The sequence below is a fragment of the Thermobia domestica genome, chromosome 13, assembly GCF_964235325.1.
Source record: "Thermobia domestica chromosome 13, izTheDome1.hap1.1, whole genome shotgun sequence".
Lineage (NCBI taxonomy): Eukaryota > Metazoa > Arthropoda > Insecta > Zygentoma > Lepismatidae > Thermobia > Thermobia domestica.
The window spans coordinates 87881006-88025184 of NC_137466.1; the positions used below are offsets into that span (position 1 = coordinate 87881006).

The 144179-nt window shown below is 36.8% G+C and overlaps 4 protein-coding genes across 5 annotated transcripts in view; 1 reads left to right on the forward strand and 3 right to left on the reverse strand.

Moving 5' to 3' along the window:
* Positions 1-9473: 9473 nt before the first annotated feature.
* LOC145667664 (uncharacterized) lies at positions 9474-10622 on the reverse strand. The gene has a single exon (XM_081735122.1). The coding sequence runs from the start codon at positions 10620-10622 to the stop codon at positions 9474-9476; it is 1149 nt and encodes a 382-aa protein (XP_081591248.1).
* A 143-nt stretch (positions 10623-10765) lies between these two features.
* On the reverse strand, positions 10766-11242 carry LOC145667666 (zinc finger MYM-type protein 1-like). The gene has a single exon (XM_081735123.1). It carries the CDS (start codon positions 11240-11242, stop codon positions 10766-10768), a length of 477 nt encoding a protein of 158 aa, XP_081591249.1.
* A 22200-nt stretch (positions 11243-33442) lies between these two features.
* Positions 33443-99664, forward strand: LOC145669231 (uncharacterized). Its single transcript, XM_081737559.1, has 4 exons — positions 33443-33964; positions 52231-52364; positions 53505-53703; positions 99313-99664. The coding sequence occupies exons 2-4, from the start codon at positions 52356-52358 to the stop codon at positions 99561-99563; spliced, it is 459 nt and encodes a 152-aa protein (XP_081593685.1). The 5' UTR covers positions 33443-33964; positions 52231-52355; the 3' UTR covers positions 99564-99664.
* A 25883-nt stretch (positions 99665-125547) lies between these two features.
* The window catches only part of RpS27 (ribosomal protein S27), a 21775-nt gene continuing 3143 nt past the window's right edge, over positions 125548-144179 (reverse strand). For both annotated transcript variants that reach the window (XM_081736027.1, XM_081736026.1), the window contains exons 2-4: positions 143411-143519; positions 135246-135356; positions 125548-125781 (exon numbers count right to left, since the gene is read on the reverse strand). In XM_081736027.1, the coding sequence (XP_081592153.1) occupies positions 125753-125781; positions 135246-135356; positions 143411-143519 (249 nt within the window). In that variant the 3' untranslated portion in view covers positions 125548-125752. The remainder of the gene's footprint in view (positions 125782-135245; positions 135357-143410; positions 143520-144179) is intronic.

Consider the following 144179-nt stretch of genomic DNA (forward strand, 5'->3'; position numbering starts at 1 on the left):
TTTGGTATGATAAATTTAGAGCAGCATAATTCCCATTCTTTTCTTTTTGTAGTGGATAAAATCCAATTTACAATTGCTTTCCGTGGCGGAGGTTCAAGTACTTCTGACATTCAAGAGTTCTCTATTTCGATAACCTGTAAAGTATAGCATACACATGTTAAAAAAAATTGTAAGAACAGTAAAGTACACTCAATCGAACCACGTGTCGAGGATCCTTCCTTCAGAAAGAGATAGAATCAACTACTAAAATAGAAAATAAATAAACACATATCTACTGATTGCATTCCTGCCTTACTACTCAAAGGAGAAGAAAGAGGTTCACTAACTAACCTGATTAATATGACAGAAAGAAGAAACTCATAAAGAGAGAAAAGAGTCGACATTTAAGAAAGGCGGCAAGACAGATTGCCGTGATTATCAAGGCATATCACTATTATTAGTTTGCTACCAGACTTTTGTCAACATCTATATAGAGAACCAATATGCAGTTCAAGTAATCGAAAATCATTAATGTGGTTTTCAACAGTCATAGATCAACACGGGACTAAATAACTTGTCTAATGCCGACAGCATATTGGTCAGAGACAGGACAACCACACCAAGGTAGAAGGAGGCAGGAAAAGATGAGAAGAGAGAGGCCTGAGTGCATTGACCATGTACCTCAATCAGAACGTTGGAGAGCCATTTGCATAACACGTGCTCGAGTGAATATGCAGTATGAGTCTGTTGCATTGCTAACAGTACTGTACTACGGCTAGACTCCGGTCAATGTGAAGCCGGCCTAACACAGTCGTTAGGAAAAAGTGAGAAGTTCACCAACTTTTTGCAAGGCTTAAGAAAGATTATGATCATTATCTTAGAAGAAATCAGAATTTTTAAGTTGTGTGTATGCATGGTGAAGTTATATAGCTTTGAGAATAGGAAGTTGTCTCATTCTTTGAAAATTGCAATGATCTGAAACACAAAACACCTTATCACCATTATCTTTCAATTTCATTTTAGAACACGTAATTAGGAAAATTAAAGATAACAACAAAGAATTACTGTTAAACGAACTGATCCAGCATCTCATATACACAGACAAAATAGCCTTGATAGATAAAAAATGTAGTGCCAATACCAGCAAGCCCGTTTTTGACCGTAAGAGCACACTGGCACAAAGGATAATAGAACCATTTAATACCGGAATATGCCAGTTTTGGACCGGGGCGGATTTTTTACTTAGATAAGCCTACAATGGAGAGGATGTTTTATTGAAAAACTTTGACTATCACAAAGCCATAGCGCCTAAGATAATCGAGAGAATAGCTTGCATGGGTACTAGACGCGGGAACACGAGTTCAAGTCGGGGAGCCCAGGAAAAAGAAGCTTTTGGGAAGTTCAAAAAGAAGGTGAAAAGATGATAAAAAGATAGTCTTATGAAGTTGAATAGTATTAATCCAAGTCGGGTTGATTTGTACTGGATAAAATCCAATGGAGAAATCTTGTTGCTGAGATTATGAATCTTTCCGTCCCTCAAACTATGGGGAGTTAACTTCAAATCAATATAGAACGAATAAAAGAAAAAAAACTGAGCATTTATTATTGTACTATATTTAGTGAGTGAGTAGCAATGTCCCTTAATACACTATGCTGTATTATACACTACTACTACAGAATATGAAAGAAGAAAACAAACACTAATTAACAAACATGATAGTGTCACAACAAAAAAAAAAATCCTGAATATGACACCACTTACGTTTTTTTTTTCTATTAAAAGTCTCTTACTTTTTTAAATTATTTCCTCATAATATATGAATGTATATTATACTTGAATTACAAAGAGTGGAGTTTACTGTTTCCATTTGTGAAGCAAGTGCGTGGGATTAGGAAATAGGCGTTAAAACATCCTTGTAAATAGTTTCGACAGTTTGTTTGTGGATTATTTTTGTTGTAACGGGTGAAAAACAAAAAATGCTTTTAAAAAGCTGTCTCTCAACCCACGATTTCCCATTTGTTGCCTCCTACGGAATTATCGAGTAGTTCCTGCTGAGTAATTGATGTTCAAGCAGAGAAAGGAAAACATCTTAATGTATATTTACAGAAAAGAAAAATGTGCAATTATGTTCCATCCACTAATATATATATGTGTGTACACAAAAATTTACTTTTTTTTATATCTAGAAGAACAGGGATATTGAGTAAGAAATATAAAATCGAAACTCTTATTAACTGTAAAATAATATTTCCTAACAGATTAAACATATCCAGGTTGATTACACTAAGATGAACTACCGAATTTCAATCTATAGCGTCAGTTACCTTGCTACAAACTTGACAGCTCAAGGCCGAGCAGGAGTACCTAATAACTGTGACAGACAGCATCATCTGGATAGAATTGTCCATGATAGCCTTGACTCCAAAACAAAGTGATTCGTCTGGATTTTGTATTATGGTATTTGTGTTCTGGAGGACTGGAAAATGTGGCATGATCTGAAGTGGAAACAATGGAAATGTGACACAGTTCTTATAGAGGAGTTATTCCTAATAGGATGATCTGTGATGTCAAAGTTGGTATCTCTCCTTCTCAGTAAATCACACGGAGAGGAAAAGAAGGCAGGTAACGTGACATTGAGAAAGAAAAGTGGTGAGAGGCAGTGTAACGTAATTAGTCTATGAACCTCTCCATTGCTCTGTGTGTTCTTCCTTCTTTATCTGATGATAAACATGAGCACCTCCTATGTCATGCATTGGCGAGCTGGAAATAAAGCATGTCCGTGAAATAGAGTGCGCTTTGAAACAGAGCGTCTTCAGATTGGCCAGTGAGGGAGGAAGTAAGAGTGGAAGAAGACGTAACAGTCACTGCAGTGCAAACAAGGACATGAATCGTGCGTCAAATAAGGAGGATGCGAAGAGACTAGTGCAGTATTTTGTGAATGTCAGAGTCGTAATGAAAGAAATTCTGTTGCACACTTCGCGAAGGAAAGCTAACTGCCACAAGTGATACGTGAAACACTCGGTCATTTTCGATAGGGTGACAATACATCCCGTTTTGACCGAGACATTCCCGTTTTAGGGGCGTATCCCGGCCGTCCTGTCTGTACATGGAAAAAAGTATTTGTTCCGTTTTATGCAAGTGAAAGAAGTAAATAATAAACCTAATACCTTTACACCTTGTAAGGGTAACAAAGAGGCAAGAATTGAACTGAAATTCCCTAGATTAAACGTGACCTATAGTTTGCAGTATTCCTTGAAAGGCAGCAGAGGTTTTAGCAGTTGCTCGTTTGTTGACCAAATTTCAACGTTTTTTTTTTTTTCCTTTTTCATAAGCATCGAATTACTTGAACCCGCCCTGTAACAAAGAAAGATAGAGAAGAAGGAGCTCTGATATTAGGGTGCTAATAAGAACGAAGATAGGCCTAAAAGTCCAGGGTTGCTACTTGCCAGTCCAGAATTTAAGCCTATATATATATATATATATACAGTTGTCTACTACGTTTATATATATATATATATATATATATATATATATATATATATATATATATATATATATATAACAGAAAATATAAACCGATTACAGAACGAACTGCTGTCAAATCAACTCCAGTAATTTTGAATAAGGTGTGCCAAAATTCATCATAGATTTCTGACTTTCTGTACGCACAACCGCGATAATCTATCATTAGTTAATTCCACTCTTAGTAACATTAAACTGCACAAATTAAGTATTATGACACGAACACAGAAAACTGTCTCAAGGCAAATAGCAGACCAAGAACAACGTGGAAAAAGTGCATACCGTGCAACAAGTATCTACGGAAAGTGCTGGTCATTCATGATGAAACTTAAATTCCAAGAGACCCTGATATCCCAGGATGGACATTTTATCACTCCGCAGACCCTGCTCTTATGTCATTTGACCACAAATTCAAGAAAAAGGCAAAGTTTCTAAAGCAATACCTCGTGTGGTAAGCCATGGCTCCAAATGGGAATCTCACCGAATCCTTCATTTCTGAAGGTATCATCAATGCTGAAACCTATTTACGGAAATGTGTGATGGGTCACCTGATTCCCTATATTATCCAGCATTATGGTCAAGTGGCGTGTTATTCTGGCCAGATATGACAACAGCACATTATGCTCATGTTGTTACGGGTTACAGACAGTCAAGGTTTTGATTTCGTCGATAAACAGGATGATGCCCCAAATATAGCAAAAACCAGAGATTGAGAAGTTGTCGGCTGTTGCAAGGAAGAGTACAATAGACGACCCAAGCACTCTCACAAACTGTTCGTGGTTTCAAACACGTGTGGTCCAACATCAGCAGACACATTGCTGCCGAACATAGTAAAACCATAATGTGCTATGCCTGCAAGACACCTCGTGCTACTGGCGTTCGACAGGCTTTGCGTGCAAGGAAATAATAGGTCATGTGTAAAGTACTTTTATGTCTAGTCCCTCGACCCTGTATGGTTTCTGATGTCAATATATTTGTGTTTCTGTAAAGCACATCTTATTTCTCGGACATGTTTTAACTATGTTAGAGGCCCACAAACTTTCAGTTTGGGTGTGGCGTTGTCCCATGTGGAAATGTCCCGCAACGATACTCGTGCACACACCATCATGTAGACTCGTTATATTAATATTGGTGTCGAATGTGTTTACATTTTCAAATTCTATCTGTTAATTATTTCAAATACATCGTTGAACAAAACCGTAACTTACACTGCTTGGGGAGCATTTGAAGTCCTTTGTAGACTTCACTCTCTCCCACAATAATGAGATATTTAAGTAGGAAAGTACATTACCTCAACGAACGAAGTTCTGTAGATTTGTTTCGAGAATCGTTTTGGAAAACTGTCATGAATAGTGTGACCATTGGGTTTGATTATTAAAAGAATCTAGCAAAACACTTAAGATTTTGAATAGAGAGGTCGATTAATGCCCATTATTCTGTAATAAGAAATTCCATAAAATTGTGAACGGCTATTTATCATGGTTGACTCAATATCTCTTCAAAGATTCTTCATTCATTTGTGTATACGACCTTTTCTAGCTATATTGCTGCACTCTTTTTGTCTAGAAAAAGTTCTATATGATGCTATAGTCCGCGGCACCTGAACTGGCGAATGACCAGCTCTGCTCTCACGTCGACCAACCTGGTTGCAGCGACGTTGCCAGCGCAATAAAGTCTTCTTCGGCCGGAACTATAATAGAAATTTGATGTTTTTAATCTAAAACAGCAACCGAGAGTTGTAGAACATATTTTTCTGAGATTGTTGGTGAAACAACCATGCTTCTAGCTTAATTTTTCGTATTTTACAGTTGCTTTTATTTTTCTGTGATTTCTTATTGTAATTATTGCTTCATGATGAAAGTTGATTTTAACCAATGAGAATTATCTTTTAAAAGATTAATTTTATGAATCTCCTCTAATTTCAAATTTCCGTTATGCAAAGCACTAGATCATTTCGACGATTTCGTAAGATTTTTCCAGCGGGACTCTGAATTAACGGGGAGGTGTGTGTGTGTATGAAAGTAGTATTGCTAAAAATAATGATAAGCCAGGTTGAGGACGATCGAAGAAATGTCCTCGGGGACGATTTTGCCCTACGCTTCCGTCTGAAATCATAACTGGTCATTAGCCAGCTATTTGGTCTTTGTCTTCTATGTGCTTTTTGTGCCAGGAGTTCAGTTTAGTTCTTAATTTTAAAGAGCAGTAAAAGGAAAAACCCTTTCTGTCAAACAACTGAGTGATGTAAAGAGACTGAAAATAAATCTGATGACAAAACTTCTTTTATTTTCATTTCGATATTATGTTCTTCGTACCTACCTTGCCAAATCCGTGGGCGGGGTTGGCAACTCACATTTTCATTCATTATATATATATATATATATATATATATATATATATATATATATATATATATATATATATATATATATATATATATATATATATATATTTAAAAATCCCTAAATTTCCTACCAATTTACGAAATCCGTCCCACTCGGTATGGTTAACAAAAATGTCCTTATTTTTAAGAACATCTCTCTACAGTTAGTAACATTGATTATGATGAACTGCATCACATTATTGCATTCCTCTTAGCTATACTATCTTGGAAGGTGAATATTATTTGAAGAGTAAAAGGATAAGTTATGGCGGAATAGATATAGACTACAGCCAATAGTGATTACACGAAACATATTACATGTCTCTAATAAATTAATTTGACATCACAAGATGAGAAACGAACTTTCTTTGATTGACGCATTTTTTTTTTCACGTAACAAAATAAAGGTTTCTTTTTAATCTTCTCTTATTTCAATTTTTGAAGCAAATTTAATATTGTAAAAAAAATATGATATAAGAACACTTGTTTAAAAATATATGAGACGACTTACAACATGAAGTAGCGTAATTAGTTCATTTACTCTTTCCATCCCTGGAAGGTGAAAGGCAAGATGCTTTAAGTTATTCCTTGATATATGATACTCAGATGCTGTAAAAGTGTATGTCAAACTTTATAAATCAAAGTTAATTATCATTTCAGAAAAAGTTTAAGATCTCTTGTATTACAACATCATAAAAATGTATATGAAACTAATATTAGTTGAGAATTTGCTAGGCTTCGACAAGATCAAAACAGCCCACTTGTTATCAGTTTTTCCTTTATATCATTTTATTGGCCTTGAATTAACAATAGTGTACTCAAAATAGAGCATTTAATACACTTAGAACACCAGAAGTTATTAATTGTAAGCTTAAACAAGTAAATTATACAAAAGGATAGTTCCTTTATTCAAATGCTGTCTTAGTCAATTTTAATATCCGTTTATAACCATTTCTACGCTTTTATCACACAGCAAACAACTATAGTTTGAGAGTGCCTCGTGCGTAGCTCGATAGTTGCGGACCATTATTACTGGAGTCCAAAGATTGACATAAACCAACACAGACGATTACTGGGGATCCCGTAGGCTCAGTGGCACAATGCTCATATCTAGTGCATGAAATTCTTGGTTCGATTCTACTACCGCACCAAGTGAATTTTTGTTGTAGACAAACGCCGTATATATGTGTCTTTCTTCCTTTTCCCCTTTCTTCCTACTTCCTTCCTTCCACCATTATCATCCATCTCATCATGGTCTCCCTTAGCCTCGGTACTCAATTGTGGGACGTTAAATTTCATAAAAACGAGAGGAGCCATTACTGAAACACTCTACAGACAGGTTTGGGACACAATAGAAAAATATCGTGTCACGTTTATTCTGCTACATGATAATACTCGTCTCCATGTTGCCCATAAGGTGAGGGACTTTTTGGTACGATTCAATGGTGGAGTGTTGAATCATCCGCTTTAAAGCTAGAACCTATTGCCTTATGACTTTACTTGCAGTAATGGTTAATTAAGGACCATCATGCTGTAATGGTTCAAAAAAAAAAAAAAAAAATAGCGAAATTCTTCGTGGAGAGAATTCTGCGTCTAATCCCATAATGAAAATTGTACCCCAATACTCATATCAGAGGAAGTTTTCTTAAAAACTGGTCTCACGAAACTAGCCGACCTAGGCGTTAAAACTCAGAAAATGTGCAGGAAAACGGCACATTCTTTGTTTATTGTTTATTGTGTGTTGTTGATTATGTATTGTATTGTATCTATGTATTGTATTAAATTTGTTGTTCATCGTGTGTTGCATTGTATCTATGCTGATACAAGGCAAGCTTGTTCTAAACTAGTTTGGTAGTTTCCTGAATGAATTAAGAACAAGGATGCTTAGAAAATATAATTGTGATTTAAAAGGTTATTCTAGATTTATAATACCAAAAGAAGGTTTGGTACTAATGAATCATGCATCATATACATATATTGGTTATGTTTACCAATACTAGTATGCTAACACACTATAAGAAGCATTAGCTAGATTGTGTCTATTAAGTGAACGAGTTATTTTTACAAGACTGCATAAATTAACTTAAAATGCACATTTTAAAGAACTTGAATACAGATCCTTGCTTATTATAATAAATAGTATATATTTTTGCGGATCTTGAGGGAAATCACATCGGTACAAATTTTAATTTCATCATTATAAACTAAGGGAAGAAAGTTTAAATTAATGTACTAATTATTGCAAAGTAAGAATGGTTCGCGTACAATTCAACGAACTTGCGTAAAATAGCCAATACTGAAGCAATACCGTTAAGAATGACTGGAACCGCAAGATGCCTAAATCAGCCACTGTCCTCCACCTATATAAATATTCAGTGTAACAGTGATTTCCGTTGCCCTTCAATATATCCCGTAGTATCTATGTAGGTAGGTGGATAGGGTTGTAAATGTAAAATTCAAATCGTATTTTGTGATCAGCCTTGTACAAGCAAGACCTATCTATAAGTAACAGTGATTCCCGTTGCCCTTCAATATATCTCGTAGTATCTATGTAGGTAGATGGATAGGGTTGTAAATGTAAAATTTAAATCGCATTTTGTGATCAGCCTTGTACAAGCAAGACCTATCTACAAGTATAATGACGTAAGACTAATATGTTTATTTTCCAATACCAGTTCAGATTGTTTTGGTGTGAAGGCAATTATCGAGAAAAAATCTCGTTCTTAAGCATCAAAGCGCCCTGAAAGTTATTTTATCATAAGTTATTAAAATCCATTCAGTTACAACAATAATAAGAATAGTTTCTTTAAATAAGCTGCTATGAAATTTTCCGGAACACTTCTTCTCACTGGTTCAGTAGTAAGCGCGTGCACCTTTCCTGCACGTGGTCCCAGGTTCGATTCCAATTTTAAGAGCGCTAAAAATTTGAACATATTACCGTGGTTCCGATTCCACCTTAAGAGCCTGTCTTACTAAAAATATCATAATACAAAATTGACTATTTTTCTTTAGCTTGTTTTACAAGTGAAAGGAGATAATGAAATGCAACTTACTAGAATCATAGATAATGTTATTCTCCAACAGAAAATATAAACCTGAAGATTTTTTAGTATTGCCATCCATAGAAAGTACAGTGTTGCCAGAAAAATAACTCACCCAAAATCTAAGGTAAGGCAGCTACTAGAGGAACGAACTCAACTGCATTTGATTACATAGCATGTTGTCTATGTATCCTGTGAATTACATTTTAAATAATAGTTGCAGAGGCGGCCTTAGTAGTATGCGGGGCCCCGGGCGGGGGGTTCGGTAGGCGAATCCCCCCCCGAAGCCAGGAAACATAGGTGAAATTTTTGAGGGGGTAAGGGGTTCTTATGGCATGGGGTCGATATAACTTACGATATTAATGATTCGGAAACATTTTACATGCATGCAAGCTCAACAAACTAGAACACATAATAAAACTATCACTGACTTACGAAGCAGCTGCTTTGACGGTCACAGACGGAAGTCCACTTTTCTGGCTTTTCGTTGTGCAAAATCGTTGATAAGGTCCTCGTAGTCCATTGTTGAGGCAACTTCCTTTTCGATGGACTAAATAGCTAAACCGCATAATCTGCTTTGCGACATTGTTGATCGTAGATAGTTTTTGATAAGTTTCCACTTCGAAAAGCTTCTTTCCGCGCTGGAAACTGTCACAGGAATTGTCAACATAATTCTGTATGCAATAACGATGTTGGGAAATGAATCTCGGATGGGCCAAACGTACTGAAGACACTCTTGGGCGGCATTGATGTAATCAGGAAACATTTCTCGAAAAATCTTCAATTCTGTGCACAAGTCAATTCCGTCCAAATCGCGTGAATCTTCTACGATTAACATGTTGTCCAAATCCATGCAGCACTTTAACAAATAATCGTCGTTCAATGACCGCAAACCCTTCAACTTGTATAGAAATCTAAAGATTGAAGCATACTCTTCCAGTTGTTCGAATCTTTTTTCCATCGAGGTAAGTGCTTGATCCACTATCCATAAGAAATATTCTGTTCTGAAGGACTCCTCCGGCGAAGATGTTTCTTCGTCGTTACCCTTATAATCGAAATGTTTTTTCTTGCATCTGACTCTTCGTTCCTTGAATTTCTGAGCTACGTTCATTTCGGACGCAATTTCCTTTGCTGCGATCATAGCATCGGAGAATCCGGTTTCCCGGTACTTTCTCAAGAAAGTAACAAGGCCTTTGATTTGCTGTATTGCCACATCGAGCTGCATGTCAGCTGATTGCAAAGTTTTGCTGACAGCATTTACAGCAAACAAAATGTCATACCACATGATTAAGCTCAGAATAAACTCGAAGCTCTCGAGCTCATAATTTTCAAGACATTCGGCTTCACGTTTTACTAGCGGATCATTAGCGGTATCTGCGACAGTCAACAGTGCCTCCCTGACTTCTTTCGTCTGATAACGCAGCGCTTTCACACTTTCCAGGCGGCATTCCCACCGCGTTTCTGAAAGTGATTTTGTAGCCATGAAAGGCACGGTTTCTTCCAAAATTTTCCACCTTTCGGCCGAGGCAGCAAAGCATTTATATATTCTATGACACCAAAAAAACGTCAATGCTTGGGAGTTGCATTTAGCCATGTCTCCTAAAACAAGGTTCAAATTATGGCAGCCACACGGAGTGTAAAATGCTCGACTGTTCATGCGAAGAATGTGCGCTTGAACTCCTTGGTGTTTTCCCTTCATGTTCGCACCATTGTCGTACCCCTGGCCACGACAATCGGCGATGTCCAGACCGAGGTTCGAAAGTGCGGCAAGAAGAGTTTCAGACAACCTCTTTCCTGTTGCGTTGTCCACATCCAGAAATTCGATGAAGTGCTCCACCACCTTCACTTCCGGATCTGATACGTCCACAAAACGCAATATAAGGACATCTGCTCTTTGTGGCCAACATCAGGCGTGCAGTCAAGGATGACGGCAAAATATTTAGCAAGTTTCACTTTATCAATAATTTTTCCCTTTACTTCTGACGCCATCAGGTCGATAAGCTCGTTTTGGATCCTATGCCCGAGGTAATGGTCGTGAGTCACGTCGTTCTTAATTCGGCGGAGATGTTCCTGCATGGTTGGATCGAATTTGGAGAGCATCTCAACTAAGCCTAAAAACTGACCATTGTTCGGCGCATAAAATTTCTCCGTTCTCCCACGAAATGCGCTGTTGTTTTCGGCAAGGTACTGTACAATCGCTAGAATTCTTGTTAACACTGCGCGCCAATGCAGCTTTTCTTTTCTAATTCGTTCTAGCATCATGTTATCTATTGCGCTACCATTGGACATTCTGCGAGCTGTTTCCAACCGCGCTGTCATGCACTTAACGTGATTTACAGAAACTTCGTGGTGCTGAAGTTTATCGCCAAGATGCTTCAAGTCGCAGCAGCCTTCGTTTGATAACTGGCCTCTAGTAGCTGTCGTGCCAAACAACTTACAAGGAAAGCAAAATACTCTCTCTGATCTTCGAATAACTTAGCCATCACCTATCTACTGTTTCTCCGTTCGGCATCCTCCGTGTAAAGAAATTGTTCGAAAAATGTCTGTTACCTTCGTCCTTTGAGTATTCAGAGTCACTTAGCCTGATTGGACCCTTCTCCATTAACATGTCACGCACTTCACTGTTAATATGTTTCCAATTACCTGGATCGTATATGTCCTCGAACAGTATGCTCGTCGTTTGAAGAGTGTCAGAAGTATGCAGAGGAATGGTGGCTCTTTCACAGGAGAGGTCATTTTCTGGGTCTGTTGCAACAACGTTGTCCCCAGAGAATTGCACCAAGTTTTCATTGTTGCTTGTAGGACAACAGGGCGTAGAAACAGTGTTGTTGCCGGCTAGTTTGTTTTCTTCGTCGGACGCAAAACTTGGTATCACAACCTGGTCTGTCGCATCACACCGGTCGCTCACAGTCACAGACAAATCATCATCCGTGTTCTCAAGTTTTCGGTGTTGATCCGCTGATTTTACCGCTACAACAAACTTGTCCAAAGATCCCTTTTGCTTCTGAATGAAAACTTTATATTTCCGTTTCTTGGCTTTCGCAGCCCCACTTTCGTATTTACGGAATTTGTATGTGTCTCTGCCACTCATGATGGTCACTTATTCTTTGCCCAATAAACGAATAATCGGAAGACACTCACGCACTAATCATAATATTACGTATCCACATCTCACTACGACTGCGCGGTCCGAATTCCGAAGCCAAACTGAGGTGCTACACAAGGCGTGCAATAGGAGCTATTTCTTGGAAGCGATGACTCAGATGTATCCGTAGCAACAGGACCACTCTTCTGACCCAAAAGCAATAAACAACATGACTTCTCACTCTATTTCGACAACAAAGAAAAGTTGAGATAAGGCCATTTAGAGTTACGTGCATGGTATTAGCGTCGCCTTGTTTGCTGACCCATTGTTAATCCGAAACTCAAGGGCGTAATTATTACGGTACTTTAAAACCAAAAATATCATGCTAAACGCTTTCATAGTAATGGTGTAGATTTCGGGAATTTAAGGCTTCTAAAAGTAAAATATTGAGTAAGAAACTGGTTTCCGAAAACTGGTTTCCGAAGAAATCCACCACACCGTATTATTGGCCAAAGTATTCACTTAACTCTAAGCTACGGTACATTAGAATGTTGCAGAGGCCCCGCATATTTGAGCTGTGACAAGAGAATATCCTATCGCGGGGCCTGGGGCGAATGCCCCAGTCGCCACCCCCAAAGGCCACCTCTGAATAGTTGTATTTAGTTTGCAATAAAGAAAATAGTTTTAACATACAGTTATTAAAATTAAATAATAATGTTATTTAAAAAGTAGTTTACAAGATACTATAAATAAAACAACATGATACGTAATCAAATGCAGTTGAGTTCGTTCCTCTAGTCGCTGCCTTAACTTAAATTTTGGGGAAGTTGTTATTCTGGCAACACTGTAGTTTCTATTGATGGCAACACTAAAAATTCTTCAGGTTCATATTTTCTGTTGTAGAATAACATTATCTATGATTGTGGTAAGTTGCATTTCATTATCTCCTTCCACTTGTGAGAAACATGCAAAAGGAAAATGGTAAATTTCGTATCACTTTTTTTTTTAGTAAGTCAGGCTCTTAATCTGTAGCTCCCTCGTTGCTGAAAGGGGACGCTTGACACTTATTACGTCTCAGAAGAAAAGTCAACAGATATGCCGGAATTACATCTTCCCTAATTATCCTATTGAAACTTTTTGTGGTGCATTCTGTAGTCCAAACAAGAGGCTTTCAGATAGTGGTACATTTGTTCCAATGTAGCCTGCAAGAGGAAAATAATGGAGGGAGAAAGGGAAATTTTCCAAAATCGGGAATTATTTTTTTTGCAGGAAACACTGCCACCAGACAGAGGCCAACTATCTGAAAATAAATTTTAGTATCCCATTAATATATCCTACAAGTATCATGGCGATATCTAACAAATTAAGCATGAAATTTAAAAAAATATTTTACTTTAAAAATTCACTATTTTCTTACTATTTACAGAACATGGTGTATTATAAACCTCAACTGCACTTCCCCTAATTATCCTACTGAAACTTTTTATCGTGTGTTGTGTAGGCTAAGGACGAGGCTTTCAGACAGTGGTACGCTTGTTCGAATGTGGCCAACAAGAAGGAAAAAGAGATAAAAAGGGATTTTTCTAAAATTTCTCCTAAAATCGGGAAATAAAATTTTATGTAGCTGGCAACTCTGCTACCAGACAAACGCAAATTATCTTAAATAAACATTGGTACACCACTAATATATCCTACAAGTGTCATGGCGATATTTAAGAAACAAAACTTCCAATTACAAAATATAGATTACGGTAAACAGAAAAGTAGGGGAAAACTAGAAAAATCAAGGGTTAGAACCTAAATAGGAATTTTTCGTGCGCCCGAATTACCACATTGTAACGATTTGTACCCGCTTTTGTTCAGTAAAGACATTTTTCGACTGGTGCTCGGACGTATAGGTACGGATTTATAAACAAAAATTTCGAATTATTTGCCCAAATTTAGGAAAATATTAATTTCCCTAGTTGGCAACACTGCGCGAGGGCCGGTCAAATTTATGTCAACAATTAGGTATTCATTCGAGGTATCTACTTGACAAGTCTTAAGGAGATCTCTGTACAACGAAGGAAGCTACAAGGAAAAAAGGAAAAAGAAAATTCAAAATTAGAAAATTCTGGAATTTTTTTATTGGGGCTGAAATTTGAGAAGGAAATTAGACATCCAGAATAAAGAGAAACTAATATGATAAACTATGGTCCAATCATATTTGAAAAAAATTAACCCGATATCTTAATCTTAGTGTTCACACAGGAGCGGATTTAAAAAAAAGTGACACACCCATATGTGCCACTTTGGCCACCTGGGTTCGAAACGGTTAATAATTACAGTAAATATATTGAATACTGCAGTGGGTGAATATGGAAATCTAATATTTTTGGCGTGTATTTCAAAGAACCGAACTCCTTTCGACAATCTAGGGAGAGCAATCGAACCGTTTCGTCCCTGCTGCGGGCGCCTATGAATACAGTATGACACACACACAAATTAAAAACTCACTGTGTTTACCTCACTTCTACTTATCACACTCACGAAATAAACAATAGCGGTAGAGTTGTCAATACAACAACTTAGCTTTCTGGTAATATTTTTCTACGATGTTAAATACAAAACAATAAAATATGTTTAAAAAATCATTCTTCAAACACACGTTATAATAATTTAACATTTTGTAGAGGTAGCTCGAAAGATGGTTTAAAATAAAACAACAACGACAAGAAAGTAGCGGTGTTTCTGAAACTTACAAATCTACCTTAAAATAAACTAGACTGGCAATCCGGCATCAGACAGAATACCGAACATATTTTGAAGAATTCTACACATCAAGTGTTCGGATCTTCATTCCTCGCCTGGCTGGTACTCCTACCTTCGGTAGTTTGATGCAAGAAATATAGATCCAAAATACGGATAATGTTCAAGGTTCGGCTAGACGCTGGGCTGTCTGTCTACTTACATGCAAGGAGTTCTAGAAAAGGATCTAGTTTTAACGTGAAACAAAAAAATTAAAACTCAGAAAAGAATTTTTAGGAAATTTCAAGTTGGGAAAAGACATAAACACATATAAAATTGTAAAAGGTAGACGTCGCCCACCCCGTTTTCCCTCAACCCTGGGCACTGCTACAGAGACAACCTGGTATCATGAGGGAAATAAAATGTTTTAAAAAACATAATACAACTGACAGTGAACATTTCTATGCTACTGTACGATACATTAATTTATATCGGTACTGTGAAAGCATAATTATAAACTGTGCTACCAAAATAATAAACAGCCTTGAAATAGACAGTTTCTTAACGGATAAAACGGAACTGAAACAAATATTTACCTCAGGATTCTTGGCCAGAACGTTAAGACAGAGAGCCAGGAAAATATCTTGGGGACTGATTTGACTTCAACTCTGAAGTATAGGTACTACATTCAGGAGGTCTCAGCTCCCTTGGCCACTACATAGGTATGACCCTGATTTAGGGGAAAGTGGGACAGAACCTAGTTGCTAAGATTTGTTGTCCTCTGATAGTTAAAGTTGTGTTAATGAAGTTCTCTAAAGTTTGGGTGTTTACTATTATGATCTTAAAAGTTGTGGAACTCTATTATTACTAATGTTTATTTCTTAAATGGAAAAGTCAAATAATGTTTTACCCCACCAGTGTGAAAAATCGGTTAGACATGTAAATCTTATGTAAATAAGATTTTCTCGTCTCGTCTCGTCTCGTATCTTTTGTGGAAGTATTGCCTCGTCTCGAATCTCGGGTATTTTTCAATATGGTAAAGGATGTGAGGAAAGGAGATGCGATCATACAGAATCTTGTGTAGGGCTGGGTAGCTTGATACGATATGCAACACGCAGGGCGTGTCGTTCTAGGATCTTGAGCTTGTTGTAAAAGGTTGAATGTGCAGCGACCCAAGCTATAAACCCATAGGTGAGCACGGGTCGTAGGAACACCTTGTATGTTGTGAGAGTGGTATCTGCTTGTAGGCCCCAGGTTGTGCCTGTGAGCCAGCGAAGAAGATTCAGTCTATTGTAGGCTTTAGTGATAATCTGAGCTAAGAGAGGGCGCCATGTGAGGTGAGTATCGAATGTAACACCTAGGTACTTAACATGTTTGGCAGGTTTGATGGGAGTATCAAGAACAGAAAGGTACAGGCGTGTTGGGTTTCTATGGACGCGGGACCGTCTCTTAGGATCAAGAAAAACTATTCCTTGAGTCTTCTCAGAATTTAGGCGTAATCGCCATTTCGAGCACCAACTAACAAAGATATCGAAGGCAGATTGGAGTGCTGTGTTCAATTGATGGATCGTTTTGCCGAGAGCAAGAAAGGATGTGTCGTCTTCAAACTGGAAGAGATGTACATTTGGAGAAAATGGAGGAAGATCGGCAACGAAGAGCAGATACAGAAGTGGAGATAATGCTGGGCCCTGTGGAACGTCGGAATGAATAAAGACAAAATGTGATAAGGAGTTGTTTATAGATATATATGTAATGCGACATGATAGGAAGTTGAAAATGAATCGGATGTAGCACATTGGTAGTTTACAGGACAGAAGCTTAAAGAAGAGCGCAAGTTGCCATACCTTAGAAGTAAGCATGAAGGCTGTGAGCGGTTGAAGTGATTCGTAAAGAGATTGGTGAAGCGTAAGAGCTAGTCGTGAACACCAATGCGAGGATGGAAACCTGCTTAATTGAGTGGAATGATACAATGGCGAGAGAAATGTGGATGAAGTCTGTTTACAAGAATGCGTTCGAGAATTTTGCAGAAAACAGTGGTTAATTGGATTGGACGGTAAGATGATACAGGGATGGCTGGCTTGTTAGGTTTTAGAAACATTAAAGTCTTGGAGGTTTTCCAATCGGCGGGAATGATACCGGTACGTAAAATGAAAGTGAAAATATGGGCTAACAGAATCAGTAAACAGAAAGGGCTCTCTTTAATGTGACGGTAGATGATAAGGTCCATGCCTGGAGCAATGTTACGTTTGCGAGCTGTGAGTTCACGAATTTCTGGAACTGTGATGGGTGTGGTAAGTTCGTGATGAGCTAGAAAGTTATGCTCTGTACTGGTTTGAAGATGAGGAGAATCAACATTAAACGTATATGCAGGATGGTGTCGTTCAAATCTTTCAGGAGGAAATGGAGTGAAGATGGCTTGGAGATGATTCGTAAAGGCCTTTGACACTATCTGAGATGAGTTGATGATCACCGTCAATGAGAGGGTAAGGCGTTCAAGTAAGTTTGCCAGTTCGAGTAAATCTCTTCCAGTATTTGGTAGGATGTGAAGTTGCGTCCAGTGTGTTGCAAGTTTTGACCCGCGTTCGAAGTTTATAGGCGATAACGTAGTTACGAACCGTACGTTGGAGTTGTCGGTGATGGCGTAGAGCCTCTTCGTTCTTTGTGCGTACGTAATCTCGGTAAAACTGTCGAGAACGTCTGATCATGTGAAGGTACTGAGGTGGTAATCGAGGACGCCATGGATGTACTTGCGAGGCAGATATATTCTCAGCAGATGTTGTATAAATCGAAGAGGGGATAGCATCCAGCGCCGAGTATAGTTCATCCTCAGTATTTGGTGGCTTGAAATGTTCAAGTTTAGAAGTGAGATGAAGTCTGTAGTTATCCCAATTAGCTTTGTCAAATCTAGGGACCTCCTTAGGTGGAATGTTTGCAGAACAGTGATGGTGAAAAGGACGTTTGATAGTTAACTTGACTGGAAGGTGGTCACTGCCAAGAGAGTATAAGACATCGATATGGCATTTGCCTGACAGGGTTGTGGAGGTGATAACAACATTGGGGGTGGTATCTGAAAGGGGGCGGGTTGATTTTGGACGTTTGTGCAGGACGCAAGATATGCGTGTCGTGATAAAGTCGTGGAACTGAGCCTTCTGGCAAGCGGGTCTGCTATGAATATTGATATCGGCCATTACGATAAAATGGCGAAATTTGTTAGCGATATACTGAAGAAAGGAGTAAGGAATTGCATGACCAGGGAGAACGTAGATAGTCGCTAAGGTGATGTATAAAGCCTTGAAATAGACGGTTGTGATAAGATATTTTGGTACGTTGTGAATAGAGCCATGGAAAGTACGATAAGGTAACTGAGAGGCAAAACCAATGAGTGTGCCGCCATTGATTGTCAGTTCGAAGGATTTGATATCCTGGGAACTTAAAAGGCAGGCCTGGGGTGAGATGCGTTTCATTGAGTAAGAAAGCTGATGCGGGTTCCTCCAGAAAAAGTTGTTCGAAGAGGGGTTTGTGTTGGATGAGGGAATTGATATTAAGATGATAACGATATCCATAATGAAACTGAGAATCTTAAACGGATGTTTCCGGACGGGTGCTACAAAAGTGAACTCGTTGGTCTGTATAGGTGGCATTGAATTAACATGGAAGATACAGCGGGCAGCATACTGTACTTGTTGCAGTACATACGGCCGTAGAAAAGGATGCAAGTTTTGCAGCGTCAAGGTGATGAACTGTAGGAGCTGAGATACTGTAACAGACTGGTTATCAGGTGATATATCGGAGGACGGAGTAAAATCAGTCTGCAGTTTACTCTGAGCACGAAGCGGAGCCACTAAGTAGGGTTTATCTGGTGAAGGTGCCGGTCGAGTTTAACACTTAAAACTGTAAGTTGGATATTGTTCGTGGCAAGTGGAGCACTGCGATGGACGAGTTAAGTTTGGACATGTGCGGGTGGAATGCAACCCAGCACAGTAGCCACATTTCAGGTTATTCCTGTAGTGGGCGCTGGTGTGCGTGTTCTTGATAGCGTTCACAACGGATTGATACTGGTTCTGCAATGCGGAAGGGCTCGACACGATGCCGCTTACGATATATATAGGTTCCGTTGTCAAGTAACTGGTTAATGGTGACTTGTGATGAAGATAACATGCGGACCATATAAGTGGGACCGCGGTCGGTCGTTGCGAATGCGGATGCATTTGGAGACTTTATGCCCTTCCTCCGTAAGCTCTTGAAGAATCTCATCGTCCGTTAGATCAGGATGTACACCTCGTATTACAACACAGAAAGTAGGTGTGCGTGGTGGCGGAGGCTGCTGTTTGATTCTCCGGTCAGGCAGTTTGGTGAGCTGGTTATTTTTGCCAAAAATCTCAAAACTGAACTTGTTACGAATTGTCGTAGCCAATTGTGGATCAAAGGATTTGATATCATCCCATTTCTTGTTGCGACAATTTGGGTGATCTGAGCTCCCCGATAGTACTTGGTGAGCTAAAGATAGATATGCTTTTTATTCTGATATTTGGTGTCGAAGTTTGTGAGTAAGAACGAGTAAGTTTGCGGTTTTGAGATGGTAGATAGCTGCGGATAGTCCTGGTCGTCGATTCTAAGCTGGTCACTATCAGAATCTGAAATGCTATGTAGGCGATGACGTTTCGGAGATGGTGTATGGTGTTTGCCTATGACTGGAGATCGTGATCGTAATCGTTCGGGACTATTGTCGGTACGATGCGAGTCGCGGTGCCTACGTCTTCTATCTGAATCTACAGAGGATATGGTAGAACCAGTTATGATCCTAGGAAGTTTCACATGTTGTCCCCCAGTCGCCATATTGGGTCAACCAGTGATGGACCCCAGGCCCACTGGTTGATATACAAGATGAGTAACAATGAGATGTGAAATGAAAAAATAAAATGAGTGTGATGAGGTTCAAAAGACAAGGAACCCTTCAAAAGTGATAACTTTCGTCTATCCGGTAAGTGTAGTATGTGTGTTATGCTCTCAGGCACGTATTGCAATACCTGGTCCTCGCTAACACACAAAACAGGCGAGGTTTCTTGATTTGGTAAGTATGATAGAAGCGCCTGAGCTCCAGCCTATAAGTTTGGGTTCCAAATCTTTGATTTACGGTTATTTGTGATTGTGTGTACTTTAAACAAATTATTTAAATAGACCATTTTCATAAAGTTTATGTTTTTTTTTAAAAATTATTGTTCAAAGCCTTTGTATTTTAATAAGACTTTTCCAAAATCATTGCAAATGAATTGTGCTGCCATATTTGGAATTCTTTAAAACTATAGGCTACGTTTGTGGACGTTTATATGTTTGTGGCCAATCCTTTTGACAATGATATCTCGGAAACTACAGGCTCCAGAAAGATGACGTTTTCACTGATCGATTGCAAATTGTATGTAGATTCTCCAGTTCTAATTGGATATTTAAAAAACATGGCCATTATTTCTTTATTACATTTTTTTACGGGTACACTAGAAGTGTTGAAATTAGAAAAAAAACTACATACCCTACACATTATACATTCCAACACCACATAATTGTATGCGGGGGTTACATACCTCTCAGGCGTTCGTTTCATGGCCAAATGCTAATGAAAAACGAAGGATAACTATCTCTCCACTCTAACAAGGAAGGGTCAGGCAGTGGCTCCGCTGAGATCGGAACGAGACCATTGTGTTTGCATTTTATATGTTATAACTAGATGGATCCCAAAGTTATACGTGCCACCGGGCGGAATATCGTGAGTTACAACATATTTTGTAATGTAAGAACTACAAAAAATTACCATGCAGAATAGTTTGAACCGTCATTTGTTCGGAAATGGTTGAGTAAGTGAAAAACTCTGCCAACACTTATCCCACCATTTTCAACGAGAAACTTTTTGTGGTAAGAAAAAATGCCCCAGGGTCCCCCGCAGGTTCCCAGATGGGGTCCAACTCAAAATTTTCAAATGGCAAGGGGGTTAAGTGGCACATCATTTGAAATCTGTTGTTAAATGAAAGAAAATGCAGCAAGTCTCGACTCTCTACAACAACCGTGTGCATAAGGGCGACGGGTCAAAGTGTAAACAAAAACTTAATTGGAAAGTCCATGACTACCCCTATAAATCGGAAACGGTAAGACAAATGTGGAAACAGGAAAGAAAGCGTGGCATTATTTTCAAAGCACAACATGAAAATGTCTTGTTCCAGAGTCCCCACATGGTCCCAGGTGGAGTCCAATTAAAAAGTTTCAAATGGCAAGAGAGGTAGGACATCGTTTGAAAGCTCTTGTTAAGTGAAAGAAGATGGAGCACGTCTCGACTTTCTACGACAACCCTGTCCAAAATTGCGGCGGGTCAAAATATAAGCAAAAGCTTAATTGAAAATATATGGCCACCTTGAATCCAAGAGACAGCTTAAAACCTATATCGAGAGGATAGGCATACCAAACTGCTGAAGCTAGGAAAACCAAATTTGGTATGAATGTTGATCAGTGGATGACGAAAAGATGCGAAATGTTCAAAAACGAAACGTCTTGAGTTCAAAATGCCGTAGTATGTATCGAACGCATGTCCAGCTCAAACCACTGGTGTTGGAGGTAATCCAATATGGCTGCCAGCGTGAAAAATGAGTTTGTATATAAATATGTTATTTCTTGGAATACTGTAATTAAACCAACAAAGTTTGGCGCAACTCGAAGTACTGAAATGACTTACACATGGTTTGGTACTACTCGCCAATCTTGCAAATGATTTTTTTTTTTTTTTTTGGTATATTTGGTATTGCTTGGAGTATTGCGATCAAACCAACGAATGACATACAAATGTAACCGCCATGAATACGCAGTTACGAATTACAATAGAACCACCCACCTACTGGTGCAGCAAGTCCTTTATGCATGAACTACGTATGACAAAATTAGAGGAAGTCACAGTTGTGCGTTCATCGCATATTCGTTATATTAAAGTAAATGATGGCGAGGGAACCAAACAAAACATATATGTGTTGTTACCGAATGAAATTATAGTTGAGGTGAATCGAAATTCAATTGTTCTTTAATCTTCCTATTGTTTCTAAATATATAATAGAGAAAAATAGAGATTTAAATTTGTACTGTTATGAACGACATAAGTTTTAACCGGCCATCTTGCATTCGAGGTGGCCATAGTTTATCAAATAAGCTTTTGATTACTTTTTGACCCGCCGCAATTTTGGACAGAGTTGTCGTAGAGAGTAGAGACTTGATCCATCTACTTTCATTTAACAAGATCTTGCAAACGATGAGCTACTTAACCCCTCTTGCCATTTGAAACTTTTTAGTTGGATCCCACCTGGGACCATGTGGGGACCCTGGGACAAGACGTTTTACCTTAAATTGTTGTACTTTGAAAATAATGCCACACTTCCTTTCCTATTTTCACATTTCTCATCGTTTCCGATTTATAGAGGTGACTTTTGACTTTTCAATTAAGTTTTTGTTTACATTTTGACCCTCCGCCATTTTGCACAGGGTTGTCGTAGAGAGTCGAAACTTGCTGCATCTTCTTTCATTTTGCAACAGCTTTCAAACGATGTGCTACTTAATCCCTCTTGTCATTTGAAAATTTTGAGTTGGACCCCATGTGGAACCCTGCGAGGATCCTGGGCAAACTTTTTTATCCGAAAAAGTGTGTTCTTGAAAATGACGGGATACATATTATCCGAGTTTTCCATTTACCCAACCGTTTCCGATCAAATGATTCGGTCAAAATATTCTGCCAGCTTTGTAGTTCTTACACTACAAAATATGTTGTAACTCACGATATTCCGCTCGGTGGCACGTATAACTTTTTGATCCATCTAGTTATAACATATCAAATGCAAACACAGTTGTCTCGTTCGGATCTCAGCGGAGCCACTGCGTGACCCTTCCTTGTAAGTTGAATCTTTATTGCTTGGAGTGTTTTGCCCAATGAACACCATATATCACTGACATAAATAATTGTATGTGTAATGTATTTGCTTATTACATACTGCATGCAAGAAGAAAGAAAACACTGATAATACATGAATTAAAAACTCCAACCGGAAGTAGGCTCAAATCTTGCAAATAGTGCGAAATATTGAAAAAGTAATCGAAAAAATGTCCCCTTTATGATATCTCTTGTCAATTTTTATCAAGACGTCTTTCACTTGTGTCTGTAAAGGGACAGGTACAGATGTGAGGAATAACAAGGATATTCATGCTTATATGTGAATGATGCGCTGTGTAGAGAGCGCAGGTTTAGCTAGTATTACACAAAATGTAAAGTTACAAACGAAAGTGTGCAGTAGGGCCTATACAGAATACTTGAGATATGAAAAAAACATACACATTATTATACCAATTACACAGCATTATAATATTACCTATAGTAATAAACAGTTCACACATGATTTTACTGATTATTAAAAAACACACACACACGCAAACATTATGTAAAATATAATTTTGCTAGTGCAGTTGTTAAATGCAACAAATGTAGAAATTTGTTTTCATACTTTCCCGCATAGTTTTCTTCTCATTGATCTGAATATCCTTGTCTTCGAAGGTTAATTTTCTTTTCTTCCTCCAGCTCCTTTAAATGTTGCTGAATCTTCCGTTTCTCTCTCATCTTCTCGTCTCCAGCATTTATTTATCTTTTCTTTTCCAAATACACCTGATATTGTCTCATTGAACTTCCCACTGAATTTATCATACCTCTTGTAATTATTAATCCTGATGATCCACCTATTCTCATCACGGAATCATACATGATCCGTTGAGCCACCAGAGATTCTTCTTATAAGTTCTCAACAATGAGAATTTTATTTATTATGAAACACTTTCAAAAAATGCATTTCCGTGAAAGAAGATAAAACACAATTTCATAACTGACCATAAAGTCAACGAAGTTCTTCCCATTTCCTAAGACTAAGTAAAAACTCATCAAGTCCAATACCATCTCTATCATTGGCTATGAATTAATTCGAGTGTTCCTTAAATTCTTCAGTCTGAGCTTTCATTGTGAGCTGGAGATACTATTTCTTCGCGTTCTCAGCCACTTGTCCAGATATCCTCTGGCACCATGCAGTTCTTCTAGAACAGCGTCTACCCTTTTGAGCAAATATGCCAGGATGCAGTTAGATGTGTTTCTCGCAGAAAATTAGTTTCAACAACTATATCAGAGAACACTGACTCCCTCAATATCATCATTGAGAACACCACATTTTGCATCCAGTAACAGTAAAGAAATCAACCCTATTTCATAAATTCAGTAATTGAACAATGGACCTAAATCGATTTTCCCTGACTTTCCCTGACCAATCTGCCATTTCCCAGACTTCACCTGCAACATTTTTACTTCCGTGACCTTTCCCTGACTTTCATTTATTTTCCAGAATGTGGACACCCTGGTAAAGGTTTTGTATGTATTACTGTTTCATAGAAAAAAATGATGCCATATGATATTTGCCGTTGCGTGAGTAAATATTGATTATTTATCTTCCCGTGGAGTTAAGAAATCTTCAGGAATTGCGTTTTAATTGCAATTGAAAGCAATTAATTTTGCAATTGCATATTTCTTTAAATGTCATAGCATATGCTTGTAGTACTTACTGTATTTCATTTTCTAAGAGTAAAATCATTCATTTAATGGCATGTGTGGAATTAAAAGTATAAGTTGTTCATTAATTCCCATTTTCAATATAACTGCTGGAAAACAACGGCGCCGGCTGGGATCGAACCAGGGACCCCAAGCACCGGAGGTGAACGCTCTATCACTGAGCCACCGCGCCCCCCAAGTCTGAAATAGATGTTCGGTGTTTGATGGTGATGAGTTTGATATTTTAATCACGCCTTTCAACCTAATTGAAATAAACACAATTGTGAGAATGAAGGTATAAAATGAAAGGAATGAAGAGACACACGCAAGGAAGATTCTAATGTATTGAAATTTCTTATCAATAGTACGAAATGTTATAAATAGTCGTAAAAAAAAAGAAAGAAAAGAGAAAAAGTTTGGTAAGCTGAATGTAGGCGGCGCCGAATTCTACTTCACCCCGGACGCTCAAATCTCTACGGCTCTGCTTTGACTGATCTCACTTTACATTTGATGGAATTTTGTATTACGGTAACCATTTCACTTTATTGTTTCTCGCACGTACACAACTCCACTCAGACGGTTCTATTTCCGTTGCAATTGCAAGCTCAGAATACTAGGACGTGCTTCTCCGCATGCTCAACTTCATCAATGTTGCCAATTTAGTGTAAAAATTATCGGCCTTTTTTTATGCGCCTTGTATATGTAGAATTGGATGCTAAAGACCTTGTTTCCACTGCCAGTATTCTTCTCTTTCATCTTTATTGTACAGTTCTTCGAGGTGAAATAATATTGTTGAATATAAACAAGACACTGGGGAGTTCCGTGGAGATAGTGAAAGTGTGAACATCGCAGATAGTGAGCTGATGAAGAGGAAGTGGATAAAGTGAAAAATATCTATCATACATCATCTACACTCATCACATTTTAACACGAAAACATTTTTACACAGTTACAATTACTTTACACACATTCATTTCATCTATATTTCACTTTATTCAATATTTTCACCCCGATCAACTGGGTAACTGGCCCTCTTCTTCCCACTGGAACTCCTTCCCGATTTTGACTACACTAATACCTAATTAAGACACTTCAATTATTACCTGGATTTGACATATTATCTATTTTCTTACCTCAACATACTTGACGAACAATTAATAATGAAATAATACAAAATACTATATGTTACAGGAAATACGACTTGGAAGTCGACCAGAAAAAATGCAAATGGCGGCACACGCCATTTGCAAAAATAGTTACAATTATAAGAAAACATTTCAATTTTCATACATTTATAGCATACTTGGCGAATAATGCTGATGCTTTTATTTAAAACACCGATAGTTGGTGAAAGAAGACAAGACAAGACAAGACACTGATAGTGTATAGATTTAATATAATAATCAAAAGGAATAAGAATGTGAATGAAATTTCCTTCACTTCGTTATACTGTAAATATATATACGATATTAGCGTAATAATTGACTGGTATAACATGAAAGAATAAAAATCACGTAATCCAACCCTCTATGTTGACATCATCATCAACTTGATAACTGTATGTATATTTTGAATACTTACTATTCTAAATTTTTATAAATTGAGATACATATAATTTGAGAACAAATAGTAGTTAGCCTACAAATAATAATAATGTCTTCTCTTCCCCATTTCCAATCACGCTGCTTCGTGCCAAATGGACAATGTCCTTGGCATTGCCTCCGCCACCACCTGCCTTCGCCCAATGCTTTCGGTGCACGGTACCCTTACCTGCGATGTAGCATGACCTCTAACCCGTAGGGTTGAGATATATATCCCTTGTATGGTAATCTAATACAGGTAAAAATTAATTTCGTATGAGTTTTGTCATATTTGACGTCCCAAGAACATGCATTAAATATTCCATGAACACGAAACGCTTCTAATATAGCTGAATGCATCAAAGAAGCGATATTATAGCCTATAGAGAGCTCCGCTCCAATCTCCCCTTCCCCTTCTTCGATAGATATTTGGTAGAAAATCTCTTCAAAGGCATATTTTTAGACTTGGAGGGTCAGAATTTTTTGCTTAAAATTCGTTATACAATATTTACATCCTTCCTCTGTTTATTCAAATATAACAATTTTCCTTTCATTATGACCTCAATTATTCACTATTATAAAAAAGTACATATTCACTATTATAAAAAGTACATATTCACTATTATAAAAAGTACATACTCAATAATGTCTTGTAAAATATTTTACAATATCTGCGTTCCTTTTTCTGTTGAATCAAATGTTAACAGAACTTTCTTTCCACATATATTTTTGTTTTTATTATTCCGTCAACTACTGTCTGTTTCAAATGACAGGTTAAAGGAGCAGTAGAAAATTATTTTTGAAATAACATGCTTGATATTGCAAGGATGCGATGACGAAAAATTATGATAAAAAAATGTTCACGCTGTTACACAACGGCATTATGCTTTCGGAAGCTAGAAATCTTTCTGACTAGTAGCAGAAATTCTGAGAATTCCGCAACTTTTCTAGAAATTTCAAATTCCCTGACTCTTTCAGGATATCTCGCTCACCTCGCAACCATGTATTGCAAGTAACACAAATTTCCTCATAAGAAAGAGTAACCAAAAGCTTCCTGTAGTTGTTTTCTTTATTTTTAACGCTGATCCTTTTTCTCATTTCATTTTGTTTCATCCTTCCTTAATTTTTTTTCATTTCTGGTCTTGACGGGGGAGGGGGTCCGGACCCCCCCTCTTGGCTACATGCCTGAATTACAGATACCTCGTAACGTTCTTGAGCTTTATAGCATATTTACATATATTTATATCTATACTTTAGACCAGAGAATTTCAATGTATGGGTTACGAAATATCAGTAAATCATGAGGAGATACCTGGTAGGTCTCGAAATTCTTGTATCAGACTGAACTCTTACATATAACTTAATTTTGGAAGTGGCCAGTGTGTGAGCTTTTGATGTTAGGACTCCAGGGTTCAATTCCCGGTGGAGAAGTCTTGAAATATGAAGCAATCACTGTGGTTCGAAGGTTCATATCTCAAATAGTCTCAGTTGTGAAAGGGACATTAAAACTCCATCCAACAACAACAATTTGATTGTTACAACTAAATGAAGAGTATTCTAAAACTTCAATAGAAGCGTAGAAGTACCTTATGTTGCTCTTCATTATACGATTAGATTAAACAAGATGATGCTCTTGGTTTCAAGTAAGAAACAAGTGCGGAAAGAGGCGTGGTGTATATTCAGAATTACGACTTAAATTAATCGATATTGAATACAAATTACGAACAAGAAAACGTAATCCATTTTGTACTCTCATTCCCTAGGCTTAAAAATGCTTGCTTCTTTAATTTCTGAACTAATACAAGAATTTTCTTTATACTTTCGAATTCTGTGAGATTTAATACTGGCCGGGATGAGTCCCAGACTGAGAAAGTTTTGAATCATTACTTTAAACGCTTTTGAGGAAGATTAGCTCTCACTTAAATAGTTAAACTTAATGACTTTTTTTTTTTAGCTGATACCAATAATATAAAGATAATGTTGTATCAATGTTAATGACAGTATGTTATTGTACTATATGCCCATGCGCTGACGATTAACCTGTCTATTTATACTAATCACTGTTTTGACGAAATTTGGAGAATACTTTAATTAAAATACTAAGATGATTTCATTCCTTAAAATATAGATTATTCCAAAATTGAATAAATGAATACACCACAAACTTAATTTTGTTATGTTTATATACATCTGTAAATTCATAGTTTGCAAGAAATGCGTTTTTATATTTGACAAAAAGGAAAAATAATGAAGTTTCTTGTGAAAAATTAACTAATTTTTTCACAACTTCAAGATTTTCTAAATTATAAACATAAAATGAGATTACTATTACTGCAATACTATGGATTCTTCCAAAACAGCTCAATTCATTTTGTTTCTAAGAAAAGTACTTATTTCTTTGTTCTGGGATCGTAAGTTAATTAGAAGATTCCGTTCTTCAATTACCACTAAATCCGGTGCTAAGATCTGGATTCATTTGGCAAGGAGAGAAGGATATGTTTCTGAGCTGTAACTTTGAACTTCCGTTCAATGCGCAAGAAATGTCTTGTGCATACACACACGCAAGAGTTAAAGTCGATACCAGAACAAATTACTGTGAAGTTGTAGAAAGCTGACAGAACGAGAAAATACTAAATCTCAAAACGATATTCACTTCCAAGGACCAGGGGCGTCCTTTGGGAAGAAGGAAGGCAAATGTAGCCTTCCGAGTTTTAGAAACGTATGCATTTTAATAAATGATATATAATATATTAACAAAAACAAAAAAAACGTGAAATCCTTATGTCCTATCCCCCTTCCTTTCAAAATCTGAAATAAGGCTGCTGTCAAGGACAAATATTTCATCTCTTTCATGAAGTAAAGGAGGTATCTCATGTCAGATCATTGTTTTATATACATAGATAGATAGATAGATAGATAGATAGATAGATAGATAGATAGATAGATAGATAGATAGATAGATAGATAGATAGATAGATAGATAGATAGATAGATAGATAGATAGATAGAGAGTTTATTGATTTAACAAATTCCAGATTCGGGTTAATTTACACTGGAATTATTACAATTAACAACAATGGAAATGGTGAAGAAAACCAATGAAGATCTGTACTAAAATACCATTCCGGTTTCCGTCTGGTGACATTGAGGGGGGAAATATTACGAATATTTCAAGTCAAGATAGTCGACTATGTGGTTTGAACGCAGAACATCTTGATCAAAAGCACTAGTTACTAGTCTATTCCCATTTGGTTACGTCATTAGTCTACACCTTATATCTCTCTATATATGTAAAAGTCGTGACTAATTGACTAATCAACGCCTAGGGCAAACTACTTAAACTAGAAACTTAAGAATTTGTGACTTCTGATATCACAATGCAGGGAATTTTGGAAATTCAACTTAAAGGGGGAAAAATGGATGTGTTAGAATATTAAATTGAGGTGTTAAAAATTGAGGTGGTTAAAGGGAATTCATAAACAAAGATGTGATGATTGACAAAGAGAAAGTATGGATTAATGAAATGTGATCGGTAATTGAGTCTGCTTCAAAAGGAGATAGAGAGTAAAGATAAGGAAATATCCATAATTATAATTAGCAAAAAAAAAAAAAAAAAAAAAAACAATTATGGACTTGAACAGGATAGTGTTGGTATTGACAATAATCAGCGAAAGAAAATAACAAAGATAGGTAAAGAGAAAGAAAATGAAATAGTTGAGTGTATTAAATTGTTGTTGGAATTGAAAGATCAAATCATCTTTTACGGGAAAAAGGGTTATGAAATTAGAGAATAACATTTATGATCAGAAAGAATTAAGGATAAAGATAACAACGCTGACAGAGATAGCCTTATCATTAAACCAAGAAATTGTAGGAATCTATTTGAATGAGCTTGTAACCATAGCGTAATTTTAACCCAATAACTAGAACAGGTCGTGAATGATGTATTACGTGACGTGAAGAGGATCGGGAAAGGCAAGTTGATTACCATTCGAGGTAGGACGAATGGCTGATGAAGAATTTCTGTATATTAGGAAGTATTGTGACTCATTGTATATTAACGTCTATAGTAAGAAAGTTAAGGAGACAGAAAATTAAAATTATTGTCAGTATCTAAAGTGAAACTGGGTATGAATTTATGAAGAATATAAAAGAGGTTGTGAAAGGGTATGTATGGGGAAAAGGCAATGATGGAAAATAAGGAAAATAAAAAGGAAAAAGAATTTTAGATACATTGCTCAGCGTAAAGATGCAAATTTACTTTGGGAGGATTCTACACAGACTTGTATTATAAAGTACAATTGTACTTCGATATTGTTATTTCGTGTATTTCATGTTTGTCAGCATGAATATATATATTATTTCTCAAAACTTAATAAAGAGTGGATTAGTTGGTTCAATGTGGATGCTTAAACTTTTATCAGCTCTGGGAATATAACTTTAAGCCTTTCTGTATTAGAGACATAAAATTTGGTATTGGAACTTCCCATTAATTTAATTGAATTTTTATTTCAGCTTTTAGAAGAGCATAAAAGGAGTAGGGATTAGAATTATTATATTCAGATATGCATATGTGGGAATCTCATTATACAGACTTTTCATTTAAAATAATTGAATACGTATTTCAGCGATTTTTGATAATCCACCTAACAGCAAAGAAAACGCAGAGTGGCATACAATATCTAGGCTGATCTAGGTCAAATGTAGAAAAGCACTGAAACATATGTTTTACTATTTTAAGTAAAAAGCCGAAATTAGAAGTTTCATATCTCAAAACGTAAGGGACTACGAGATATGGACATCTTGCTCTTGAAAATGCTATTTAGAAGGCGTGAAATAAAATCTCTTAACATTAGAAACATAAATGTTTTTGTATTTAAACTTTTCATTTAAAATAATTAAACACATGTTTCAGTGTTTTTCTTCTTTCTTTCTTTTTTTTTTAAAAAAAAAAACGATCTACAGGAGAACAAAAATGGGTGTGGATGATTCACTAAGGTATCCATGTCTAATAATTCCTTAAGTTCAACCATTTAAATTCTTTTAAGCTCAAGTATTTACACGTTTCATTTAAAATACTTAAACAAGTGTTTCTACGTTTCTTGATTTTTTCACATAGAAAAGAAGGAGGAAATTTCTTAATGAAATTTGCATTGTATGTCGTTTATGTACTGCAAAACGGCTAAACCGTTAGAAATGGACTCTTGAACTTATTTAGCACTTTGGTCGAGCTGTGTTTTCATCACTTTACTTTAATCAATATATGTGTGTATCCAAAGGACGAAGAATGAGATTTTAATATACCTTTCAAATATTTTTTGTATGTCTTATGCTTCCCTGTAAAGAACAGGAATTTCAGCTAGTACTGAATAAGTACAACAGACCAGGATTTCTCGAACTGTGGTCCGTGGAATTGATCCTTGAGATATGCCCTTGTGATTCTATTAGATTGAACATTAGTGCAAAAAGACAGGGAAAAAAGATAAAAATTCAAGTGAATGTATCACACCCAGAAACGCCCACAGGAATTTTTCAAGCAGGGCATAAGACCGACTTACAAGCGAAGTCGCGAATATGTACAGGCCCATAGCCAGCCCAAAAATATAGGGAGGCTGGTAGAAGTTAGGGGGGCCCGATCCAACCATATTATAGTTAATCAGCATATTATAGTTCATTTGCAAGCCTACCATGAAAATTTTAGGGGGCAAGTAAAACTTTAGGGGAGCCGGTCCCTCTTGACCCCCGTGCGTATAGGCCTGTATGCGCACATTGATACTCATAATATTCCATGTCAAGCAGTTATTACTGATGAACATTGTATAACTTTTTTAACTAGAGTGAATATCTTAAATACTGTAGTGAGTGAGTGAGCAAATTAGTAAGTTTTAACATGTATTTCGAAGAATTGAACACCTTTCGAAAATACAAGGGGAGGTAATTGCCCTCCTTTGGTTCCCGCTGCATGCGCCCACGATCACACAATGTAATTGGGACTAGGCGCGCACCCAGAAATTTTTGTAGGGAGGGGTCCAAGCTACTATGTCTATGAAGTATTGAAAGGGTATTATTCTGCACCCGTAAAGACGATAAGTTCTTGTAAAATACTTTCACCTATATATTAAGGGGGAAATGATAGAACTAGATTATTTTTATAACAGAAAGGTACAGATGAAGTGTAAGATCAAATTTTCATGCTATGTCAATCATTTTCCTTTTAAACAAATATAGCTTTATTGAGAAAAGTATACAAATGTATGTTGGGTTAGGAAGTCTTGGGAGTTTCGGACCCAGTGAAGCCGCCCGTGGGTGTGTCCCTGTTGTAGATCTCGAACAGGTACAGATTACTTAAATAATAGATAATACAGGGTATTTTTTTAAAAAAACTCACGGATTTCATTTGGGTCTAGAATTTTCTAACTGAAGTCCGATTTTCATGTGGTTCGTGGCAAATGATCAAGGAAGGATTGGGAGATTTATGAGACCATGTTTACTGGTTTAAATTAATCCGGGGTAATATCGATCACGCCTCAAGAAAAATAGCAAATATTTGCTAGTGTACTTTACAATTGGAATGAGGTTTTGGATTTTTTAAGTGAAATTGCAGAATTCAAATTAAGTTTTAGTGAGAATACAAATTAATTGTTAGTGGTAACACCCATAAATCACATATTGAATAGGTATAGCCGATTTCTTGCGACAAACGACGGAAATATTTCTTGGGCGACCTAAGGAGTCGATATCTGACATCTTCCACAACATCCGCCTGCAGGGTCCGATGTTTCCTTGTCTCATTCAGAAGAGATTCTGTTTCTTTCAATTTATTCACTAGCGACCATATTATGTTCCTATATGAGGCAGAACGTGAGGCAAATTTGTTCCTAAACGCCCTTTACTAGCAATAACAGATTCCGTTCTCCAAAAATTTTTAACGATAATCTTGTAACGGATCCTTCTGAATCAGTGACATTGATTGTTACAGTTATCGATCGTGTGTTTTTGTTAATAATACACGTTTTAAAAAAAAAGAATGATTAGCGTTTGCCTGGGTATGAATTTATTAATTTTCTATAGTGTACAACCGTATTCTCAAGCTGTACCGGGTATTCACCCTTATGTATATTTCCTTAGGTTGTAGTTCTCAGTTAAATGATTTGATTTATAAATAAGATAAATTAAAGGTAAATTTAAATTATATATATTGCTTAAGGACTGCACATGATTAGATATATTTTTTTTTAATTCCAACATTTATACTTTTAATCAAAATTTAGCTACAGTAACAAATGTGCAAGCTAAAATTTCTTTATCAGTATAGTGCATGCTGATTATATGTAATTATTTATATTTTAAACTTAGTCTATTTAAAAAAAAGAAATTAATTATTACGAATATTTAACTATTAATATTGCAAATGATGTCGAACAGTGCATAAACGTTGATGGCTGTAATTGCTTCTCTTAATCAGTGCTTGCCATTTATAAGTACGGGCAGTTGAAATTAATAGCAACAAAACAACTGACGATCGAAATTCAGAGAGAAAGTAAAGAAATAGTGCTGCATAAAATAGATATTTTATACATTTCTTGGATGAAATAATTTAGTATCAACATTTATTTAGGAATTACGGGAGTAAATTTTGAATGTTAAATATGATTCAAGGCAATAATGTTCTTACAGAGATAAATTCTAGTTTGTTCATAGCTCGGCATTAGTTGTTAGGTGTGACGTATGAATATAATTTTGAAAAACTATAATCGGTTTCTGCATTGGGATGAGTGCTGGGGGCATTCTATCTATGCAAAATTATTGATTGCAAGTTTGATCATGACAATAGAAGCAATGAAGTAATCTGAGTAGGACTTCGTACGTGAATTTCAGTGTAGATTATGGACTTTACACCAAGATGATGATTCGTTTGTAGTACTGTAATGTGGTGTTCCGACACCGTCGGATAATCTCTATCAGTCATGGGACTGTACTGCAGGCATAACGAGGAAGTTTATTTGGGACACGAACGGTGCTGGATGGTATAACCGTTTTATAAGGTAATCCCTAATCAATTATTTACTTCACAGGAGTTCGGATAGCTGCAGTGGGAATCCCAGGATGACTGATTAATACGGAAAATTTCGCAATAGGTTTAAATACAAAGTTTTTTTTTTAGTTCTTAGTGGTGGCACTAGCGGCACTGAAAATTAAAACTAATCAGTGATAAAGAAATTTCTATAAGCTTTATTTTTCGTGTGTATTTGAACAGTGTGATGATGATGATGATGATTCGTAGCTAATTACCGGTAGCGTCATGCACTTCAGGTTCATAGTGGGAATGTCTTATAGCTGTAATCGCGTGACAAATATAAATCCTCAATTTTCATAATATTCTAAATTCTTCAGTTGATTATTAAATTTTGTAATTAATGAATGCTAATGTACGAAATGAGCTTCGACGGTACCAATCATTCACAGTTGCCTGCCTCAGAAAAACCTCTATCTTGTTACCTTACGATTCATGCAATATTTAGAAATGAACCAACTTAAGAAAAGCAGATAATATTGTTATTATCATATTGTCTGGTTAGTGGTGCCATGCTGGAAATTGGGATTTATCTATAATCAGTTTCTAATGCAGTAATGAACGATTTTATTTTTTTTCGTTTAAGTCAATGCCTCACATTCCATATATGTTTTCTTCATGTAAATATATCATTCCTCATTAATTTCTTTTATTGTTGAATAATTATAGAATTTTCATACTAAGTAATAATTATTCGGAGAAGTAAATAGAGCTGGAAATATTGGTATATTGTATCGCCAATGTCATAAATCCACTGCTCTGCTCCTTCTTAACTCACGATAAATAATTTATTATTAGTAGTAATAATGTATGTGTCATTTAATGTTCGTGTGATGGCATGGCTTTTATAAACTTTGTAATATTCATCAGAATAAGTAATTATAGTGTAAGATGACCTTCAACCTAATCATTTTTTTTATACTGCAAGACAACCCTGAAGTATAATATCCCAGTTTCTTAGCAGGCGCTAGCAGGCCCTATTTATATGTATTAGGTCTAAGTAATGGATAAATGAAGATACGAGCTGCTATGTTGAGGCCAAACTCACTGTCTAGGCAACTGTTATGTATATAAGATGATGGATGTTTCTTTGTTATTTCTGAAACAATAAACATATTGAACAGGTTATTTTCCATTTCAATTTAAGCGCAGTTACAAATTTCTCAATGTAATTACCAACCTTCAGCATAAGATTTTTAATGAGAAAGACATAAAGATTTAATTTCACTGATGGAATTGTTGCTTAGGACAAGATCCTGGTAACTTCTGATCAATAAACGAGATTTCGCTTAATGTCAGTACAGTAGATTTCTTTCAAAATAATGAATAGTGTAAAATCAGTTTCTTTTACATTAAAATATAATTTCCATTTTTTTAGTCATAATTATTTAATATTTTAATTATTTATTTCTACTTTGGAATAATAATAATTATTATTATTATTGCTGTTATTATATTCTGTCGACCGGTAAAAAAAACAGAAAGAAATTATTGGTCGTAACAATCTCATGTTGCTCCAAAGACTACATTATCAGTGTTGCCAACAACCTCTGAAGAAAATAGGCTAGATGGCCTTCAGAAATAAGCTTTTTTTATGCCAAAAAAATGGCTAGATTTTGAACTGCTAACATATAACCCACATTGTAAATTTTAAATCACTTTTTTGTGTGTAGGGTTATAAGTGAATTACAGTAAAAAATGAAATTTTGGATTTTGTTCGCTTAAGACTAACAAGCAACATACATGACTTTAATTTACAATAAAAATCCATGAACAACTCATCTGCTTTGTGAAAGTCAACAGCCACATTATCAACTGAATTGGAATAAGCTATCATCGATGACGTCGCAGCAGCCGAAACGCTGGAACTAGATACACCATTGTTGAATTGTGGATTGGTTATGGATGTGTAATCTACCATTGTCCCAATTTTCAGTAGTACTTCTTTGAGCAGGTCATAGTCCTTACAAACATTTCTTATTTCTCCGTACACCCATATGAATCACGATTCCATTGAGAGTTTACAAGCTAATTAGATATTCTATTTGTTTTCCTTAATAAACAAAATCTCTGTGGCGTAAAGAACTGAACAGTTTATTAAATTTGTATTAGAAAACTTACACTCTTGCAATAACATGAGAAAATTAAAATAATTAAAAAGTAGGCCGTTATGGCAGTGATATTAAAAACAAATGTTTGTTGGGTAATAAAACACCCTCTATCTAGTTGAATCAATTAATACACTAATATATAATGACAAATAGGATAATATTTTAAAATTTCACTTTATTTTCAAAGTAAATATATTTTTCGAATTAATTTAAAGGCTAATAAAAAGCCAAAAATGGCGAAAGAGTTTCATAAAAATCAGCTATATTTAAGGCTATAAGCATTTTGTAGATTTGTATGGCTAAATGCCTCTCCAAATAGGTTAGATTTAGCGAAAAATAGGCTAAATTGGTATCACTGTACACTATTCTCACTGTGTCCTGATCATAGTCACACAGTAACACAAAACTGCACAGCACAATTCCCAACACAATTGTCTAGTTTCTTGTTTCTTATTGGCCTTGGCGAGGTTGTTATCTAACGAAGAAAATTCAAATCTCCACACCACACCACACCTCATTCCAATTGGGAGGTACACTGGCGAATATTTGCTGTTTTTCTTGAGGAGTGGCCGATATTATCCCAGATTAATTTAAACCAGTAAACATAGTTCCATAAAACTCCCATCCTTCCTTGATCATTTGCCACCAACCATATGAAAATCGGACTTCAATTAGAAAGTCTATATCCAAATGAAATCCGTGAGTTTAAAAAAAGCACCCTGTACAATTTAATAAGGTAAAGAGTATACAAATTATTGTAGATTATATAGAAGTATTATTATAAAATATTCTTGATGCTCTTTAGTTATTTTTAAAAATCTAATATGTATGTTGTTACATTAATACAAATATCATATTATTCAAGTAATCCGTATTGTACTTAAAATAAGAATGTCTAAGTCTTCTTGTAATGTTCTAACAGTTCACAGTTGCCCTAATAAGTACGTCTACTTGTGCTGTCTTACTCTATCGTCAATAGGTATTATTTTTATAGTGTGCATTGAATTTTAAGTTTATACGGTGTGGTGTCAAGAAAGTCATTATTGTGTGTACTCATTATAAAACGTTATGGTACTCAACGAAGATATAATCATAGGATATTAAACCATAATATATATTAATTCCTCCTTTTATGTACAGCGTACTTTTAGTTGCAACGAAATTTTATTTCAGAAATCCGCTATATGCAAGTATCAGTGAACGCAGAATTTCACTCAGGTAACTGGTAGGGGAAAAGCTATTTGGGCATACCAAAAATGTGAAACAGTAATGCAAGGCGAAATTTCCGGGAGTAGGTAGCAATAATTTCGATTGGATAGGCTTGCGATAGAATGGGATTCAATAGCAAGGTTTGTTTCTCCGGCGACGAACCTTTCAATTTCATAAGTCATACTATTCTGAGTACGTTATACAGTATATTAACAAGCAGTTTACTTCAATTGAAATAGAACTGCAGTGTCACGATATGGATACAAATAGTCAAACAACACGTTTCTTTAAAGGAAACACACTGGTGAATGCGCATTTAAGAACATTCCATTCAGATTAATGTATCGACTTGAACAGAAAATCGCACCACAGAATGCATGCTGGTCTTAGTTTGAAGGTCCCAGCACACCGCCCGCAACAGAGAACAGGTTGATCGTAGTATCTGCAGAATGTAAGTTGCTACCAGTCAGAAAAATTCATTCATCATGACGAATGTATTATAGTTGCGTTTACGAATGTTTTGCGTATGGATTTCAGTTTTTATCTACAATGCCAGGACGCCATAGCAAACGCCTGATGTGAAATTACTATCGCTTTGGTGAAGGAGGTCACACAAGCTTATTTACGTCTTTTGTTCACATGAATTCTGTATTAAAGGTTTTCCCAATCATCCCCCTCACCTGGAAGTATATACATGCTTTGCCAACCTCTGCTTGAGCTTGTGAATGACTCAAGTAGAAGGATTGGTAACAACGTGTTTGGTCGCGTCCGAACTATCCAAAAAAAATAAAGATTAGCAAAAAGTGTTGATTTTTACCTTTCTCGCCTGAATGAAAAGTTTGTCGCGAGGGATAGTTCACTACACAAGCACAATTAAGACTGGGTACGTTCCGCGACCTACTCTCGCGTCAATGTTTAAAACTAAGGACAACAACAACAAAAAGAAATAATAAGGGTAGCACAAGATTGAAATGCCGGGACTTAGTTATTAACTGTTCATATTTAACAAAAAGCAAAATTTATAATCTTACATGCACTGGTCTCTACATGGGAAGTTTTGGTATCAATGTACACATGAACTGAAATGAACAACAAACATTAAACATGAGCATCGTAAGACAACATTCTCATCATTCGTATCAAACACACACATTAGAGTTCGTATTTTAAATGACAACTTTTCTTTATGAAATTTCCTAACTAGCTAAACACTGTTGAAGAATATTAAATTATATACAGAAAGTAATTAAACGCATGCGATTTTGCTTTGTGGTGGCCCGCTAATCGTACGTCTACATTTATTATTATTATTATTATTTTTAAGTCGACGTTCGCAATTAGTGGAAGGCGATGTAACTAGCGTATAAATCACAATTCGAAAAACACGATCACTCTCACATTAAACTGTTGATATATTCCTGGGTCCGGCGGATTTTGGATAATGCTCGCATGAATCACTCGCTGATTGCTCCTATCACATCAATTTACGTACTTACAGTTTCGTTGTCCAAGGGATGGTAAGCTGGTTCCGTTATCTTCTCTGGCATGCTAAGTTCCAATTCGACAAAATTTCCTTATTTTTGAACTTTCCTTGATAATACTGCAACTATTGCATTCAGTCGTCACTCACACGTGTTAAAATTACTTGTCTACACCAACTAGGCATCGATGTTCTATTAAAATTGCACTTTTGCCAACAAAATGTCTCGCGGCTCGGGATACGTGGTGTACTCTTCAAATCCCAGATCCCGATTACTTGGCGCACTTCTTGATTGCACAAAGCATGTGAGTAGAGTATACTTGGGACGTAACACAGTTTCTGATTGGTCAGTAATTGAAAAGTTGTCCAATCACCACTAACTTTAGGAAATCACCGGAAATGCGAAATGATCCAGTAGTTTCTGGAATGTTCTCAAAGCTACACAACCGGAAGTTCCAATGTCTTCGAGACAAAGAACCATTGCTCTGCACACACACACATTCACAAGGAAAGTCAGTTTGTGGCGTCGAGGAGATGTCATGTGCTGAAAGAGCGTGATCATAGTTGCCAACTGCTAGGTTCATTACCCAAAGTCGATTATGAATTTAATAAAATGTGCGCATTAATTTTTCTTGCTTCGATGGTCGATAGCAAATGGCGCCCACAGAGAATTGGCAATATTGTATCAAGATTGACGAAGAACTCTGGACCGTTTATATGTGGTCCTTGATTTTGACGCACCCTGTATATAGTTTGATTCCACTGTCTTATGGTAACGGTGAACACAATGTCTCCTTGCGGGGATAAATACGCCACTATAACACTACATGGGAGCAGCTTGGGATAAATGTGAAACATTAGGAGTATAATTTAGAGGAACTATTTATTTTTGGCACTGTTGAAGGAGCACTATTGGTGGAGCATTATTTACGAAGCACTAGTAACGCTACTTTGCACTATTTCATACGCCTTGCTATTACTTTGAGTAATAGGTCTTTACACCTGTATGTTTGGCCACCCCTTTTTTCTAAATCGATAACTAATAAAAATAGTAAAGTAAAAATGTAAAAATTCGACAAGAAAAAGAATATCTAATTCAATGGTATCTGCATAATTATTGAACTGAACTATATTTCGGGCATTACTAACTAGCCTTCTTCAGTGATTTACTTACATATATTTCTTCAGTATATTCACTAATAAACACCACATTTATCTAAGAATTTAAAAATATGAATTAACACATGACACAAATTACTTAAGCTACGGTAATATGTTTTATAAAGTTATCAAAATATTTACAAAGTTATTAACTACTAAAATGAACAAACTTTTCGTCTATATGGTACATACATTACTTATGTTTTCTGCTTTAATTATCATAAACTAAAATAAAAATATGAAGAATGTGTATCAATACAAATTCCCTGAAGAACTTGACTATTCATTACTAAATGAGTGAATGTTTTATCAGACATTCTTATGCACCATAGCGACTAAGTTACACGGAATATAAATTAGATTGATATATTGAAAAACTAGTATATACTATATTGAAGCTAAACAAAATCTACTGTAGTATGTATATACGTTTCAATACAACAAAATACAATGACTTTTGGATTATAGCTACGAAATTTATGAAACGTTACATAAAAACCTAACATGTAAACATAAAATGGTATATGATTAAATCCAAATCTTATATTTGTTCACTAAATACATAAAGCAAATATATCCATGAAGTTTATAAAGTTTGATATTAATAGTAATCTGCGCGTGCAATAGATGGCGTTTTGATCTTCCTACATATTATCTTTTTGTATCGGATAATTGAACGATTCATACATACGCTTGCTTTGCGTAACTTAACTAATAAACTATCAAACATTTAAATACATATATACACGTGTGAGTTAAACGGCGGTTAAGCCTTACATAGCGCTACCCTGTGTGTCATTGGTTGACAAAACAGGTCGTAAGTCATTAATTAAACAAAAATGTAGGTTAATGATTTGATCCCGAAGATCAATAAGCGCTGACTTACTATTTCACATAGCTAGAGTGTGCGGGGTTGCTGAACTCCCCGACGATTTGAATAAATCGCTCCTGCACTAAGTCCTAATCCCTCCCAGCTAAATGCTTCAAACATTACAGCTATGTCATAATCGGGTAAATTGTTCCAACCCCAATTGGACTGTCAGTATCTAGACCTATAGAAGGTATTTCAAGAAAATAAACATATGAATAGGACAATAAGGATACCCTGGGGGAGGGAAGTTCGATACTACAGTCCTGCATCTCAATACCATTAATCACTTATTAATAATTAATTATTTTCGGGTCGCTCATACCTACAAAATTAGTAGGTTTACAATTACATCCACTAAAAGAGCGCCAGCCGATACGAAGATGTGCGGCCTATCTGGCAAAATGCACTTATCAACTCCAGGTATATAGTCACATCCGAGATTAAAGTCACAATCGAGTAAATCTTCCACCAATCTGACACCACAATTATCTACAACTTGAAATGACAATTTTCCAGTAGACTGATAGAATTATGAATGCGTAAGGGAACGCTAATCAGCTTTGAGCACGAACGTATCATGCTTAACTTTCTTTCTTTCTTTTAAATGAGTAATGAAAAATAAATAACAGAGTGGTAATGACCTCAACGAAACAAGAAAATAAGGTCGATACTACGAGTCCGACCATGATAATCAGTGGGTTGAAAATTATACAATGTTCAATTAAGAACCAACAGACTCTTTTCATACAAGAAAGATCGAAAAGAACTGAAATTGGAAAATTTTCACATTCTGAATTAATCGTTACATCCAACAAACATCATTTAAAAATTAGAATGTCACATCCATGGTTTACTTGATTCTACTTTAAACAATTATTATCCACGTTTTTCATTCCCGAGAATAAATTTATTTTAAAACGATATTTATCAAATTTTTACTCAAGATCGTCGACATTCATGAATTCAAGGCTGATGATAATTCTGATTATCGAATTTCCATGATGTTCGTATTATATTTATTTTCCTTTTTTTGTGAGCCAATTTTATCCTAGGTAATCGCTACCTAATTAAAACAAACACTTTACATATCGATACCAAATTGTGCCGGTTATATTGGTAGTTCAGTTTCCGCGAAATATTATAACAAAGCTTACAATATATTATATTTTCTAACAATACTCCATGCATTTCTTATTATTTTATTTCACGGAAACAGGACTACATGAAGGAAAGAAGAAAAAAGTGGTTTATTAAAATCCAAACAAATGCAATTTATCATTTCCTTTAAGTCAATAAAAAATGAATATCTAATAAAAACATGAAATTTTTAAGCGTCAAGTAAATATCTTGTTCTTAAATAAATATATTTAAAATGTCACAAGCCGAAATGGAATTTAGAAGTGTGTGTGTCTAAAGGCCAAATTCACACACTAGCTGAGGCCCAATCGGACGCCATCCCGATTTCGTCACTTTAATTTTGAAAGAAAATAGTAGCGACGCCTCTAAGGGTTAAATTACATTTTAACCTCTTCATTCTTCTTAACTCGTAACGTTATTATATTAAATTATACTAGATTTCGAACTCTATTACTGTGACGATAAATACTTATTAATTTTACATAGTGTCTATACAGGTGAATAAATTTGTAACCAGATTTATTATTTTCAACCTTATTTTCTCTTACTTTTTTTTAATCACATTTAATAATATTTAGAATTTTGACATTTTAGTGTATAACCAATCTAATTTTCATGGATTTATCATGCTCTTACGTAGGTTCAATGACAAAGACGTTAAATGGAAAAGAATATTAACCAAGAAAAAAACACTTTTTTTTTCAAGACATATTCTAACATAGAATTGTGTTTACATGTTTGCACCAACAAACTAAACAAAAGAAATATTTGCCAATAATTTTAAGTATGCATGTATTCATACTCGTAATGTACGTTTTCTAAAGATCCTATCAAAATCTCTAAAGGTACCTAACCAATCTCTAAAATTCCTATTAAGAACTTCAAATAGGGTTAACAGGTTTCAAAATTCACATTTCTTAATATTATGATAATAAAACAACACAGAAATGATATCGGCGTAACTTTATTCAGATGTCCTCTCCTTTATCCTGAAACAAACAAATACACAAACAAAACATTGAAATTCCGTGACTGTGGTGGTGTCCACACAAAAAATAGTAATGGTTGAAAATGGGTTATGGTTATAAAATTTTGAATCAAAGCACATTCGCGAACTAATTTCAATTTATCTTTACCTTTCTTTTCCCTTAATCGTTCTTCCTGGATCCTTTCCTTCTCCTGGTCATCCTCAACCTGAACTAATCCTGAAATAAAATTTAATTAAACATGTTTATTATCTCACGTACCTGTTGTAATGGTGAGAAATGTGGTTGGATGGATGGATGGTCTTCTTTGGTAAGCTGTAAGAGAAATCCCTAAATATACGGATTGGTGGGGTGCTTAGCTCTCTTTTATTTTCTTTTTTTTTCAATGAAGCAATTGTAATCCACTGGAAAAATTAGTCATAATGGCTTTAATACATTCGTCGGACCATTCGGTGGAGTCTTTGCAATAATGTGTGATATACAAATCACCCAACTTATGCAAAAAGTATTCTAAGCGATCACAGTGTTGCAACTTAACACAAGTCTGTTTTAACAATGTTTCCGAATTATCTTCATTGGTTTCATCAGGCTGATTAACAATATCTACTTCTGGGTACAACAATGGTAATAGCTTTTCATGCGTTGATGGATGATAAGGAACATCTTTGAGTTTAGCTACTTGTTCTTCAGGTAAATGTTTTCTGGCCATAAGAATCCAAGTATTATAGGTCTTTGGGGTGGGGTTCCAAATTCTTACTCTGTCCATGGAGTGGAAACCAATAATCTGACCATTGTATGGGTCCCATAATTCAACAGCACGATCGTTACTAGTGACTGAAGTACAAACATACGGCCCCCGAAATATTTCAAAGAACTTTGCTATTTCCTTCTTAACGAGACTGCTTACATTTCGTTGCCTAACAAACACTAGGTCTCCCTTAACAACGAGTCTCTTTCCCTGTTGGGTTTGATTCCATTTTTCATTACGTGCGGCAATCTTCCGTTTTCTACGTAAATCGGCCATAACAAGTTTATTACTCCAATTAATCGAATCTTCAGTCGTAATCGCCTCCTGTACGTTTATACCAAAATGTGTGAATATGGGTCGCGACGAATTGATGTTTAAATGCAAACTGGCAGGAGAAACACCAAGACTTTGGGAGATAGAATAATTATACAACAACACTGCTTGGGTCAGATATTCAGCCCACTCTTTATGAGATGACGAACACAAAGTTCTGAGGGTTTGTACTAGGTTCTTATTAACATTTTCCACTAACGATGCCATGGGATGGTATGGGGTAGTGTGACGAACAACTACATTATACTTTTTCATAGCCTTTAGAAACGGTTTCGAATGAAACACAGCTGCATTGTCAGTGATAATTACTCGCACTAATCCTAACATGGGGAAATAAAATTCTTCCAGACATCTTACTACGGCCTTCGCTGTTGATGTACGCAATGCAAACGCAGTACAATACCGGGTATAAAGATCCATTATTACTAAAGCGAATCTTTTCTGAGCTTGGCCGGTAGGGTAACTTCCTAGAAAATCTATGCTAATTGCGTCACGAGTTGCATTTACTGGTATTGTATTCATCAACTTAGCAGGTGGATGTTGGTCTGGTTTCATACGTTGGCAGGTAATACAATCGCGAATGAAGTTCTTGACAGCTGTTCGCAATCCTTTCCAATGGAACGCTTTAGATATTATAGAAAAAGTCCTTTCAACGCCTGGGTGGTGAATGTCGGTATGGTACGCAACTAAAATATTCTGTGTAAGTGCTGGAGGAACGCAAATTTTCCATTGATCTGGCTGGTGAAAATCTCGAACTAACAAAATATGATTATCTAATTTGTAAAACTTTTTCCACGATCTACCATTCTTATATTCCGTCTCGTCTACTGTACCCTCCAAAACAGCAATGACGTTAGAGTAATCGGAACATTCACGTTGGAGTGCAGCTAACCTTTCAGGTGTTATGTTCATAACTTCTTCCTGTAACACTTGGAAAGTGTGAACTTTCAGTAGGCGGTGTTCGTGGGTGGGGAAGAGCCTACTCAATGTATCGCTTATAGTGTTTTCAGAACCTGGTATGTATTGAACCTCATAACTTAATTCTTGCAATTCGACGGCTCATCTGAGTAAACGATTATTCCAGGGTTTAACGCGATCTAAATACGACAAAGCACGGTGATCTGTGACAATAATCACGTGATTGCCCAACAACATTGATTTCCATTTCCTAATGGCAAAGATGACCCCAAGACACTCGGCTTCTGTGGTTGAATATTTCTGTTCGGTAGGGGTTAACGTTCTACTTATGCATTGTATAATTCGTTTTTCGTCGCCGTGTTTTTGCCAGAGGACACTTTCTATTCCGGATTGTGCAGCATCAGATTGCACATAAAATTCTTTTGTGAAATCTGGATGAGCTAGCATGATGTTGTTACAAATATCTTGCTTAATCTGATTAAATGCCGTTTCGCATTGTTCACTCCACTGCCATTTCTTTTTCTGTTTCAATAAATCATATAAGGGAGCGGTTTTCATAGCAAAGTTGGGAACAAATGACCTAGACCAAGAGAATAACCCGAACACTGAACGCAAAGTTTTAATATTGGTTGGTTTTGGTAAATCCCGTACAGCTGTTATACTGCGTTCATCTTTTCGTATACCGTCCTTGCTAACTACATATCCTAGAAATGGGACTTCATTGGCACAAAACAGACATTTATCTATATTTAAAGTGATTCCGTGTTCTTTGAATTTCTGAAACACTTCAGCTAATAATTGTAAATGTTCTTCGAAACTATTGGTCATTACCAAATTGTCATCTACGTATCGAATGATTTTACTATGCAACTCGGGCCCCAAGACATGTGCCATCATCGCGTTTAAAGCGGATGATCCATTTCGATATCCAAACGCCACTCACTGATATTGATAACATAAACCTTCGAAATTAAAAGCAAAATATGGTTGAGAATCTGGATGAAGTTCAGTTTGCAGATAACTTTGTTGAAAATCAATAACCGTGATAAATTTCTTTCCTTGCAACTTCGCGAGCAAATCTTCAATGCGCTCTGGTCTAACCTGTCGTAATACGGAATGCCCATTCACCATGCGTAAATGGATACAAAGACGGAATTGATTATTCTTTTTGGGTACGACTAAAAGTGGGTTGCTGTGTACACTTTGGCTTGGTTTTATGATTTGCAACTGGAGTAATTTTTGAAGTTCGTTCCTAACAAATGGAATGGCCTTATAAGGGATGGGATATTGTTTCCTTACTAATGCTTCCGTAGTGTTAATTTCTGACATATATAAATCCTTTACACTTCCCGGGGTAGTTAGTGAATATTTCCCTATATTTAAATAGCAAGTCTAACAACTGATTTCGCTGGGACTGAGTTAACCCATCTGCCCTCTGAACTGCATTAATGATCTGCTCATCTGTGGCCACCTGCTTTCGGAAGGTTTCTCCTTCGTTAACTCCTACACGGTTAATATGCTGATGTTCTTTAATATTGCTGCTGTCATTTGTTTCCTCATCACTATCATCCGACGTGGATTGCACCGGAAGGGGGAGTAGCGATACAACGATTCTAATGTTTTCGTGTTCCAATGAAAACGTTCCCTGACTAAAATCAACGATACTCTGTAATTGTGAAAGCGCGTTGACACCCAAAATAAAACGTTCGTTCAAATCTTGCACGACATATAACTCGAGTGAAAACGTTAATACGTCAATCTGAACTGGTACTATAGTTTTACCCTTGCACTTTCTTTTAAAACGACCACTATAATCGACCAGAAGAACGTCGTCAGCTGATTGTAACCTGGGTGCGGAAAGGTCTTTGCTTATTTCTTTCCAAAATTCGTACGAGATCAAAGAGGCGTCAGCACCTGTATCGAGGAGGGTTTTAACTGGAATGTCATTAACTGTTGTTTCTATGTACGCAGAATAATTTCGATCATAAGCGGTGACAAGTTCCCTTTCATCATTATCTTCCTCTACATCACTTCGACCGTCACTATCTAAGATATCGTCATTTGCGAATGTATAATTCCTAACACGGAGAATATTCGGGGAATTTATGAACAAGTCGTCTTCGATGGACGCGACCCCTTCGTGCCCATCGGATCTTAGTTTCCCTGCTGACTATGACTGAACGTGTGCCCACCATCTCGCTCGGGCGTGCACTCGCGCCAATTTTGCCGTTCATTATTCGACTGGAAATTGAAGCCAGGTCTATTGTTTCTATTATTGCTGTTGTTTCCCCTTCTCCAATTGAAGCGATTCCCAAAGTCACGAAAATTATTGTTACTGCGTTGTGGCCTAGTGTCGTGATTTGATCGTTCATTCCTCCCGCGCGCATCATTCGTGAATAGCTGTTGGCGCCTGTTCTCTCGATCGTTTCTCCTAAAATTGCTTTGTTCAGAATTTCTACTGTTATGTAGATTATTGGTACTACTATCAGACCTCTCTCTAGTCGGTCTGCTATACTGTACCCGAACCGCCTGGTACGGTTTATTACGGTTCTCATAACTGTTACCTTCGCGCTTATAACCTTTTTTGTTCGGCAATCGTAAAGATTCAAGACGTTTGACACTAGCAATAAATTGTGCAAAATCTGTGCATGGATAAAACGCAAACATTTTCCGATATTTGTATGGCAACGTAGGTACAATACTAGCTAATATCTTCGCCGGCGTGGTTTCAGGATTCAAATCACTTAATGCGCGATATTGAGTGGTCGCAAATTCTAACACTGAACCGTGCACTCTTGGGTCAAAGGAAGTATTTCGCAACGCGGTCAGCCTACTTACTACAATTGCTTCCGATTCAAATGCGTTAACTAAAGCATGGCTAAATTCCTCGAAAGTGGTAAACAAATGTTGGCGTGTTCGAAACCACTCCAAACATGGGTTCTGCAGTAAACTTGGTAGTACCGGCAACACTGCGTCTTCGTGTACATTCAACAGGTCCAACTTGTGTTGTAAATCACGTAAGTATGAGCGCGCAGTTTCCTTATCTGGCATCCCACTATATGTAGGTAGGTCTCGTATTTCTTGGATTGTAATACGGCGTCGAGGTTTACTAGTTTTCGCGAAAAAGGCATTATTCTTCCCCTTACTGTTCGAGTGATCGGATTCGTAACCTTCACTACCACTATCGTACTCGTTATTTTCGTCAGTGTCTCGTGAGGAAGGGTCAGGTCCGCGACTAAACTGATTACTCCGTAAGTTATTCAACTCTTGCTCTAGCCTCAAAACGCGATTATTCACTTCCTGATTCACTTCCGCTTTTACGACTGTTCGCGTGGGGATATTCTGTACTTGCTCTATGACTTGTTGAATGGACTGAATGGTGTGCGACTCTAGTTTATCTACCCTTGCGGCGACGTGTGTAATTTCCTCTTTATTTTCGGTAGCTACTTTCTTAATTTCTAGCATGTCATCCCGTATTTCATTTATTTCACCGCGCTGTTCTCTTAAACCAAACATCGCTTCCCGCACGAATGTACCGTGGGTGTCAATGGTTGCTCGAAATTCGGAAATGCGCTCCTCTACCTGAGCATGATATCGGTTTGTATTGAGCTCTAATAATACCTGCCTATCTTTTGCTTCCTGAAACTAATCTTGGTTACTTACGCGATCTTGTACCAGCTCGGCCCTACAACTGTCAACCTGTGCCTGCACGGACTCATAATTTGATCTACACTCATTTTTATATTCCTCTATTTTCTCCTCCATGGCCTGAATACGCGTAGTGATTTGAACAATGGCATTATTAGTTTGCAAAACATCCTTACCAACTTGTTCCAATTTACTTTCTAAATTTTCCTTCAAACTAGCAACGTTTTCTGCCTGTTCTTGCTTTAAACTGACAATATCTTCCTTCAAACTAGCAACACTTTCTACTTGCTCTTCTTTCAAACTTTCAACATTCTCTTTTAAACTCGCGATTGTGTCGTTGAGCTGTGCAGACTGCTTTTCGAATAAAGCTGTAAGCATATTCTTTAATTCCTTGGATTCTGACATTTTGTAGAAAATTCAATAATCAATAATTAAGGAAAGCTAATAATTTCTCTAACTCAAGCTAAAGTTCACTCTATGATTGACTAATAATTTCTCTAAATGAACATAAACATAATAAACCACCCAATCAACAACAATTATTAAAGATAAGACACACTGGAGTAATGCACAAATTTGTCGCGTATGTTACTTTTTGTTTTACTTATAAATACCAGTGCAAACTAAAAATAAACAAGGTCACCGTATTGTAAATCTGTCCCGGGTTGGTTTCGGTACCAATTAAATAAATCTGTCCCGGGTTGGTTTCGGTACCAATTAAATAAATCTGTCCTGGGCGGAACAACCAATTAAATATACTATCGCTTTGGTGAAGGAGGTCACACAAGCTTATTTACGTCTTTTGTTCACATGAATTCTGAATTAAAGGTTTTCCCAATCATCCCCCTCACCTGGAAGTATATACATGCTTTGCCAACCTCTGCTTGAGCTTGTGAATGACTCAAGTAGAAGGATTGGTAACAACGTGTTTGGTCGCGTCCGAACTATCCAAAAAAAAATAAAGATTAGCAAAAAGTGTTGATTTTTACCTTTCTCGCCTGAATGAAAAGTTTGTCGCGAGGGATAGTTCACTACACAAGCACAATTAAGACTGGGTACGTTCCGCGACCTACTCTCGCGTCAATGTTTAAAACTAAGGACAACAACAACAACAACAAAAAGAAATAATAAGGGTAGCACAAGATTGAAATGCCGGGACTTAGTTATTAACTGTTCATATTTAACAAAAAGCAAAATTTATAATCTTACATACACTGGTCTCTACATGGGAAGTTTTGGTATCAATGTACACATGAACTGAAATGAACAACAAACATTAAACATGAGCATCGTAAGACAACATTCTCATCATTCGTATCAAACACACACATTAGAGTTCGTATTTTAAATGACAACTTTTCTTTATGAAATTTCCTAACTAGCTAAACACTGTTGAAGAATATTAAATTATATACAGAAAGTAATTAAACGCATGCGATTTTGCTTTGTGGTGGCCCGCTAATCGTACGTCTACATTTATTATTATTATTATTATTTTTAAGTCGACGTTCGCAATTAGTGGAAGGCGATGTAACTAGCGTATAAATCACAATTCGAAAAACACGATCACTCTCACATTAAACTGTTGATATATTCCTGGGTCCGGCGGATTTTGGATAATGCTCGCATGAATCACTCGCTGATTGCTCCTATCACATCAATTTACGTACTTACAGTTTCATTGTCCAAGGGATGGTAAGCTGGTTCCGTTATCTTCTCTGGCATGCTAAGTTCCAATTCGACAAAATTTCCTTATTTTTGAACTTTCCTTGATAATACTGCAACTATTGCATTCAGTCGTCACTCACACGTGTTAAAATTACTTGTCTACACCAACTAGGCATCGATGTTCTATTAAAATTGCACTTTTGCCAACAAAATGTCTCGCGGCTCGGGATACGTGGTGTACTCTTCAAATCCCAGATCCCGATTACTTGGCGCACTTCTTGATTGCACAAAGCATGTGAGTAGAGTATACTTGGGACGTAATACAGTTTCTGATTGGTCAGTAATTGAAAAGTTGTCCAATCACCACTAACTTTAGGAAATCACCGGAAATGCGAAATGATCCAGTAGTTTCTGGAATGTTCTCGAAGCTACACAACCGGAAGTTCCAATGTCTTCGAGACAAAGAACCATTGCTCTGCACACACACACATTCACAAGGAAAGTCAGTTTGTGGCGTCGAGGAGATGTCATGTGCTGAAAGAGCGTGATCATAGTTGCCAACTGCTAGGTTCATTACCCAAAGTCGATTATGAATTTAATAAAATGTGCGCATTAATTTTTCTTGCTTCGATGGTCGATAGCAAAATTAAGTGACTTGAGCACTTCCATACTTCAAGGTTGTGATAGGCAGCGTGGCCATTCCGTAGAATTGCCCCTTAAGGGAACTATGAAATCTCAGTGATTTGCCGGAGTACATGATAGAAGGAAAAGGTTTCCCAAACAGACGTGCCGGGAGCCCCTGAACAGAAGAATCGTTCAGGAATCCTGATAGAACGTCGACTACTAGTACAGCCAAAGCAACCGTTGTCCTATATTTGTACAGACACACTAAATAATCGATTGTCGGAGGCATGTCTACGTTCCTCTAGCCCGTTTACCTATGATACCTGCTCATTGCCGAGTACGTCTCCGATGCTGTCGTAGAGATTGCAGTGGTGAGACAAATGGAGGTCAATGTTATTGATGAATAAAAGTCGTTTCTATTTTTGAGACAATGAGGGTCATATATGTTTTCCACAGGCTTACAGAAAATCCCAAATGTGCTCACATTCATATATCAACTCACCTCTGGCCTATATTCAGAGGAATAAAGCGTAGCACACAAATCGTCGCATGAGAACCAGAGAAACGTTTTTCGTTTTCATGTTCGGACATAATTTTGAAAGCCCCTGTTGGTGTAAATGGAACGTAACGCCATCTGTTCTCCTTGTCGGTCATCTGTTGTAATGTAGCTCAATTACCATCTTATTAAAAACACATCTTTCTAAGAAAATAATATTTTTGTCTTCTCGCCTGTAAACCTACGAAAATGGAGTTACGTTCCTCTGGTTCTCATGCGGCAAAATGATGTCATCAGTTCAGGTGTCTGGTGTTATTCAATCACATTGTGGGGCCTCGTCATTCAGCAGAATAATGAGCGTTCCCATAATGTTAGGACAAGCAATAGTGCCCTGGCACGCAATATATCCCCCCTAGGTCTTTGGACCTAAACATATTGAGCAGATATGAGACATGATGGGAAGGCGCTTCACTGCCAGCGGACTCCAGCTACGACTACCACCCAACTACGCCAAGGTCTCAGCGGACATGGCATATCAGACCTCAGACAGATATTAAACATCTATGTGAAAGAGATATGCTTATGCGGCCGCTGGTACATATTATTAAGCCGAGTACTAGATGGTTTTATCGCTATGTATAACATGTTCGGAATGTTCCACTAGTGCTCAGTTGAAATCAGCACTATCTACTATGTCCTTCTTTTCGCAAAACAGCTTTGCGTCAGATTCGTGTTCTTAAACTTATTTCACCCTAGTATATATCTATCAGTACTACCCGAATTACATCCATCCCAGAGAGCAGGTGTCCACATCAATTTCATTATTTTTTCTTCTTCTCTTCTTCAGTTAATAGCTGCACCCTATATTTGAAAGCAAAACATTAATACTTTCTATTCAAAGCTACTTAAAATTTTGGAAGTAGCGCCTAAACTGGTTTGCAGAAATGGACTTAATTTCTTGAGTAATGAAGCATGGAAGAGGTAAGTTTTACATTTTCCGTTTTAATTTACCTAGAACTTAGGTTTCTTTGCGCATACTCACGTCGCATATAACCATTACTCAAATTTGTAATTAATTCGTTTAAAAAACTAATTAGTTAAATTTTTTTGTTACTTCTAATTTAATCAATAAATTTTTTAGACTTTGATCTTTCATTGATGGTATTTTAAAAATTCGTAACGCTTTAAAAATCTCAGAAACCACGTAAATAAATATTTCTGAGTTTGACGAGACATTAATTTTACTGTTTATTAATTATCAGCTTTGTTTGAAAAGAGAATAGTCTAGGAAAATTAGTCCTAAAAAGGTGGGTAAGATATTCCTAACACGTTTCATTTTTGTGGAAACTTTTATTTTGATGTTCTCAGTATATCTCGAAAAGTACCCTTCATTTGAGTTGTAGTTTTTTTTTTTTTTAGGGAAAATGGGAAAATTCCAATTTTTTTGTAATTATCTCGAAAATTTTGTAATTATCTCAATTTTTCGAAGAAAACAGTTATGAAGAAAATTGTAGTTTATAAAATTCTACACAAAAAAGGTCCTTAGACTTTTTCTTTGTAGAATCAATCGTTTCAAATAGACTGAACTCTGTTTTAAGAGTATTAGGATGACGTTTATAACTTGATATTGCAAAATATCTGGAAAAAATAAGCATCAGACGGGAAAAATGTTGGAATAAAAAGTTTTGAAGGGAGAAAACTATATATATGTGATAAAATAAATTAATACATAAATTGCAAATGAGCTGTTTAATGATGATCAAAATTTGAAAAATGTAATTTTCATGGAAACATCTAATTACTAACTTACTAACCATATATAAATCAACTGATATTAAGTGCTATTTTAGCGCGTGTAAATTTGGACCTCAAGAAGGAATAACCTACGTTGGATTCTCGTTTATTTATGCAATGTATAAATTTATATAAATTTTATTGATGACCCAACAATATGACATTTTCTCAAGAAAATCAAGAAAAGGTAGTTTTCGTGAAGGATGCCATCTACTTAAGGTTACTTTCTTTTAAGGTTTGATTTGAATCTCATAGACTTTCAGAGTCAAGTACAAAGAGTTGTGCGATAGACTTGCACCTTACATAATTATATTTTAATTCTTATAGGATTCTCTGCCGCTAACTCCTAAATGGTTGGATGTCAATTTACAAGTCTTCATCCTTTTAAGCGTCCTAGGAATAGCTGCTATAGTAGGAGCATGGTACCTCTGTATTAATCCTTGCATCAATATCTGCAAAATGGGTCGCAAAGTGGTATATTTCTGGATTGGCTACTACCAAGATAAGAGGAACAACGTTGACCCAAGTAAGTTTGTAATAGGGAGCTTACATATGAAAGCAACTTAAGATTTGAAATAACAATGTTTACTTCAGCGCAATATAGAGATGCATTCATGGGGGATTCACTGGATCCTTACCTTTCATCTCTCAATCTTGAAGCACTCTATACATGTCAGTATACGTTCCACAATTCTCCTGTCTAACAAGGGACATGTTTCGGTTCGAACGCGAGGATCAACATAAAACTTGGTAGACATATACAGGACTAAGTACTGACCACTGTATGGGGTATCATTCCCGTGAAAAAGACGTTTTTCGCCGACAGCGCCACCTATCCTTTGAAACACTAGCAGTTAGATTCCACGTTATAGGTGGTGAGTGAAGATCAGTCAAATGCGTCAGTGTATGGTAGTAAGCTCGAGTTAGTGTTAGGTGTGGTAGTCAGTGTGGAAAAAATGGGGCGGGCTGCTGGCATTAACTCCCTTCATGTAGTTGAGCTGTTAAAAGACGAACTAAAGCGCAGATTTAAGGATCAAACGTCAGTTGGAGCGGACGATGGGTCATTTGCGACTTTTTGGTGCAATTTAATTATCAATGAGTACGAAAATGAATTAGAAATGATACACACATCGACACTAGACAGAGATGATAAAGAAAATGTCACAGCACAGAAATATATCTATGATAGCAGTTCAGAGCGGGATGAAGACAGCAGTCCAGAGCGGGAACCGAGAATCGGGAAATGAAACTCCGAACAGTGAAATGTGAAATCATCAGCTTATTTGATGAAGGTCGTAATCGTTAGTGAATCTGACGTTTGATCCTTAAATCTGCGCTTTAGTTCGTCTTTTAACAGCTCAACTACATGAAGGGAGTTAATGTCAGCATCCCGACCCATTTTTTCCACACTGACTATCACACCTAACACTAATTCGAGCTAGAGCTCCGTGGCTAAGCGGTTAGCGTACGCGCCTTTGGCGTGGGAGGCCCGGGTTCGATTCCCGGCGGGAGCTCATGTGGTTCGGATTCCACATTAATCAGTAGGTCTACGTCTCATATAGCCTTGCTGCTGAACGGGACGTTAAACTCAAAATCAACTCAACTCAACTAATTCGAGCTTACTACCACTCACTGACGCACCTGACTGATCTTCACTCAGTACCTATAACGAAGAATCTAACTGCTAGTGTTTCGAAGGATATGTGGCGCTGTCGGAGGAAAACGAGTTTTACACGGGAATGATACCCCATACAGTGGTCAGTACTTAGTCCTGTATATGTCTACCAAGTTTTATGTTGATTCTCGCGTTCAAACCGAAACATGTCCCTTGTAAGCTAAAGGATACGACGAGATATGAATTGTAAGAATGAAATGAAAGGTGAAAAAATAGCACATAACACCCAATCCATGAGTGGTAGTCAAATCCGGGGGACGTATATCTTGTTAGCCGACTTTACACGCAGCTTCATTTTTTTAAAAAAATCACAGAAGGATGCTTGGTGTAGCCTAAAAATTAGAATTCATTTACTTTCCACATTCTAACTACATTCTTTCTTTTCAATGATAGTAGTTAAATTATATTGTAAAAAAATAGAAATTGCTCTTACAGATTATTGATTATTGATTCTTCAAACTTTTCGGAAATAATCTCTCTTTGCTCAAGCGTTCTTTGCTTCAGATGGAGGATAACATTAAATCAATGCTAGACTGATAGATACCTTGTTAATCATTTGTACTCCGAAATAGCTACATGTGTTCACTTACGTTTTGGATAAAAGTTCATGATTCTTGATACCATTAGATTCACGGTTTTTTTTTTTTTTTTTTTTACGAGCTTTGTTTTGCTACCTTGTGGAAAAGGTTTTTAAACGAAATGGATAGTCATGTGACAAACTAGATAAAAAATGTGCCTTCCGTTTAGAAGTTAGGTTTTAAAACAATTAACTTTCTTGAAACTGAAAAAATGTTGCTTTTGGCACTGTTTTCGGTACATGTAGTAAATGTATTATATGAAAGGTTGAAGATTTGCTTCTTCGAGGTAATGAATACATATGAGTAAACTACAGTGTTGTCAAAGAGCATTAGTAGAATGGACAGGAAAGACAGCAGAAAAACTACAATTCGGTGCAAGTTTTGGTCGAGGCGCTCTGGTAATTGTGTTCTTTGCTAATTTGTTCTTTCAGATGTACAAAAGTTCTGCTAGTTATATCAGCACCAAGAGGAAAGTGTTACGCCTCATTTACTATAATTGTTATCAGTTATAACCCAATACATACAAATGATTAGTGATACATGATAGTAAAGCATATTTATTAAACTGAATATGAATCTTAAGAATAACGGAATACATTTTTTTTTAAACTTCAGACCGTTCCCTTCAAAACTTTTAAGGACACGTTTTAGTTAACTTAAATAATGTTAGATCATAAAAACATTTTATAACCAGAAGCCTTTTCGTCAATTCTTCTTGAAGACAATACTCATAAAATATTTTGGGTTAAAAGACGAGTAAAGCTCAGCAATAATCAAATTTGATTTTGTGTCGAGAACCAGTGTTTCACCTTCCTCATATATTACATAAGATTCTTGCGTTAATCTGCGTAATGTATGGGTGGGCTACAAACCTACATGTAAAAGAATGTAAATGTATATTTAGCAGGGTTGGCAAAAAAACATGGTTTTTATTTTTTTAAAAAAAAATGTTTTTGGGTTTAAACATTTTTTGTTTTGTTTTGTTTAAATCTGTTTCTTTGATTTAAATAATTTGCTCTATATTTATATCACATATGGACAGAAGAAATAAGTTTGTTTCGCCTTGGTGTTATTATGCAACAACCGGTTATGCTGGAAGGGGTCACATAAGCTTGAAGCGGAAACGGAAGCTTACATCCGAGAGGAATTGTCCTCCATTTGAACTCGAAACCGGGACTAATTGACCACAAATGCAATACGTCTGCCGTCTCACTCACGAAGGACTCCTGATTAAAAAAAAAAAAAAATACATTGTACTGATCTTTACATACTTGTTAATGTAATTGTCAAGAGTCATTTCAGAACGACAAAAAGATAAACAGCTGCACAAGTGAAACCATAACATATGGACAGTCCATACAGATTTACATATGGACAATTTCAAAATACTGCAGAGTACAGAAGAACTAATTTAGTCCAAATTAGTTCACTACGACTTTTATTAGTCCAAGTTAAAGGAATACAACGACTTAATTTGCATATCACTAAGAATAGTGAATAAAAATACGAATTATTTGAGTCCACTTTGGCTCTGACCCATTTATACATAAATAGATACCAAAGGTACTTCTAGTTTCAATAAATGCCTCTCATGGGGTTTGTATGACCCCCTCCCCCCAAAAAAAATACGGTATTTTGATGTATTTTATCAATAGTAAACATTAATAAAACGAAACAATATTTAGAAATTTTCTTTGATTGCTATTGCATAACCATAATGACAAACTATAACAAAATCACACAAGAAACATTCATAAACTTATAAATAAAAAAAGTTGCTTTTGTAGTATAATCTCTGAGTAATGAATGGGGAATTTAGGTCTGAATATAATACGAATAATATACGGAAGTGAAACGTGATAACCCACAAATTTGTGTTCATCAAGGTTTTACGAACACTTACACTTTTACGAACATTTTTATTGTTTTGGTTTAAACCAGTTTAAAAAAAACAGCTGGTTTAAACCACCTTGGTTTAAACCAGCCAACCCTAGTATTTAGCATGTTAGCACCAAAAGGAGGCCAATTTAAAACATAACCAGACAAATCTGAAATAACACAGATTTCTGGACGGTATACCTGTCATGCTGCAAGTGCATTGTCCGATAAATTAATTGTCTAGTAGGGGTATCACGACATGCTGAAGAATGTGCAAATACTGTAACTGATAAAGTACTCTTAGTTCTTGGACACTAAAAAGCCTTAGGCTAATATTCCCATACGACCACAGTGTCGTTTGTAATAGATGTAACTTGGTCATGCCTAGTTCCTCGCAACGATACGACGTACACAACCATTGTTTTCGTAATTTCAGACGACCATGCACAATTCTGTTTAGACTAGATAATTCCAGTTGGATACCAGTTCTCTTCTGCAAATTCATTGTGCAATGATGTTCCGGGATGGCTTCCTTTTAATGCCACACAAACAATGCAATGAACCGCGAAGCTGAAAACTTTGCTATATGTTTCAAATGTCGAGGGGTCATGTGTGTTCGCTATTGCTCAAGTGCTACGAGCTCGTGTATCGGGCTTCTCTTGCACATGACTGCTCTTGCCTCGTGGGCGTCTAGTGGATTCTCCAGTTTCTCGATACTGCTTTAGCTACCATTGAGCTGTCCTTTACTTAATTTCAACATTCAACACTGTTTTAGAGGTACTATAGCTAATATTTACAAATACAGAAATTCCATCCTTTGCGTTCTTCGCCACAGTGAATGAGCACAACCCAAGTTTTATTCTTGTCTAAACATTCCACATTGCTAATATTTTATAAGAATCTGTGTGATTGGATGACAGAAGCTTTTAATAGAACGATACAGATATTTAACGAATCTTGCACATTTTTATCTGCTCTTGGGCGAGAAACCGTGTGGTTTTCCAGTTTTTCCGTGTTCTTAGCTACTCGTAGCGTTTAGAACAGCAAACACTGCAAACAGAGTAGTCCTTTATACGTATTATACATCGGAATATATTTCACATCCCTTACTTGATAATAGTGACTGTTTAGTTATAGCAAAATTATTCATTTTAAAAATATGTAAAATGGAATAAGTATAAAAAAGCAATAATCTTACAGATTTAATCTACTGCCGCGTATGCAAATTTAAGTATAATGAAATATAAATGAATGTAACAAAAGCTTAATATTACTAATTTCAAAAATGTAGAATGCAACTAAATATATTTGTACGATACGTGTATCCATGTTACTTGTATATGCAAGAAATCGATGAAAATACCCCCACCGCGATTCATTCATACTCCCTAATCTTCTGCATTTCCATAATCATTCCTCCTCTATAGATGAATATCGCTACTTAAGAGAAAAGCATTTCAAGGTTTAACTACTATCTTTCAGGACTCCAAGCATACTTCAAATTTATAAGAGTGTTTATATGTATGTTGCATTTAGAATAAAGCTAACTTCTCAATAATATGAATGTGTTGCACTGTAAAATGAGATATTATAACATGTTTAGCTCCCTCACCAAAAGGCAAATACAGTAAAAAGTATCATGTGTTAACGAAGGGAACTCTGCAATAATCGTAATAATCAACGTAAATAATTTTGATTTATGCTGTAAAGAAGTGAATGAACTGTTACTCACTGATGCAAAGCATATAAGAGAATAATAATAAAACTTAACCACGTGGAAAATTATTTCCCCTTAAGAACTTCTATAATTATCACACCACTACTAAGATCACTTTCTGGCATTGTTTTTATGCATAATTAATCACATTTCTAAGTTTACTGGAATAATATAGCATGTTTTGTAACCTGACAAAGACCTTTCAACGGAGCAAGATGTCATTTTCACCGCTACTCATGACGTACATGGTAATTGATTTCTACGAAAATTTGAGAAGAAATTAGTTATTTATTTGCATGCTCGTTTCCCGAAAGTTCCCTTTAGACCTTTTAGGTTTTTAAAATCCTATTTGGCCTTTCTAGGCTCAATAAAATTCAAAAATTCTGATCCAGTGAACATGAAATAGGACAGGAAATTATAAACCAAGGTTTAAACCTAGAAATCAGGGCCGTAGTAATCATATATAAGTAAAGGGATTGTTTTCTTCACAATAAAAGGAAGAACCCTATTCCCTTTATAATTGTTTTACATAAGTGAATAATGCATTTTCTGAATGTTATTTAATTTAACATGTACATGTATGCACCCGCATTCTACATGCCGGCATGGTGGGAGTAAAAATGAGTCGCTAGCACAGTAAGTCTTTTTAAGATGCCAGGAAACAGTGTTGCCACAGTCCTAGCTCTAGAATGGGCTGAAAAGTAGTACCAAATTGAAACAAAAAGGGCTGAATGCATTATTTTATACCAATGTAATACATGGCTCTATAACACGAAACTAAAAGAGGTAAAGTTCTTGAAGACCCTTCTCTTCCAAGAACTCAAATCAAGAAAATGCTCTATTTAAAAATTACTTTTTAAAAACATCCAGATAGGAGGACCCCGAACAACCGTGGAAGTAGATGAAACTTTTCTCGCATGTAAGAAATATAACAGAGGCCACAAAGTAAAAGGGAAAACATCATCTTCAGTATGTATTGTAAGGAAACCAAACGAGCCTCCATTTCAAAGTGACCAATAAACCAAAACAGTATTATGACCATGTATGAAAAAATATATAAAACGAGGAACAAATCAATCATCTCCGAGTTCGTGTGTAAACAGAACCTTATAATAAAATATTAAAATATAAATTATTGCACATTATTCTCGCTTATTTCACGACCAAAGGAGGATAATAGACTGTAATATTTGTTAAGTGTGCTGAATTAGGTATAATTGTACCCAGGCACGTAGCCAAAGGGGGGTCCAGGGAGTCCGGATCCCCAATTCGAGACCAGAAATGAAAAAAACAAGTAAGGATAAAACAAAATGAAATGAGAAAAAGAAGGATCGGCGTTAAAAATAAAGAAAAAATTACAGGAAGCTTTTGGTTACTCTTCCTTATGAGAAGATTTGTATTAGCTGCAATACATAGTGGTGAGGTGAGCGAGATATCCTGGAAAAGTCAGGGAATTTAAAATTCCTAGAAAAGTTACGGAATTCTCAGAATTTCTGCTACTGCCCAGGGAGATTTCGAGCTTCCGAAGGGATAGTGGCGCTGTGTAACAGCGTGGACATTTTTTATCATATTTTTTTTGTCATCGCATCCTTGTAGTATCGAACATGTTATTTCAAAAACAATTTTCTACTGCTCCTTTAACCTGTCATTTGGAACAGATAGTAGTTGACGGAATAATAAAAACAAAAATTTATATGGAAAGAAAGTTCTGTTAACAGAGAAAGGAACGTAAATATTGTAAAATCTTTTTCAATACGTTTTTTTATTATTAATTTACTCGAGATTTCTTCATAGTTTGCTATTAAGATACTTACCAATATATCCTCATTTTATTGTCCTAACAAACCAATATATGTTGTTAGTAAAGTAGTTGACATTGATCGAGCTTCTGGGCCTTCAGAATTTCATGTTACGCCCCCCCCCCTCCCCGTTACTAAATCCTAGCTAAATGAACCAATATGTGTTCCAGTACAATAGCTTAGAATGATCGAGCCCCTGGTGTCATGACCACAGTATTTCATGTCACGGATTTCCCCCCCCCCCTATGAAATCCTGGCTACGTGCCTAGATTAGGGAAATTTCCCTCAAACTACGAACACTGCACGTGTATGATTTGTGTAACCTATTTGTCTCACAGATATGGTTCCAGTGACCGTTGGCTTGTATAACCAGTGGTGTGAGTGCCCAATGGCTCCTATGACCAAAATGTGGGTTCTGTATCGTGTGGTGTCTATGACCTCTAACAACAGTCGTTTACTGCAATCAGTTATTTAGTTATAAGCGTTTCTCAGTAGGCGTTTACTTTTCGTCCACCCAACACATGAAGATTAAATTCCCTTCATAATCTTCCCTTCTCAACATAAATGAACAAAGGTATCGTACGTCTCTACGAGTCTAATTTTTTTCCTTAATTCTGATTGGTTATCGGACTGCAGTACAACAACCAGTCCTCTGCTCAGATCATAGACAAGTCAATAAAAGAATGGAATTATAAAATAGTTTTAAAAATTAAATTATGAGCAGTTGTATACTTGTTAATGAGATATGTTTTCATACACTGAGAAAAAAATGTAGGTGGCATACTTAAAAACGTAGGTTACATTCGTAATTCCTGTAGTTTCTGGACTTAACGTACAACCGTATATAACATCCTGCAGCAAACGTATAGCTGAAAAAGTATGTATTATACGTACTGTCTGCACAAGTGCAATGACGTCATTCGTGTGACGTTATCTGCAGTAACAAGTATATACGGAGGTAATATCTAGCTTTGTGACGTCAGGGTCGTATGTAGCATGTGGGTTAATAATGACGACATACACTGACTATCAGGACGGAGCATGATTTCAAGAAGTATGCAATATACGTTCTGTACGTATGTTTCTTGCGTTCAACCCCGAGACAGCATCTATATTGTACTTGTGCCCCATACGTACGACTAGATACAGTATACGTATTGTACGTATGTATTATACAGATTTTTCTTATGTCGCACACAGCTTGTCCAGATACAGCATATAGAATATCCGTATGCACCATACAGAGTGCATATATGTAGCTTACAGACTGTCTGCATGCAGCATATAGATTATACGTATGTCGCGTACAGGTTGGCCATATGTAATGTATAGATTGGATGTATATAGCTAATAGGTTGTCCATATGAAATATACAGATTTTACCTGTATCGAATACGTATTGCCTTCTTGTAATGTATGGATCGGACATATGCAGGATCTAGAGTGTACGTATAGTGCACCATTATTAAAGTGCTGCAACATACTGCAAAGTGCATGATACATTCTTACTGTAATGTTGTCAAATATTGTTTTACTCTGTATGAAAACAAAAATAGCTTAAAATATGGTTGATCTCCTTTGTGCCAATAATAATAAAATTAACAATACTACACTTTTCAAATCTTAGTTTGGAGCAGTGAAACTGTCCAAAGAAATGTATTTACCTGCAGGGTGTCCTATAAGTTTGGGCTTCCTGCTAATTCGTTGGAAAGCTACTGCAAAGTCAAGTGTTGAAAAGTGACACAAGCGTTAATTTTAAAATTATGGGCACAAAGCAGGGGCGGATCCAGGACGGACTTCTGGGGGGGGGCGGTCGGCGGTAATACTGCTACTTTTAAGAGCTCCAAACTTGTTATGGATGGGTTTATTTATATATAAAATAAGAAAGTTTCCTCTTGTGGGGGGGGGGGGCGATCGCCCCGATCGCCCCCCTCTGGATCCGCCCCTGGCACAAAGGAGGTTAACCATATATTAAACTATTTTCGTTTCCATACAGAGTAAATCAATATGTGATATATTACTGTAAGAATTTATCATATGGTTTGCAGTTAGTTAGTTGCAGCACCTCAATAATAATGCAAAATGCACAGCCTTATACAATCCTATATTCAAACTCAAACAAGATTTACGTACAATCAATCATTTATTAAGCTGTTATCATCCATTGCTTGTACGATATAAAGATTATTTTACCTCATTCTTTTCCTTAATAGTATCTTCTACTAAAGTGCAGTTGTTACCACAAGAGGCCTGAATAGAATTTTCCAGAAATAACTTCTCTGTACATTTTAATTAACAGGTATGTCTTTTTTTTTTTTTTTTTTTTTTAATGTCGCAATAATTAAAAGTGTGGTGTCAGCCGGAAACGTATTCGCTTACAATATGATTCCTACTCAGTACTCGCCATTAAAAATGTAATATGTTAAATAAGTTACTGATAATGGTACTAATTATGTTACTGAATGTAGCAACAATAAACTGTCACGTTAAGTAGTCAGAATTTTAATAAAATGACAAGTGTCATATATTTGTGGTATTTATTAAAACCGTCACCATAAATGTAAACGATATAGATACAAACAATATTTACAATATCATGATGTGAAATATAAGTAGTACGATGGTAGGGTCTATCAAGGAGAAATCCCTGATACTCTCGTGTGTTTATAATGTCTTGTAGTCCTCCCCTCACGACATTTATGTCATGTAAAAGTTCATCAGCGCAAAGCTCATACTCACAAACACAGGCCTTCCATCACCGCTGTCAGTCCTGGGTGGTTCCTCTGGACGCAGAATAATTGTACCATACCACACTCTTAGCAGGTGTAGGTCGAATGATGATAATTTTTAAAAATGCCTGGTTTTATAGTATCACTAAAAACTGTTTTAGTTTTAACAAGGCACTGTTTATTCTGGAAAATATGTTTTTTTCAATTTAAAATAGACACCTTGAAGATTTTAACTAATATGTTTTGGACACCATCACCTTGAATAAGCTTGATATTATCACTTTGAAGGTTTTTATGTTTTGATGCCACTGAAAATCCGTTTGCGTAGGACGTGTTGTTTTTCGTGGTTGTATCGTATTGTTAATCTTGATAGAATTTTCACAAGGAGAAATCACGATGTATATTAGTGTTTAATAATTTTAAACTTTTCATCGTTTGATGATTTTGGGAATATAATAATCCCCCTTTTAATAAAGTACAATGGTCAACTGTTCATGAGAACCAGTGACATGGAATCCCTTAAAATTTTTCATCGTTTGACTTTTATAACCATGAGGCTGGTGCACAAAAGAAAGAAACAAAAACACTAGAGGAAGGAGGCACTAGTAAACACACACACGAGAAAAAAAAATCACTAAAACTGCTGGATCCGTGTAGATGTCGAGCGTGATCCCAATAGTGTATCCGGGAAGGCTGGAACTCGGGAAATCCTGATCGTGGTGGTGCAGCACGTCGAGAGTCAAGGGCTATCTCCTGGAAGTCTGCTATCTGGAAGGCTTGATCCTTGAGCCAGAATGGACAGCATCTTGTGGTCTGGAAGTCGAGAGGTCCATCATCCAGAAAAGGAAACTGCGACTTGGTAGGCATCATCCATGGAAACGGGTAGCAAGATGATGGGTAGCCCAGGTGCGTTTGTGAAAATAGGCCGGATGCGGAAAAGAAATTACATGACAGGAGGCACTGAATTACTTGTTAAAGACCATTGTGAAAACCTATTTTTTTTTAAAGGACTAAAAGAAAGAAAAGAGGGAGAAGAGATAATTGCAAAAGTAACGTACAAGGAACAAAAGGGATAACGTAAAAATATGTATAATGGCGAACTGTAATGAAGAAGGCACCTGATCAATCTTTAGGGAGATACGGAGATTCCGGGGTGTGTGACGTTATTGGTATGAAAAAGAGGAAGATAGATTGGGTTCGGAGCAGCGGGAGGTGTGTAAGATACGGTGTAAGTGTGGCTGGTAGGCGTTGGGTGGGTAAAGGAGCGACGAAATTTATGAGTTAAAAAAAAACTTGATGTAAAAGAAGCCACCAATGATAAAGAAGAGAAAGATGAGGGGGATTGCAATGTATAAAGATATGGGAATAAAGTCGCCAGCTGCAACACCGGGTATAACCAGAAAGAAGAGGATGCTAAAAGAAAAGAGAGAAAAAAAATTGTAAGAGACGAGCCCCTTATTTTATTTTTATTTATTTATTTATTTATTGATTTTTTTTTTATGATCATGTTTACTATTACTGTGTGTGCTGTGTACGGAAGTATGGTCGTGGATAGCGAAAGATTCCGTTATAGTAGAAGAAGTATAGAAATGAAGAGTGAATTTGCCATTAAGTAGGACAGAGGGAAAATATATATATATATATATATATATATTAGTGAGACGTAGTTTATTCCTGGCCAAGGTACCGTAAGTTGACCTGGAAGACAAATGATTCGGGAGAAACTGCATGAGGTTGCCAGTCGTGAGCAAAAGGAGCTTGTATACGGGTGTTAAGAAAAAAAATGGAGACGCGAGTAGCAATGGCAATTAATGTGTGCCGTTCGCGAGTGTGTGGTGGTGGTTTTGTGTTTTATTATTATCATAATGAGAGGATTTGTTAAGATATGTGGAACGAGGAATGAAAATGGCGGAGGACAGGGTACGAGGTAAGTACCAAAAAAAATTGTTTGATTTAGTAATTAGATTGTCCTTTTTTTTTTGCGGAAGAGATGCGGAAGGAAAGTTAACGTGAGTTAAGGGGAATTAGTTCGGGTGGCTGAGTTGTGGTAGGTGTTAAAGGTAACTGGTGTGTACGACGATGTAAAATATAGATGAAGAGGGTATTCATCATAGAGAGGGAAAACAGGATGAGAGAGAAGGAGATAGAGATGGTGGGATAGTCGTCCGTGGGAAGCCAGGAAAGCCAAGTTGGCGGTTTATAGGAAGAATTGGTAGCTGTGATTGGTGTTATGCGGTGGCTAAAATTAAGGGGAAGATTTTGAAGGGAGTTATAAGGGAGAATCCTATCAGCGGGTAAGAGGAGTAAATCGGAATCAATGATATGGATATGATGAAGGACTAAATGGACAGGAATGATTGTGGTCGGAAGACAGAAATGAGAGCGGGGTATGAGTTCGATAATTCCTGAATGGAGGCTTGTGTCACAGGGTAAAGTAACACGGAGATTTAAAGAATTATTAATGTATAATGGCGTGGCAGTGCCATTAAGGAAAAGATAATGAAGGTTGTTGGGTGGTCGGGTTAAAATAAATTGATGATCGTCTACTTGGGTGATGGTAAACTGTTGTGTGAGGGTGCAGCTGTAAGAACAGGCGTTTTTTAGTAAGCCCGATATATGTTGATATTTCAAAGTGTGTAAACAAGAAGCTATTGTATGATTATAAATAGTAGGGATTTTGCACAAGAAATGTTTAGATGAGAAGGAACAAGATGTAAGATCAGCCGGAGAAAAAGGGATAGCTTGCTTATCCATGAAGACAACAAAATTGGAAGGAAGCTGTAAATAGCAATTTTGTTGAGCTGACGCAACCGGATAGGGAACTAATTTAAATAAACGTGGTAGCGTATGGAGGGGAATAGCAGGGAGTTTTACGTGTAAAATGATATGATCGGGAAAGAAATAGCAACTGGTAAGGGGTAGGGTGTAATTGATCGGTGCTGTCAAAACGGGATTGACGCGTAAATTTTTTAAAACCAATTTGAGATTAAAATCATGTAAGTCAGAATGTAACTGATGAACTGGTATGATTTGAGGAGATAATCGGTTTTCTTTACATTGGTCAAAAATGTCGTTAAAATTAATTAAGTAAAGTAACTGACGAAGCATAAGGAGGATCGCGTTGTCAAATTTTAAATACATTTTAGAGAAAGTAACAAAAGAGGAGTGATCCGTGCGCATGGCTTCAAGTAGGCGTGTCTCATCGGCAATGAGAGCAGAAACCGTTGATTGCACATCTTTGAAGGAAGAAGATGTTTGTTCAGCAAGTGTTGCAACCTGATGAGAAATATCAGAAAATTTTGAACTGAGAACAGATTCATGGTTTTCAAGCTCTTGTACGTGTGTCTTCAGTTGTTCGGAATTGATTTTAGTTGAATGTATTTGGTCTTCAGTAGCAACTCCTGTGAGAAAGTTTAATGCTGATCCGATGAAGTTAAAAAGGCCTCTTTGGGGTCTCGGAGTCTTTGAAGAAGAGGTTTCGTTAGAAAGAAACTTAACCAAGTATGTAGAAGTTTGAATGTCATTAGACAGAGAATTTATTGAGGATAGAAAATCTTGAAAATGGGTACACAACCGGGAAGTATTAGTTTTGCATTCTATGGTTGAATTGAGGGACTGAAAGGTAGGTGTTGAAATGTTATAGATTAAAGGAAAGGTTTGGGAATAGGGGATCGCTTGGGGAAGGGGAATATAGTCAATGCCATTAACAAACTGTACGCCTTGTGGCATGAACGTGCCTGAAGCTGATACAAATAGGATGGAGAGAATAAACCTGAAAGAAGAGAGAGAAAAAAAGTCACATAATTGTGATATATTGACTGTAATGTATGGGTGTGGGATGAGAGAAAGCATTTCATCCTAGCGACCTTAGTGATATCAAGTGGGGTCGGACCAGCCGTTCCCGAAAAAGGACGCAAGAAGGAAATGAGATGGAAAGTCTTTCCTTACGCGTCTAGGAAAGAAAAATGACGTGAATAATGAATGATGCCGGTATATTGCTTATGGGGAGAAGGAAAAGCGTAGAGTTTGTTATGAGCGTAACTAGGAGTTGTTGCACGGGAGAAATAGTACATGTACAGCGGGTTGCCTAAAACAGGAGACGAAGCATATGCAATAATAATGAACTACCGGAAGAAAAAAAAAATGCCGCACGGGAGAAATATTGCCTGTAATGTGTGTTGCCTACCTGTATCTGTAATTATGGCATAACGAGAGACAAAGTCGGAAGTTTTGCCAGTGTTGTACTACAGAAAGGGATCATGTTTCACTAGGAACGTTAAATTAGATAATCAAAACATAACGTGAAATGTAATTGGTAGTTGGGTTTTGAAGTAATGTGTGGTCGGATCCTATTTAGAGGTACTGAGGAAGCGCTTGTACTTATACTCAAATTCGGGGTCTGGGTTTGTAGGTGGGATGTACAGTTTCAAACGGGTCTTAGCAATGACCGTTGGCTTCCCATCAATATCTAGAAGATACTCATCAGCCGAGACATTCGAAATCACTTTGTAGGGTCCCTTATAAAGACGGGATAATGGCTTACAAGTGTTAGGTTTTGTTGAGGTATCTAAGACCATAACTAAACTGTCAGGGAAGAACTGTGTTGGATTTTTGACCTTCTCAATGCGCTTCTTCAGATCAGTGAAAACTTGGTGTTTTCGAAATTCAACGAGGTCCCTCATTTCTTTGAGTGCAAGTAGGCGATCATTAGTATTCAAAGTTTCTTGTTGAACATGTAGCAAATTGTCTAATGGTAAGGTGGGATGAACGCCATAGAGGAGAAAATGAGGAGAGAGACCAATGGAAGTTAAGGGTGATTTATTCAGAGCCGCAGTGGCATGCGCAAGGAAGCGAGGCCAAAATTTCTGGTTGTCTTGGCACAGAAATTTGAGACTCGTTTGCAAGGAGCCTAATCTTTGTTCGACTGTGCCTAGAGAACGATGTTGATAGGGTAGGCCGTACTTAACTGTTATGTTAAGAGACTTGAGAAAGTTTAACGATACGGTAGACCGGTGTGAACTCTGAAGATCTAAGTAGATTGTGCGAGGAGTATTATATGGAAGAATGATATGGTTTGTGATGAAATTGATGAAGTTGTCGCTGTTTGGAGTTGTTATGGGATGAGTAATGGTGAATCGAGTACAGTGGTCCGTAGCTGCATAAAAGTATTGGAAACCTTCGGGATCGCTGGGTATTAGCTTGCCTGCTAGGTCCAAAGAAAAGGTTTCAAATAGGCCTGACTGAGGAAAACGCTGAATTGTGGGGTTATTAGGCATGTAATTGCGTTTAAAGATGGCGCAGCCTTTACATGATTTAAGTTTCTGAGCTAGCCATGATTTTAGGCGCGGAAAGAAATACTTGTATCGCAACATCCAATACATCTTGGTAAAACCTATGTGAGTCATTGAGTCATGATACTCATCGAATAAAGCTGGTTTAAGACTATCGGGTACGCAGAGCAGTAATCGAGAGTTAGGTACTCGGTACAGTTTTTTGTAAAGTATGCCTTTCTGAATAACGTATTGTTTGTTGAGACGTTGGAATGAAGGATCTGTCTCGTCTCGTTTGTTAAGAGTCTCGATAATTTTGGAGAAGAATTTATCTTCACCCTGTAGGCGAGATAGATCCAAGTTGTTATCGATAGTTAGAAGTACAGAATCAGGCACAACTTCATTGTCCATGTCTATCGTGTCTTGCGTAAGAGGAGCAGGATGCCTACTAAGATAATCAGCTATGGGGTTCTGATGGCTTTTTGCATGTTTGATTGTAAAGTCAAATGTATTAATGTAGTTTAACCATCTCAAAATTTTTGGGGATGGAACAATTGTTTTCCGAACGGCAAGAAGAGAAATATTGTCAGTAACTAGGGTGAAATGGTGGCCTAACAAATATTTTTCTAATTTCCGAAGAGAAAAGTACACTGCATATAATTCTTGATGGAAGATGGGAAGGGGGGAAACGGTTTTGGGATGTCTGGAAGAGACATAGCAAACAGGTTGCACAACGTTAGTAGTGAGATCTTTCTGTAATAACACCGCCCCGACGCCTACTGATGCGGCGTCTGTCATGAGAATGTGGTGTGTATTGCGGGTTGAATATAGAGCAAGTACGGGGGGTGAGGTTAGAAGTTTCTGCATTGTTTCAAACGCTTGAACGCGCTCAGGAGTCCAGATGAGCTTTTTAGGATTGTTTGACAGAGCCTGATAAAGGGGTGCAAGAATGATGGAAAAATTTTTGAAAAAACGTCGGAAAAAATTTGCACTGGCTAACCAGCTTTTGAGGCTTTTGAGAGTGGCCGGTCTGGGTGCCTGAGCTAAAGCCGAAATCTTATCAGGGTCAGGTTGTAGAGTGTGATTGTCAATAATATGGCCTAAACATTTAATTCTTTTTGATCCGAGAACTGATTTTTTAATGTTAAAGAGCAGAGAATGTTTGGCGGCTTGCTGAAAGAAGGCACGAAGCACAATCATCATCTGATCGAATGAATCTGCGTGGACATACATGTCGTCAACGAATGATGTAATATTGTTGGGGAAGATGTCCCTATAAATGGTTTGAAGAACTTGTTGAAGTAAAATGGAGGCATTTTTGAAACCCTGAGGAACAGATGTCAACTGAAGGTGATTGAAAGGGAGAGAAAGACCCTTAATGGAGAACGCAGTGGCCGGTCTGTCCTTGGGATCTAAGTCTAATTGATAGAAACTGGAGTGTAAATCAAAGGAGTTGAACCAAACTGAGTCAGAAAGAGACTCTAGAACGTCCTGTATATCTTCTAAAGGAGAAGCTATTGTTCTGGAACGGGAGTTAAGGCCCCTGAGATCAAAAACGGCCCTTAGCTCAGTTTTGGAATTTGGTTTTAAAACAAATAATATGTTATTTCTATACTGAGAATCTGATTGTTCAAACACTCCTTGATTAATGAGGCGCAGGACGAGCTCTCTTGCTCGCGGTCTAAGTCTGTGTGGAATGACGAATTGGGGGGACTGAAAGGGAACGTCTGATTCTAAGTCTAACGTGGCCGAAAAGGTGGGTATTTTTGTAAAATCATTGTCGTGCCATTGAAAAAGAAAAGCATATTCAGAAAGTAGCGCCTTCATTTGAGCAGTTTGATGTTCGTTCATGTCAGGGGAAAAGTGAAATTTGTTAATGTCAATGAGATGACCGATTTCTTTAAGGCGTTGTGCTTTGTGTCGTGAAGCGTCCTCGTCCGTGGGAAAATGAACCTGTCTGATGGTGTAAGCGTTAGTGTTTTGTTCCGGTGGTGAAAATATAGAACCAATAACAATGGGAGTATTGGCCTTTATAATCTGGGGACGAGACGAGACGTTTGCAAGTGGCAAAACAAGGTTATCTATGGAAACAACAGCATGCGTCATATAACAGTTACTTAAGTTTCGTAAGATAGGAGTATGTAGCCGGAAGGATGTATTTGGAAAGTGACCGTTAACCTTGAGAGGAACTGCTTTAGCTGAACGGGGTGGTATGACAAGTCTCCTACGTGCTTGAAAAACAATGTGAGGAGTGGGATGTTTTTTGAAAAAGTGAAATGTGTTTGTATTAACGCTGTGTATTGCATTATCGGCTGGAGGCATGCGACCTAGATGACGTAATGATAGGATGCCTTTGTCAAAATCAAGGGTTGCTTGATGGTCTTGAAGAAATTTACTGGAAAGGATAGCAGGAAAGTTTTTGAAAGGAACCAAACGAAAAAGTACAGAGTATTGATGACCATTAAAATTTAAGTTGAGAATGGTAGCACGGGAGAGATGTACCGGAGATGATGAAAGACCATTTAGAACCGTGTGAAGCTTAAAAGTACGAACCGAAGGGTCGAGTTGGTCGGCTGGAAAGAGACTGACTTCAGCACCAGAGTCAAGGCAAAAGAAAACATCCTTGGTCATGCAACGGGCTTTTACGTAAGGTAATTTGCCTTTGAAGTGCAACGGTAATTGGAGGTAATCTGAGGAAGAGGGAGGGGAAGAAGGGGATGAGGGAGAATTAAGCGCGAGGAGACTGGTGCGCTCTCGCGCTAATTTTTGGCGTTTTTTGGTTTATTGGTACGAGAGTTTGTGGAGACAGGGGAAGGGGAGGGGAGTGAGGGTAGGTGGGTAGGGGTAGGATATTGAAAAAAGGGATGATAGAATGGATATGGGGGAATGGGTATGGTTGGCTGTTGTGTAGTATAGACGTTTTGGGGTTGGGAAGAATGCTTATTAAAACGCTTATTGTTCTTGCCTTTACGAGAGTCGTTATTGTGATCATTTCGTGGAGTGTTACGAGTTGGGGGAGACTGAGGGACAGTTTGACAATGAGAGGAGGCGGTACATTGACAACAATGATATGGGTGTGTGGAGCAATGAGTACACGAGTGAGAAGAAGAAGAGGTCGGATTGGTGGAATGAGAATGTTGGAGACAGGAGGACGGCGGATGGGGTGAGAGGGACCGTGGAAAGGGAAGGGATTTATGGTTAGGAGAGAGGGTGTTGTGATTGTGAGGAATAGGAGAACGAGAACGGGTAGGAGCGAAATGAACAGAGGTAGGTTGAGAATTTGAAAGGGTGTTGAGATGAAGCTGTAACTGTGAAACTTGATGAGTTAGTTCTTGAATGGCGCTAGAAGTTGGGACATCTGAAGTTTGGCGTGAAAAGGAAGAGTCCGTTTCTCGCTTTTGGGCCATGAGCTGAGTGCGTTCTAAGGTTGTAACCTCATCAATAAATGTGGGATAGTCAGATATGGTGCGAGTGCCAAACCAACGTATGTTCTCGGGTGTCATACTCGACACGCATTCTAAAAGAAACTCCTGAAAATCTAATTGCGTGTATGCCTGATCTGCCAGAAATTTCTTTGCGAAAACGTAATGAGAAAGTGGTTCATTAGGGAGTTGAACTCGAGCCCTATACTGATGAATGCGAGATCGTGGAACCTGTTCGTCGCCAAATTGTTTTAGGAATTTTTGTTGGACGGTTGACCAGGGAAGGGTAGAGAGATTTTGGGTGGAGAACCAATGTTGAGCGGGTCCAGAAAGGGACTTTTCGAAAATCTTTATGCATTTTGAGTCATCCCAGTTATTGACCAGTGCGATCTTCAAAAAATTTTGTAAAAATAAATCCGCGCGTTGTTCCTTGGACGCACTGTATATATCGGGAATGATGGAAGAGATACCTGCCATATTGTTTGAATTTTGAGCTTGAGGTGTGTTTAAGGGAATGAAAGAAGCCTGACTGCGAGTCGTGGGCATGACAAGAGAATGTGAGAAATGAAATGACCATAATGGAGTTAACAAAGCAAAAAAGTGCCTTATATGTGTGAAAAGAGGAACACAGACACTAAGAACCACACGAGAGAGATTCCTCTGGGGGAGCCATAATATGTTTAATATGTTACTAATAATATGATACTAATTATGTTACTGAATGTAGCAACAATAAACTGTCACGTTAAGTAGTCAGAATTTTAATAAAATGACAAGTGTCATATATTTGTGGTATTTATTAAAACCGTCACCATAAATGTAAACGATATAGATACAAACAATATTTACAATATCATGATGTGAAATATAAGTAGTACGATGGTAGGGTCTATCAAGGAGAAATCCCTGATACTCTCGTGTGTTTATAATGTCTTGTAGTCCTCCCCTCACGACATTTATGTCATGTAAAAGTTCATCAGCGCAAAGCTCATACTCACAAACACAGGCCTTCCATCACCGCTGTCAGTCCTGGGTGGTTCCTCTGGACGCAGAATAATTGTACCATACCACACTCTTAGCAGGTGTAGGTCGAATGATGATAATTTTTAAAAATGCCTGGTTTTATAGTATCACTAAAAACTGTTTTAGTTTTAACAAGGCACTGTTTATTCTGGAAAATATGTTTTTTTTCAATTTAAAATAGACACCTTGAAGATTTTAACTAATATGTTTTGGACACCATCACCTTGAATAAGCTTGATATTATCACTTTGAAGGTTTTTATGTTTTGATGCCACTGAAAATCCGTTTGCGTAGGACGTGTTGTTTTTCGTGGTTGTATCGTATTGTTAATCTTGATAGAATTTTCACAAGGAGAAATCACGATGTATATTAGTGTTTAATAATTTTAAACTTTTCATCGTTTGATGATTTTGGGAATATAATAAATGAAACACCAAGAAGGAGACTGGGTAGATGCGCCAAAGTTCCCAGGCCGATACCTAATAGTAAGTGCAGAATACTCTTAAACGTTCGCTGTATTCGCTGTGTGACAACGTGGTGACAGCGGAGGCGTTGTGCAGCCATCGACTAAACATATTTATTCTTCCCTGCTATAGACATTCTGCAAATTTGGACTTTCCTGGATGCATCCTTCTTAGTGCAACATTTTAAGGAAAGAGCAATTTAACAGTCTCATACATTGCTTAAAGAAAGAGCAATGATTCTCAGAATTACTCGGAAGATATATATACACAATAATTTAAAACGGTTATTTCAAACTTTGCAATTCAAAGCACGAAAAGAACTATAGATAAAGGAACACTGATTTTAGCCAAATAGTAATTAGTAAACTCAATCACACTCAGTACCATTAGTTGCTTGGTGTTATCCGTAAGTCAGAGATCACGGTATCTCATTTCGTGTAGATTTTTGCATTTGTTTAACGCTAAAAATGTATTTTATCGCTAATTGAACCCAGTACCATATATATACCGACAGGACGTACCTTAGTCACAAGGTGACATGAGTGAAACACTAAACTATTCGATTGACACCTGCGGCCTTGTCAACACTAGAGAAAGTTACAAAGTGATTAAGTACGAGGGCTGCTATATATATTTCTGGCCTAATAATGAAAATACGAATATTTATCAACGAAAATGGTTTTATTGTTTTTCAAAATATTCTCCATCAAGATTTATACACTTTTGCATGCGCTCAAACCAATTTTCGAAGCACTTTTTCCACTCCGATTGAGACACCTCCAAAACATGGTTTTTGAATGCTTCAACAGCATTTTCTGGCGACGAAAATCGTTGACCACGCATTTTTTTCTTGATGTGTGGGAATAAAAAGAAGTCATTGGGTGCCAAGTCAGGGCTGTACGGCGGATGACCCATCACTTCGACGTTTTGGCCGGTCAAAAATGCGCTGGTTTGAGCCGATGTGTGAGAGCTCGCATTGTCATGGTGCACAATGATTCGTCTTCTCTTGTTCATTTTTCGAATTTCTCCGAAGACTTCAGGCAAACAAATGGTGGTGTACCACTCAGAATTGACCGTCCTACGTTGCTCAAGCGGAACAGTCGCCACATGACCAGTTATGCCGAAGAAACAGGCGACCATTTGCTTCGAAGTGCTTCTTCCACGAACAACTTTCGTTGGATTTGGCTCGTCTTGGAAGACCCACACGGTCGATTGCTGTTTTGTTTCGGGCTCATACGCATAGATCCATGATTCGTCACCTGTGACGATCTTATAAACGTCTTTTGAAGCACCGCGATCGTATTTTTTCAGCATTTCTTTACACCAATCCACACGAGCTTTCTTTTGAGCGATTGTCAAATTGTGCGGGATCCAACGAGAACAAACCTTTTTTACGGCCAGGTGTTCATGCAATATCGAATGTATGCTGGTGGAAGAAATGCCTAGGCATGCCTCTATCTCACGGTAAGTCACATGACGGTCTTGCATTATCAGTTCACGTACGGCATCGATGTTTTCTGGCACAACGGCTGTTTTTGGACGACCTTCACGGAATTCGTCTTTGAGCGAGCGTCGGCCACGATTGAATTCGTTGTACCAGTTTTTCACAGTGCTATAGGATGGTGCTTCGTCGCCATACAAAGATTTAAGTTCATCGATGCACTCTTGTCGTGATAATCCACGTCGAAAGTTGTGAAAAATGATCGCACGAAAATGTTCACGAGTTAATTCCATTTTTTTGCCAAGTTGATTTCTTCAAGTACCTGTAAAAGAAAAAAAAATTGTCGTAAGTCAAAAAGTTCTGAGTACATTTATGCTACAAAATGTCAAACTTTCCAATGGAAATGTCAGATTGCACCTGGCAACACTTAGTGTTGCCTAGGCCAGAAATATATATAGCAACCCTCGTAAATACGGAACATAGTTCATACAAAGTATAGCGATGTATGAAGTCTCCGTTTCATACGACTTGGATAAAGGATACATCTGAAATAGCAACAAAGAAATATATAATGATTTCTCTGGATAATTTGGATTAGTCCAGAATTCGAACACACACACGCTGGTAAGTCCAACATTTTTTTTTTTTTTTAACTTCTTTCTTCGGATTCCCAATAAAGTTGACTACTGAAAAGCTGAGTTATAGATTCTGTATTAAAACAACACCTTCGCTAGACATGTTCAGTATACACATTGTCTTACATACAGAACAATACATTAGTTATTAATGCATGTCTGAAATAATAGTGCTTCGTATAGAATTTTACTTCATCCAATCGCAATAGCACAAATATAAAAAATATTGCTAGGGATAATGTTCTTATTACAGAGAAAAAGAATTAAAATGACTTAACATTAACAATCATTTTCTTTAAACAGAGATAATATTTTATTATAATTTATGGAAGAAAGAAATAATTTGTAGTACAGTATCTTTATTAGGGTTATATATTCGTACAAAATAATGTAAGTACAACTGAGTCTGTCTTCAGAAAGGGCGTACTTTTAGCCACAACCTACACTGCTTCTTTTGACTGTCTTTCAAGCAGAATCCTGGTTTGATGCACGAAATACCTGCAACAAAAATCAGAAAATATTTAAAATGTTATATTCAGTGTGCTTAATTTGGTTGTACTTAACAATACAAAGTATCTTAACATTTTTGAGATTAAATGGACAAAATCTGTTCGGTCAGGTATGGACTTTTGGGTTGCACGTAGAAAAACTATGAAGTGTTTATTGATGCTGAACAACAACTCAAAATGTATTACCATTCAAAAGTAAGTGGGTACCTCAATGGTGTTCGGGCTACCATGGGGTACCTAATGTCTGTATTTTTTAGATATATGAAAATATATGTCTCTAAAATGTAAGGAACTGACATCTGTTTACCGAAAACCTCAACTCGGTAAGCCTTATGGATATCGAGATATGGGAAAATAAAGAGCGACACTACAGAACTGTGGAGTTTGCGTACTAGATGGTGCAGTTTCGGAAACGTAATTACGAGGGCTTACAACAACCTCAAAAGTAGTTTCAATTAAATACACTACACACACGCCCTGATGGGGGTTTTCGGGTACCATGATATTCCCAGAACTCTCATTTCTAAATATTCTAAAATATGTCTTAATAACGTTTTAAAGAACGTTAGAGGTGTGTATTTACCGAAACCGCAAGTCGGTACGCCTAACAGTTACCGAAATATGGTGAAATAAAAAGCGACACCATAGGTACGTGGAGCTTGCATATTAGACAGTACAATTTAGAAAATTAATTAAAATATGACTATCAAGATATTGTCAAATAAAGGGAGGATCCATATAGTTATGGGGTTTTCGTGTTAGGTGGTAAAATTTCCGAAACCGGTCATGTAAAGTTAATAAGCATCAGTAGCAATTTCATCTTAAAATAATTAGGTATTTCCATGGAGTTTAAGAACATCATGGGGTCTACCAAGATTAAATTTTAAAAGTTTTGTAAAATATATTTTGACATTTGTAAAGAGTATTAGAAATATGTATTTACCTAAAAGTTCCAGCTAGTACATCTAGCAGCTAGAGAGACACCATACAATAAAAGCGTATTAGATCTTGAAATTTCAGAAAACAATTATTGATCCTAACAAAAGTTAAATAAGATGGTACTTATATGGATTAAGTGAGTACCTCAGACTCGTCAGTACAATTTCGATCGAAAGATTAATTCAGCTCTAAATTTTCTTTGGACAATTCCAAGCGTTCATCGGGCTCTGAAATAAAGTGAACATTTTTTGTCAATATCTAATATAGCAAGCGAGATATAAGGAATTATGCATTTTATGACGTCGTAAAAATAGAGACCCACATGGATTTGTACTTTTGAGTATTTGCTGTAAGAAGAAGAAATTTCAGAAAACAACCGTATATACCTTAATAGACAATTAAATGGGCGAGGGCACGATGGCTTAGGGGTAGAGTGCTTACCTCTAGTGTATTGGGTTCTTGGTTCGATCCACGGTCAAGTCAGTTTGTAGTGCACATCGTATTCGTGGGTTTTCTCGGGGTACTCTCTTTCCTCCCACCTTTGCATTCCATCAATTCTGTCAACAACATTCACTTGCTTTAATCATAATCTCCCTGAGACTAAAATGCATAATCGTGGGTCGCTACACTGAAATATTTCCTTTTATTTAATTTTAAAATTAAATAGGGAGTTAAGTATGATCGTATCTCTACAGGTTAAGTGAATACTCCAATAGTTTCTGCAAAAAAAAGATTAGTTAAATACCCTACCACTAAGCTACTGTGTCCCCGCCCACTGAATTGTCTATTAAGGTATATACAGTAGTTTTCTGAATTTTTTTCTTATAGGAAAGAGCCAAAAGTACAAATCCGTAAAGATCTCTATTTTTACGTCATAAAATATATAATTCCTTATATCTTGGTTACTATCTTAGATATTGACAGCGAATTTTCATTCTTTTGCACAGCTCGATGAACCCTTGGAATTGCCTGAAGAAAACCTAGGACTGAACTAATCTTTCGATCGAAATTGTACTGAGGTACTCATTTAACCCATAGAAGTACCATCTTATTTAATTTTGTTGCCACCAATAATTGTTTCCGAAATTTCAAGATCTCGTACGCTTTTATTTCACAGTGTTTCTCCAGATGTTAGATGTACTAGCTGGAAGTTTTGGGTAAACACATATTTCAAATACTGTTTACAAATGTCAGATTATATTTTCAAAAGCTTTTAAAATTTAATTTTGGTAGACTCCATGATGTTCTAACACTCCATGAAGATATCTAATTACTTTAAGATGAAATTGCTACTGGTGTTTATTAACTTTCCATGACCGATTTCGGAAATTTTAGCATCTAACACGAAAACCCCTTAACTGTGTTGGTCCTCCCTTTATTTGACAACATCTTGATAGCCGTTAGTCATATTTTAATTCAATTTCCGAATTGTAGCGTCAAGTATGCAAGCCCCACATACCTATAGTTTATTTTCCCATACCTCGGTATCCATAAGGCTTACCGAGTTGCAGTTTTCAGTAAAAAAAAAATCAGTTCTTTACATTTTAGAGACATGTATTTCCATATATCTAAAACGCAGAAATTAAGTACCGCGTTGGAACTCCATTGGAGTACTCACTTACTTTTGCATAGCAGGGTAAAAACGCCAGTGGTTCTCACTTTAAGGTTGAAAACATACTATTTTGTCTCTTCTCTGAGCATCGTGAATCTGTCGGAGCTGTACCATAGTTGGAAAGACTCACTGATCCTTCCTATAATGACCATGTAGTTAGAATTAAAAAAGGAGTAGCCGTTGGAGGAAAAACAATATTTTAAAATCCTTGCACCAGTAGTCGTCACCTTAAAATCAAAATGTTCCAGTAGTAGTCAGGATTTTCTACCAGTGTTCGTCACTCAAATAACTTGACATAATTTATTCAAAAACGCACTGTGTATCAGTTTAGGGTTAAGAATACAATATAAACTAGTAAGCTTAATAACTTTGCATCACTTTTAGCACTCAAGAAATAAAGTAAAAACGTTTTTACATACTTTTTAAAGCAATTTCAGAGAGAAAAATTTTAACTGAATTCAAAAGTTAACTGTATATCACTTCCACGTTAAGAGTACAATATTAAATACTATGTTTAATAACTATACGTCACTTTAAACTCTCAAGAATGAAAATAAACGTTTGTACATACATTTTAAAAACAATCTGAGAAACAAAATAAGTTAACTGAATTCAAAATTTAATTATACTTCACCTTAAGCTTGAGAATACACTATAAAATACAGAGATTAATAAAAAATGAAATCTTTAAGTTTAACGTCCCACGATTATGCCGGTTAGGCTACAGGAGACGGAGATAATGAGAAATGAGTGAAATGGTGGAATGAAGAAAGTGGGAGGAAACGGGAGAACCCCGAGAAAATCCACGAGCACGGTGTTTGTCCACTACAAAGTCCACACGGCGCGAGTTGGGATCGAACCAGGGACCCCAAACACCGGAGGTTAACACTCTACCACTGAGCCACCGCGCCCCCTGAGATTAATAATAATGCATTACTGAAGAATGAAAACAAAAATGTTTTAGCGACCTATATTGTATTTACATGTTACCGGTATTTCTCATTAACTTTTTTTTTTTTTGATACCTCATGATCAAGTGTAGGGATGCGCAAGAGAAAAGATTTGAGATTGTCTCCTCTCGAAAAGGTGCCGCGAAAGTTATGTCTCGTCTCGAAAACTGGATCCGTTTCTATTGGAAGAGCTCTATCTCGTCTCGAATTTCGTAACAAACATTCTGTCTCGTCTTGTCTCGTGCGCATCCCTAATCAGGTCCATAACCAAAAACTTCATTTCGGAGGGGGTTCGATAGGGCTTTGGGATATCCGAATTTAGATATAGATAATCGATATTGACAAACTATCGAAACTTGTTCGAAATATCGAAAAATACAGCAATATCGAAATATAAACAATATCAAAAATCGAAAATATAGAAATATGAAAGAGATCAAAAATATGGATATATCGATCAAAAATGGATATATGATCTTGGAATACGATTTGGTGGAATAATGAGGGAGAAAAATAATCATTGATTAAATATTAAATTGAAAAGAAATAAGAGCCTGACGCTCAAATACTTATCTATCCGGCACCCATCTTGATCCCCATAAAATATCATGAAGTGCTTGATTGATTCTAAACCCAATAATAGTAATAGTAATTTAACAACAAACACAGAATATATAATTTACGCACCTTGAAATGTAGAAATTAATGATTGTAATCCCCAGCTTTCCAATAGACGTTTGATTTCTCCAAATGAAGATTCGGATATCTTGTTTCTTCTCAAGCAATAATGGGTTACAATAATCAGTTGCAGTCCAAAGCCAAGTCACTAAGTTAAGCATGAAAATAAAGAATTCATTAGTTAGATGCATACAAAATCCTACGCATATAAATCCGAATCTACTTGTATTAAATTGTAAATTTAAACAAACTAAATTATACTACTTTGGAAAGCGTCTCCAAATATAATGTTTTCATTCTAAAGTGAAGGAATTTTTAAAATCGGATGACCCGTTTGCGCTGTACACTCGCTATGCGTCCAATGTGAAATGAAAATGCAACATTGCCATTTACCTGGACCCACAACGTAAGTGAGTGAAGTTACTGTCTTTTACGCTAACATGTCGATGGCCAGCCCCCGTTTCAAACAGTAACTTCATTCACTTATGTTGTGGGTCCAGGTAAATGACAACGTTGCATTTTCATTTAAAATTGGGTGCATAAAGAGTATACAGCACAAACATCTCGTCCGATTTTTTTAAAAAAGTGTTCACTTTAGATTGAAAACGTCATATTTCGAGATGTTTTTCCTCTTACATTTTGTTGTAACTCTGATAATAACAGAGTTATCCTATGTCAGGGAACGTTTGAGACATCCTGTATACATCATAAGAAGTTCCTTTATAAATTCTACACGGATGTGGTTTCATTGAATGTGAGGTGGGTGATACACATTAGGCCTTTTGGGAGTACGTCACACGGACGACCGTAATTTTGTGTTCAAAATTTTTATGAATTGATGGGATATGTGATACATATGGCCACGGACTAGAATTTTCTCAGTATGTCAAATATGCAATCAGATTTCATGCAGCTTAATTTGGTGAAAAGCTATTGCCAATTGAACGTTACATTTACCTCTTTCTTGCAGATGTTGAACCATGCCGTTAGCACGTGAGGAATGGATCGAAATAATTAAACTGTGGGGCGGGAGGAGTATATGTGCAGTGGTTGCCGATTGCAGTCATCCACAATGTGACTCTGTGTCACATGTTTCAGTGTCACAGTAATTAACTAAATTTGAGAAGACGGGGACATTCGTGAACATACATCGTAGCGGTTCAAACTCGCGGAACCTTTTTCCTTCCCCATTTTGAACCGGTACATGAAAATGCCATTTTCTCCATGTTTGCCTGCGCCGATTTTGAAAATTCCTTCACTAATCGATTTCTCTCGTCGAGTACTACAAGAAACAGTTAAAATCTCGCGGGCCCTTTTTTCTTCCCCATTTTGAACTGATACATGAAAATGCCATTTTCTTCATGCTTGCCTGCGCCGATTTTGACAATTCTTCACTAGTCAATTTCTCTCGTCGAGTACTACAAGAATCAGTTAAAATCTCGCGGTTCTTTTTCATTCCCCATTTTGAACTGGTACATGAAAATGAGATTTTCTCTATGTTTGCCTGCGCCGATTTTGAAAATTCCTTCACTAATCGATTTCTCTCGACGAGTACTACAAGAATCAGTTAAAATCTCGCGGAACCTTTTTCCTTCTCCATTTTGAACCGGTACATGAAAATGCCATTTTCTCCATGTTTGCCTGCGCCGATTTTGAAAATTCCTTCACTAATCGATTTCTCTCGTCGAGTACTACAAGAAACAGTTAAAATCTCGCGGGCCCTTTTTTCTTCCCCATTTTGAACTGATACATGAAAATGCGATTTTCTTCATGCTTGCCTGCGCCGATTTTGACAATTCCTTCACTAGTCGATTTCTCTCGTCGAGTATTACAAGAATCAGTTAAAATCTTGCGGCCCTTTTTTCTTCCCCACTTTGAACCGGAACATGAAAATGAGATTTTCTCTATGTTTGCCTGCGCCGATTTTGAAAATTCCTTCACTAATCGATTTCTCTCGACGAGTACTACAAGAATCAGTTAAAATCTCGCGGAACCTTTTTCCTTCCCCATTTTGAACCGGTACATGAAAATGCCATTTTCTCCATGTTTGCCTGCGCCGATTTTGAAAATTCCTTCACTAATCGATTTCTCTCGTCGTGTACAAGAATCAATTAAAATCTCGCGGTCGTCTTTTCTTCCCCATTTTGAACCGGTACATGAAAATGCGATTTTCTGCATGTTTACCTGCGCCGATTTTGAAAATTCTTTCAGTAATTTATTTCTGTTGTCGAGTACTATAAGAATCAGTTAAAATCTCGCGGGCCCTTTTTTCTTCCCCAAGCCAATATTTTTGTATATTTTGAATGTATTCAAGTATGGAACAAAAGTATTATATAATTCCCTTAGTAGGTTTCTCAACTTCATATTTTTCAACTTAAATTTTATTTATTTTAATTATTTATTTTCTTGTGACTCAATATTTAATTGCAATCGTTCATTGGGGAGAAGGGTGGCCATTCTCAAATATATAAATATAGTATTCTTAAAATTTATGTGTTCTCGTACTATTAGTTTCTTCCACTAGACCTGGAAATTGAAAAATTAATACCTGGAAAACCTGGAAAATTCAGGGAAATTGAGTTCCATATTTATGTATGAACACTGCTATTTACAATTTTTTTTTTCGAATAGGGAGAACTGTACAAAAGGGTGTTTTGGGAATGGTATAACAATAGGTTTCTGGGAGTGTTGTTCGAAATGAAATCTTTAAGTTTTACGTCCCACTATTATGCTGGCTAGGCTAAAGATAACGGGGTGTTGTTCGCAGTGTTGAATTCAGACATTTACACCCGGGGGGGAATGTCAACTGCTCGGGGGAGGGTTATTTTTCTGTATTTTTTTCAAGAAAGCAGCATATTTAACAATTCCATTCACATACACATCTTACCTAATATTGAGACTAATTGCTGATAAATATTCAATGAGATTATAATTTTAAGAAAACAATCGTTTGATTTCATCTAAAACATTAAATAAAGACTGGCAAAAATAGTTTACACTAAACTTTAACTGCTATTTACAGTAACTATTTTTATTATTTCCTATATTCAGTAATTACTGTTTGTTACTAATGTAAAAAATTTTAAAAAGATTTAAATTAACTGAAATATTTTTTCTCCTAAAACAAACATACTTAGGAATATCTTAATAAAAAGTTATCATTCTTTCTCACACTTCTGATTCTAAATCAAACATATTAGCCTTGGTTTCTTCACTGCATATACATCAATAGTTTAGTTGACGAAATCTTCAGTAGGATTAGTGCCGTGTCGTGGAAAATCAGCGCTTGGCGCGAGAGTATACGACGGCATCCCCGTATATATGAGTGAGGTCGACAGACCAGCCGCCAAAGGTGGGAAAATTTTAAAAAGTAAACCCTGCTTTTCCTTGATTTTGAGCACTTTTCATTACTTTTTTCCTTTCATTTTATATATGTCCACATGTATTTCATTCCTCTGTTTTTCTTTCCTTCTTTTCTTTTCTTTTTCCCTCCCGAATTTTTCACCCCTTACTTCGGCGCCCGGGGCCGTCGCCCCGCTTGCCCCTCCCCCATGGAACGGCACTGAGCAGGATCTTGGCCACCTTCAATAGCAATCTTTCACTTATATACTATTATCATATTGATAAATTCTATATAAGTCTCTAATCAAGGAGGGATAACTGCTCCTCCCTGATCCCTCTAAATGACGCCCACTGAATCTCACCCTTTAACTGAATTATTTTTAATTAAAGAAAGATGTGTTTACTTTAACAATCGTAAAACACATTTACGTCTGTTACTTCCGATGCGAGAAATGGGATTTAGGCGCCCTATTTCAAATAATGTAGGAACTGTATATTTTCAAGAACTGAAGTCTGCTGACATGAGAGATTATATGGAATGATCGAAAGATCTTCCCTATCTTTCCTTTCGTATCTCAACCTGTGCTAGTGCTACCTACTAATATATAATATAGGGCGAGAGTATAGTACCTACTAAAATACAAACCTTTCTTCAACAGTTAACAATTTCATGTTCTGCCAAACTCAGTCATAGCGTTAAGAAATACAAGTTTTATTCACTATTTGGTATTCTATCTTAGATGTTACATGTTAACATTTATATAGAATGGGTCTGCGTCATTTATATGTATATTGAGAGATCGGATTTCGTCTGCACGTACACGGACAGAAAAGCAAATAATTGGGTGAAGTAATTTCTACATTTTGTGACTGAAATTTTGGGAGTTTCTCCGGGGGGGAATGAATTTTCTTCGGGGGGGAGATTCCACCCGGGCTACCCCCTGAATTCAACCCTGGTTGTTCGGTGGGGGTCAATATTGCCAATTTTGGGTAAAGTCGCTAAATAAGGGGAATTCGACCTCAACGATAGCGTAGGTTGACCATAAAATTTTCAGTTAAAAACGGGACAGGTTCTTGCAACCCTAGACTTTTAGATCTACCTTTGTTCTTATCAGTGCCTTGATATCAGATTTCCTCCTCTCTCTCTTTGTTACAGAGCGGGTACTTATGAAAAAGGAAAGACACGTTGAAATTTGTTCAACACACAACCAACTGCTAAAACCTCTGCTGCCTTTCGAGCAGTACTGCGAACTATAGAGTATGTTTAATATAGGGAATTTCAGTTCAATTTTTGCCTCTTTGTTATTATTAATTATTAATACTTTTAAAAGGAGTAAAGATACTGGGTTTGTTATTTACTTCTTTCATTTACATAGAACGGGACGAATACTACTTTTTCCATCTACTGACGGGACGGCCGGGACACGCCACTAAAACGGGACTGTCCCGGTCAAAACGGGACGTATGGTCGCCCTACGATAGCGACAAAAAATATTTTTTTCCGATTGGAGACTTTTTTGGGTGATTTTTAAATGACGATTTACCTACTTACACATTTAGCGACTTTTTGCTCCAAACAAAATGTTCATCTGTAGAGAAGCATTATTAGTTCAAAACAGTTTTTACGTTCTTTTTTCTGTTTGTTTGTTTTAATCAGCGCAACTGATGAAGAGTTTGGAAATACAGCATACTCACTGCCCCACAATCCTGCATTGTTATGTTACCCTTGCCCTCTAACGAAGAACAACTACAAACTTGATGTCCTTTAGTTCTCAGAGTTTCCGTTGAGAAACACACGTAATACATCATTACCGATAGCAACAAGATTAGCTATAGATTGCGTGAATAAAGGCGAAGAAGATGTTTGTTATATTTGTCCTTTGGGGTCTTTTAATTATTCTGCACTTTTTCTTTTACAAAAAAATTGCTTAACGTAAGTACTGTAGTGTTAATTATTTCGGAACTATTTTGACCACAATATGAACAAAAGTACCCGAAACAACCTGAAATGATCCCTGAATTAAAGGATTGGTTGCGCCCTATTTACAAAGATGTGAGTAGAACCAGCGGCGCAAATCTGTCTTCAACATGGGGGGGGGGGGTAAGACCGTTACCATACTTTTTTTGACGATGTCCAAAATACTTATGAAGTTGAAAAACAATGTTGTGGAGGATCAGAGTTGTCTTCAGCGTTGGGAGGCTGCAGATTTGAGGCTTATTCTGGGGGACATCTATTTTATCTCACGTTCCTTTGTAGCAATCGGACAAAAATAATCAAATTTCTCCCAAAAAACACATTTCAAATCGGATTATTGGGGAGAAGTCCCCCTCAGTTCCAAGATTGGAGGGGACATGTATCCGTCATCCCCCCCCCACGGATTTGCGCCAGTGAGTAGAACATATTGTTTAGTTTACATCTACAACTTTAAAACAATGCTTATAGACAATGAATTTCTCTATTATTTTTTATAGCGACTTTTCACCCAAAATTGGAGTCGTCATATCCCGTTTCGCAAACTTATTGCCAACATTTTGGAAACTGGTTGCGAAGAGAGCTACAATGGATGAGTCGAGTTATTTCGTCGCTTCCGCTGTGAACCTAAGTACAAGATTCCAAAGAGATTAAGAAAAAATGAAATGAAACCTTTGAGTTTTACGTCCCACAGTTATGCCGGTTAGGCTAAAGGAGACGCTGATGATAAGCAATGAATGAAATGGTGGAATGAAGAAAGTGGAAGGAAACGGGAGAACCCCGAGGAAACCCACGCACAAGGTGTTTGTCCATCACAAAGTTCATTTGACGGGGGCTGGGATCGAACCCGGGACCCCAAGTACCGGAGGTGAACGCTCTACCACTGAGCCACCGCAGCTCTTAAGAGATTAAGAGTCACAAACATAGTCACTTTCAATTTTGTAATATATATAGGTCTATATATTGCATCACTGACTAATAACTAAAATCCTTGGATTGTATATATAAAAGTCGCCCCCTGCCCGTAAAAAGCTTCATTCGAACTCGGAATCGAACAATTGCATCTGTAAAACAGTGCTGATTTGATTTTAACGTTCCTTTCAGCAGCAAGGCTGTATGAGACGTGGACCTACAGATTAACGTGGAATCCGAACCACATAAGATCCGGCCGGGAATCGAAAAAATGAAATGAAATCTTTGAGTTTTATGTCCTACGGTTATGCCGGTTAGGCTAATGGAGACGGTGATGAGTAATGAATTAAATAGTGGAATGAAGAAAGTGGGAGGAAACGGGAGAACCCCGAGAAAACCCACGCACACGGTGTTTGTCCACCACAAGGTTCACTTGGCGGGGCTGGGATCGAACCCGGGACCCCAAGCACCAGAGGTGAACCTTCTACCACTGAGCCACCGCGGCCCCCGGCCGGGAATCGAACCCGGGTGTCCCACGCCAAAGGCGTGTTCACTAACCACTTAGCCACGAGGGAGCTCATCTATAAGGCAGTGTAAGCAAACAAAAAAACGCACACTGGATGTTTGCGCAACTGAGGATCAAAACATTCTCAATGGAGTATGAGAAATAGTTAACGCCAATCAAAGTGTGCTTTTGCTTATTTATTACTTCGTTAATACTTAATTCCTTCTAGAAATAGTGAAACTATACTATGAAGAAACACTAATAAACTAATAACAATTACGTTGTATTTCTTACCACACCACGACCATTTTTACCACCCATAGAATTTGAACCTAGTACTATACTGCATTAGTCACGCCGTAACGAAAGATGAACACCTGGCACTCGTAGCTGTTGAAGCTGTGTTGTAGCTACCTGTATATCACGCGGCCTGCGTTGGTACTCCTCAACATAAATACCTCACAGCCCAAAGCCAGGAAACATCACAGACAGAAGACAGGGGCACAAGCAGTGCCTGACACTTCACGAACTCTAAACCCGCCAAGACTCAACTCAACATGACCTTCAATTACGTTCTAGAAACCAAACCAATGCTAAGGCACAAACTTACCAACTTCCTATATGAAAAAACAAGAAAAAAAATCTAACTTTTTTGGTTCCAAAGTGATGACATAACAATAATACTAAAAAGGTTTTAATTTTCAGTAACCCAAACATTAATTAACTAGGGAACATAACAAAGCAAAAATAAATAAAAATAAAAATAAATTAAATTAAAAAATAAAAATCTGACAAGTAAATTCTTCCTGACTACTTTTTTTTTTTAATTTCAGTGAGGCTGTAAAATATGTCAGTATCTTCGTAAAATATATATATTTCAATGTAAACAAGTTCTTTAAACAAAAGAAAGCTTTGTAGTAGAGCGCTTACCTCTGACGCGTTAGGTCCCTGGTTCGATTCCTGCTCCCGACAAATAGCCTTTTGGTGAACACTGTAGGTGTGGTTATTCTTAAGACTTTCCAGTTTCCTTACATTTTCTTGATTCCACCATTATCATGTATCTCATTGTCACCTTCTCTCTTACATTGATGTACAATCATGGGGCGTTAAACTAAAAGCAAAAAAAAAAAATTGCAAATATCCTAGTAAAAATGAGTTTTCTAGACTACACAAGTGGCCCCGCGTAGGGTAGTCGCTAGCGCTCTCGCCTTCGGTGCGAACGGTTCCGGGTTCGATCCCGGGGGAGAACTCGGTCGAAAAAGTATCAAAAGATTTTAAGTCCAGCCATCCTGAATGAGGTTTCCTTGGGTTTTCCTCATTCACAGCAGGCAAATGCCGGAGTGGTACCTAACATATAGGTCCCAGGCCGTTTTCTTCCTTCCCCAATCCTTTCTTCCCTTCCTTTCCCCGGATAGTGTACTCGCCGAGGAAAGTCATCCCTCATATGGGGTAACAAGGCCATTGATGCCGAAAGCCCAGAAATCTAAATCCTAAATCTTCACTACACAAGGAAATTTCCGCGCTGAAAACGGTTTATTAGCAATTATGTTAAGCAGTCCTGTAGTAAATCTGCACCAAGTAATAAATCGTCACATATAAAATGGAATGAATAAACACATAACATTCATTTTGCTACCTTGAAACATAATATGTTTCAAAACATTAATATTCAAAGTTTTTTCAAAATTCAGATTCACCCATTCCATTCTCCTCAATCATTTACGAGTTACAATAGTAAGAATTGTAGTCATAAACTACATTACTTACTTAGTACTATATTAAAGCAAGTTACACTAAAAGAATATATAATTAATGGAATATTTAACTAAAGTAATAGTTAACTATTGTACTTACCCAGGCTTTTGTTTCCTTCCTCTCTTCTGTTCCGTTTGTAAACAACCTCGTTTCGCAAGCAAAAGACGGTAGTTCAATGACGTCAGCCATGGCGAAAGAAAGAGTGTCTATAGGCGGTCTGGATCTTACACACAGATGGACGTATATAACGTATAGCTGAAGTATTTAACATACGTATACGTATGTAAAATACGGAAAATTGTTAGATGTCAGACATCCTGCAGCGACATGATGTAACATCTAAGCGGGTAAAAGGCAGTACCTCTGTAGTATATGGATAAAGTACGCTCCGTACAGATTTCCTTAGTAAACATAACGAATCCTTGTATTTGTACAATATACCGCTGTCCGGATAATGGATTTTTCTCAGTGTATATACGAAATATTAACAAATCTGTTGTAGCCATTATGGAAACAGAAATTGCCTCCACGAAAATTAAGCCCCTACCTTCAACAATAAAATCCCTTATTAATTTATTTTTTCTAGAAAAATTAATTATGCAACGAAATATGAACGAAAACTTAAAAGCAGTTCCAAACGAAAGCTGCTGTTCCAAAAACTTTTTGAGATATGCATAATTCTTATTGTAGGGTTGTTAGAGAAAAATATTAAGTGTAAAGAACGTCGTTATAAAATAAATGATTTCGTGAAAATTATCCGAAAAAAATCCATCCCCACCAGCAGTCTGGATTTTTTCCTGGATTTTTCCGAGAGGAACGAAAAGTGTAATACAATAGGACAATGAACTAAGAACAAAACTGCCTTTTCAGAGAAAATAAGAAATTTCGATATTCACCCTCAAGTTAATTACAATTTGTTTTAAGGTTTAGATCAGCGTTTCCCAACCTTTTTCAACTTGCGGCACACTTTAGGGTAACTTGAATTCTCGCGGCACACATTATTATTATTATTATTATTATTATTATTATTATTATTATTATTATTATTATTATTATTATTATTATTATTATTATTATTATTATTATTATTATTATTATTTGAAAATATAAAATACTGTAGTATTTTTTTTTCTGATTATACATCCTTCTCACAGAGAAGAAAGCTCGACCACTGTTTTTTCCCCGTGGTAAATCATTATGCTTATTTTTCATTTTAATTTAAAAAAGAAAACAATTGTAATCAGATACAGGGCTGAAGTTGTTAAAAATACTTTCTTTTTCGAAAACTGTATCCAACCTCTCATTAAGAAGGAAAATCTTTAAATAACGAACGAACAAACAAATCTCTTTTACTTTTAAAACACAAATGTAGGTAATTCGTATGCATGTTTACTTTGCCGGAAGGGTTGAATAATATTTTAAAATTTCAAGTTACGAAATAGTCCGCAACAATAAAGAAGCAATAATAGTCATAACATTGATAACAAATACTTTTTTTCAAAATTAGAAATGAACAGAAAAATGTCCTACAGAAAAGTAACACAGTATGAAACTTTACATTTTAGATTCATAGTAGTAATGTGAAATACAAATATACCCTTTTCTCTATATCTTGCAATTTGATTACTATAGAATTAATAATTTTGTTTCGATTTCCTCGCGGCACACCAGTGACCCATTCGCGGCACACCACTGTGCCGCGGCACACTGGTTGGGAAACGCTGGTTTAGATGAAATATTCAGAAAGCTCTTCTGGAGTACTGGAGAATGCCATAGACACTTTAATTTCTTAAATTTGATCATGACACAATTGACTCTGTGACAGTGGCGTATTTACGATTTGGTTTCGGGGGGACTTTGCTAACTTTAGTCCTGAAAATGTAAAAAAAAATCTGCAAGATATTTCATTTACTTTAATATAGTAAATAAAATTTCAGGGGGGCTTAAGCCCGGAAGTCCCCTCTTAAATACGCCCCTACACTATGGCTTCTAGAACTCTATACATATGGATCGATGAAAGAACAACCAAAAGTGGACTCTAGATATACAAGTTAGCTGCGAATATATTGAATATGCAATCCCGGACAGACAATTGAAGGTCCTCCACCTTGGGTTTGTCGTAAGGCTAACAACTTCATCCTTTAAAAAAAACACTCGTTCAGAAGCATTCACAGAAACCTCGGACCAGGACTGTTAATTTGGCACGATCTCAGCAAAATAAAAAGGAAATGAGATATGGAACATGCAATATAAGAAGTCTTTATCGGACACGTCATTAAAATTTGTAACAAGTGTATTAGAGAAATATAGGACGGCCCTGGTAGAGGTTCAGGAAGTTAAGTGAGAAGAGAAGGAAGCGAGGCACACTGAAAATTTTACGTTTTTTGTGGGGAAGGAAATAAAAATCACCTACTAGAAACAGAATTTTTCGTTCACAAACGAATAATATCATCAATTAAACGAATGGAATTTGTTATTACTCTACAGAGTCAGCGGTGCGGTATTATTGTTTTAAATGTATATAAGGGTAAAACGCAGACTAAAAGTTTTTGAAACTAAAATCGTAAGACTAATATTTTTACCCAAGACTGACGGGAATGATGAATGGCGGAAACTTCATAATTAGGTATTGTATAATTTATACGGTTTACCTAACATTGGTCGTTAAGTTTAGGAGGCTCAAGTGGGCAAGTTATGTAGACATATCAGGCCCAAACCAGCCACAGAGGTTTGGGGGCTAAAATGTCAGGGGAGGCCAAATCATTAAAAATTCTCTTACACATACAGGATATCTAATTTTTTTTTTTTTTTTTTTTTTTTGTATTGAGGTCTGGAGGGACCACGAAAAGTTTAGGGGGCAAGCCCCCTTCTCCCCCTCTGGTTGCGGGCCTGGACAGAATGGAAGAAAATAGGAACGCTTTCAAAATTTTAACTGGCGCACATGGGAGAACAATATTAAGAAGGATCTCGCTGAAATAGGAATACAAAGCAGAAACTGGATAAAGTTGGCTAAGGACAGCAGTCAATAGAAAGTTTATGTAAATGTGGTATTGCATCTCCGGGTTCTATTGGCCACAGGGTTAGTTAGATAATTCTTAGAGGTCAATTGGGGATACGGACAAAACCTCGCGGCCGAAACATCGCCGCCCAAAATCTCGCCGGCCAAAACCTCGCGGGACAAAATCTCGCCGGGCCAAAACCTCGCGTGGCCAAAACCTCGCCGCCCAAAACCTCACGTGGCCAAAACCTCGACGCCCAAAACCTTGCGGGACAAAATCTCGCCGGACCAAAACCTCGCGTGGCCAAAACCTCGCCGCCCAAAACCTCGCGTGGCCAAAACCTCGACGCCCAAAACCTCTGTATATATATATATCCCACTCCCACTCTCTTTTGTTGTGCCGACAAAGTGAAATTATAAAAGACATCCTAGGCTCGAACCTCATCTATGTTGAAAATTTGATTGAGATCGGTAGTATGGCTCAAGAGGTATAATGTAACAAACATAGTCATTTAATTTTTATATATATAGATTTCCAAAGCATGCATTAGAATTTTTCTTCTCATTATTTTAATGTAATTATGTGTTATTACTAAATATATACATATAGTAATATATAGAACATTCTACATTGAAGAAATCGTCATGAAGAAGTTTTATCGTGACGACATTTCTTCCCAGGCGACACTACGTCTCGCTTAATTCAGACCAGGCGAGATTCTGTGTCGCGCGATCATTACAACGAGGTTTTGGTCAGGCGAGTTTTTGGGTATGGCGATATTTTGGGGCGCGAGGTTTTGGCAAGGCGAGGTTTTGGCCCGCGAGGTTTTGGGAGGCGAGGTTTTGGCCCCGCGAGATTTTGGCCCGCGACGTTTTGGGAGGCGAGGTTTTGTCCAGGCGGGGTTTTGGCCAGGCGAGATTTTGTCCCACGAGGTTTTGGGCGGCGAGGTTTTGGCCAGGCGAGGTTTCGGCCCGGCGAGGTTTTGGACCGCGAGGTTTTGGGAGGCGAGGTTGTCGCCGCGAGGTTCTGGCCGCGAGGTTTTGTACCCAAACCGGTCAATTGTATCCCTGTCGAATTGACTTTTTGTACTGGTGCAAAGTTTAGTTTATTCCTATCCTCATTCAAACGTTAAAATAAGTAAATAAATAAAAAAGAAACTAAAGGAAAGGAAGTTCAATTAATGACCACAGAAGGAGGAGTTTTCTTTCTTTCTTCTTTTTTTAAAGATTGGACTCTTCTGTTTTTTCTACTACAAGCAAGAGAGAAGTGTCAGAAATCCTCTACAGATGGTACCACTTGCAACAGGGTATATTGGTGCCATCTGCAGACTTTTCTAGTAAGTAACAATTTGTAATCATTGAATCTCGTTTATCACGTTCAATGGCGTATCCTAAAAATCTAAAAGTACCGCAGCTTATATAGGATAAAATGTTCACAATACAACAGAATTTCTCGATAGCCTACATATTATATTTTTATATTTTTTAACACATGCATAAATAGTTTCTTCGCAATAATCATGTATCTACAGGTACTACTAGTAAGCCTGCCATAAGTCCCGTAACATACAGGACCAGTGCCGTGCCGTGGAAAATCAGCGCCCGGGGCGAGACTACACGACGGCGTCCTCATACGTATATTCCAAGTAATTTTTCATATCTTTTTCCTTTTCTATCCCGATTTTTCGCCCCCCTTACTTCCGCGCTCGGGGCCGTCGCCCCGCTCGTCCCCCCAAAGGCACGGCCCTGTACGGGACAGTCCCTATTTTGAGCCCGAGTGTCCCGCGTCTCCGTCAATTTAGTCGGGACAGGAAAATGTCCCGTATTTTAGTCCCGTCCGATTTCTGCTCTCTATATCAGCTTATCGATATCAGCAAGATATAACCTTTAGTGTTTAAGAAACGAAAATTATATTTCGTACAATATAAAATTCATGTACTAATTTTCTTTCCGGGAAAATCGTATTATTATTATTATTATTATTATTATTATTATTATTATTATTATTATTATTATTATTATTATTATTATTAATGTAAGAACAACATTTATTTTTTTTGAGTCATTCAAGAACTCGCACTATTGTGTCGATTCAAAACACTGTAGGTTCATGATCTTTTTTTTTCGTCTGCTAGATTCTTAAATATCATCTTATTTGGGTAGCATTTTTAAATAAAAAATATGTCATGTAAATGCAAAACACTCATAAAAGTTCTCCAGAAGCATAAAGTTTTCTGAGAACAGATTGTTCATTATTGCTTTGTATCCACTTCAAATGATGCAGTGAAAATGTTTCTAAAAAGTGTATTGTGTTGTAAAGTTTTTTTGGGGGGGGAGCAGGGAGGGTGGAATCGAAGGTGCCGTATTCTCATCAGAAAAATGTGGCAGGCTTAACTACTAGTATAAGTTGTAAATTAGGCATTTTACCTGAGACTATCAACTCAGAAAATACATTTCGAAACGTTGTATCTTATTTATTAAACAAAAATGAAAAGAAAAAAACTTGAAACTGACTTAGAATGCAGTATTTGATATATATATATATATATATATATATATATATATATATATATATATATATATATATATAAGTGTGTGTGTGTGTGTGTGTGTGTGTGTGTGTTTAGTAAAGTTCCTCTCGTAACATTCTTCCTAAATAGGCTTTTAATACCCTAAAGCCTGTTTTCTCCCATCTTCTGAATAACATATCAGAAGTAACGTTACATTTAGAAGAGGAACGCTGACATAAAAAACGCTTGTATTCGCCATTAAAGCTTGAACATATTTATAAACAGGAGCTCTGCCACTCACAATGCATAGTTAACACCAATTTACAGTCTCAAATTCTACCGCAATTTTTTTTATCTATCTATTTATTTATTTATTTATTTATTTTCTTAGTCTAGTAACTAGACCCCATTTTAAACGTAGGCCGCGTCTTATATACCTCCGTTGCTAATATAGGATGAAAATAGAAATCAAACAGTTATTTGTTTCGTTTCGCCCCACTGTGTCTTATTCTATTTTGGAGGGTAATATCCGAAAAGTGACTAAAGTAATATCAAAACAACATATAATGAACGTAAAATATTGCAATTTTAGTAACTTTCTTTTACATTTTTGGAAACAATACTGAAGTAATTTAACTACTGGATATGATAAAACATACTCACTACACTTACTTTTTTTTTGACGAAAGCGATAGATTGTACGCCGTCTGCTTACAGTTTAAAAGGCTACATTCCGTATCAATCTTGGCAAAAATTCGTAGCAAAATGCAAAATGTAGGAAAATCAATTATAACTACCATGCCCATTCTCACAAACCAAAAAGCAGATTTTGCGTTGCATTGTCTCAAACTGTTACAGAACGGGAGCTCAAGTGTTTTTCAGGCAACCACCAAAACTTCTTCCCCTCCGTGCGATGGAGCATAAAGCTTGAGAGTTCTCGCAGACACTTACAGGCCAACTTATCTGACATTCAAGAAGTGTTGCGTCTCCTCAACGCTCTTTCCCGATTCGTGCATTCATACTGTAAGTATAAAATGGTTGTTTGCCGTGCTGTAGCGATATAACTAACTAACTAACTCTATGGCTTATGGAACCCGTACGTTCAATGCCGCGTTCACAAAAGCTCTCCATTGACTTCTATCCTTAGCCAACTGGATCCAGTTTCTACTTTGTATTTCTCTCTGGGAGATCCATCTTAATATTGTCCTACCATCTGTGTCTAGGTCTTCCTAATTGTCGTTTTCCGATTGGTCTTCCAGTCAAGATTTTGAAAGAGTTTATACTTTCTTCCATCCTAGCTATATGACCTTCCCACCTAATCCTCCTAGACGTGATGACCCTAACAATGTTGGGTAGACCGTATAAATTACGTAGTTCCTCGTTATGAAGTTTTCGCCCTTCCCCATTCCCGTTCCTCTTGGGTCCGAATATTCGTCTCAGGATCTTGTTCTCTACTTTCAGTCTATGTTCTTCTCTCAGAGTAAGCGACCATGTTTCGCAGCCATACAGAACAACAGGCATGATTATCGTTTTATATATTTTAAGCTTCAAATTCCTCGATAGAATTCGCTACGACAAGAAATTTTCAACCAAATAATAATACGAATTCCCTGCTTTTAGTCAACATTTAATTTCTTCGTGAATATGATTTTCCTCTGTTAATATTGATCCTAGATATTTGAAAGTATCCACTTTATCAAAAGTATTATTTAACATTTTAACGCATCCATAATTTGCCGTATTACAGTCCCGACCCACTTCCATATATTTAGTTTTCTCTGCATTTACTTCTAAACCCATGTCCCTGCAAGCGTTTAATAAGATCTCTGCATTTGTTTCTATTGTTCTCCTGTCATTCCCTATTAAATTTACATCATCAGCATATGTCATAACCTGGTATATACCGTTCAACTCTAGGTTCTAGTTGCTATCTTTGATTTTCCTTATGGCGTATTCCAGAACAAAGTTGAATAATAATGGCGACAGCTCATCTCCTTGTTTCAGAACATTTTCGACGTGAAAGCTTGTGGACAAAAATTTTCCTACCCGGACTTTACTTTGGGATTCATTTAAACATACCTTAATTAATCTAATTAGCTTTCTCGGTATTCCAAGTTCTGTAAGAATGTTGTATATACAATGTTTCTCTCCTAACTGAGTCGTACGCCTTTCTAAAATCAATAAATAGTTGATGTACCGGGCTACTGTATTCCCACTTCTTTTCGAGTATTTGGCGAAGGGTAAATATTTGGTCGATAGTTGATCGATTTCGTCTAAATCCACACTGATAATCTCCAATAATTTCATCTGCGTATGGGTTCAATCTTGCTAATAGAAAAATTGAAAGGATTTTATAGGATGTTGACAGAAGAGTATTTTCTAATGCCTCGATAATTATTACAGTCAGTTTTGACCCCTTTCTTGTGAATTGGAACAGTGATTGATTTTTTCCACTCTTGTGGCAATTTTTCCTTGTTCCAGATAAGAAAAATGAGTTTGTCTATCTTGTTCCACAATTCTTTGCCTCCAGTTAAAATTAACCTTAGGAACACCAAGGTATTTTTGGGTTAAGGGAGTAGCCCCGGTCAGGGCGATATAGCGTGAAAAACTTGTCGTAAATAGAAGCAGATGATGGCGCCTTACTGGCAGCTGTCAGATAAACTAATTAGGTGCCATTGTAGGAGTGATAGGTATTAAATGAAGACGTGTTTTTTTTTTTCCGCTGCGTTTGGTATAATATTAGGCAAAATATTCGAATGTAAATACTATTCCATTTGATAATTTTATTAAGTGACTTTTTAGGTAGACACTATGCTTAAGTAGTTCTAAAGTAATCTATAAATTAATGCATTCATTTGTTTGTTTGTTGGTGTTGACCGTGTTTTACTCAAAGCATGCGTTTTGGGTAGCCCCGGTCAAACGGATGGGGTAATGGCAGTCAGTGACCGGGGCTCCCCGACATTAAAATAAACGATAATAAACAAGTCTTGACAGTCAACCCCCAAACAAAGTTCTTCAAGTGTAATCTATCTCAGAGGTCAGAGATGATGAAGTTGAACAAGGAACTTCCACTGGATCCAGATGTATATATTCATTTGTTTTTTTTTTTTTTTTTTTTGGCAATACCAATAGATTTATATTTCAAATTTATTAAGGTGTTGACTAAAAAATATATGTAACTTGAATGAATAAGTAGTTTTTCAAATCTTCTTTACGCGAAACTACGGTTTATTATCTGTCCCTGTAGATACCAAACAATTTTAAAGTTAATTAATAAATTTGAGATCTTAATGGTGTTGAAGTTTTTTTTTTTTCTTGTTTTCATATGTAAAGCATGGGGAAATTCCTGACTGCCATTACCCAACCGTGTGGGAAATAACGGTCAATTGAGTATGTTCATATTTTAGTTTTTAGCTTGGCAATGAAATGAGATGTATTTTGAAATTGGTCACAATAAACTAGACAGAATTACCTATAGGATCGACTTATCGAGGAAACTTTCGTGCTTTACGAGCTAAATTATAACGGTTTTTGCTTAGGTGACCGCCATTCCCCCATTCTCCCCAACATGGAGGCTTCTGAGGCCCACAGCATAAAGGTTATTATTTATCACCGAAAATAATTTATCTTGCCTGATATGAACTTGGGACGTCTAAGACATCATATATTTTTATTCTCTATTATTACTAGGTTTCTAAATACAGTGTTACCAACTATTTAAGATGCTATCCATATCAGTGAGAACTGTTCCGTCAGCTTTCTTTAATATGTAAGCATGAGGTTGACAGCCTTTCTTAAATTCGTTGATCCCCTTATACATGTCTTGAATGTTTTTATTTTTACTATTATCTTCAAGTTCCTTAATTTTAACTTTGAAAAAATCGCGTTTCTTTATTCTAAAAGTTTTGGAAGTTTCCCGACTGATGTCTACGAAATTTTGTGTAATTATTTCATTCGGATTTTGTAGCCAACGTAATTTTGTCTGTTTTCTTTTCTCTGCTAGTTTAATGCATTCCTGGTCGAACCACGGTTTGTTCCTACGTATTTCCGCGTGTCCCAATTTTTCTTTTGCTGAAATTGTAATGCTAGATCTATCTCTAATTTCAATCCAAGTATCCTTAACACTAGTGCACTCCGAATCTTCTAAAGCCGATAATCTATTCGAAACTTCAATCTGGTATTCCTCTCTTATCTGGCTCTCATCTAATTTCTTTAAATTAAATCTCTCCGTTTTCGGACATTGAATATTTCCTTTATTCAACGATAATTTCTCTCTTATTATTATCGCTGCTACCAGGTAGTGATCAGTGTCAAAATCAGCCCCTCTAAACGATCGGACTTCCCGAGATATAGCTTCTTAAATCTCCCGAAATCGGAACCTTTTTGGCCAATATCTCGGGAATGGTAAGAGGAACCGAAAACTTTTATCACTTCTTTTAGATAGTTTTTGATGCTCTATCGAACGGAGGGCTCAAAATTGAAAATTTCTCAAATAACACACACACACACACACACACAGAGAGAGAGAGAGAGAGAGAGAGAGAGAGAATTCAGTAACGAATTTTTTTAAGTTCGTTGAGAACAGAATTTGTTTGCTACTTGAATTTATTTGGAATTAGATATTTGACATACGCAGTAATCATTAGTTTCCTTCAATTACAATTAGTAAGGACCGTGTAGAACATAATTTGTACTAAATTAGAAAGAAATTTGACGATTTAAAAAAAAATCACGTTATATGAATTATCATCTTCTGGAAAATAAAATTTCCTGTTTTCTCCTTCTCAGTACTAGTTTGTTTTATTTATTTATTTATTTACAGGATATCGTGTTTTAGCAAAACAGGCAAAGAAACTGAAGCTCAAGATACCACCTGCATCGAAATTACCCGAGCTTCTTAACATTTATGAGGAAATACTGGAACAAGAACAGAAGAACACAGAGGATGACGAAATAAGCTTTACTCAGCTGATGACATCAAACACGTCAGAATCTCAAACGCGCCATAAAAACAAGGGATACTTTCTGCTTAAGCAAGTAGACGACGATGAACTACCAGACGGAAAAGTTTAGTTAATATCCACAAAAAGGTCATTTAAAATTAGAGATACAAATTTTAATTATAGGATATAATTTTCAGAGGAAAATACAGGCTATGTTGCTATTTTTAACAATTTTTGTGGATTTTCTTTTTAAAACTAGAAATAACATACAGCCAACTCACCACAAATTTGTATTTCAAGTCATCGTACCTTCTTCCTCAACTCCGATTGGTAATCAGATTCAAATCAACCATTACTGAAAATAGATGTGACCTTCTTCTCCTGACATGTAACCCCCAGCAACCAAGATTTACTTTAAACTCTCTCAATCGTTTTGATTTCCAACAACATTCGATCTCATTGTACAGTCTTGATTAAAAGTGTCGTTCATGCATAACGAATTACTGCTCATGCCAATAGTGAAAGTCTCCATGCTCGGATAAATTTCTAATTGCCCTTTTTCTACTAATCTGAGTTGAGTTGAGTTGATTTTAGTTTAGCGTCCCGTTCAGCAGCGAGGCTATATGAGACGTGGACCTACTGATTAACGTGGAATCCGAACCACATGAGCTCCCGCCGGGAATCGAACCCGGGACTTTCTACTAATCTGAGAACGCTGAATCAAATAAAACTATTTTTAAACATATCCATCCATGGAGTCACGAGAAAAATGACCTCAGACTTAGGATATTTATATTTATTTAGGTCATTTTTCGCGTGACGCCTTGGAAGGATATTTTGAAAGATACTTCCATTGGATTCAGCATCCTCAAATTAGTACAAAAAGGGCAAGTAGAAATTTATCCAAGCACAGGTACTCTTTTTATTTTTTTTTTTTTAAACCATTGGCTTAAGCGCTTGAGCGGTAGTTCTTGAACATATTTCTATTGCTAAGTGGTTCAATGCCAATTTTTCGCCATTCTACTACAATTTAAATGATGCACTCTGCGTCGTAGCACCTGTCTGAATCTACTTTCACAAATGCTAATAGTTTTGTCCAGGGCCGGATATAGTGGGGGTCAATTTGGGACATTTGCCCCGGGGCGCAGCTGGTTAAGAATATGTAGGGGCGCCATTTCGATGCAAGATCAATGCTGGCAGGTTCGGCTCAGGTCGTATGGATGATGATGGGATGACTGGTAGAATAAAGAAACTGGGAGGAAACGGGAGAACTCCGAGAAAACCCACGTACATGAGTCAAATAAGAGGGATATAGGCACGTTCCTAATATTTATTAATTTTGTTCACTGGAATTAGTTTATTGAATTTACTCTTTGTCAGGCCAAATATAAATCAATCGGTCTTATGAAAAGAGTCGAAAAGACGTGTTTCCTTTCTTAATTGGTTTGTATTAACTTTCTACGGGTAATGATTAAATTTTCTTCAAATGCAATCGATTCTATTTTATTTAATGAACATAGTAAAGGTGGCTGAATTTACTAAACATATTTTTAACAACATTTTATATATAAACATATTAAACGAAACTATTTCACAATTAAGAAAATAATATGAAAATTATAGAAAATCAGTCGAAACATAACATTTATCTCCAGGTGTTTTCTGAAGATTACTAAGGCAAGTTTGCAGTTACTTTCGCTAAATGTGTTTCTTGATACTTTGACAGTGATCTGACAATATTATAATTGTTGTAGATGGAAAAGAAATATGAAACAAAATTATCTCAGTCAGATTATAATATTTCTAGGTTTGATAACGTGCGTGAAGCTGGCCCATCCCAATTGAGCACATTTTTTAAAAATAGTACCCAAAAAAGTGCTAAAAATGTGCTTCACAAGACACAAAATTTTAAAAAATGTGCTCTTCAAATTACCAAGAAATTAGAAGATTAATTTGGGCGCGGCTAGCTTCACGCTAGCCCCGCCCACCCATCGGAGGGACCCCAAAATAGTGCCAAATAATAGCGCTAAAAATGTGCTCCCAGAAAATCATCAAAACAAAAAATGTGCTCAATTATTTACCGCAAAAACAGGGTTACCAAGTTGGGGGCCAGCGTAAAGCTAGCCCCGCTCACCCAACGGAGGGACCTCAAAATAGTGCTAAATAATAGTGCTAAAAAATGTGCTCCCAGAAAAGCATCAAAACAAAAAATGTGCTCAATTATTTACCGCAAAAACAGGGTAACCAAGTTGGGGGCCAGCGTGAAGTCACGACCGCCCTGCCAACTGAGGGAACCCAAACTAGCGCCAAATAATATTGCTAAAAATGTGCTCACAGAAAAGCATCAAAACTAAAAATGTGCTCAATTATTTACCACAAAAACAGGGTTACCAAGTTGGGGGCCAGCGTGAAGCTAGCCCCGCCCACCCATCGGAGGGACCCCAAAATAGTGCCAAATAATAGCGCTAAAAATGTGCTCCCAGAAAATCATCAAAACAAAAAATGTGCTCAATTATTTACCGCAAAAACAGGGTTGCCAAGTTGGGGGCCAGCGTAAAGCTAGCCCCGCTCACCCAACGGAGGGACCCCAAACAAGTGCCAAATAATAGTGCTAAAAGATGTGCTCCCAGAAAAGCATCAAAACTAAAAATGTGCTCAATTATTTACCGCAAAAACAGGGTAACCAAGTTGGGGGCCAGCGTGAAGCCACGACCGCCCTGCCAACTGAGGGAACCCAAACTAGCGCCAAATAATATTGCTAAAAATGTGCTCACAGAAAAGCATCAAAACAATAAATGTGCTCAATTATTTACCGCAAAAACAGGGTTACCAAGTTGGGGGCCAGCGTGAAGCTAGCCCCGCCCACCCAACGGAGGGACCCCAAACTATTGCCAAATAATAGTACTAAAAATGTCCTCCCAGAAAAGCATCAAAACAAAAAATGTGCTCAATTATTCACCCCAAAAACAGGGTTACAAAGTTGGGGGCCAGCGTGAAGCCAGCCCCGCCCACCCAACAAAGGGACCCCAAAATAGTGCCAAATAATAGTGCTAAAAATGTGCTCCCAGAAAAGCATTTAAAAAATGTCCTCAATTATTTACCGCAAAAACAGGGTAACCAAGTTGGGGGCCAGCGTCAAGCCAGCCCCGCCCACCCAACGGAGGGACCCCAAAATAGTGCTAAATAATAGTGCTAAAAAATGTGCTCCCAGAAAAGCATCAAAACAAAAAATGTGCTCAATTATTTACCGCAAAAACAGGGTAACCAAGTTGGGGGCCAGCGTGAAGTCACGACCGCCCTGCCAACGGAGGGAACCCAAACTAGCGCCAAATAATATTGCTAAAAATGTGCTCACAGAAAAGCATCAAAACTAAAAATGTGCTCAATTATTTACCACAAAAACAGGGTTACCATGTTGGGGGCCAGCGTGAAGCTAGCCCCGCCCACCCATCGGAGGGACCCCAAAATAGTGCCAAATAATAGCGCTAAAAATGTGCTCCCAGAAAATCATCAAAACAAAAAATGTGCTCAATTATTTACCGCAAAAACAGGGTTACCAAGTTGGGGGCCAGCGTAAAGCTAGCCCCGCTCACCCAACGGAGGGACCCCAAACAAATGCCAAATAATAGTGCTAAAAAATGTGCTCCCAGAAAAGCATCAAAACAAAAAATGTGCTCAATTATTTACCGCAAAAACAGGGTAACCAAGTTGGGGGCCAGCGTGAAGCCACGACCGCCCTGCCAACTGAGGGAACCCAAACTAGCGCCAAATAATATTGCTAAAAATGTGCTCACAGAAAAGCATCAAAACTAAAAATGTGCTCAATTATTTACCGCAAAAACAGGGTTACCAAGTTGGGGGCCAGCGTGAAGCTAGCCCCGCCCACCCAACGGAGGGACCCCAAACTAGTGCCAAATAATAGTGCTAAAAATGTCCTCCCAGAAAAGCATCAAAACAAAAAATGTGCTCAATTATTTACCCCAAAAACAGGGTTACAAAGTTGGGGGCCAGCGTGAAGCCAGCCCCGCCCACCCAACAAAGGGACCCCAAAATAGTGCCAAATAATATTGCTAAAAATGTGCTCCCAGAAAAGCATAAAAAAATGTCCTCAATTATTTACCGCAAAAACAGGGTTACCAAGTTGGGGGCCAGCGTAAAGCTAGCCCCGCCCACCCAACGGAGGGACCCCAAACTAGTGCCAAATAATAGTGCTAAAAAATGTGCTCCCAGAAAAGCATCAAAACAAAAAATGTGCTCAATTATTTACCGCAAAAACAGGGTAACCAAGTTGGGGGCCAGCGTGAAGTCACGACCGCCCTGCCAACGGAGGGAACCCAAACTAGCGCCAAATAATATTGCTAAAAATGTGCTCACAGAAAAGCATCAAAACTAAAAATGTGCTCAATTATTTACCGCAAAAACAGGGTAACCAAGTTGGGGGCCAGCGTGAAGCTAGCCCCGCCCACCCATCGGAGGGAACCCAAACTAGCGCCAAATAATAGTGCTAAAAATGTGCTCCCAGAAAAGCATCCTTAACCAAAGTTGTTCGTTGCAAAAGTAGGGTATCTCTTTGATTTAAAGAGCACTCACTACCAATTATTTGTTTGGTCAACTTAAAACGTGATTTATTTTTCTTTTGCTCTCCCTGTAAGTTATTTTCTGACTCCAAACAAATCACATCTTCGTCCTGTATGCCATATCAAAATTAGTAAGTTCTGGATTCAAAGATTGGAAGAAAGTATCTGAAAGAGTACCAAATCATGAAAATTCGGTCTCCCATAAGAAGTTTGTTGTGCAAGGGAAGTGTCTACTGAACTCCCTCAATTTAAACAAAGTAGTGGACAAAGAACTTCAAGGATGCATTCGAACAGAAAAGGAGAAGTGGAAGGAGGTTTTATCGATAACTATTGATGCGGTGTTGTTTTCATAAGCAAGTTGCATATCCTTCCGCGGTAGTAAGCGTATGGCTATTTGAGAATGCGTTTTTGATATTACACCTCGCAGTGAACGCGACCTAGGTGGCTATCGGTAATTTTACTTTCGCCAGAGATAAATCATACTGTAAGCCAGTCAGTGTTCCCAGGTCTTTTTTGCCAGCTCCAGGTCTATAATAGCAGATTTTCAAAACTCTCCACAAAGCATCTTCCAAGCAGCTGTTTCTTGCTAAAAATCCCCTTGTCTGGGCAACACGTTTTTCCTTCTTTTTTCCCTTTTCTTTAGACATCTTTTAAACAGCAGGGGGTCTTTTGTTCCGAAACGCACCTAATACGCTCGAGCCGATGTTTTCTCAGCGTTTTTATTGCTTTTGCGTTTGTAGCGCACTGTGATTAGCCATCCACATTTAAATACATAGGGGCCGGTGGCTCAGCGGTAGAGAGTTCACCTTCGGTGCTTGTGGTCCCTGGTTCGATCCCAGCTCGCGTCATGTGGACTTTGTGGTGGACAAACACCGTGCTCGTGGGTTTTCTCGGGGTTCTCCCGTTTCCTCCTACTTTCTTCATTCCACCATTTCATTCATTTCTCATCATCACCGTTTCCTTTAGCCTAACCGGCGTAACCGTGGGACGTAAAACTTAAAAGATTTCATTTCATTTCATTTCATTTAAATACATGGTCAGCGTATTCCAAGCTTGCGCATGAGCAATAAAAACGTTTTGCGAACGCTTCAAATAGCTGCCCTGTTACAGGAACACAGAACTACGTTGCTCTGACCGTTTCGACTTAAGAGAATGGAAACCCTCTTGACTCATTGTTCTCCTCTCAACGCATAATCCTACCTTACGAGAACAGTGAAATCTATTTTTAAAAAGGCCAGGTTTCATACAAATCGTACGACATTCAAAATGAATTCATCGGCCTAATAGCTAATAGAGTAAGGAAACAAATTCTTAATGAAGTGTGGAAGGCTAATGTTTGACTGTACTCCAGATATATCTCACACTGAGCTAATGAGTCAGGTTCTACGGTAGGCCTATGCTATGTCACATTTCAAGGAAGTGGAGGAGGGAAATGAAAAATAAAGCTTCATTGATTTCATTGAATGCATGGAAAAATCTGGTAAAGCTTTGGCGGAAAATATTGTACAAAAGACAGAGAAGAGTGCCTCAATCCAGGGGCGTCATCTAGGAGGGGCAGGAGGGAGCAATTGCCACCTCAAGAGTTTGAGGAATACATATGCTTTAATCGATTGTCTACTAATATATTAGTACAAAACGTGAAAGTCTTATATCGGTGGTACTCTTGTCCCCTCAAGCGAAGTCTGAAATGACACCCCTGCCTCAATCTAGCAGAATGTAAAGAACAGTCTTACAACAGTAGTGCCAATATGGATGGAAAATATTGAGTTCAGCCAAGGATCCAATCGTTAAACAGGGGCCGCGGTGGCTCAGTGGTAGAGCGTTCAAGCTGGGGTCCCGGGTGCTTGGGGTCCCGGGTTCGATCCCTGCCCCCACCAAGTGAACTTTGTGGTGGAGAAACACCGTGTGCGTGGGTTTTCTTGGGGTTCTCCCCTTTCCTCCCACTTTCTTCATTCCACCATTTCATTCATTACTCATCATCACCGTCTCCTTTAGCCTCACCAGCATAACCGTGGGACGTAAAACTCAAAGATTTAATTTCATTTTTCCAATCGTTAAACAACCTTGCACTATTTGTGCCATGCATAACACATTCGTTGAATCTTGTAGGCAGGGCCGCCCACAGGGGGGATGTATGGCGCAAGCTGCGCCATTGAGAAAAATTTTGGGGGGGATTTTACTCTATTTTCGAACTAGCAATTTTACTGTCGGAATAGCATTAAAACACGATTTTGAGAAGCTAATTTTCAAAAATTTTCCGGGGTGAACCCCCGTACACCCTGCTTCGACTCGATGAATGACGCGCAAGTAGCCGTATGAAAGGAAAGGTTGGTTCGTTTTAAGAGAGAAGGGCCGCCCACAGGAAGGATGAATGGCGCAAGTTGTGCCATCGAGAAAAAAATTGGGGGGAATAAAAACATTGGGGAAGAATTTTACTCTAATGTCGAATAAGTAATTTTGCTGTCGTCAGCATAACATTGGAACACGATGCGATTTTTTTTTACATCTCGAGAATGAATCCCCCTACCTCCTGCTTAGAAACTCTATGAATGAAGTACCGCGCAAGTTGCTATATGAAAGGATGGCGCCAAGTTCTGGTGAACAACAGTTACAAACACTCAAGGAATCACTTTCAAATTTAGATTTGAAACTTGCCTATGTTGTCTGTTGAAAATTATAAAGTAGTTTGACATAATTGTGAGCTAGTGGTAACCATACAGACAACAGCCGTTTCAAATCTAAATTTGAAGTGAGCCAGTGAGTGTTTGTAACTGTTGTCCACCAGAACTTGGCGCCTATTTTTGTGATTTCAATTCTTTTTAAGGCCACTCGTACTTGGCTCTTTTACAGGAATGTTTTTTGTTGGATATCACTTCTTTTTGTAGGCTAATTTCGAGGATAACATTTTCTTTTGGTATCAAACTCAATAACTTGTAACTTGCGTCTTACTTTTCTTGTACAAGGGAATTATATCAATATTTTATAAAGAAAAAATAATACTACTAATTGTAAAAAAAAAAAAAAAAAAAAAGAATACCTGTGCCATACACAGTGTGTAGAAGTTTTTATATACCCTTCAATATCCTTATAGAACATATTTAGTATTGTACACTACCAAGACTACTAATAAAGGTAATGCCATTTTTATAATTACTACTGCCCCTACTACTACTACAAGCATTCTATAATACTACTACAGGAAATAAAAACAACAACAAAAATAACAATTACCAGTACTATAAAAACTACTGCTACACTGGGCAATTGTTTTTAGAGGACTTGAGTTTTGAGGAGGGAAGAGATTATTAGTTTTGGGGGGGAGTGCGCCATCAGCTTTGGGGGGGATGGGCACCCCTGCTTGTAGGAGTATGTGCATCAGAACCAGAAGCTGAAAACCTGTTTAGTACCGTTCAGAAAGTGTATTTTTTTTTTTTTAAATTTCATCTACAAGATGGTACGATATCTTAAAAAGAGAGAGAGAGAGAGAGAGAGAGAGAGAGAGAGAAAATCATTTTCAAAGGTACTTCGGACACAAAATGGAGTGCAAACTTAGAAACAGTGACACCCCTGAAGTCTGAAATGAAAATAGTTCTCGCAGCATTTGATGAAATTACAACCCCTTTCTCTAACTCAGAAGTCAAATCAGTTGCCAAAAACAATAAAATCAAAGATTTGAAATTTGTAATTAATTTAGTATTTTGGGACTCAGTTTAGGGGTAGGATATGGAAGATCAATTCAGAGAAAAGCGTATATTGAAGAAGAGAATATCAGAAGAGAAGGGAAAGTAAGAAGCGAGACGTTTTACTGAAGAGGATTGCCTTACCCGGGATGTACTTGAACCTGAACCCACAAAGTGGGGTTGATTATATTTCCTGAAAGCTTGGATCAAGGTAAGATCAAAACCGGTTACCAAAATTGGGGAGGTCTCATGTATTCCACTTGGGGGCAGCACTTTACTCATTGTTATTAAAATCTTTAAGCGCGTCCATAAAGTGTGTCGCAACACCGAAAACGGTGAGACAGATATGAAAACAGAAAAACATGTCTTTCATCGTTTCAAAAGTACAACGTATCAAAGTAAAATAAATTTTCCCTGGGTCCCAGACGGGGTCCAACTCAAAATGTTGAAATGAGAAAGGGAAAACAACACACACATATCTCTTACTGAAAATAATTAAAATTTGTAAAATTGTAAACTTCTCCGTGAGTGAAGACGTTTCGGAATGAAATTGTCTGTTAGCACTCTAGTTATTGAATATTAAAATACAGAACCTCTCCCAACAATCTGCCCTTATTGAATATCAGGTAATTTACAGTGGTAATCGTTTATTTCATTTACTCTATTAAGCAGGAGTGCTATTCTAATTCTTTAACAACCAGTTCTCTCTCTCTCTCTCTCTCTCTCTCTCTCTGTATATCTATATCTATCTATATCTTCTATATCTATATATATTTTTCCTGAATATAAAACATATAACATTAAAACATTTACGTTAACCTATTCCTTTTAAAATGGAGCGTCATGTTAGCACTTCGCATTTACACAACTTACATAACGCTGTCCGATGCAATGTGTTAATGTTAAACATACAATTACAAAAATGCTTTACATAAACAATTTACATCATTTACATTTGCAAACTATATTTTCAAACATCACACATACCATAATCAAAACAAATATTCTTTTAAAATTATTACAATTTAAAATTAAAATGAACAATGTTTTAAATTAATAAAATCCCTTAACTATATATATATATATATATATATATATATATATATATATATATATATATATATATATATATAGAGAGAGAGAGAGAGAGAGAGAGAGAGAGAGAGAGAGAGAGAGAGAGAGAGGGTAAGTTTGGGTGAATCCGGACAGTTCTGCTACCCCACTAAACAAAGATATCCAATACTTCGTCATATAATTTAATGATATGTTGGTATGCATGTACAAATGAAATAGTTATCCTAGAATGGCATGTTAAGAAATAAAAAATAGTTTTCTGAAAGTTGACGAAATCTTTGATTTACAAATTTGCTATGGTGAATCCGGACAGTAGGTTGCCGATTCCGGACACTGCACCTTGAAGGAAGATGTACAGAAGGTCGATCCGCGTATATGTGTCCAATTTTGAAATAGCACTAACCTTATGAAAATCTATGGGACCACCATCGGTTGGCCTCAATGTGATGGCCATGTGTTCTGGCAATAGCCCTGCACCGTAACTTCCACTATAGAAGACTACGACAAAGTACAGGAAGTGGAATCTTCTCCCATTCCTCCCGGCAGGCTTTCCACAGGCCCCCGAGAGTAGTGACACGACGAGAAGAAAGTGCCCTTTTCAGCAGACCAAACCCGCAGAAATCCATGGGACTGGCATCTGGTGATTTCACTGGTATATCATGAAATGGAATAGCACGAATACCGGTGTCTGTCTCCATCTGCTTCAGAAGGTTCTGGGTAGAACGAGATGTATGTGAGGAGACCTTATCCATATGCACAGACACTTGCTTTATGGCATGCCCATACAAACGAGGCAGATCTTCTGTATAAATTGGGGTCTGTATATGTTGCTGAAAGAATGCAGAGTTGATTTTACAGTTTTTAGGGACCTGACGAATTGTTAACTTGCCCTGATAAGAGTAACCGGCGACAACCATAAATCCTTTCGAGAAAGTTGCTTTGCAATGACGGATGAACGCAGGACGGCTTTTTGCATCTCGCGAAGTGTAAGTTATCGAGCGAATGTTGCCACAATCTGATAGATACACCCATGCTTCATCTAGTGTGGCCACAAACTTCCACTTTTCCCCAGATAGATGGCGTTCATAGAGGCGCCTGCTGTTGGTCTTTCTCTCGCGGCGATGGGCCGCACTTAGGTAATGTCCATGACTTTTAAAGACCCTCCGACGGTTTAATTTCCCACTCAGGGCGCGGTTAACAGTTGACTGTGGTATGTGGAGTCGAGCTGCCATCACACGTTGCGGAGGGGAATTTTCTTGTAAGGCCATTCACCGCAACTTCTGAGCTACTTGTGGAGTCACTGTGGTACACGCTCGCTTCCTCGACCCCTTAGTGGGTGAATGCTTACCTGGTATCTTCTTTTTTATACTGCTTGATTGTTCTTGATAGTCGTCGAACCCAATGCACGACCATTTTCTTTGAACTGCTTTTGAATTTTAGAAACCGAATATTTGGCGTGGAAAAGTCCAATTACGTAGCCCTTCCAAAAACGGTTCACCTTTGGAGCCATGATGCACACGATACACAGTTTTGCTTGGCAGACGATAGAATAGACCTCCAGGTATAGCACATGCGTTTAACCACTTGGTTCGGTCGCTTCTGTGGTCAGGGGTACGGGTGTAAAGTTGGACACATATACGCGGATCGACCTTCTGTATAAGTGATACATATATATTTAGCTTACTATCTTGCTACACTAACATTCTAACATGATAAGTACAGAACATAAATACAAATGCATTATAAATACATAAAAATTACTAACAGCAATTTCTATACTAATTACTGTTGAAATTGTAAGCTAAATGCACAGTAGTATAACTATCACTATAGCGTTTAATCATTAAACATAGTAATCACATTTGTTTCCATTAGAACTACATTGTACTACTATTTTTTGCTAGTAACAACTAGATAATTAGTAAAATGTATTATATGTGTGCACTGAGACTAGCATTTATTTTTCTTGTGTTAATGACGTCTGCGTTTCATGAACCACTAGTCACAATTCAGACATCGTCCACAGATAAAATACAGTTCCTTATCACCTCCCACACATCTTTCATGAAACCAGGTCTTACACACAGTACATGACACCCAGGAACCGTATTCGCTTGATGATAGTGCATGATATTTCTTCCCACAGTATCCACAGTTGTTTTGATCCATATCTTCGATTGAGAAGCAGTGGCGGCCGGTGGGTTGTGGTTTCGGGTGTTGCAGTACGAACGATAGGAGACAGAAGATATAAAATGGACTCATTGACTAATCAGCATAACTTTAGATGCAAATGCTATGTAACATGTTAAATTAAATAAAATCCTGTTGTTTTTAAAAAAATAAAAAATGCAGAACATTTAATCCAATTAATCACCTTATTTAATTAGTAAGTTCATTCTTCTCTCTTTGATTGGAGCAAATCTGCCTAATACATGCTGGTTGAACTCTAGTATTCTTATTGTCAGATCTTTTTCGATGGAAAGCAGAACCAATGGTGATAACTTTTCTTGGGACCTTCAATTTCTTGAAAGTGTCAATTCTTTTTGATGTGAAAAAAAAAAAAAAACTTTTCATCTTTTACTGACGCCATAGGTACAGTTAATATTAATTTTAGAAGCTTTGTAGATTCACTAAATATTTTTTCTAGATTATTGTGAACAATTCATTCTAGCAAACTCAGTCCCTGACAGTGATACGAATTCCTCTTCAGTGTAGACTTAAGAGAGTTTGTAGCAGATATTAATGTTATAAAAAAATGTACATTGAACACGCTTTATTCACAATTTATCTAGGAAAATTTAAAATAAATTGTGGAAATGTATCTAGTGCATACAACATTACTGTCATAAGATGTCCTGTAAATTTAAACCGTTTTTTTTTTTCGAACACTCTCCTGAATTGCACTTTGCTTGTTTTGTCTAAGCCTTAGTTGTAAGTTTTTCCTCGATTGAAAGCTGGGCTTTTTTTTTTTTTTTTGTAAGTTATTTACAGAAGTCATGATATGCAATTCATTCAGAATTTGTAGGTTATGTACAGAATTAAAGCACACACAATAAAATTAAATCTAATAACTAATAACCAAAACAGCTGATACAAAAGAGATATTGTTATTTGAATTACGAATGTTACATATTCATACATAGGGCTGTCAACTGGCCGGCTTTTCATTGGCCTGGGCGGAAAAATTGCTGTTATTTTGCTTAAAGCCGGTGACGGGTACAAACTTCTCACCAGCCCCTTTATAACCGTTTTTTTTTCTTTCTTCCAAATTTGTATCTAGTTCGAAGTATAGATATTAAAAAGTAGCTGTCATTCTGTAAACTCAAAACTGTTACCTTTCACCATGTATCAACGATTAATATATTTTGTTCCTGTTTAGAAAATTTTAGATAGATGACAGGGACTGTATCAGGGAAAATTTGAAATTTACTTTCAAGGAATTTTATACATTTATTAAGAGTGGAAAAGGACTTCTTAAAGCAATTTCCCATAGTTGAAGTAGAGACTATATGTTTAAAGAGTGAATTTCATTTTCCAAATCCAAAATTGTCACGTAAAGATTATTATACTTTTGTTCATCTGTTTCGATAATTTTAAAGAAATGGTAGTTACTGGTAAATACAATAAATAGATCAATGCCAATTGATCAATTTCAGTTTCTCATTTATAGCACAATTTATCTATTAAGTTTATTAGTGAATTTTCTAAGGACATACAGAATATATGTGTTAATGCACTTTTGTTCACGATAGTACATTTCCTTTCCATGGATAGGTCCGAACAGAGATACTTCACGCTGAGACCTATATCATAGTGAATTTTGAGGAAGTGTCGTTTTTTTTTTTTATTTTACAGAGTTGGCAACCCTATTCATTATATCAACACACACACACACATGTACGTAAAAGAAAAGAAAACTACATTCCAAATCGTCCGTTTTGGTTGTTACGCAATGCACGATGAACACAATATACTTCCACATGAGGCGAAACAATGTTTATCAACGTTCTGGAAAGCAACCTTGAAACCCGCCAGATATAGGAACAACATGTTAGCTGGTAGGGGTCCAAAGTATTTGAGGAAGGTCCAATACGTCTACGTAATAACGAACCTGTCTTATATTGTACCCCAAAAGATAAGTAATTCTTAATTACTGTCACCTATATTTTTAGAAAAAAATGATAGAACAATTATTTCTATAAGAAAAGAAAGAGTACATGATGAGGCGTAAAATAAAATATTTAGCGTACATCAATCATTTCTCTGTTAAACAAGTATAGTTCGTTAGGAAAGTCTACAAATGTTAGTCAAGTTTAGAAATTTTTGGGAGGTCCGGACCCGGTGCCCCTCCTCATGGCTACGCCTCTGAGCATTGCTAACTAGTCCCAAATTCAACGTGGCGTTCCCCACCATAAAGTTTTATCAAGAGTATAAAATATACTTATTTTATAAAAGAAATATGTATATACTAACATACTATCCACATTAGGGGGGGATTCTGCATATTGACCTATTAATATTTTGTTCACAAATTACTGTAGAAGAAACCTTCATTATCTATATAAGCTAAGAATTAACTTGTAAATGCGGATCTACTTTCATTTGATTTCTGCTCTACTACATATTTTCTTTCTTATTTTCTAATTCTGCTATCACTTTTTTTCTTTTTAATTGTCATTATATTGGTTTGCTTCAGTATAAGTACCGTAATTTAAAAATATGAATGCATAAAAAAAAAATTCCATTTGTTAATTGCTAGTGAAAAAAATTCAGAAAGCTTATTTAGCGCGAAAAACCTTCACATTCACTGGAAACCGTGCTGTGTTGCAGAAGCACTGCAACGACCAGACCCTTTAACTTCTGAGATAGGGGAAAGGAGACTTAACATTTGCTCCAATTCCCGCGCTGAAGGAATCTGGTCGTTGCATGCTCGCTGCAACACAATATAAATTAGAGACTCTGTGACGGATTATTTTTCGCTTTTTAAAACGAATTAACGAAACGGGCAGTTACAGAAGTAAGAAAATATGTTATTTAAACTATATATGGGAGTATTAGAAAGTATTTTTCTGTTCTTTATTACTATTGCTAATAATATTTTTTCTAGAAATACTTTGGTCGTTGCGCAACGCTGCAACACTAACATTAGCCGCCACTGTTGAGAAGACATTTTGAAACAAACTGCGTTTCATGATACTTAATCTTGACCTTTGGGACGTGGGTTTGCGAGAAGCAACAGCAGGAAAAGATACGAACTGTTTAACTAAGGACTCTGAAGGAGATTGAGAAGTGTTTGGGGATGAGTCTGATGACACAGAAGAGGAATTGTTTCCAGCTGTTGGTGGATTATGTTCATTCGACAAAACAAGTTCATGTTCCCTAACTTGTTGCGGATCAAATGGGGATATACCAGATGATGTAGTCATTCAGTAGTGTAGAATTTCTGAGCACTTTATTAGTATTTTGTAATTTAGTTGTGTTGGTAGTTTCTAATATAATTTTATAGCTTTTTCTGCAGATTCCTCGGACACCATTTATGGCAAAAATGATAGACGCTAGATATAAGCAATACACCTTACGTACGATTTCACACTCATAAACTTGAAAAGTAAGAGAGGAGATAGTGTTCTGAATCCTCTTAGTTCATTAATTACATTGTCCGGATTCCTCTTAACGTAATAAACTTGTCCGAATTCACCCTTCCTTATACGTCCGGATTTTCCCGTTTTGAGCACTGTAAACTTGTGCATGCGTTGAGCAGGCGCGCGCAAAGTAATAGAATTCTTCCGATATGCAGCGAGTAAAGTAGGGTCTTCGCTTCGATATATGTCTTACTTAACCATTTGCTGCCAACCACTTCTGTGTAAAACCTTAACATATTCCACTTAAAAGTTACATCAGGTCAAAAAACGTGCATAGACTCTCCTGTTTCTTCTTTCCCCCACCGTCGAAACTACGTGTAACACTCTTTGCACTTCCTACTAAACACTGAACTGTAGGAAGGTACGGTGCTTCAAAGTCTTCACAAAAAGTCTCCTACTAAAGCAAAGAACAGTATTATCGTAAGCTTAACATGTCCGAATTCAGTGACTGTCCGGAATCACCCAAACTTACTATATATATGTGTGTATGTATGTGTGTGTGTGAGAGAGAGAGATAATAGACAGATAGGTAGATAGATATAATTCTTATGTAACATGTAGCGACCTACACAGCATACAAATGGTGTGACGAAATTATGTTGCACTTTGAATATGGAAACGAATTATCTAAGATAGATGGTTGTCAAAAAGTAATTTAAACACCTTCATCCAGCAATGGATCGACAATTGTTAATAATGGTATGTATGAATTTCAAATATGAATAATCCTCACTGCTTCACTCATATGATCCCAGTTCTCATTCTTGATATCTGAGCATTTGAGATTAAGAAATAAACGTCTATTCCTTCTTCTGAGAGATCGTACTTAATCCTGTAGCTGTAAGAATTTCTAAGAATATACTTAAAATAAATTTTTTCGTTCCCCTCGCCTTCTATTAACCTTCTCGTATGTACAGAGCAAAGTAATGTTCTTCAAATAGGTCAAATAGGCTGTGAAAAATTTGTATTCTACGAACTCTCCCTTCCAGCTGAAATTTGCAATACACACACTTGCTATGCTAACAAAAGTACAAAAGATATAGAAATTTTATCTGCATGGTTTATTTTCAATTGCCGAAAATGGGTTCTGCTACGTGAAGTTGCCACCACCCATTTTGTTTTTGATATAAATTGTTTATAAATTCTGAACAAACGAAAATTTTATGAGAACAATCGTGAACAAACGATCTGAATGGTTTAATTTTCAAATTCTGAAAATAGGTTCTGCCAGGTTTAAACACATACTTTGTTTGGCTTCTTCCTTTTACGCTTGGCTTGGTAATGTGTGTGAGTATGTGTGTGTATGTAGGTTTATCTCAGTATAACAAACGGTTCTGCGAACTCGAAATATATATTTTAACAACGGTTCGCCCGAACCGGCTGAGCACCACTGCTATTAAGTAAATTCAAATTACAGAATAACAATATATTACCCTTAACACGTCCGCCCATTATTATGAGTTACAAAAATTGATTTTTAACAGAAGAAAGAAATTAGCCTTTTTTTTTTTTATATAGAAGTCAGTATCAGGAGAGTATATAACGCAAGCGATAGATGGAATCATCCGATCTGGACCAAATTAGGGTGGTGATAGGACGTGAAATATTTTGGTGCGCAGGCCTTTGGTTCCTGAGCTTTGGCCATCTAATTGGGGTTCGAGATAGAGAAAGGTTATTTTATATACTATCGACGTACAGACGGCAAAATGCTTTATTTAGATGGACAAAAATATAATTGTTGCAAAAATAACCGCAGTTACCGCTAGGATTGATAATATTACGCAAGAGAGTTCAGAAGGAGATAAAAAGGCACAGACTACACATTCACGAGGGTTGCATTATGAAAGATAATGAGAAAGAGAAAAATATTTCCACATTTAATAAACGATACATAATACAACAAATGACATATTGAGTTTTTTTTCATGTGAATAAATAACGTTAGTTATGATCATGATGGAATCCTCATTACTGTCACCAGCGGGATAAATAGCTACATCATTTTAATAATTTTGGAATATCAATCGCCATGTGTGATAAAGGTTTCTGGTTTCCCTAGGTCCTTTCCTGGACCGGAAATGACCAAATAGGGTGACATCTACATTTTATACAACGTATCAATTAATTTCCAAGACATCTTCGGACAACTGTACCATTAGCAGTGGCAGTGATTCCATTATGTTAGTGCCATGAGAAACTTGTGTATAGATGCATTTACCTTGTCAGCCATATAACTCGATGAATAAATTAGCTATGTCTAAACAGTTGTTTTTAAGACTTCTACGTCGATTATAAGGGCAGTTTGATAAAACACTCAAAATGTTTGAAAAACTTGCCTAGCGTAAAGACCTTGAATTTCTGCCACTATTTGGAGCATCGAAAAAATGTTGCAATGCTACCATCAATGTTTTCCCTCTCTTTGCTTCAGCTGATCAACAGCTAAACCTATTTATTCATAAAACTTACGAGTTATTGTGATCTTCGTTTCATTATTGTTATCTTACTGCTTAATTAAACTGTTTGTACTTCCTGTACACAAACCGCTCTATTTTAACAAACTGATTCTTTGTGGTACCTGCATATATATATATAGATATAGATAGATTATACCTTTAATACGCAACCTTTTCACACGAACAACAAACTAACGCGGTACTCTATGAAACTTTTCTTGCCGGTTTCGTCAACAATAATTATATCGATTTTTCTACATATGATACACTTGCCACTTGCTTCATTTTACATTCAATTAACATTAATGTAACACTATAAAATGAAGGGGAATATCTGTTGCTCCAGAATTCATGCGCAACATGTTTTACAGATCAGCTATGCCAACAAAGCACACGTTTATTTTTGTGTGCATGTGCTTACGACTCGGGTGAACTGCGTGTTCTCATTTGAGATCAGATAGTTTAGAATAGACTTACTGATAACAAATCCAAACTCCATTTTTGTCCATCTAAACAGTGCATTTTGCAATGTGTGCGATGAAACTAATCCGATCTTGACCAAACCCCAGGTCTGATAGCCAATAACTGAAGAACCAAATCTGCACAACCACAGAATTTCACAAGCGTGTTAAGATTTTCTAATATTTCAAATTTAGTCAAGACCCTCGAGTTATTGACCACCAAATTTCGGGCTTGGATTGTATTTATAATTAAGATTTGCTAAAATCAATATTTTCATTCGCCCCATGGGGAAATTTAATACTTTATAGCTGGTAATCGAAAATTATCTTTTAAAATCAAAATATACAGGGTGGCCTAAAAGTAGGTATACCGTCCAGTACTGATTGCTTTTTATCATTTCTTATTGTTATCCAACAGGTAGATTTAGTTTCTTTATTATTTGTTCTTAATATCTTTTTACTTATATCTTAAGCCCGGAATAGCCGAAGCAAATAAACCTATACGCTAGAAAGTTATATTTGATCAATGCAGTAGTGTATACCTGCTTTTGGGCACCCCATATATTTTGCCATCACTTACCGTAAATTAAAAATTTCCATGATCTGATTTAGTGTCTTTCTTTTCACGTTATCTTCTAACACGTCCCTGAGAATGCAGAATCTTCTTAGAAACTACCATAGCCAGTTTCTTGTTCTCTTTTTACTTATCTCCCAATTTTTTTCTTCCGCCCAACTTTTTTTTTTGGTCATTTTTCCAGTTTTAAATTAAAATATCCACAAATAGAGGAAATGAAAAAAAGCTTCGTCGCTGTTATATAGCGAAGTATAACAATTTAATTCTCAATGTTTTTAACTATATATATATATATAGCCGCGGATCCAAGATATGATAAAGGGAGGGGCTAAACCATAGTTTGCCACTTGATTCAGTTTAAAGAAAGTACTTACTGCACTGAAACCTATTTTATCCAGTGTACACCTGAGCAAGGGGGAAGGGGTTATAGCCTCTATAGCCCTCCCCTTGGATCCGCGCCTACATATATATCTATACAGGCTGTTGCTCTCTTCAAAGTAGACAATTTGCGAAAGATGTACTCTGTCACTATGGCATTGTTGGCAATATTCCAATAACTACTCTTCCTTCTTACTTCTAAATGGTCATAAACGAAAGTATTTGTATCCTTCAGCAATACAAATTACTAGGTAGCTGGATCATAATCAATTAGAGAACACACGGCATAAAAAAAACTAGCAGTGCTTTGTAAAACAATATCTTGCTTCAAATTTTATAAGCAACAAACGATTGTGATTTCGCACAAGTATTTCATTAACTTCATATAAATCTCCTTGTTTTTACTTACTCACGGCACTCGCAGAAACACGAGTCAGTCATCTTACAAACTTAAATACAGAACACAATTGAACTGGAAGTCTACCATCGAGCATACAAACGCGCAATTCGGCTATTTCATTAAACGTGCTTAATTAATATCCTATTACTGTCTCTCAGTGTTTTAGTTTCATATGATTGTTTTACAGCAAACACACTTTTCGTTACCAAACTTTTCGCGATACGAACAACATGCATCAATAGCTCATTGTCAATCAGCGTGCTTAGTTGTACGTGGTTTTGTTTATGGCCATTTAGAAGTAGGGCACAACATAAAAACAATTTTTCGGAACAATGCGCAGTTTGCTGCTGCGAGTTGTGTCCAAAATCAAATTTGTATATTAAGGCAGTTTTTAATTTTGGAAAGCTCAGAAATTAAACAGTGTTAAGATGGATCACTAGGTGTTCCCAGTGGTATAATAAACACTGCTTAGTGTGGCGTTGCCAGATAGTGTCGAGTGTTTACTGATGCCAGATAATAAAGGAAGTAATCATGGAATTCTGCTTGGATACTTACTAGAGAAATTAGTTTTCGACCCTTACCGCAATTGTGCTTCTCGAACTGCAACGCTATGATCCAGGAATTTCCTTATTGTGACTACTACAGTAAACGTACAAAATTGGCAACAACGCATTATGGCGTTCTGCGCAAGTTTCGTCTCAAAATCTATTTCCTTAATTGTAAATTAATATTTAAATAAAATATGAAACATAGCACGAAAAGCGGTCAAACAATATTCTATTTCGTATTAAGATCGTTACTTTAAAATACTTTACACATACAAATAAACATTTCGTAAAACTGAGCACTTCTTGTAAGATCTTACAGCAAGTGCCATCTTGTGTGCTCATTGTAAAACGAATAAAATATTACTGTTACACTTACTTTTATTTGTTACACTTTTCGATATCAGGAGAGACAACCAAATAAGTCAGTGCCTTGTGCTGTAGCTGAATCATTACTCTATCTTATAGTACAATATTTATATGTAACGTTTCATTGCGCAGTAGTTAAGGCAATGAGCTAAAATATGTACTGACTTCCGGGTGGTGATCCACCTTAAGTCAGGAGAGTACAGTGGTAAAGTCAAGTTTCACAATGGATTTCTGGACCAGGAGCCTATGAAACATTACATGCTACTCCCCATTTTTACATCCTCTGCGACTCAATGAAGACTGGGGAACTCCTCCGTGGCTAAGCGGTTAGCGTACGCGCCTTTGGCGTGGGAGGCCCGGGTTCGATTCCCGGCGGGAGTTCATGTGGTTCGGATTCCACGTTAATCAGTAGGTCCACGTCTTATATAGCCTCGCTGCTGAAAGGGACGCTAAACTAAAATCAACTCAACTCAATGAAGACTGGTATACCACCCAGTCAAGCGAACTCTCGAATATGAATGGTTGTTGAAATTAAATTGTTGCACTTCATATTGTCACAAGCTATAGCAAGTGTCTACTCAAATTCCAAAATGAAATTTCGTGACCTTTTCTTTCCCAAACCAAAGTTTAGTAACATTCAGGAAAGCGAATTTGGGTGCGCATTGAGCCAAATTTTCATGCATGCGACAGAAACGTGCTTTGCTTCCGATTTGGTACGGTTTAAAGCCGAAAATAGACATTTTTCGTGGTGAATTTTGGCGTTTTATAGAACAAAATTTTCCAGTTTATACTATATTTGAATCAGTCATTTGAGAAACACCTCATGTCCATTTTTGGCCAAAATTGAGTTAGACATATTAAATTGTTGGTGAAGGCTAGACAAATCCAATACGCATAAAACAACTCATCTCCACTTAGTAACCATGGTGATGGCGCATTAGAAAATATCCATTTCTGAGAAACACCTCATCTCCTGGAAATGTATTCTCAAATGACTTACAAAATAATGTGGCTGGTGGCAGCACTGTTTTTTGTTATTCTATTTTAATCCAAACAGCTAGCTGTTGTGCTGTAGTGTTTATTATTGTTTATAGGTTAAAATACCTATAAATAGATAACATACCAATCGAATTCATTAAAAATATAGGAGACAAGGGAAAGAAAGAATTGTGGCGACTATGCAATGAAATATATGAAACAGGAGAATGGCCAAGAGACTTTCTGAAAACGATCATGATACCGATGGCTAAGAAATCGAACCCAAAGAGATGTGAGGATTATAGAACTATTAGTCTCATATCTCATGCAGCTAAAATTCTGCTCCGAATACTGAACAGAAGGTTATATGGAAGAACAAATAAAGATGTTGAGGAAGAGCAGTTCGGGTTCAGAAGAGGCAAGGGCACAAGAGATGCTATTGGATTATTAAGGGTGATCAGTGAAAGATTTATAGAAAAAGGGAAAGAGGTGTATGTTGTATTTATTGATCTGGAAAAAGCTTTTGACCGCGTGAATTGGGAATTGTTGTTGGGAGTTCTAACAAAGATAGGGTTGGAATGGAAAGATAGAAGACTCATAAGAAACTTATACATGAACCAACAAGTAAGTGTTAGGATAGGGGAAGAACTGACGGAAGAGAGTGCAATTGGAAGGGGAGTTCGACAAGGATGCTGCCTCTCGCCAACACTATTTAATATCTATCTAGAAGAGATAGTGATAAAGAGCCTACATGATGATGATGGCATTTCGGTAGGAGGTAGAATGATTAGATGTATAAGATTTGCAGACGATATGGCGCTTTTGCAGAATCTGAAAAGAAAATCAATAATATGTTAGAAAAAATGAGGAAGGGCTTTGAAGAATATGGGATGAAATTAATGTTAGAAAGTCAAAAGCCATGGTGATTGGAACGAAGGGGTCTGTGTCAAATATAAAAGTAGGAGGGGAGAAAATAGAACAAGTGAATAGTTTTCGATACCTGGGTAGTATTCTTAGTAATGACATGAAATGCGAACGTGAAATAAAAGCAAGGATAGGAATGACGAAAGAAGCCTTTAGGAGGAAGAAAAGTCTGTTTTGTGGGACCTTGAATAAAGAGTTGAGAAAAAGACTCATAAAATGCTTCGTGTGGAGTGTTGTACTGTATGGGGCGGAAACGTGGACATTACGTAAAGGTGATGAAAATCGACTGGAAGCCTTCGAAATGTGGGTGTGGAGAAGAATGGAAAGAATTAGTTGGGTCGAGCGGAAAACGAATGAGTGTTAGAAATGGTGGGTGAGAAAAGAACACATTTAGATATTATTAGGAAGAGGAAGAGAAACTGGTTGGGACATTGCCTAAGAAGAGATTGTATCATGAAGGACGTCCTAGAGGGTATGGTGGCGGGAAAGAGAGGGAGGGGCGAAGGAGACTACAATTAATGGATGATATTAAAACAGAAAGATCATACGCGAAGACGAAAAGGTTAGCGGAGGACCGTGGAGCATGGAAGCTTCTCAGCTGCTGTAAGTGACCTGCCAATAAAGGCAGAATACCTGTGGTGATGATGATGATAGGTTAAAATGAGTTCTAGTGAAAGTGAAAGTAATAATTCCACACGATTAAAACGTAAAAAAGGGAAGCAAGTTGAGTATAAGTGTGAAAGAATAAAGAAGTCCCGTGTTAAGAATGAAGAATATACAAACTGGAAAGGAAATGTAGTGAAACCAAAAGAACATGGATTCGCTTGCAGGTAACTTAACCTAGAATATTTACCATAGGCCTAGAACATTAACCTAGGAAAATTTATCTGTATAGCATAAGACTGTAATATTTTGTAGGTTTTAAGTTGTTTTGAACTAGTCCTAATGAGGTTTGGTTATTTTTGGTGCAGATGGAAATGTATACCGGAAAAGGTTAGAGGACCAAGAAAATGAAACACACCAAGTTTATTGATTTTAACAAAAAAATGAACAGGATGCATACCTCCAATCATTGATTGAGTGTAAGCCAATTGCAAGAAAAAGGCGAAAATTGGATGATGACAAAATAACTAGTAAACCAGTCTCACTCCTTTGTGTATTCTGTATCTACGTCTACTGGAAAAGTACAGTTATGTAAACGTGCATTTCTTTCGGTTCATGGAATATCCACTGAACGTGTCAAAAGACTGTGTAAACTACTCTCTCAAGGCAAGTCACCAAAGGGCTTAAGAGGGATAAATGCTCCAGGGAACGCTAAACCACGTCATATCATAAAGGCTATTGATGACCACATAGCCTCTTTTCCGCAGAAAGAAGCCCATTACACTAGCAGGTCTTACAAATACTTGAACGCTAACCTTAATGTACGAATTATGTGGCAACTTTTCAAAGAAAAACATCCAGACTTTAGTGTTGATTACAAGTTTTATTTGAAAATATTTCATGAGCATTTTGACAACTTTTGGGAGGCCTCAGATTGATTCTTGTTGTAAATGTGAGGAACTGTCTGTCAAAATAAAAAGTTCATCTTTAAATGATGTAGCTAAAAGAGTTTATGTTGCTGAACTACTGCATAAAAGTAGATCACAAATGTTTTTCAAAGCCATTGAAAATATTAGACAAAAGTGTTTAACGGATGAAAAAGTAGGTGGTATCTGCATGAACTTTATGCAAAACCTTAAACTTCCTCAAATACCAGTTCAAGAAATATTTTACTTACGGCAGTTGACAGTGAATGTTTTTAATATTCATAATGTTGCAACCAATAAAGCCAAGTTTTATGTATATCATGAGGGCTTAGCTAAGAAGGGGCCAAATGAAATTTGTTCATTTTTAGTTGATTATATCAATGAAGTTCTTGATGCTGGTGTTAGGCATCTTCATGTTTTTTTCCGATGGTGCACCTGGACAAAAAAAAAAAAAAAAAAACAAGTGGTTGTGCAGTTTTTTCTTGCCCTAATAGAAACTGGCCGATTCGACAGTCTTCATCACTATTTTCCTATTCGAGGTCATTCGTACCTTCCGTGTGACCGCGACTTTAGTGTAATCAAACGAAAAATTAAAACAACTGACAGGATTTACACAGTAAAACAGTATGCAGAACTTATGTTGTACTCTGCTGCTATTCAGGACAAGTTCGTGGTGGAAATAGTAAAAAAATGAAAGATTTTAAATCATGGTGTGGTCAATTTTATATATAAAAAAAATGTAATATCTACGGAGACTCAAGCAAGGAACATCCAGAGGGAAAATAAAATTCAACATTTCAACTTTTATGGAGTTTCATTACTCTAATAAACATGTAGGCCAAGTTCAAGTAAAAAAAACTTTATTGGTGTACTCAATGAACAATCTTTTGACTTGAAAAAACCGGGAACTGGTTTATCGAAGCTTCCAAAAATCAGTGCCTATCCGCAAAAATGTGTACCTACCAACATCAACATAATCAATGACCTCAAGAAAGTCCGAAGCCTATATACCTGCAGACATTGTTGAATTTTATTCAAAAATTTATGACTGGCCAACTATCGATATGGATGACATTGAACTGTTTTAAGAAACAATGTTTGGAAAATGTGTATACATTATTTGAAAAGCAAAATACTGATTTTTATTCATAATTTGAATTATTTTACCTTTTATTTCATACCTGATAACATATTGCTTAGTCAGTCATTTGAGAAACAACACATCTCCAACAACGTTTATAATTTTAAATATCAAAATAAAAATAATAAAATTTTATTTTGGTAGAATTAGCTTACCAAACCCCTGTAGAAACATAAAAAAAATTCAAAAAATATATGATGTTAAATTATGGACCAGCTGGGTTTTCTTTGATTTCCCGGAAGTTTACTTTTTTGGATATGAGGTGTTTCTCAAATGACCGATTCATTTCTCCATATATATATATATATATATATATATATATATATATATATATATATATATATATATATATATATATATATATATATATATAAAATCGTGACTTAAAAGCTAAATTTCTTTATTTTCATGACCGTTTTCAGTTTCTTGACTTTCGTGACCGATAGACACTCCGAAGAAAAAAAAATCTTTTCTTTCCTCATCCACTTATGTTCATAAGTCTCGTATGATAAAACAAACCCATGATCGAGCTTCTGCTGAAAGGTAACTCATCAATTTCTTAAATACATGTCTCAACTAATTTCGCCCCTGCCCATATCTACGAGGGAGAGTCAAATGAAAACCATATTTTTTTTTTTTTAATATTATTTATTGGTCACATAGGGTACAGAAGTAAATCACTTTTCAACATAGTCCCCTCCTCGTTCAATGCAAGTCCGCCAGCGCTTCGGAAGAGCCTGAATACCTGCAGAAAAAAAAGTCTTTTGGGCGACGGCGCAACCACTCGTGTACCGCGTTGCGTAGCTCTTCATCGGAGTGGAACTTCCTGCCGCCACTCCTTGCTCGCTCGCTTTGTTTCAGGCTGATGATAATGCACCCATGTTTCGTTACTAGTGACGATTCGTGACAGGAAGGCATTACCGTCACGTTCAGCACGCCACAAAAGGTCTTCGCACGCATCAACACGTCGCTGTTTCAGTTCAGGCGTCAGTTGTCGGGGCACCCATCTTGCAGACACCTTATGAAACTGCATCTCCATACTGAACCTTCATTCGCCTAAAAATGTCAATCGGTTTCACACCTTCACTTCGCAAAAACCGAATCACAAACCGCTGCTCCTCGCTGGTGCATGTGGCTAGTGGGGCTGCCATTTTGGAACTGTTGTTGCGCCGGTGTTTGTGGATCTGCCTGCTGCTGCCACCTAGGAGACATCCGGCATACTATCGTAAACAGGCATGCCAACTTACAGCTCACTGGCGCCATATGCGGATTTTTATTTCTACTTTTATGGTTTTCAGTTGACTTACCCTCGTATGAGATCTCAAAATCATACCAATGATAAAACACTTTGTATCAAGGTTCTAATATTAAGCAATAAAACAAAAACAATTACATCTCCCTTCAGATTAGCCTTTTATTTAACCTTTCAACGTTTCATACAACATACGAACTAACTGTATCATACAACTGAATATTTGGAACCTTAACTTATACACATGAAATATATAAAAAGAGAAAAAAAGTTAACTTTCTTCGTTTCATCCAAGTTTAAAAAAAAGGCTGCACCCTCAGGGAACATGATGTCGGTTAGCGTCTAGTGCTGTTTTCTTCTGAACGAGCAGCCTGAAAAAAACAATGTAATTAAATGATGGAAAATGTTAAAACTATTATAAGCTAAATTTCATTTGGCTGTTTACAAAATTACGATTATACATAAATAGGGAAAATGTTAAAACTATAACAGTAGTCAGTATAATAACCCGTACAATCAGTGAAAGAGAAGATAGAGCTGCATTTTGTTCCTACTATGAACTGTTTTATCAAATAACGACAGCAAGGAAGAGGTCCTGAGCGACTTAACTTGCATCATGCTACTATAAATACTCATTGAGATCATGCCAAGTAGAAAATGAAATGAAATCTAACTCCCACGGTTATGCCGGTTAGGCTAAAGGAGACTGATTATAAGAACTGAATGAAGTGGTGGAATGAAGAGTGGGAGGAAACGGGAGAACCCCGAGAAAACCCACGAGCACGGTGTTTGTCCACAACAAAGTCCACACGGCGCGAGCTGGGATCCAAACAGGGACCCCAAACAACGGAGGTGAACGCTCTACCACTGAGCCACCACGCTTCCTGGCGTGCCAAGTGGGGTCTCATGCCGTTTTTCAATGGGCTGATATTACGTATATAATTTGACTACTAACGTGCCTCAGCTAGAAAGAGGATGGAACACGAAATAACATCACAATACGGTGAATGAAATAATTGTTTAGATATTGCAGACGTACATACCTATATCACATTTGAAATACAAAGCTGATGGCCCAGGAATTGTATAACACGTGCGTAATCTTGGTTGGGAACGCACTAACCATTCTCCTTACAGTCCAGACTGTGTACCCCAGTAACTAGTAGGGCCAAAAGAGTTTTAAACAAGTCAAACATCCGACTGGCGAGTCTTCTATTGAATGCAGATTTTATGAACAGGCGTTCTCCAAGCCAGTGCAGCGATAGGGCAAATGGCTTAATGTCAATTGGTGAGTATGTAGAGAAATAAAGGACACAAATGTCTCCTACTACACAAAACCCAAACATTCAACATGGATAATACCTGCTCAAGAAAACTATTTATGGACTACACTTCGCGGTGTTGAAATCTCTCATATACTTAGAATTACCAGATTGAAAATAATAATTTCGTTCCCTCTTACGTCTGAATTCCCCGTACGAGAATGTTTGAGAATCCTAACCAAACTTTGCACGCTCAGAGTCTACTAAAATTCCAAAATGAAATTTCGCGTCCTTTTCTTTACCAAACCATAAAATTTCGTAACATTCAAAAACTAATGAAAGTACCTATATTCTTCAGCACTTATCTCTACTTTCAAAGGCTGTTCCTTGGAGTGATAAAATGTTGGTATTTTCTCACAGTTAAATACACTGGTTAGATGCGTAGGTGGTTTTGGCGATGCGATGCGATTTGCCTGCTGAATGATGCCAGCTGAAGGACAGTCTCAAAAGCGAATTTCAATGTGAATTAGACCAATTTCCATGCATGCGATAGAAGCGTGCTTTGCTTTCGATTACCAGATTGTCATTTTTGTTGGTGGAGTATTATTATTATTATTATTATTATTATATTAGTAGACCAAATGGACTATAACAAAGATCAAGCACTACTAGAAACGTCTGGAGAAATCACTCAAATATATGGATGTAAAACAGAAAACTTAAGAATTTGTACGAAATGCGAAAACCCCCCTCTCTCTCTCTCTCTCTCTCCGACATTCTAGCTTGAGAGTATAGAGACATAGCCTAAAAGAATACTTTTTACACTAGTGGGTATATTTACACGTCAATGGACCTACTGGCCATTCGTAAAATGGTCTTAATAACAACCCACAAAACCAAGTAATGGCACATATATCGTTTAATACGCAAAAGCGCTGTATCGCAGGGAAGTTTTTACATGCGCACTGAGTAATGTTGTAGTTTAACTGAGTATAGAAAAAAAAAATCTCGATTGGTAGGTTTTATCCAGAAACACCACTCCATCTCATTTCACACTCGTCTGTATTTCCGAACTTGTAGTTAAGGCGTGCTAAGCAAGCCACCTAAAATTGGCACATCTAAGTATCGAAAACAAACGTAACTAAGTAATTGCAAGGAACATTAAAAAAGGTAGAAAAAAAAAAGAAAGAAACCGGCGGGGAATCGAAACAAAATTTACAACTTTTGCTTATTTACGCATGACGAGGCGATTTAAAAAATCGGGCATTTGAAACACTTAAGATAAACATAACACGCACGTACAGCAAATTAATAATAAATAAATAAAAATAAAATTATGAAACTTCAAAAACAATCAGCATTTCAGAAAACTTCAAGGCATTTCCGGCAACTGTCCTAAAAGTATCTCACTTATTGTGTGGCACCTTTTCCGCACTAGGTATCACTGAAATGTATGTATATATATATATATATATATATATATATATATATATATATATATATATATATATATATATATATATATATATATATATATATATATATATGTATGTGTGTTATTCAGACCACCCTAGTGCATACTGTGAAACCTATGCTGGTTAAATGGATTATATTTGAAAGTGGCCAGCTTACAGAAAATAAATTTATTTCAAACAAAAACTATTGTAGATTGTAATGTAAGTGCTCGTAATGCAGTAACTAATTATTATCTATGTACTCTCATGTCCAAAATAATTGTCGCATATCTATGTCAAGAATCTTATAAAATTGAGGATCTGCCCCTACAACAAAATTTTGAAGCCATACATCACAGTTTCGCCACGCCTACTCTGCCCACTCCGCCCAATAGGACTGCAATGTTTTGAGCCAACAATCATGGCGGAAACGAAAGTAACCAATCAGACGTACCGATGCTTTTTTTTTTTCATTGATTTAATAGAATGAAGATACATATGGGCAGATCCTCTATTTTATAACATCCTTGGATAACTGTATTCTTGTAAGAATATAATTTGATAATGTTTTTGCAGGGTACTGTTAATACTGATACTATGTGTATAATCGGGAAATGTATATTTGTGGTAAATTTCATACGAAAATTAGAATGAGTAAAACAAAATGTTGCTAAATGGACAAGAAAATTTTATTTTCGTTTTATTGTTCTTATTTACTGCCCTTTTGACATGAAATTTGCCGTTTATACATATACTAACATTATAAGAAATAACGGGCGAATTCGTTATCAAATTATATTCCTGCAACAACATATTTATAGACATGCGACAATAATTTTGGACACGAGTGTACATAGGAGTTTGCATTTTATAAATAATATATGAAACCTAACTAAATTTCTAGCGTCACATCCCACGATCACGGCCTTTAGGCTAGAGGAGGCAGATGAGATTAAAATGAATTATTATAAAACAATTGGCAGAAGAATAATGTAGAAGACAACGGGAAACCCCCCAGAAACTCCACGGATACAATGTTCCCCACCACGAACTCTCATGGCCTAGAATAGAACCAAGGATCCTTGCACCATAAATGAGCGCTTTTGAGTGCTATAGCTGAGTGAGTTGATGTAAAATGTGCTACAGCTAACGTACGAGCATACAAACATTTTACTATTTGAACTAACTCAAATATCAATCCAATATTTCAAAGAATTATCTACGCTATGAGATATGATCTTTCCGCTTAACATTAGGCAGATAACGAATTTTAAACACAATCTAGAAAGGAAAACGCCTGACGTTAGTTTATTTGAAGATTAATGTTCATTCGCAGTATCGATGTTAAACGAGACACGAATCTAAGCTTAACGTGAGATTAACCGGTAATCGAATCATAATCTCACGTGCTGAGGTCGCATCCTACAACTACAGCCACGAAGGAATTCATAGTCCTCTCAGATGGTGTAGTGCCTATCGTGCGCTTCTAGTGCATGAGGTCCCGGGTACGATTCCCAGTAGGAAAGCCTCGAGAATATTACGCACGGTGGTTCAGATTCCACCCTAAACTGTAGTCAACATCTTACTTAGACTCAGTGCTGAAAAATACGTTAAACTCCATCCACCTAAACAACGAATGAACTCACAAAAGCTCAAAGTGTATTTTTCGCCTAATATAAATTACCAGGATACACTGGACAGCCACGCTGTAAGTAATATCAAGAATCCAATATAAAACGAACTACAGAACCTCTCGTGCCATCCAACATTAAACCTAAAAATCAAAGAATGCACACATGCATGAATTTCGTTGCGAAAACACGCACAGGAAATGTATGAATATTGATTCAATTGCCGGCCACAAGATCACGTGGAGCATCAATCGATCCATCCACACTAACCACAGTTATGATCAAGAGAAATGACTTATGACAATCATTACTAAATTTCATTTTAAAACAATATAAATTCAATGAGTTCGTATTCAGATAAAACAATATTCTGCACTGTACCATATTACAGTTTTTGATCAAAATACAACTATTTTATATTTCTAATTGCGGCAAGAAAAAATACTTATAACAGCAAGGCAGGTTATGTGCAATTAAACTACACGGAACCAAATTCAATCAATACAGTCTTTTTCTTTTCCCGGGGAGTGAAAAAAGACGGAGGATGAGGGAAAAGAGTACACATCATATTTATTTCTTCTCTAATGTGTTGACACACAAACAAACTGAATAGCTAGATTCTTCTGTCAGCTTTTAATGCTATACTTTTACTAATCAAGAAGTTGTTAATACAATAAAAATTATATCACTAATAGTATTGAACTTACCATATCTCATAAATCTGGCTAGTTTATTAAATTACACATGTTTTCTGTATCATACACGTTTTCTACTTTTATATATATATGAATTTGAAACGTGAACAATTATTTAAGAAAACCACATAAATGCAAACGAAGTCTAAAATTTCTAAATTACCTAGTCTTACCATAAATACTGTTCTAAATTCTGAGGGTGGCTGTTCCGCCCGTACAAGCGAACGACCTCAAGAACGGTATCGTGAAGCCTGAGTCATTGCTGGATGAGCTGAAGAAGTGTAAAGATGTCAGTTGTAATTGTTCAAGATGGAATGGGGCGAGTATGAAGATCGTGTGGGCGTGATAGTGTTGCACAAGGTAGGTAAATCACCCAGGGAGATTTTCAAAACCCTCGAGAAGCTGCAAATTACTTATTAAAAAACTATCCCGAGCTTTGTTAAGCCTGGCAACATCTTTTATGTCTTTGAGAAATATCGCCCACAGCAAGGAAGGGCACACCCAGTACGAACACTGGAACTTGTGAAAGCAATGGCGGCGTGTTTCCGACAAAAATCCGGTTAGGAAACAGTCAGTTATGGCTTCTGAGCTAAAGATATCAAAAAATGTATGTTAAGCAGTGACCTGGGACTCCATGCTTACAAATGCAAATAGGGTGTCTTTTTTTCGTGACCTTTTATTTACCAAACCACAAAATTTCGTAACATTCTCAAAAGGGAATTCGGGTGCGAGTTACGCCGCATTTTCATGCATGCAATCGAAGCATGCTTTGCTAGCGAATTGATAGCGTCTAAAACCAACCACAGACATTTTTGGTGGTGAATTTTGATGTTTTATAGAACAAAATTTTTTTAGTCTAGACTTTTGTGTGTGTGTGTGTACACACACACACACACACACACACACACACACACACAAACAAACAAAAACTAAAAGTGACCCAAAAAATTTCTTGACTTTCACGACCGTTTCCTGATTTCATGATCGATAGACACCCTGGCAAATAACATTTGATAAACTGAAATGCCAGAGGCTTTTAAAAGCAAAGTGCTTAATTAAGCGTTACGCAGCAAATGGGCACCGTCGATTCCTTTCCACTGATGAAAAGGTTTTCAGTGTTAAGGAGATTTTCAATACCCAAAATGACAGAATACATAGTACACCCTCTAAAGAAGCTAGTGAAAAGGCTCCAAGAATCCACAGGGGTCAGCATCCCACCTCAGTCATGATATGGTGGTGTGGTGGGGTGTGATCTACAAGGGCACAACGGAGCTCTATTTCTGTGAAAAGGGGAGTCAAAACGTCAATCAAAGTGTACCAGGAAATAGTGCTTGAAAGCTCAGTCAAGAATTTGACTAACACCCTCTTCCATGGACAGAACTGGAGTTTCCAGCAGGACTCAGCCCCAGCACACAAGAAACGGACAACCCATGGCTGGAGGCAAATATGCCGGACTTCATTTCCACTTTAGATTTGCCTTCTGCAAATCCTGGCCTAAACACGTTGGACTACAAATTGTGGCCCAAGCTTCAGGAGGTGGCTAGCAAGAAGAGACATCCTAATCTTGAAAGTTTAAAGTGGTTTCTTCAGAAGGCAGCTGCAGATTTTCCAGTTGCTGTCTTGCGTAATGCAATTGATGAGTGGCACAAAGACTTAAGGGGAGTGTGTATGCTAATGGTGTCAGTTTTGAACAATTATTTGCGATTTGGTTCACAATGCATATCATTTTGTGTTAATGTACTTAAAACTTTGGGATAGTATTTATGGTAAGACTACGTATATCTTTCATTTATTTTTCTATTGCATAGATGATCTAATTCCCACCTACAGTGCTCTATGTGAAACATTAACAACTACACAAATAAGAACAATTTGAATTTATCCCCTCAAAATAAAAACCTGTATATGTGTGTGTGTGTGTGTTAGTGTTCCCCGCTAAGAATCAAATCTAAGATATGCTCTGGTTATGCGATGCGATATATTATTTCACACTTGTGTGTAGTATACAAAGACGTGAAATATACCACTTCCTAACACTTCCGATTTCCCACTGCCGCATTCCGTATTTACTGCTCTCAAAATTTACCTTCTGCGTACTTTGGACTCACCTTTAAATTAGCGCGTATCTGAGAATTCTGCTGTCTCGGAATTATGCCCTGTACGCAATCTCTTATGCATACATTGTTGAAATATGCATTTTTGTATGACATATGTCTGACTTTTTTTTACGATGATAAGAACTGCCACTTCACGGTTTCTAGTATTCGAAATAACGCGTATTGCAAAATAAATTTTCCATGTTTGGAGCACTTTTCCCTAAAGGTTCATATAAACATCTTTTTCTTATCTTTGTGTCAGGAATAAGTTCTCGAACGTTGTTTTGAAACATCCTGTACGTCTTGATATCGTCGCTGCGCCTCGAAGAACCGCTATAAACCTGAAAGCTGCCAGGCAGCATCTCATGTAATGTGGTAAGTTAATATTCATTTGTTTCGCCACAACAATGAAAAAATTATAGATTGAAATTAAAGGCTTCAGGTTCTCATTACGTGCGTATTGATTAATGTATACAAATCCTCTGTGTGTTTATAAAGGCGTAAAAGGTGCTACGTAAACACAAAAATAGTAATATAATACTGTTGAAGCAAGATACAATGTCCAGTGCATAATATACGTAGAACCAGTGGCGTATTTAAGGGGAGCTTCCGAGCTTAAGCCCCCCCCCCCCCCGAAATTTTAGTAAATGAAATATCTTGCAGAATTTTCACATTTCCAGGAATAAAGTTAGCAAAGCCCCTCCTCCCGAAACAAAATCGTAAATACGCCACTGCGAAGAACCAACTTCATTATATTTTTCAAGTGTTTCCGTGTGTATTTGGCAAAATGTTAAAAGTTCGGAATGGTTTTTGCTTCTTCTGAAAAGTTGTGGTTTTAACAATAGCGGTTCTTCGAGGCGCAGCGACGATATGTGGTTTACTAGTCACCTAACTACAATTTGCCACACAAGAAAAAAAGTACTATACACCCAACAAATACATACAAAACTTTATATATATATATATACTAGCTGAACCTGCGCTCTCTACACAGCGCATCATTCGCATATGAGCATAAATCCCCTCCTCATTCCTCACAACATATGTACATGTCCCTTTACAGACACAAGTGAAAGAAGTCTTGATTTTAAAAAAATCAGCAAGGGGTATCATAAAGGGGAGATTTTTTTCGATTATTTTTTCTCAATATCTCGCACCGTTTGCAAGATTTGAGCCTACTTCCGGTTGGAGTTTCTAATTCATGTATGACCAGTGTTTTCTTTCTTCTTGCATGCAGTATGTAATAAGCAAATACATTACATATACAATTAATTATAATGTCAGATATATACGGTGTTCATTGGGCAAAACACTCACATAAAGATTTATCTTAAGACTCGAAAAATGGTTATCCGTCCTTTTTCACTATTATTTGGCCATGGAACAAACGCCTGAGACATATACAACCCTAATATACAACATTATGGTGTTGGAATGTATAACACATAGGATATGATGCTTTATTTTTATTTATTTATTTATTTATTTATTTTTTTTTTTAATTTCAACGCTTCCAGCGTACCCTTAAAAACTGTAATAAAGAAATAATGGCCATGTTTTTTTTTTTTAAATATTCAATTAGAACTGGACAATCTACGCAAAATTTCCAATCAATCAGTGAAAACGTCATCTTTCTAGAGCCTGTAGTTTCCGAGATCTCATTGTCGAAAGGAAGGCCACAAACATATAAACATAGTTTAAAAGAACTCGGAAGATGGAAGCACAACTCACATGCATTGATTTTAGAGAAGGCTTATTAAAATACAAAGGCTTTGAACAAAAACTTTATGAAAAAGATATAGTTAATTAATTTAGACTATTTAAAGTACAAATACTTAAAATGTTTGTATCTGTTAACATGAAATCACACAACCGTAAATGAAAGATTTGAAAGTTCAGGCGCTCAGGATATAGGTTGGAGCTCAGGCGCCTTTAATTGCTATTGTAGCATTTTAATAGATAGATATAATCTTCCTCACATCTTGTTCTCTGTTCGGGAAATATTTTATCCTCAACTTCAGAATACAATTTGCAAACAAAGTTATAAACGGCTATTTTGGGTACGATGTTAGTTTAATATCATTATTTACAGAAGTCCTTCTTTCTTTACTGTTATATGTTGTCAAAATGTTTGAAGTAAGAAATTTGTGAATAGTGCTTTAAACATATTCTCTCTCGAACTCAAGCGCCCGCAACAAATGTTATATATACTTACAATGGGATTCTTGTTTATTCATTTAAATTTTAAATGTTAATTTTGTTCCGTGAAATCTACCCAAATTTCATAATTGCTATTACCAACTCTATTGAACTTTTTAGTAAAACACTTTTGTTATTGAACGTTAATCTGATACCTCTACAAACAATTCTCTGAAACTAGAATGCGTCCACAGATTTGCGCTTTTTCTGCACTAACGAATTGCCGAATTTCTCTATAGAAAGCAGTAATTAAATGTGTTCTCGTGTTATGAGCAAACCATGCATCTCTAGTGGAATTGGTCCAAAGTAATTACCAGGAGTGATATTTCAGGAGGTGGACCAGAGTAAAATTCTCATCTTCGAATACATCAGATCGTGCTGAACATCGGTTATTACTATTTTCGCTGTAGTACTTTCATTCCACGAATATTAAGCACCGATTGCATGAAAAACAAGAGTCTATATTCCAAATTTCCTAAGTCCTTATTGTATACGTACCTTCTGTTAGTCTTGCCCTACCGCCTGTTGGCTGGCACAAAATTGTTGAACAACCTGCACAAACTACTACGCTCTGGGCATGACTAAACACTGTGGTGATTTTATAGCAACCTGCAATAAGAATGGTGAATAACTATTAACTTCCTGAAATTATACAATTCTCTTTTTAAAGTACACAGTAGATTAAATTCACAGTTATATATAGTCGCCAACAAAAGTGGGGATTGTGTAATTTCTCAAATATTTCGGTTTCTGAGAACCGATTTGAGTAGTTAGCTGCAACCTGAGGAAAATAAAAATCTGCAGGGATAGTCAAAATTTTCCGGAATCGAAAATGTCACTTTCCGGATATCGGAAAAATCCGGAATTTTTCCGATTTTACTTTCCGGAAAGTAAAAATTCCGGAACTGGCCATCCCTAAAAATTTGTAAGTCATTTTCAAATTACGAAATACGTACTTCAAGAGCTATCACCACTGTGAAGCTATTGCCAAAAGAAATTGTACAGAGGTTACCCACTATTGCTGGTTGATATACCTATTTTCAAGAATACTACTTTACGAAGAGAACCGCAGACATTTTGTAAAAATTTAAGCTCTATATTACTTTTTTTTTTTCACACTACAACAGAACGTAAGTGGAATTACTTGTTTAGTTTACTTCAGTGGATTGGAAGTCCGAATCTGCAGGATCACGACCTACTGCTTTAGCAATGGACATAAGGCTAAATCTATCAGGTGTGTTCTTATAACAAAGTTGCCTCTCAATAATCATTCCAGTCAATAATATATTTGGACTAGGTTAGTCTACTATCCAAAAACTATGTTAGTTAACTCCTTCAGTTGCAAGTCATTTGTTATTCTAGTTTGGCGAGATTTATTACTCTGGTAACAACGAAGGAGTATCATCTACGTATCATATTCCACAACTGGTTCTTTTCATTATTTGTACTTAATTTTTAAATCATTACAGTGTTCGATTAAAAAAAAAAAAATCCCTAACAAGAATTTTATGACCATACGGAATTCTTGTAAAATCAAGTTCCACCTCCTCTATAGCCATCTCCACTAATAACATTCTCTTTCGCTTTGTTTTTAATACTGACTTTGCTTTTCATATTACACACACACATATATATATATATATATATATATATATATATATATATATATATATATATATATATATATATCAGGATACCTACAGGTTTTGAGCAAATGAAAGATTCCCGGACTCTCCACAGAAACTCCCTGAATACAGGAAATCGGCATCCTCTCCCTATACCCGACCGTTCGAAACCAACGTGGTGATTTTCCTTTGATATGATGGTTGATTGTTATGCATATTCATTACATATTCAACTTAATTGTTATACATATTCCATATTAATTAAATTTTTATTATTATAACGAATGTCACGATATCGTAACTATGCGAAAAAGAATAAATGTATAGCACAATCGTGTTCAGCATCTTAAAGTTTTCATTAGCACCACTGTTTTCAATACAGTGAAGTCTTTTTCTTCTTCAACTTTAATTTTTGCATCACACACTTATTCTCTTGAAATACACATTTACTTTCTTTTAATTCCTTGAGGCTTGCATTCAAAGTTTCACAGCTTTCTTCTGTTCTTACTCATTCCTCCTTGCATTTGAAACAAAACCCAGGATCCTTCTTGATATCTCGACATTCTGGACCCCACCTGCTTCTAGGATACTGTCGTACACTTGATGTTGTGCCACAACTATTTTCACCAGCATGTCCTCTATTAACAAAGTCTTATTTGTGGTAAAAACACCTTCGACAGTTCCGCTGCCGTGAGAAAAAAATCATGCAGATCTCTACAACATGCAGCTCGCGCCAAGTGAACTTTATGGTGGACAAACACCGTGTGCGTGGGTTTCCGCGGTTTCCTCCGACTTTCTTCATTCTCCATTTCTCATCATCACAGTCTCCTTTAGCCTAGCCGGCATAACCGTGGAACGTAAAACTCAAAAGATTTCATTTCATCTTTTCTACAACATGCAAGAACTTTTTGAAATCATCCTTGTTCACGAGAAAGTTCCTGATGGAAATATCCAGTCCTCCTTCCTTCCTCAAGCTTCTTTACTTCGATTACAGAATAAGGAGTTGAGATTTTAGTTTAGCGTCCCTTTCAGCAGCGAGGCTTTGAGACATAGATCTACTGATTAACGTGGAATCCGAACCACATGAGTTCCCGCCGGGAATCAAACCCGCGTCTCGCACGCCCAAGGCGGGTACGCTAACCGCTTAGCCACGAAGGAGCTCTACAGAATAAGAAGTAATGTTCTTGACATTTCACAGCTACATTATCATCAAGGTTGTTGGCACTGCATATCACTTGGATAAGTACGGAAATCTGTTAGGTCACAGGGGAGTCGGGACTCAAATACGACAGACCTCTTACGGCACTGTGATTTAGGGGACGTTTTTCTTGCAGTTTTCTTACTGATTACGCTACTAAGCTCACTGAATATAACACACCTGTGCTTGAAAGAACGAAGGCTTGTAACCATAATCTTCACAAGAAAAAGCAATCTTATCACTTGCGAACTCTGGTATCAAATAAGAATACAAATATAGAAATGAACAGTTTTCTAAAGAAAATTCCCTATCAGATGCACTTCTATGGTTTAATAGAAATTCTCCAACAATCATGCAAAAAGTATTTTTCCAGGTTTCTTCCTCTTTTTATTCAAAACAGTTGCTCAATTTCATTGACTTTTCCATCAAGGACCCATTTCCCTAACTACCAAAAAATATCCGACTTTTCAGATTGCAGGAATTCTGTACATTGTCACTCTTTTTTCTGTTTTTCAGAAAGACTTTACAACAAAATTACTTATCTCTACACAAAATAGTACAAACGTCACCAAAATTTTCATACAGAAATAGGAAACAACAGTTTCTTTGATATAAAAATAACTAAATTATAATTAAAAACAAGATTAACGCAACATTGTGACCAAACACCTTGTCACAAATTTTGAACCATGAATTGAAAAATGTTGAATTCCCTGAGGATCTAACAAAATAGATCTGTAAATAGTTTGTACCAGAGTTGGCTGGTTTAAAATAAATAAAAAAAGGTTTAAAACGAAAAATGTTCCTAAAAGTGATAAGTTTTTATAAAATCTGGATGAACACACATTCGTGGGTTATCACATTTCATTCCCATATATTATTCGTCTTATATTCAGACCTAAATTCCCCATTCATTACTCAAAGAGAGTATACTATAAAAGCAACTTTTGTGCTTTTTTTTTATAAGTTTATGAATGTTTCTTTTGTGATTTTTTTATAGTTTATTATTGTTATGCAATTGCAAAGAAAAATTTTGAATATAGTTTCGTTTCAAGAATGTTTACTATTGATAAAATACATCGAAATGTCGTACTTTTTGGGGGGAGGGGGTCATACGAGAGATATTTATTGAGTTGATTTTGAGTTTAACGTCCCGTTCAGCAGCGAGGCTATATGAGACGTGGACCTACTGATTAACGTGGAATCCGAACCACATAAGCTCCCGCCGGGAATCGAAACCGGGTCTCCCACGCCAAAGGCGCGTACGCTAACAGCTTAGCCACGGGGGAGCTCGAGATATTTATTGAAATCAGTAATATCTTTGGCATCCATTTATGTATAAATGGGTCAGAGCCAAAGTATACTCAAATAATTCGTATCTTTATTCACTTTACTTACTGATATGCAAATTAAGTCGTAGTATTTCTTTAACTTGGACTAATAAAAGTCGTAGTGAACCCACTTGGACTAAATTAGTTCTTCCGTACTCTGCAGTATTTTGAAATTGTTCATATGTAATTCTGTATAATAGTTTCACTTGTGCAGTTGTTTATCTTTTCGTCCTTCTGAAATAACTCTTGACAATTAGATGAACAAGTATATAAAGATCAGTACAACGTATTTTTATCAGGAGTCCTTCGTGAGCGAGTCGGCATTTGTGGCCAATTAGTCCAGTTTCGAGTTCAAATGGAGGACAAGTTCTCCCGGATGTAAGTTGACAAGCGGTTTGGATTCCGCTTTAAGCGTATGTGACCCCTTCCACCATAACCCCGTTGTTGCATAATAACACCAAGTCGAAACAAACTTATTTCTGTCCATGTGATATAAATATATAGTGCAAAGCATTGAAACAAAAAACTAGTTTAAACAAGAGCTTTCTGTTTTTGCAATAAAAACCATGATTTGTGCCAACCCTGGTTTGTACTTTGGAAACCTTCTCTGTTGAAGTTTAGCATTCATGGAAATTAGAATCCGGCAGTCATGTGAACATTCCAGTTTCTATTATTCCCAGGCCTCTATTCCTATTTGATCGAGAAAATGTCTGGCAGCAAATCCAATGCCGACATTGCTCACAATAAAACTTCCGGCTTTTCTCACTTCAACACTTACTAGCCCTGTATCTGTTCATTTCAGCACTTCTGGTTTCACACGTCGAATCGTAAGATTTCGTTAAAGATTCCCTATGCTATCCCAGACGAACGGATCTATTGGCCTTGGAAGTCGAAACCTAGTGCAATGACTATCTTGCAGAAAGCCAGTTTGCATTTTATATATGAATGCTTGCGGTCTTCTTCAGAGTTTCAACAAGTCTCGTGTTTGGCAGGTTTTCCAAGTCCTCTGGAAACAAGTGGCATTTTCCAAACAGTGGACACTGCAGAACTTCACCGGAAATTTTGTGCATTCTATAATTTCAGTAAAATTTCTCGCCTAACTGGTGAGTTTCTGAGTAGGTAGTGCAAGTGCTGTAATAGGATAAACATATTCCAGTTTACGATTTCAACACCAGATTTCATCGCACCATAGATAACATACAAGCTGCACGTACTAAACCTATATCAAGCTTCCCTTTGGCTTACCGCTAACCGTTCTGATGTAGTCCAGGAGACGAGAAAGGAAGTATAAATAGTTTGGACTTTTGATGGAAATTCGTAACAATTTTGTCAGTGGCCAAGGGAAAATTACTTTCATAAACTGGATTAACAGTCCTTCTATAGAGCTTTTTATCAGGAACACAGGTTACGAATGCAGAGAACGCGAACTTGTCCCAGAACCTTGCACATATATCTATTTGCCTTCTGAATAACTTTATTTGAATATCTGAATATTTTGCCTTACCAAAGCAGATCAGAAACTCTTAAGCTGTCAAGATGTCTAGTAACTCCCGCCTTGTACTGCCTAATTGTGAAAGCTTTAGAAATTTGGCTACCGGCGAACATAATGTTGAACACTGAATTTAAGTTTACTAAAAGCTGAAGAGCTCAAATAATTTTGGTTTTGGCACATTTCATATTTTTATAATAAGACTATTACGGTTTCCTGGGTCACTTTTCTCTACATACTGTTTTCTTCACATCTCTAATAGATGCTGAAGACTAATTACATACGTTCTGCCTGATGGTCTGAGCTTGTAGAAACGGAAGGATTTGGCAAATTTGAAAGAAAAAAAAATGTAGACTAGAAGTCCTCTTGACATTTTTCAACCAAGTTGGTCATTTGGCGTAGGTCAATAAGCTGTTATTTATCCTGCTTTAATTTACAGCATTTTTACATACGCTTTAAACTTACCGAAGTCGGACGAATGACGCTCAGAAACAAGATTTTGTTTATACTCTCATAACTTATAACAACGGGGCTAGAATGAGGCACTATTGCATTTGACAGCAAAAAAATTGATTATCCGAGTTGACCAGTCTTTTTTATTTCTACACAGTGGCATTATTGTGATTGTTTATTATTACTAGTTGTTGTGTTATATGACGGTTTTGGCGAAAATTTTAGAGATGTCCCTTTCCCACCAGAATCACTTTCAGGTATCCATAGGTGCCTTCCATTTCAATTCAGGCAGAGCATGTACCATCACCATCTCAGATATTGTTTAAACTTTTTTTTTATAGCAACTAGACATGTTTTTAAGAGACCCTTTTTTTTTTGTTTTGTCGAAAAAAATTTTCCCGCCAAGCAATGGGCCATCAAAGACGGAGAGTACAATTTATGAATTGTAGAAGACATGGAAAATAGTCAACTTCGGAGCCTCACCATTCGGCTATGGAGACACGTAGTTATAATTCTTGCTGTGGTATGTACATAGGTATATAAATAAACTATATCTTATAATAGTTTGGTTTGCGCATGCGTATCTTTTTATTCATAAATTAACAAATGAACGTCAATTTATCTGAAAAGTCGAAGTTTGCGAATTTTTTTCGAGCACTTCCGGTTCGAATTTTAAAATTCTGTTTTCACGGTTGGTAAAGACCTAGTTACCCGCTTTCCGGAAAAAAAAAAGTATCGCTTCTGTGTGCAACCGTTTTGTCGCAAAAAATTCGTGAATATTCGTGTCGTATATCCCTATGTACATACCACAACAAGAATTATAACTCTACCTGTCTCCATAGCCGAATGGAAAGGCTCGGAAGTTGACCATTTTTCATGTCTTCTACAATTCATAAATTGTACTCCCCGTCTTTGATGGCCCATTACTTGGCGGGAAATTTTTTTTTTCGACAAAACAAAAGAATATGGGTCTCTTAAAAACATATCTAGTTGCTATAAAAAAAAAGTTTCAACAATATCTGAGATGGTGATGGTACAATTTTATATATATATTTTTTGCCTGAGTTGAAATGGAAGGCACCTATATATACAGGGTGGACCTTATTTTTATAAGCTATTGTTAGCTTTTCAACTAATAATATTAATAATAAATGAAATTTTGCATCATGCAAATATTCGCAGGGGAACATTGACACACTGTAATATCGCCGTTGCCAACTTTTTTTTTTTTTGTACTACGTCAGGTTATTGCGTAATTCAAATCTACATATTAAACGAAAACTTACAATATCACATTTGTTGTTCAGTGATGCAAACTAAGGACGCTACTGTATCATAAACATTCAAATTTTGGTAGCCTCTAGCAATGCAGCATAAGTGAGACGGATCGGACAATGCAAATTCAAAACACTTTAGTCTAATACTATGATCATGATATATAGATTTCGAATGAATAGGAACAAAGATACGAAAGATTGAAAATTTCACTTTTCTAAAGCCTTTATTTCGAAAAATTGCTTAGATAAGTACCTCATCCAATTGCATAGATGTCTTTCAATACTTGCGAAGATCATAATGTCATTTACAGCAACTTGATATCCCAAACCGCTCTGGAGATATGGTAAATATTGGTAAAGTTTGCAACACTGCTTAAAATTATGCAACTCCAAGAGCTTGTTTTAATTACACCTACCAAAAAGTATTGTTGTAATGTCACAGAAGCAAATTAAATTAAAAAGTATTTTAAAAAGTTTCTATAAATACGCCATTTTAAGCAATACATCAAATATAGCCCATTTTGACGTATCACCAAAATGGTTTGAGATATCACTAAGATTTTTATGTCTATTGAAAACCATCGACATAATTGTATGTGATGCTTGTCTATACAATTTATCGAAAAATTAAATTTTCAATTCCCTACAAACTTCGTTTCTACTTGTTCGAAATAAGTCACATGATGACAGCAGTATTCGATATTACGATACTTTAGATGTGCGTTATCCTGTCCGTGTCACTTGCGTAATTACTTTTGTACAGACCTACAAAATGTAATTGTTTCTCGGTGTCTGTGATATTGTAGCGTCCTTAGTAACTCTGAATGATAAATCTGAAATTCTGTTTTCGTTTTAAATTTAAATTTGAAATATGTAATAATCTGCAAAAATACTACTTTATGTTGGGTTAGCAACTCGGTTAATCTGATGGAATTGAAGAGAATGTCAAACAACGTCACACACTGGTCATAATCTGCGGACGTTTAAAACTAGTGTTTCGAAAAAGACCCGACCAACACAATACATACTTTTTAATGCCACGATTAAATAGAATTAATTAGATACAGAACTATTCTTTCTTTCCATTACCTTAGGTTTATAAACAAACAAATCAGAGAAAAAATGTAAAAATTTGTTACATAGTAGCCTTGGATGGCGGTACTAGATTAATTATTCAAACAGCTGTTAATTGCGTTAGTAGTGGGAAGAGTCTTGCTTACTTGCGGAATTACAGAAATATGTATTACTTCCATTTTGTAGCAATAATGCCGAATAAATAAAAGCACATACCTGGACATTTTACATCCATAAAATAGGAATTTGGATGCTGTACTAATCTCTTTAGCTTATGTTTTCTTTTCTCCTCAGCAGGTGAGGGATGCAACAAATCCTTTGCGAGCTGGAAAAAAAAAAAAATAATAATAATTTTCATGACTATTTCAGTCAAACAACTTCGAAACTAGTAAACTGTACAGATTACTATTAACACACTAATTTAAATCTTCCAATAACAACTTTCTACACTCTCAAGAATTCTGAAGCAACAAGCAACTTAGAAGTAATGCAGTACAGCTTAAATATTTCCTAGTAGTATACTACTATACATCACTAACAGTGCATTACAACACTTTGAAATATTCGTACAAAACACACACATCTTAACTCCAAGTAATGTCAAAGCTCAGTACTCCCTACTATAATGCACTTGAATAAACACACATCTTTTGTGAAAATCAGATTCTGGATTACATACACTAATTAGAGTAATATTAAATTTACATACATATATTATAGTAAATAATTTTGACAAAGCATGGAACATTTAAACAGAGCTGAAGATCCGTAAATAAAATGAAACCACTACATCCCCGATGAGAAATGGAATATAAAATCTACAATTCTTTTAGGTTCTATGTCCTCTTGCCTGGAAATAAGTCATTATTGTCTAGCATGGTTTCCATAGCCTCTTCTAAATATCACTATTACCCATTCCATTGCAAGTAGATGCAACGCTTATCTTTACATCAGTTCAACTGTTTCAAGTATCTTCTCTTTAGCT

Excerpts from the sequence above, each read along its gene's own strand:
- LOC145667664 (XM_081735122.1), bottom strand. The coding sequence starts at position 10,622 with ATGAAGGGAAAACACCAAGGAGTTCAAGCGCACATTCTTCGCATGAAC.
- LOC145667666 (XM_081735123.1), bottom strand. The coding sequence starts at position 11,242 with ATGACAGCGCGGTTGGAAACAGCTCGCAGAATGTCCAATGGTAGCGCA.
- LOC145669231 (XM_081737559.1), top strand. Across the intron at positions 53,704-99,312 it reads GAGGAACAACGTTGACCCAA|GATATCGTGTTTTAGCAAAA; the intron begins GTAAGTTTGTAA and ends ATTTATTTACAG.